Source organism: Giraffa tippelskirchi, chromosome 11 (assembly GCF_054371585.1).
Source record: "Giraffa tippelskirchi isolate mGirTip1 chromosome 11, T2T-mGirTip1v1.2.pri, whole genome shotgun sequence".
Taxonomy (NCBI): domain Eukaryota; kingdom Metazoa; phylum Chordata; class Mammalia; order Artiodactyla; family Giraffidae; genus Giraffa; species Giraffa tippelskirchi.
The window spans coordinates 148505993-148644651 of record NC_137285.1 but is presented as its reverse complement, the minus strand read 5'-3'; the positions used below and the strand labels follow the sequence as shown (position 1 = coordinate 148644651).

Sequence of the window (138659 nt, the reverse complement as noted above, 5' to 3'; positions counted from 1 at the left end):
GAGAAAAGGGAACCCTCTTACACTGTTGGTGGGAATGCAAACTAGTACAGCCACTATGGAGAATAGTGTGGAGATTCCTTAAAAAACTGGGAATAGAACTGCCATATGACCCAGCAATCCCACTGCTGGGCATACACACCGAGGAAACCAGAATTGAAAGAGACGCGTGTACCCCAATGATCATCGCAGCACTGTTTACAATAGCCAGGACATGGAAGCAACCTAGATGTCCATCAGCAGACGAATGGACAAGGAAGCTGTGGTACATATACACAATGGAATATTACTCAGCCATTAAAAAAAATACATTTGAATCAGTTCTATTGAGATGGATGAAACTGGAGCCCATTATACAGAGTGAAGTAAGCCAGAAAGAAAAACACCAATGCAGTATACTAATGCATATATATGGCATTTGAAAGATGGTAACGATAACCCTATATGCGAGACAGAATAAGAGACACAGATGCATAGAACAGTCTTAGGGACTCTGAGGGAGAAGGTGAGGGTGGGACGTTCTGGGAGAATAGCATTGAAACATGTATATTAGCATATGTGAAATAGAACACCATTCCAGGTTCAGTGCATGAGACAAATGCTCCGGGCTGGGGCAATGGGATGACCTAGAGGGTTGGGATGGGGAGGGAGGTGGGAGGGGGGTCCAGGAGAGGGAACACATGTAAACCCATGGCTGATCCATGTCAGTGTATGGCAAGAACTACTACAATATTGTAATTAGCCCCCAGCTAAAATAAATAAATTTATTTAAAAAAAAAAAAGTGTCCTTTGATGCACAAAACTTTTTAACTTTGATGAAGTCTAATTTAGCTGTTGATATGGGCTGATTTTTTTTGTCACCCCCAGCTCCTCTCAGAAAAATTCAGATGTTGAAGCCCTCATCCCTAATATGATAGTATTAGGTGATGGGGCCTTTAGGAGATAATTACATCCAGATGAGGTCGTGAAGGAAGGGCCCTCATGGTGAGATCGATGTGCTCGTAAGAAGGAATGCCAGAGCGCTTGTGCTTTCCCCCTGTTTTCTCCTTCCTTTCTTCCTTCTTCTTTCTTTGGAGGATGTAGTGAGAAGGCAGCTATCTGCAAGCCAGTAAGAAAACTTTCACCAGAACTTGACTGTGCCAGCACTCTGGTCTCAGACCTCCAGCCTCTGGAGCTGTGAGGAATACATTTCTCTTGTTGAAGCTACCAGTCCGTGGCATTTTGTTGTGGCAACCTGAGCTAAGAATTTATTTATATTTTGCTTGCTTGTTTCTCATGCTACTCGTGTCATATCTAAGACTCCATTGCCAAATCCAAGGTCACGAAGTTTTTTTAAATTTTTTGAAATAGAGTTGATTTACAATGTTGTGTTAGCTTCTGCTGTACAAGAAAGTGAATCAGTTATATACATACATATATATATATTCACTCTTTTTTAAGATTCCTTTCCCATATATACCACTGCAGAGTGTTCAGTGGACCTCTCTGTGCTGTAATGCAGGGTCTTATTAGTTTTTATTTTATATGTAATAGTGTGTATATGTCAATCCCAGTCTCCCAATTATAGCCCTACCTCATTTATCCCCTGGTAACTATAAGTTTTTCTACATCCATGACTCTACCTCTGTTTTGTAAATAAGTTCATTTGTACCCCCTTTTTTTTTTTAAGATTCCACACATAAGTGATATCATGGTATTTGTCTTTCTGTGTCTGACTTACTCTACTCGGTAAGACAATCTCTAGGTCCATCCATCTCCCTGCAAATGGCATGATTTTACTCTTTTTTATGGCTGTGTAGTATTTCACTGTATATATATATATATATATATATATATATATATATATATATATACCACATCTCCTTTATCCCTTCCTCTGTTGATGGACATTTGGGTTGCTTTCATGTCCTGATTATTGTAAATAGTGCTGCAATGAAAAATTGGGGGTACATGTATCTTTTCAAAGTATGGTTTTCTCTGGATATATGCCCAGGAGTGGGATTGCTAGGTCATATGGTAGTTCTATTTTTAGTTTTTTAAGAAACCCCCATACTGTTCTCTGTAGTGGCTGGACCAATATTCACTCCCACCAACAGTGTAGGAGGGTTCCCTTTTCTCCACACCCTCGCCAGCATTTTTTAAATCATTTGCTTAGCTCATTTTTGGCAGCACTGGTCTTCATTGCTGCATGCAGGCTCTCGCTGGTTGTGGCAAGCAGGGGCTACTCTTCAGTGCGGTGGGCGGGCTTCTCATCGCAGTGGCTTCTCTTGTTGAGGACCATGGATTCTAGGCACATTGGCTTCCATGGCTGCAGCCCATGGGCTCAGTAGCTATGGACCTTGGGCTTAGGTGCCCCATTGCATGTGGAACTTTCCCAGACCAGGGATCAAACCCATGTGTCCTGCATTGGCAGGCAGATTCTTACCCACTGTACCACCAAGGACGTTCTCTCCAGCATTTATTGATTGTGGATTTTTTGATGATGGCCATTCTGACCAGTATGAGGTGATATCTCATTGCACTTTTAATTTGCATTTCTCTAATAATTAGTGATGTTGAGCATCTTTTCATGGCTTTTGGCCATCTGTACGTCTTCTTTGAAGCAATGTCTATTTAGATCTTCTGCCCATTTTCTGACTGAGTTGTTAGTTGTTTTTTGTTTTTTTTATTGAGCTGCATGAGATGTTTGTATCTTTTGGAAATTAATCTCTTGTCAGTTGCTTCATTGGCAAATATTTTCTCCCGTTCTGAGGCTTGTCGGTTGTGAAGATTTACTTCTATGTTTTCTTCTAACAGTTTTTAGGTTTTAGCTCTTATATTTGGGTCTTTGATTCATTTTTGGTTTATTTGGTATATAGTGTGAGGTAGAGATCAGACTTCAATCTTTTGTATGTGGATATCCAATCGTCTCAGCACCATGCATTGAAGAGATTGTTCTCTATTAAATACTCTTGGCACTCATCAAAAATCAATTGGCCATAAACATATAGGTTTATTTTTGAACTCTCCATTCTATTTCATTGATCTATATGCCTATTCTCATGCCAGTTTCTACACTGTTTTGATGCTGTAGCTTTATACTAAGTTTTGAAATTAATATATGTGAGTCTTTCAACTTTTTTTTTTCCTACATTGTTTTGGGTATTCTTGGTCCCTTGAATCTCCATATGATTTTTAGGATCAGCTTCTCCATTTCTGCCAATAAGCCAGTTTGAATTATGATAGGGATTAAGTTAAATCTGTAGATTCTAGTTGGAGAGTATTGTCGTTTTAAAAATAGTAAAACTTCTTACCCATGAACAGAGTACATCTTACAATTAATGTAGATCTTTTATTTTCTTCAACAGTATGTTGTTGTTTTCAGAGATTAAATTCTGCACTTCTTTGTTAAATTTATTCCTAAACATTTTATTCTTTTTGATGCAAACTTAAGTTGTTTTTTCAACTGCATTTTCGGATGGGTCATTGCAAATGTACATAAATATAACTGATTTCTAACAACTTTATTGAGATATTCATAAACCATACATCTCACTCATTTAAAGTGTGTGATTCAATGGTAGAAGTAAATTGATTTCTGTATATTCTATATCTTGTTAACTTCCTGAATTCTTTCATTCTAACAGTTTTGGGTGGCTTTCTTCAGAATATAGGATCATATTACCTGTGAATAGAGCCGGTTCTATTTCCTTTTTTTAAACTCGGGATTCGGCCTCCCCACCCCACCTGTCACCTCCATTTGCACTCCTCACCTTCACTGCTAGTATCGCTGGAGAGAAACTCCAGGGCCATAACAGATGTGAGAGCAGACATCCTTTCCTCTCTCCTTATTCTAGGGGAAAATCAGTTAATCTTTCATCAGTAAGTATTATGTTAGCCATGAGTTTTTCATTAAGGTCCTTTATTAGATTGGGGAAATTTCCTTCTATTCCTAATTTGTTGAATGTTTTTATAAAAAGTGTGTTGTATTTTTCTCAAATGTTTCTTTCTGCATCTATTGGTGTACATTATGTCAGTAATAATGTCCCCTCTCTTAGTCTCGATTTTAGTCATTTGAGTCTTCTCTCCTTTTTTCGTCAGTTTCAGTAGGTTTGTCAATTTTGTTGATCTTTCCAAGGAACCAACTTTTGGTTTGTGTATTTTTCTCTATCATTTTTCTATTCTCTATTTAATTTTCAGTCTATGTTTCTTTCTATTGCTTGCTTGAGCTTTTGCTCATCTTTTCCCTTTAAATGTCTTTAGGTGGAAGTTTAAGTTATTGATTTCAGATTATTCTTCTTTTATAAAATTGCTGTTGATAGCTATAAATTTCCCTCAAAGTACTGTTTTAGCTGTATCCCATAAATTTTATACTGTGCCTTAAATTTTATTCATCTCATATTTTCTCGGAGAAGGCAATGGCACCCCACTCCAGTAGTCTTGCCTGGAAAATCCCATGGACGGAGGAGCCTGGTGGGCTGCAGTCCATGGGGTCGCTGAGAGTCGGACATGACTGAGCGACTTCATTTTCACTTTTCATTCTCATACATTGGAGAAGGAAATGGCAACCCACTCCAGTGTTCTTGCCTGGAGAATCCCAGGGACGGCAGAGCCTGGTGGGCTGCCGTCTATGGAGTCGCACAGAGTCGGACACGACTGAAGCGACTTAGCAGCAGCAGCAGCAGCAGCATATTTTCTAATTTCTCTTGAGATTTCTTCTCTGATTGGTTGATTATTAAGGAGTATATTAATTCCACCTATCTGTTAATTTCTAAAATTTCTTTCAGTTATTGATTTATAATCTCATTTCATTGTGGTTAGAGAACACTAACTAATTTTAATCTTTTCAAATCTATTGAGGTTCATCATCTAGCATATTGTCTATTCTGGAGAATGTTCCATGCGCACATGAGAAAAACTTACATTCTGCTACTGCTGAGCACAGTGTTCTATAGATGTCTGTTAGGATTCATTGGTTTCTATTGCTCAGCTCTATCTCCTGTTAGTCTTCTACCTAGTTGTTCTATTATTGAAAGTGAGGCATTAACGTTTCCAATGATTATCGTCAAATCGTCTAGCTCTCGCTTTACTTGTGTCAGTCTTTGCTTCCTGTGTTCTGGGGCTCTGTTGTTACGTATATATATACACGTAGTAGTTGTTATGTCTTCTTGATGGATGGGCTGTCCCTTTTTATCTCTAGTTGTATTTTTTTGTTTTAAATCTCTTGTCTGATATTATTATAACCCCCCCAGATTTCTCTTGAGGTGCTGTTCTTCATTTTTTTTTTTCCTATTCTTTGGATTTCACAATCTCTTTTGACTTATTTTCAAGTTCATTAATTCTTTCTTTATCCAGTTCAAATCCACTCTTGATCCTCTCCACTGAGTTTTCTAGTTATTTTACTTAAAATTTCACAATTCTATTAGATTCTTTCTATAATTTCTATTGAAATTCTGTAGATCTGTAGATAGTAAGACATTGTTATCATATCCTTTCACTTCTTTAAGCATGGTTTCCTATGGTTCTTTGAATATATTTATAATGACTGCTTTGAAGTCTTTGTTAAGTCTGACATCTCTCCCTCTCACAGGCAGTTTCTGTTGCCTATTTTTTACCTTGTGATGAGTCACACTTTCCCGTTTCTTTAAATGTTACATAATTGTTGAAATTAGCCACTCTACTCCATATAATATATTGCAGCAACTCTGGATACTACTCTCTTCCCTCTGTCTCTAGGGCTTGTTATTGTTGTTTGTCTGTTTTTATTATTATTATTAACTTTTATGGGCATATGTTGATCTACATGTTCTGTTAGTTTCTGCTGTACAGCAAAGTTAATCAGTTATACACATGCATATATTCACTTTTTTAGATTCTTTTCCCACACAGGTGATTACAGAGTATTGAGTAGTCCCGTGTTATACAGTATGTTCTTATCAGTTATTATTTTATACGCAGTAGTACGTATAGGTCAGTCTCAGCCTCCCAGTTCACCCCCCACACTCCCACAGGTCTCCTACCTTTGTTCTCGGCATGCTGTCTGTCAGCTACAGGAGCCATAGACAAGCAGCTCAATTCTTGTTAGTGGCTGGGTCAGCAGCACAGTGTGTCAAGTAAATGAAAATGAAGCAAGTGTCTAAGAGTTACTAATGCATATGGAATAATCCTGCTTTGAGACTCCAGGATACACTCCTAAGCTAGCTTTGCATCCTCCAATGGATGCTAATAATCCAAGTCGATCACAGAGGATAAAAGCTGAACCATGACCCCGTGAAACTCATCACAACTCCTTGCCATTTCCTTGACAAGATGTAAGTAGGAAGCTTAAAGGACAACTCTGAATGGCTTTCATTCTAAGAGGTTAATGGAGATGATCAAGTAGTAACACCTTCCTGTTGCTGCCTAATTCATGGAAGAACTCCTCCTTTTTCTCTGCCTTTGGAATAGGCCCAGGTTTGCCAGAATATAGCAAAATGAGGATGAAAGCTGGAGAGAATACCCCTAGGGCTGTCATTAGATTTTTTCTGGTAAGAAACACAAATGTTAACCATGTTCCCTTTACATCACTGCCAAGTGATCCAAGCAGAATCAAAATCCAACATAATATAATGTAAAGAGATTTGCCTGATCGATCAATTCCAATTTTGGAAATCTATATTACTGAGCATGTAATACATGTATACAAAGATAGGCAAAAAGATATTCAATGAAACATTATTTGAAAGGGAAATATTTGTCCATCAGTAGGAGAAAAATGTACATCAATAGGAAAAAGATTAAATAAATTTGAAGTGAAAGTGAAGTCGCTCAGTCATGTCTGACTCTTTGCGACTCCATGGACTCTAGCCTACCAGGCTCCTCCGTCCATGGGATTTTCCAGGTGCGAATACTGGAGTGGGTTGCCATTTCCTTCTCCAGGAGATCTTCCCCACCCAGGGATTGAACCTAGGCCTCCCGCATGGTAGGCAGACGCTTTGCCATCTGAGCCACCAGGGTACCATATGATAAAATACTGTGCATAGGGATTGATATGGGCAGATATATTGTAAATTACATTGTTAAGTTTCAGAACAATACACACAGAAGAAAGAAGTGAAGGAAGGACAAAGGGAGAAAGGAAGAAGAAAACAAAAGAAAGCAGAAAAGAGGCAGGGAAGGGGGGAATAAGGAAGAAATCTGCATACAGAGGTGCCTTTCTTTAGGCTACATAAACACATAAGGAAGTTTCTGGATGAAATACTTAACAGTGGATTTTTTTATCCTGTGAAAAATTAAATGGGTTTGAGCATACAGAGGGAAAAGGGAAGATTTTGATATTCTATTAACTTCTACGTTTGACTTTTCTGCTTGTTGAAAAGTCACTGAGCGCCCATCTTTGGCTCCGCTTTTATCCTCTGTGACCGACCTCAATCATGAGCACGCATTGGAGGCACCAAGTAAATCTAAGAGCCATCTTCCCTTTACTGAGCCCATCTTTGCATGAAATGTTCCCTTGATGTCTCTAGTTCTCTTGAAGAGATCTCTAGTCTTTCTCATTCTATCGTTTTCCTCTATTTCTTTGCACTGTTCACTTAAGAAGGCTCTCTTATCTCTCCTTGCTCTTCTCTGGAACTCAGCATTCAGTTGAGTCTCTCTCTCCCTTTCTCCTTTACCTTTCACTTCTCTCCTTTTCTCAGCTACTTGTAAGGTCTCCTCAGACAACCACTTTTCCTTCTTGCATTTCTTTTTCTTTTTGATGGTTTTAGTCAGTCATTGGAAGGACTGATGTTGAAGCTGAAACTCCAATACTTTGGCCATCTGATGCAAAGAACTGACTCACTAGAAAAGACCCTGATGCTGGGAAAGATTGAAGGCAAGAGGAGAAGGGGACAACAGAGGAAGAGATGGTTGGATGGCGTCACCGACTCAAAGGACATGAGTTTGAGTAAGCTCCGGGAGTTGGTGATAGACAGGGAGGCCTGGCATGCTGCAGTCCATGGGGCCGCAAAGAGTTGGACACAACTGAGCGACTAAACTGAACTTACCAATTTAGACATCTCTCAGCAATACATGAACATCTTTCAGCACACTATTAGTTATCAGCATTGGAAATTTTTGGCTACTTTGATAAGCTCCTAAAGTGAGAGTACTTTATTATCATTTTCATTTGCATTTATTTTATTACTGGCAAGAGTAAACAGTTTTCCATAAATTTATTAGTTGTGTAACTTTTTATCATTAATTTATGGTAATAAAGTCTTCTGAGCATATATTACATGAACTTTTTGTATAATAAACACAGTAACCATTTGGCATCTTTGCTGTAATTTTGCCACTTTGTGTATGTCTCATTTTATCTTGGTTACTTGCACAAAGAAATTTTAAATGTCAGTGTAATCGAGTGTGTCTTTTCTTTTTTTAATTTATTTTTATGACTTAAAAGTTCGTAAGTAAAAAAAAAGACTAAAGACAAGCCACAGACTGAAAGAAAATATTTGCAAGACAGTTACCTGAAGAAGGATTATTATCCAAAATATATGAAGAAATCTTAAACCTCAACAATAAGAAAACAAACAACGCAATTTAAAAATGGGCAAAAGACCTGATCAGACACCTCACAGAAGAAGATATACAAGTGACAGATAAAGATATGAGGTAAGCACTTAAGGAATTACAACTTAACACAACAATGAAACACCCCTACACAGCTTCTAGAATGAGTGAAATCCAAAACACCAACACCACCAATGTTGATGAGGATGTAGGGTAACAGGAACTCTCTTGCTCCTTACTAATGGGAATGCAAATGGCACAGACACTTTGAAAGGCAGTTTGGCAGCTTTTTACAAAACTAACCATACTCTTACCATATGATTCAATAAACACTCTCTTTGGTATTTCCCCAAATGATTTTGAAAACTTATGTCCACACAATATTTGCATGAATGAATGTTTACAGCACCTTTATTCAAAACTTTTAAAATTCGGAAGTAACCAGAACAAATAATTCTAAAATTTGCATGGAAACACAAAAGACCCCAAATAGCCAGGTCAACCTTGATAAAGAAGAACAAACCTGGAAGTATCCCATTTACTGGTTTCAACTATACTACAAAGCTACAGTAATCAAAACAGCTAGGTACTGACACAAAAGCAAACACATAAATCAGTGGATCAGAAGAGAGAGTCCAGAAATAAACTATATACAAAAATAAACTCAAAATGGACTAAGGGCTTATATGTAAGTCCTGAAACCATAAAACTACTAGAAGAAAATATAGGCAGTACACTCTTTGACAACAGTCTTAGCAGTTGGTAGGGGTGGGGGATGGGGTAGGATCTGTCTTCTCAGGAAAGGAAACAAAAGTGAAAATAAATGGAACTACATCAAACTAAAAAGCTTTTTCACAGGAAAGCAAAGCATCAGAACAAAAAGGCAGACTACTGAATGGGAGAAGATATTTGCAAATGATATTTCCGATAAGAGGTTAATATTCAAAATATACAAAGAATTCATAAAACTCAACATCAGGAACCTTTATGCTGGTCCAGTGGTTAAGCCTGTGCTTTCACTGCCAAGGGCCTTGGTTTGATCCCTGGTCAAGGAACTAAGGTCCATAAGCTGCAAGGCATGGACAGAAAAAAAAAAACAAACTTGTTTTAAAAATGGGCAGAGGACCTGAATAGACCTTTTTTCAAAGAAGACATACAGATGGCTAAAGACACATGAAAAGATACTCAACATCACTAATCATCAGGGAAACTAAAATCAAAACTACAATGCGATCTCACCTCACACCTATCAGAATGGCTATTATCAAAAGGACAACTGGTGTTGGTGAGGATGTAGAGAGAAGGAAGCCCTCACGCACCGTTATTGGGAATGCAAATTGGTACAGCCGCCATGGAAAACAGTTTGGAGCTTCCTCAAAAAATTAAAAATAGAGCTGCCATCTGATCAAGCAACTTCACTCATGAATACTTTCCCAAGAAAAGCAAAAAACTAATTTGAAAAGATATTTATTTGCACACCAATATTCATTGCAGCATTATTTACAATAGCCAAGATATGGATGAACCTTAAGTTGAAAAAAAAAATCTTGCCATTTGCAACAACATGGATGGATCTAGAGGGCATTATGCTAAGTGAAATAAGACAGAGAAAGAAAAATAATGCATGATATCACTTATATGTGGAATCTAAAAAACAAACAAAAGAAAATAAAAACAAACTCACAGATAGTAAGAATAAATGGGTAGTTAGTTGCCAGAGGGGAAGGGACAGGGTGGGATAAAGAAGTGAAGGAACTGAGAGATGTGAACCTCCAGTTATAGAATAAATAAGCCACGAGGATGACTTCCAGCATAGGCATATGGTCAATAATATTTTAGTAACTTGTTATGGGGACAGATGGCTACTAGACTTAACCACACTGACCATTTCGTAATGCATGCAAATGTCAAATCACTATGTAGGACACCTAAAACATCGTATGTCAACCATATTTCAATTTTATTAAAAAGTTCATAGTCTATTGGCACTTTTTAATCATGTAAAATAATTAGAGACTAATGTGAAAGTACAGTTGACCCTCAAACAACATGGGTTTTAATCGTACATGGGTCCACTTCTGAGGATTTTCTCCAATAAATATGTACCACAGTACAACACAATCCACGGTTGGTTGAATCTGCAGATGTGGAAACTCAGATACAGAAAGACAACTGCAAAGTTATATGGTTATTTTTTTACTGTGTGTAGCATCGGAGCACCTAACCCCACCTTGTTCAAGGGTCAGCTCTGTATAGTTAAAGCCTAAATTGCTTGGTTGAAATAAGTGAGTGAGTGAGTGAAGTCGCTCAGTCATGTCCGACTCTTTGCGACCCCAGGGACTGTAGCCCACCAGGCTCCTCCGTCCATGGGATTCTCCAGGCAAGAATACTGGAGTGGGTTGCCATTTCCTTCTCCAGGGGATCTTCCCGACCCAGGGATCGAACCCGGGTCTCCTGCATTGGAGGCAGACGCTTTAACCTCTGAGCCACCAGGGAAGTCCTGGTTGAAATAAATATTATAGGAATTGAGGTCTGAGCAGACACTGACTAGATTTGACATTTCAGAGACGCTTCCTGAGAGGTTAGGATTGATTAAAAAATCAAAGATGTCCTTTAATAGGTGAATGGATAAACAAACCATGGTATATTCGTACAATGGAATCTTTTCCAATTTTGTGTGCGTGTTTGTGTGTGTGTTTAAGGTAAGAGGTGGATTTATTCAGATTCAGAGAGAAGCAAACTCCACATACATAGTGTGGGCCATCACAGAGGGTGAGTGGGTCCAGGTGGCCTTATTCAGCAATTTAAAAAAAGAAAAAGAGCTATCAAGTCATTAAAAGACATGAAGGAAACAAATGCATATTGCTAAATGAAATAAAACAATCTGAAAAATGTACATGAGTGTATAGACACTTTGAAAGAGGCAAAATATGGAGACCATAAAAGACAACAAAAATCACAAAATCACAACAGAAAACAGTCATTGCCAAGGATTAGGGAGGAAGGGATTAGAGGAACTCAGGATTTTTAAAGTAGTGAAATCTTTTCATGGGATACTGTAACGGTGGAAACACCAAACATTTGTCAAACTCACAGAAAGAGAAACTCACCCAAAGAGGGATCCCTCATGTAAACGATGGACTTTAGTTAATAACAGTGTATCAACCAATGTTGGCTCATGAATACACGATATTAATAATAGAGGAGACTGATTTGGGGGTGGAGGGCTGGGGTAAGTAGGGAGACAGTGAGGGGGTATCTGGAAGCTCTCTGTACTTTCCAGATTTTTTGTAACTGCACTGAAAAACATATCATTACTTTTTTCCAAAGAGTTTGCAAGCTCTTCTCCCCAAAATCCAATATTCACCTGTTTTTAAATATAACTTTGAAATCTCACAAAATGGGGACTTCCCTGGGGGTCCAGTGGTTAAGAACCCACATTCCAATGCAGGGAACGAAGGTTGGATCCCTGGTTGGGGAACCAAGATCCCACATGCCACAGGGCAACTAAGCTTACACATAGCAACAAAGACTCAGCACAGTCAAAACAGTAAATTAAAAAATCTAAGTAAATGAAGTATGCGGTGTGAGAGGGAAAGATTTTTTTTCCCCCTAATTGTTAACTTCATCATCCCAACACCATCTACTGACTTTTCTTCCCTCTGCTTTGTGATGCTTTATAATACATGTAAACCCATGGCTGATTCATGTCAATGTATGGCAAAAACTATTACAATATTGTAAAGTAATTAGCCCCCAACTAAAATAAATAAATTTATATTAAAAAAAAATAGTCTTATGTACAGAAGGACCTATTTGTGTGCTAACTCATTTAACATTTTGAATTACAAATTCAAAATGATCTACTCATCCCCCGGTAAGTTTGTTTATTCTTAGCTTTCTGTGTCCCTAGTTGCTGCAGTGAACTTTAAAACAACTCTATTTCCTTTCAGGTCACAGGCTATCAGAGCTGATAGGAACCTGAATGACAGTGCCCGAATGAGGAGGCTGAGGGTCTTGAGTACACAGTCGGAACGGCGGCCACGCAACAGCTTAGGGAAAGTGGTAGTACCCAAGCGTTTGTCACCTGTGTCAAAAGATAATCTAAATCTTCCAACTTTTCAAAGGGCTTAACATTAGAAAATTCCAGAGATGTGTTCATTGACTAATTGGGCTGCAGCAGGCAAAAAAGGGGGACCCAATATGCAAGTGAGCCTCAGGAAATCTCGGAGAAGACAGAACACTGGAGATCTGTGTGCACCCATCCCCTAGCCCAGTCTCTGAGTTCTAGAATGGAGGGAACTATAGACACGGAAAACGCGGATGGGTAAAGCCACTCTTGAGCAGGGGTGCGTGGGTCGTCACTAGAGCCGAGGATCCAGAGTTGGCCAACAAGGGCATCTACTTACAAAGAAGGAAACTTTTATTGCCATGTCAAGGCAGGAACAGCACAGGAAAAAGACAGCAGTGGTCTGAGCAGAGGTGCCAAAGGGGAAATCACTGTAGCCATGGCAGAAAGAACAAGTACAAAGGAGGCGAGTCTCCTGAGAGTTCAGCATACCAACGGCAACCTGGGTTGGGGTTCACGGTCCAAAACGCTGATGTAATATTTACTCAAGCCTGGAGTCTCTGAGAGGATGTGGTGCAGGATTTTGTTCTAATATTAACAAAACAGACCTCCTCCTCCTCCTCCGGCCAGAAGAAGGGCTGCTTCCATTGATCCTGTTTCCCCACACTTCATTGTAGTACCCTGCTTGTATGCAAACCCTCTGAAAGATTTTCGTTCTGTAGTGCAACTTCTATACGTGGTAAGACATTCCTGTTGAGCTAGCCTTTCTCAAAAATAGTTCGGTACGGTATATCAAGAGCCTTGAATATGCTCTTAGCTTTTGACCCAGAAATTGGTCTTCTGAGGAAATAATCCAGATGACAAAGATTTACGCACACAGGTGTTTATTACAGCATATTTATAATACTATACATAAGTAGCATACCTAAGTATCCAACAACTGGGCAAAAGTTAAATAACGGTATATCCATTTGATTAAATACCATGCAGCCATGGAAAACAAAAACAAAACATGGTCTTGAAGAATTAACTGGGAAATATTATAAAACAATGTTAGACAAGAGAAGCAGGTAACTGTGTTGTTGGTATTGTATAAGTTCTATTATGTTTTTTTTAATAGGAAAATACTAGATGGAAGCATGCCTCTAGATGACAGGACCCAAGATTATAATTGATTTATATAGCTTCTGCTTAAAAAAAAAAAACTTTCTGTACTTTCTAAATTGTTTTCGATTATGACATTTTTTCAAATGCTTAAAGCCAGTAAAAACAATCAATTAAAAGCAAGTTACTCAATGACCTTCTCTACTCTGTCACCAGTTTTAAACCTCAACAATGTACCTGGACTTGGCAGCATTTTAGGAGTAATCTCGCAAACCTGTTTACTGTACCCTCCTACTCCATTTACAAGCCATCTAACTCGGAACCCACAGGAATGACGCGTCTGACATGAGGCAAACGTGCAGGAGCACAGGACACCTTGCTTTGGGCGGGGATCCGCGTCTCCAGAACCAGCGCTTTTCCACTCGGGGTTGGGGAAAGCGCATACACAGAGAGTGGGTTTAAGACCAAAGAAAAGGGAGCAGAGTGGCTTCCTCGGACATGACCTGGCTGTCGAAGCTTAAAACTTTCCTGGAGATGAGACCTAACTTCACTATCAGACTCTAGAGCTTTTCCAACAATGGTGGGGGCGGGGGGCACCTTCACTACAGCCCTAGAGGACCAGGATCCAGAGTTTGAACCCCTGTAGCCACAGGTAAGTGACTGGGAGGGAAGATGAGATAGACTGTGAAGATAAACTGAGTCTCTAGAGCACATTCTTCAGATTTTACTGCACTTAAGAATTAACCTGGGAGACTGCTTAAATTCTTGATTCCTAGGCTCTACTGCCAAAAAATCTGATTTAATAGGTTTGGGGTAGAACCAAAGAACACTGCATTTTTATCAAGCAATCCCATCACCACCACCCCCAAAAGGCTTCCCGATGCATTGAGCACAGCTTTAAAAATCTAGAAACTCTGATTATAGGCAAAACACTGTGTGTGTGTGTACTTTTCTGCAGAAAGTTCGTCACTATCATCAGACTCACATGGAGTCATGTAATTCAAGATGGCTAAGATCTGTCTTGATGAGCACAGAGAGTTAGGGAAGCTTCATTCAAGCATTAAGTGAGAGGGGCAAGGGCAACATCCAGAAAAGAAAAAAAGAACAAAAACCGACAAACTCTTAGAAACCCAGGAAAACCAAGGAAGAGCAAAGGGAAAGTCAGTGAGGTGGAGGAGACTGAGGATGAACCGAAATCATTTTCACCTGTCAGTCTGGAAGGTTAGCAGCTTGCGTTTATTAGCCCCAGGGATGTGGTGGGTGGATGCGTGGCTTTGGGGGTCAGGGAGACATCAGCTACAGGGGACAGTAACGGAAGGGAAGGTCAGTGCGTTTGCCTTGGCGCAGACCCCAAGGTTGTGGAGACGGAGAAGAAAAGGTGCTTACCCGCTGGGTTTTACAGTCTGCAATTCAGCTGCTGCAAGAAGCTAGAGTCCCCGCAGCAACAGATGTGGGGGTACACCTGAGACCGCTCAGCCGCGAAGGGGCAGGAGTGACAGCAGAGGCCACCGCCCCCGACCCCCCCACCCCCGACACCGTCAGTCCTGGCGCACAGCAGGGCCAGACTAGGGGCTGTGAGGGGAGATGCAGGGCTTCAGCAAGGAGGCCTCCTGCAGCCCTGCTGAGAACGGGGTCGCAGCGGGGGCTGGGGTTCCAGCCTGCACTCTAGAAGATGCTCAGAGACACCCTATTGGTTAGAAGAAGGAGCATGGCTTCCACACCTTCTTCGTGGTCCTTGGCGGCCCGGGAAACGACTATCACAAACCATTATCATAAAAGGTTTACCTCCTGGGAATCCGGGGCACAGGGGAAACACATATATGTGTGGCTGAGTGCTTTTGCTGTCCGCCAAAACTACTGCAGCATGGTTAATCGGTTATACTCCAATATAGAATAAAAAGTTAAAAAAAAAAAGTTTACCTCCTGGATCAAATTCTCATTAACTAAATTCCCCTGAAAACAAACTTCTCATTCCGTTTGTGATACCACAGCAGTTGCATAGCTCATTCCCCTACTTCCAGTCTTTTCCACTAGAGCTCAAGGGATAGTCTTTGATTGTTCCCCTAATAGAGAAGATTTTTAAAGCTTCAGAATCCTGTTTTTAAATGAAATTTATTAAATTGGAAGCCCCATTTAATAAAAGTTAGAAGCAAAATGTTCTTATTAAAATGCATCGGTGAGCTGATCTCCCCTCTGTTGGACACCACTCTGCCATCCCTATGGCTCCTCTGGAGGCGACACCACAGAACCCTAGTGTCCCGGGTGGTTTGAAACCCACTGGCCTGCTTCCAGCAGCAAAAGTCCTTATAACCCAAGCATTACAGCTGTGCCTCCATCCCTCTTCCTAGTACCATTTCCTGATACGCTCTCTGCGCCCGTGTTGCAAATGCGTAGAACAATTAGCTCCCAAATGGTTTTTCACTATTTGTCAAAACTTCTGATTACAAGGAATTCCAAACATACATAAAAATCCAATCAAATATTATAATAAATCTCCATCTACCCATAACCCAGTTTTAATGGTTATCAGCTCAACAGCCAATCTTGTTGTTTCTACCTCCCTATCATAGCAATTAAACAACACTCTTACCCCACACGACTTGGAAGTAAATTTCCTCCTAACATTTCCTCCACTAGAATTTCATGACATCGTTCGGTTTGACAAGGAATTAATTATAACCAACAATACCAGTGTCACATCTAAAAAATAATCCCTTAGTAAAATCAAGTATCTAGTGTTCAAATAACACTAGATTTGAACTAGTGTTCCAGTCTTCTCATAAAATGGTTTTATATCATGATCCAAATAAGTTTCATGCATTGTGATTGATGTCTTTTAATCTAGAGATTGTTATCTTTCAGTCTACAGGTATGCATGCTTCCATCTTTTTTCTTCTTGCAATTAACTGATTTTAAAAATTAGGTCATTTGTTTTGTAATTCTTACCCCATTTTGCTAATTGCATCCCCATAGTGTAGTTTTAACATTTCCCACATCTTCTGTATTTCCTATAAAATAGTAATCAGATAAAGAAGTTTGATTTGACTTTGGTTTTGAAAAACCACTTTGTAATGCTATCTGATTCTCCTTTTGTGATGTTAGCAACGGCTGATCCTCAATGCCCAAGATCTATTTATTCAGGATGGCAAAATGGCGATATCTCAATCACTCCGTTTGTTAGATGAAATGTTCTTATAAAATAAACTTCCCCTCACCTATGAGGATGCCCACACCTCAATTCTTCTGCACATCATTCTGTCAGTCCTGCATGACACATCTCCTCCAGCTGACGGAATCCTAGCTATCCTTTCAAACCAACCTAAACATCATCTCAGTGAAGCCTTGCCCTCCCTCCCAGCAGAGTTCACCCTTCTTCTAATGCTAGAAACAGATCATTATAATAACACTTATCTCACTGATTCACAAATTTAATGTCTCTATCTTTGGGGCGCAAAAGAGAAATGGCCTTGGCCCTAGCATCTGCATAAAGTATTTATTGAACAAATATGTGCAGGGTTTCACTTTAGAAAAGTGAACTTTTCTAAAGCAACTCGCAATGAGATAACCATCACTAGAATAAGAGCAGAATTCAAGACACATTACAAGTGAAGGTGGAGTGGAGCTGAGTTACCAAGTGTCCACCATTGAACTCCAACCCGACCGCGAGGAGGCCTTGGGGCCAACCTTTTAAAAAATACAAAGATATGACGAGAATCAAGTTGAACCAGGTTCCTTCCTGGGAATTCCATCCACAACAATTCAGAAACCCTGGTGGTACGTCAATATTTAAAAAAGGAAAGTAGGTCCTGAAAGAGGACAAAAAGAACTAGAGGATTCATTTCCTAGAATGCTGGTGATGAAACTAGAGAACTCTCTGGCTTGGGAGCAATTTTTTTTTTTTTTAAAAAGAAGCTGCATTGTTTCCTAAGGCAAAGAGGAGTAACTAGCAGCAGAGAGTAGAGTTTGCCTTGATGTTTCATTTTTGGATTTATTTTTTCCTTCTGATCTTCTATGCTATCTATTTGGATCTTGCTCTGAGGTCTGGAAACAGGGTATGGACTCAATTTTCTTGTTTTTTTGATTCCATTTTCTTTTAACTCTTCTTCCTCTGATGTAAAACTAAGGTTCCATATCCTGAAGGACTCCAGGAGTCAGCAATTCAGTCAGCAAGGTATAAAATTCTTTTGTCCTGAACTTCTGTCTTTAAATCAGGCTGACCAATCCACACACAAGCCAGCAAATAATTTTTATTTAAATTTTAACTATTTTTATTTTAAACTTTTATTTAAACTTAATTTTGATGGAGATTATCTTGGACCTGTTCTCTGTGCCTTCTTACACTTCGCTGGTTCTTGTTCTGCACACGCTGTGTCCCAGAACTGTGCTAGAGGAAGGCTCCTCACCACTCCCTGTAACTGCTGCCCTGGAAGCTGAGATTGTTCCATCAGAGGAAGAGCCGGATCTGGCCCCTCACCCTCCTCTCGCCTTCCTCACCCTCCTCTCGCCTTCCTCACCCTCCTCTCGCCTTCCTCACCCTCCTCTCGCCTTCCTCACCCTCCTCTCGCCTTCCTCACCCTCCTCTCGCCTTCCTCACCCTCCTCTCGCCTTCCTCACCCTCCTCTCGCCTTCCTCACCCTCCTCTCGCCTTCCTCACCCTCCTCTCGCCTTCCTCACCCTCCTCTCGCCTTCCTCACCCTCCTCTCGCCTTCCTCACCCTCCTCTCGCCTTCCTCACCCTCCTCTCGCCTTCCTCACCCTCCTCTCGCCTTCCTCACCCTCCTCTCGCCTTCCTCACCCTCCTCTCGCCTTCCTCACCCTCCTCTCGCCTTCCTCACCCTCCTCTCGCCTTCCTCACCCTCCTCTCGCCTTCCTCACCCTCCTCTCGCCTTCCTCACCCTCCTCTCGCCTTCCTCACCCTCCTCTCGCCTTCCTCACCCTCCTCTCGCCTTCCTCACCCTCCTCTCGCCTTCCTCACCCTCCTCTCGCCTTCCTCACCCTCCTCTCGCCTTCCTCACCCTCCTCTCGCCTTCCTCACCCTCCTCTCGCCTTCCTCACCCTCCTCTCGCCTTCCTCACCCTCCTCTCGCCTTCCTCACCCTCCTCTCGCCTTCCTCACCCTCCTCTCGCCTTCCTCACCCTCCTCTCGCCTTCCTCACCCTCCTCTCGCCTTCCTCACCCTCCTCTCGCCTTCCTCACCCTCCTCTCGCCTTCCTCACCCTCCTCTCGCCTTCCTCACCCTCCTCTCGCCTTCCTCACCCTCCTCTCGCCTTCCTCACCCTCCTCTCGCCTTCCTCACCCTCCTCTCGCCTTCCTCACCCTCCTCTCGCCTTCCTCACCCTCCTCTTGCCGTCTTCCTTCTCTACTTGTTTGAAGGTGATAAGCTCTATTTGTTTAGTGGTTATTCTAGCTAATATGTTTCACAAAAGTCATAGTTACTCAACACCCTCCCTTTCCTCCTGAATATGAGAACACGTAAATTAGCGTTCTGGTCATCCCCAGTTACGTGCTATTGTCCAGTACTTCAATTCCAGTCCGTCTTTCCCTTCCACAAACTGCACACTGGTTTTAACACTGATGCTGACTTCCCAACATTATTCACCACTCTGTTCAGTGTTCCTTCTTGCCTCTTCTTTTCCATATAAGATCATTTTCCTTCTGCCTCAAGAATCCTGTATTATTAACACCTGTGCAAACTCTGCTTTTGTCTGAAAACGTTTCTAATTACCCCTTTCTTAAAAAAAAAAAGTTTTAATAAGTGTCAGCTTCCATGATAACCATTTTTTTGTTGATACGATGCAAGGTAAGAACTCCAGTGTTTTCTGGCTTTCATTGTTGATGCTAACAAGTCATCCATCTGGGCTGATTTCTATCTGAATTTTACCTCTAGCTGCTCAAGAGAGAATTTCACCTCAGTCTCTAGATATGAGTTGCTTTTTATCTTGCTTGGAATTCACTGGGATTCGTAAAACTGACGTTTAGTGCCTTTCATCAAATCTGAAAGTGCACCAGTGATTACCTCCTTGCATATTGCCTCTTGCCTCCTCCTGGAGCTCCAGATGCCACACTAGGTCTTATTCTCGTCTGCTTCTCAACTTCGTCACTGTTTTCCGTTCTTCCCTTCCATCTCTTTGGACACCATTGTGTATAATTTCTTTAGATCTTCCAATTCAGTAGAATCCCCTCAGTTGCTGCAATCAACTTAGTCTTCACTTTTATTTTCAAATTTGTGTTTTTCACTTCTAATGCAGAACAGCTTCTTTCCGCACCCGCCCCCCAAATCTGCTGGGTTGTCTTTTGTCATTTCCTACCGTCAGACTTTAGTTCATGAATCAAAAAGTTCTCTTTGGCCCCTTCTCCACTCATGGTTCTTATTTCTTATGCATCTTATAATTTTTAAGCAGGGCCATTTGTGTGTTTTGGGAGTTTATATACAGGATTTGAGGCCTTCAAGGGATTGCATCTGCTTCTGGAAATCACCTGAAGGCACAAGCAACTGTAAGATAGAGGGGTGGGTGGGGGGAGTCAGGTCCAGAAAAGAACCAGAGCCATTTCAGGCCTAAGCCATTTTGTGACCTACGCCTGGCCACTATGCTTACCCTTGAACAGGCCACAGTAATAATGATCTGAAGGGAACAAAAGAACAAATTGTTATCCTGAAAGAGAAGTAACAATAGCAAAAGTAATACATCAGTTGTAGAGACTTCCCAGTTCTAACAGTCTGAAGCTCTTTCTTGAGCTGTCTTTCAGAATTTAGCCCCTCTCCCCTTTCTGGCCACTCAACTACCAGAGCAACTGGAACACAAGGGATGAAGAAGTGGACTTTAACTGGCTTCAATCAACTAAAGCTGTCAATCCTAGCCCCAATTCTAGGAGGAATTCTCATGCTGAAACCCCTTTGTGAAGATGTGTGTACCCTTAGCTTAAAACTGCCCCAATTTTGCTGTCCAGAGGGACACTGCTTTGGGGAAGATCCCTGGTGTTCTCCTTCCTCATTGCAAGGCTCTTTCCTTCTGATCTTTGACTTGGCTGTGTCTTTTGGCTGGACTCCCACCAAGAGGTGAGTCCAGTTTTAGGGTAATAGCATCAGAGTTGAGACAAATTAGGTTCCTTGCTGCCTTCTATTTCTTGTTCACCTTTACCCTGAGGGTGTCCCAGTCTCACTTGGAGTCACCTTCTAGTCTTCGTTTCCCGTCTCCCATACCCTCCGTCATTATTGCTCCCAGGTGGTGCTAGTGGTAAAGAATCTGTCTGCCAATGCAGGAGTCGCAGGAGATGCAAGAGACACGGGGCTGATCCCTGGGTCGGGAAGATCCCCTGGAGTAGGAAATGGCAACCCACTCCAGTATTCTCGCCTGGAAAATTCCACGGACAGAGTCTGGTGGTCTACAGTCCACAGGTCACAGAGTCGGACGTGACTGACTGAGCACAATACAAATTCTCTCCATAGTAACTAAAACGGATGCTGAAAGCCTGAGCTTGGCAAAAGCTGAGCAAAAGCTAGCTCTAGTTGTCGCTTACTTCCTGCAGTTTTCCCTGCATTTTGAAGATCTATGAATTTCTTACTTTTGTGCTTATTCAGCAATGTTTATAATTTTTTTAACAAATACATTTTACCCAGCATCTTGTTTTCGCTGAAAGTACTTTCCCGAGTATCCAATCCACAATGCCAAAAAACAGAAGCCTGAATGAGTTCCAGCTATACACACTACATTCCCCCGACCCTTGAGTCTGACACAGAGTGGGCTGTAAAAAGGCCCAGAGTGCCAAGTTTGCAAAAGGCCAGTGCTAACTCTGCTTTAAAGATGGTGCAAAGGTCTGAAATGAGGACCAGAGCAGTGGGGCGCCCAGCACTTCACCCGATTATCTCGTATTCCTTTTCCTCAGGCACAAATGCCTTATGGCATTCAAACTACTGTCCATTAACACTAGAATTACCTGGGGAGAGACAGCAAGATAATCCCTTCTGTGTCCTAAATAAAACTGGAAGAATCTGTCTTTTCAAATAGACAGAAACATACATGGTGAGAGAAGCATGGCATCTCCCCCTCAGCTAAAGATACATAGCTAGTTGCCACATGTTTACAATATTAATGGCTCCAGCAATTATACTGACAGGTGTAAAGCTCTTGACTCAACCCATTTGTGGGTAGTAGGCCCTGATCATTTCTAGCAGTTAGGAGTCCAGTTCTTCACTGCCATTGCCTGGGTTTAATTCTCTGTGAAACTAAGAGAATTAGTGGTGCAGCAAAAAAAAAAAACAACAAACTTTGCTCCTACAGCGTTTCTGTTTTCTTTAGATAGGTTGTCCCTTGGGAGTGATTTAAATTTTCAGACACATCTCCCTGGTTTTTGTCAATGGGGCCACTTGCTCCCCAGGTGGGATACTCTATTTGCAGCCAGAAGTGACACTTTTGTTAAAAATTTGTTAGGGAATTCTCTACTGCTCTGGAGGGCCCCATATCAAGGGAGAACTTCATCTCCCATCAGCAGAGATGACATGATTTTGCAAAAGAAGTTTCTCCTACCTACATACAACAGATCAGCCTGTCACTAGTATCTCAAATTCTACAGTAATCAATTCATACCTTTGAGATAAACATTATTTCCTCAATGAACTCTTTTTTGTGGCTGTCACCACACCCACCATGAAACTAGTATTACTGCCAGTGGAGCTGAAGCCAGTCACCCTGGATTCTATTATAGTCTGAGGCTGAAATCTTAAGCAAGTCTTCAGATAAGTGTCTCAAGTTGCAATTAACTCACCACAGGCATTTGAATAGCCTAGGTTACTTAGGATTTCAGGATTCCTCATTCTCACCTATTGAAGCAGTTTTTGGAAACGCAGCATGGAAATCTGCCATTTCTAACAAGCTTCCCAGTTAATCCCTGTGTGCTTGCTCCGATCTGTAAGACTAGGTGTAGGTGGTCTACAACTATCTATGAAAACACCAAGATAAACCTTTACTATCCAGCACTTCAGAAATACACAGTGAAAAATAATGGTCTAGAATAACTGGTTCTTAGCTCTTCCTGGGTGAGCTATTTCTACTTGGTAACAAAGCGCATTAGTTCAGGAAGAAACAAGTGGCCAAGCGAGGTCACAGCTCTGAGCTCTGTCAGAAAGTATGTCACAGCAAGACTCACTGCAGCCACTTCACAAACATGTTCGCAGAAAGAGCATCACGGAGGCCTAAGAGTGGCTGGGCGTCGCCTGTCACCGCCTCTGGTGGGGGTGGGGAATCAACTCAGCTGCAAGGATCAGGGGGTAAGCTGGCAAATCTTGACAAGATACACAGGATTCCTAAAGCTGGTGTTATGAGACACCAAGAGGCTTCAAAAGCGTTACTAAGCCAGTGTGAAGAAACAAGATATACAGACTTTACCAGTTATTCTTTTTAACACCATGTTTTAGTTAAGATCAGATTCTCATGGATTGCTATCGATATGAGAAAGGGCCCATCCGTTTCATTCTCTCATCTGAACCCGGTGTACACAATGCTTGATATATAGAAGATGCTGAGGAAACATTTACTGAATGAGATAAAACACATGGACCAATCCAGGGAGACGAGAGTAACGTTTATGTGTAGCTCAATGCCAGAAGATAATAAATGTAACAGAAATGAAGGCTATTCACCAATGGCCAGCTTTTTCTACATTTAAAACAACACTCAGGCAGGGCTACCAAATCTCTCTATAAAGCAAACTCTGAGCCTTCTGGCGCTGCGCGTCACCTTTCTAAAGCTCCAACTGCTAGACACAAATCAAGCTTTAAAAAGTGTAAGCTACAGTGCTATGATGTCCTGGTCTTACTAGTCCAAGAAAGTTTTCATACCCAAGACCTAGTTCAACAAAATTGAGATGTGAGCATCACCAGAAATAGCTATACCTTTTTTATCTAAAGACTGGGCATACAAGAAGCATTTTACATCAACCCTCGTCTTAACAAGGTAACAAGGCCCCTTTCTGGAGGTCTTAATCCTTGGCCTCTACAGTATAGACAACCCCTGGTAATCTGAGTATTTGCTACCCGCCCACGTTACTTGGCAGGACACAGAGGAAGCGGCAGGCCTGCCCCTTACCACCTTACTAAAGGATGTCAGTCAGCCTGAGATGCAACCTCATGGCCCAGTGTGCCTTTTAATTCTACATTTCCATACTTATTAGGATGACAGCTGGAGTCAGTAGCTTCTAATCTTCTGCTCATAAACATGGTCAAGAGGGTCACGTATTGCAGAGAGCTTTATTCAACGTTAGTTTTGTCAGATGTCGCAAAAGAATCCCAGTGACTAAGAAATTTATTAATTCTTTATCCGTCAGTTTTGCTATCTCTAAGTTAAGCAATAAGCTTCCCATGCTCTACATTTAATTAAGAATCTTCAGAGGAAAAGTATTTCATATATAAGTAAAAGAATGTTCCTTGTTAAGAGCTGGGATTGAGCTCAAAATAAATCCATCCTGGTACAATCCCCTTCTGGGTGCTCTGAGTGAACAAGGACACTGCTTCAAAAGGAAGTAACCAAGATGAAAAGGAGAGAAGAGATACAGCTTCAGGTGAAGAAATGACACAGACCCCCCACATACACACTTTAAAAACTTTATTTATATAAAAAACTCATTTGTTTTTAAAAGCATTAACAAGAGAGAAAGAAAAACAGAACAGGTATGGAGCGGAAGACACGCCCCTTAGTAGTGTTCGGTGGGAAGGTGGGATTTTTGGTTCTCTGAACTTGAATGTTTAGTGTTTTTATAAATGAAAAGGAAAAAAGTTAAAGGTCCCCAAAAGCCTATGGCTGTTCTATTACCCACACCCCACCGACAAAAAGAGCACCAGGAAAAGAAAAGAGGACCAGAGAGACCAAGAGTGGAGCCAGGTCCGGACGGGGCGGGCGGTCTCCCCTATGCAGCGCGCTTCGTCACAGAGAAGAGGCTCCTTTTTGCCAGAAAAGGAGTGGGAAGTAATGTGAGGAGGCAAAGGGGTATGTAAGGAACTTCAATGCCTAGGGAAACGAGGAGGGGAGTGGGTTGTGCACTTTTCTCCTACCCCAAAGCCTCAATGTATTAGGGAAGGGGGAGAGCGGAGAATAAAGATTTCCAGTTGCATTTGAACAGCGCTCTTAGATTGAGGGGAGTAAAAAGGAAATAAGGGACAGGGTTTAAAAAAAAAAAATCAACCGCATAGCAGCTGATTCCTCTATCCCAACCTGCAAATACACACTAACAGGAGGAGGGGCGGGGCGGGGCGGGAGGCGGCATGGACACACCTTCCCTGTAACCCCTTCAGAGATGACAGTGATCCTGGGCAACCAACCTCATCTGGAGACTCATCAGAACAGGACTTTTGCAAAACCCCAACATATACAGGTGAGCAAAAACCTTCTATGGCTAAAATCAGAGGCTGTTCCAATTCCCAGTGGAGAGATGAAGGGTGTCTAGGTCCCCTCTCCTCTCCTTTCTGCTATTTGGGACAAACAGTAGGTCAGAAAGCAACGAAGTATAATTTGCAAAATCATGAGAAATGAGACTGCAGAGGCAAAGAAAGGCACATGGAAGGGAAGGAGGAGATGCACCCCAGGCCAAAGGCACAAAGAAGAGGCAGAGCCAGGGGCAAACCCCACCTTTTCAGGGTAGAGGGGGCAGGAGTATGTACATCAAGTCCTTTAGTCAGCCAGCCAGTTCAGGGAGAGGCGGAGGGCAGGACGGGGCTGCAGGGGTGAGGACAGGAGAAAGCGGGGCGGGGCAGCCAGCTGGGAAGCTTCCTGCCAGTTTCAGACTAAATGAATCGTGTACATTCCTGCTACTCCTTCCGGAAGCTCTTCTCCTCCCCAGAAGACATCTTTTTGCTCCTTCTCACCCAAAAAAGTCCTCCTTGACACGTCCTCCTCTTTCTACAGCCTCTTGCAAACAGCCAGGCAGACATTACCACGGAACGGGGGAGGAGGGTCCGGCACAGCCTCAGCGGGGCAGCCGCGGCAGCTGGGGTTGGCAGGAGGCTTGGGGAAGAGATGGGGGGTGCAGGTTCTTGGGCGGTCCCGCCCCGGAGAGGAGGAGGGCAAGGTGTCTTACTCTCCGCTCTAGGAAACCTTCACTTACTCGAGGGCCCTTGCCAAGTGGGATGTGCCAATGCTGCCGGCCTTCTTTGCTTCAAAAATAGTCATTATGAATAAAAGAAGAGCTCACACTTTCCATTCTCAAAAAAAAAAAAAAAAAACGTCCCTTCCCCACCAGGAAAAGAAAAATCTTGATTAAGAATCATCAGTTTATCAGATTGCTGGACACGGCATGTATAGCATGTAACTTCTGGTTCTTCCCAAGGCTTCCAGTGAGGGCTCCCACTCTCTCCCTCCCTCCACGCAAGGCCAAGAGTTCCAGGGAGAGCTGGCAAAAAGAGCTAATCTGCAGCAGTTTCTCAAGATATGTCTATAACTGAGTCAGGCTTCTTGGGACTGACTGGAGGGATCTGGAGGGGGGAAGAGGGACTATTAAGCTTCACTGGAAGCAGTTAGGGAGCTGATGGAAAGAAGGCAGCCACTTAAGGGCCATCAGGGCAGGAGGCAGCCTGGCAGTTGGCACAACAGTCCAGCGAAGAAAGGGAAAATTATCAGTCCATTTCACCACCAAAAAATAAAAGTACATATATTATAAGCCCAGATGTAGCGGGGAGAGTGGTGTTAAATCTTCTGCTGTAGGAAAAAAGGGAGAGACATGTCAGTACGGCTGGGAATAAGGGGAACCAAAAGACAGCGGAACAAATCTGGAGGGAAGGAAGTGGCATAAATGGAAAATCAGACCACCAGCAGCCTCTCAAGAGGTGACAATCACAGAAGCAGCGCCCCTAAACCCCACGTGGCCAAGACCGATCAGATCAGCATGATTGGCAAACTGCTGGCACACAGGGACCTCGTTCCTCAAGGATGATCTTGGGGGTGGCTGGAGGACATACCATGGGGGGGTAAGACATGGGGTCCCCCTCATCATCCAAAACCAACACATCCAACTCTTCCTCCAGAGATTCCTGCCCCTCGTCCTGCTGTGAACACATGTGATTTGTTAGTAGGACAGTAAGAAAATAGGAACCTCACGAATGTGTGCCAGACCCAAGGAAAACCCCCACATCTGTAAACTCAAACAAAACGAGGCAATAGTAGTAAGTGAACGGCAAGATACTCGAGAAAAGGCAGGAATAGAAAGCGAGTAATGTGAGGATAAATCAGTTGGCGTTAGTCATACATGCAAGACATTCACAACCTTGCTTCTCCCTTCTTGACCACCACAGAATTATGGCCCAAGAAAATGCAACATGAATCAAAAGTCCTACTTTTTCCCTAAAAAAAAAAAAGCCTCAAGAAAAGGATGCCATCTTTCACTATACCCTTTTTTCCTAATTCACAAAATGTGCAGGCTTCAAAACAGAGCTAGCCTTAGAAGGACAATAGGACATAAAGAGAATTTACCGTCGGGGCTGTTCCCTTCAATGGCTCCGTCTCGCCTAGATCTGTGGACCGATCCAGTGTCCTGCTGTGGTCCCCTCGCTCATTCAGTGTGGAGTAGTTGTTATCTAGTTTGAAAAAAAGAGAAGAAAAAACTGTGCACAGAGACATGGTATTCCCCTCTAGTGTAAAAGATGTATTAAGCAGACAAATGTGAATTAGGCACCTTTGTTGGACACTGAACTTTACACCAAATGCTCCAGAAAGGCATTAAGGTCTAGCAGTCCTTGACATAAAAAAACTTACATCTAACCGAGAGGGCAACATATACCACATGTAATAATAAAGCTAAACTGAAGAGATCTGTCTATGCAGGGTACTGGAATTAGGAGAAGACGGTGAGGTGAGGTGAGCTGCAACAGTCAGGCAAGACCTAATGAAGTAGACAGGACTTCAGCCAAGCCTTTGGGGACGAAGACAATTTAGAAAGCATTCCAACAGGAAGGGCATTCCAATAGGAGGTATCACAAGAGCAAAATAAAAAAAGTAAGGAGTGAAGAGATAGGCTAGCAAGCAGCCTAGGTGGGCTGAAGCAGGGTGGATGGAGAGTAGGACAGCAGAGACCCGGCGGCAGACTGTGAAAGGCAGTGAGCACAGTTCAGGGACACAAAGAAGATTCTGTGTTCATGGCAGAGGCATAAAGCGGGTTTTTTTTTTAACTTTGAACATTTGGAAATGTGGCAAAAGGTAGATAGATCAGGTTTTACTAAATCTCTTCGAACTCTTCCAGTGACATGTACAACCAGTGCTCCTGAGGACGGCAAACGGTGAGGCCGCTGGAAAGAAATGCAGTGCCGGACAGTCTTCCTTGTCCCAGTGACCTTCTCCTCCATATGCTTAGGCACGAAGTAATCACCTACCTAATGATTTCGTATTTGATCCCATACTGCTCATCTGAATTTCTTCCCGATCAGGTCTCTTATCTATAGGGAGTCAGAAAGTTATCCAGGTCAAAAACCAACCCTTCACAATTCACAATCACCATAAAAATTGCTCAGTCTGTCTGTCCTTCCTCTCCCTCTCATCAGATTTTTACTGAGCACCACCCACCAGTGCTGAGCTCTAGATAAAAGAGATCCCTCTCCTACAGACTCTAATATAAGAAACCATTCACTCTGAGCCAGCGGGCTTCAAAGTATCTGGCCTCAAAGCCCCTTTACAGTCTCAGAAATTACGAGGATCCAAAGAGCTTCCGTTGGTGCAGGTTACTTGTTATTAACAGTCGTGGTGTGAAGAAATTTTAAATATTCATTTCATTTAAACCTAACAATAAACCTATTCCATGTTAACATAAATCATACTTATAAAAAAGCATTGTTTTACATTTTTGCACATCTTTAAAGTTGGCTTAAGGTAGCTAGATTACCATATTTGCCTCTGTAATTCAATCTGTTGGGATATTATTTTGGATGAACTGTACGAAGAAAATCCAGCCTCACACAGATAAGAAGTCAGGAAAGGGAGGAGAGTTTTAACAGTCTTTTCAGATGATGGTGACTGTTCTTTGATAGTACACTAATACTCAATAAGCAGAGCTTCCTTTAAGGTCAGCACAGTGTGGAAACTGAATCCAAACCAACGCTCCCTTCATCTTCTGTTAAATTAACACCCACTGGTCTGTTTTGCACTTTGAATGGATCAATTAACCCTGTATGATTTTGAAAATCATGCATTGGTCACCTTGGAAAATATACTGGTTGACAAGAGTTATGCAGATCTTCTAAAGTTAACACATTTCATGATTTAATATATCAAAAAAATCACACTCACTAAAATCATCAATGATTTCATCAAAAAGTATATTAAGTATTGGGATTTTATCAGGCTCATAGTGGCAGATACAAATCTTCCCCAATTAAAATTTTCACTTGAAAGTTCAGGCAGCAAGCACTTGTCAGTTACTTTTTCCCAAACTGACAAGCTTTCTGCATTCATTTTCAAGAAAATGTCTGTCATTTTTAAGTAAAAATGGTGTTTCCAAAAAAAAAAAAAAAACAGGTGGGTTAGTGCACCTGGTGGAGAAGGCCATGGCACCCACTCCAGTGCTCTTGCTTGGAGAATCCCAGAGACGGGAGAGCCTGGTGGGCTGCCGTCTATGAGGTCGCACAGAGTCGGACACAACTGAAGCGACTTAGTAGCAGCAGCAGCAGCAGCAGCGCACCTAGTAACTCAAACGGCACAAGCGCTTCCCCTCAAGACAACCATCAGGCTCTGGTGTGCTGCAGGGCGCCGCATGAGTACTCCCTACATCATCAATGCAGAATTGTGAAGAGTACTCACGAGTAGAAACAATAAAATTAATAACTGTTACAGCTCCATCAAGTACATTCTTAAGTGAGACTGGTTTTTCCCCCCACCCTCCCCAAACTGGCTCTTCTTGTAACTGCAAGAATATGACAACAGAGACTACAACAGCCGGTTTGGTTGGGGGTCATCGCCCTGGTTTATGCTCAGCCCCCAGCAATAAAGCAAGCATCATCCGTGCTTCTGTACCATCAGCACAAACGTCAACGATGATCCTCAGACCACATTTCAGGCAAAACCCCAGTGTCATTGAGATAATAAGGATTATAAAAGACACAAGAGACAATCACTTTACAAAACAAAATATATGATTTGTCTTTTGAAGAACATGTGTTTGCTCACATGGCAGTTAAAAGATAATCCAGAATAGCAGAGTTATCTCTGGATAACAGAAATAAGTGGTTTTTGCTATTGTCCCTTTCCTGGTTTGCCTGTGTTTTGTAATTTTTCAACAGTGAACATATACTACTTGGTATTATATGAAAATTTAAAAAGGAAGAATAATCCTTTTGCAATATTCAGCTCTCCCTTGGACTGATGACAGGGTTACATCCTGATAAACCTATTGTTAAGCTGAAAATGCATTTAACACACCTAACCCATCGAACAGAACGTCATAACTTAGCCCAGCCTACACATGTTCACAATCCTTCCATCAGTCTGCAGGTGGGCAAGATCATCTAACACAGAGCCTACCTGACAAGAAAGTGCTGAATATCTCACACCATAATACACTGAAAACTGTACTGAAAGCGAGAAGCAGGAGAGCTGTCTGGCTACAGAGTGGCTTTTAAGTGTACCGGTGGTTCGCCCTCGTGACCGCATGGTTGACTGGGCTCTGTGGCCGATGCGACCACTGCCCATTATGAAGAGTGGCCCGCGGAGTCTCACCAGCAAGGGGAAAGATCAGAACTCAGTCTGAAGTGTAGCTTCTACTGAATGCACATCACTTTTGCACCACCACAAAGTCGAAAAATCATAGGTCAAACCATCGTTAAATCAGGGACTCTCTATATACCTATGTCAAATCATTATATTGCACATCTTAAATTTATAACTTAAGTAGAGAAAACAGAGGAGGGCTCACTCGCCGGTCATCTGAAGCCCACAAGCAAAGTCGGGGGATCACACCAGGCTAACCGCCTGTCTCATCTTCTAATGCTCTCTTACTTTCTAAAGTTTCGTGCTCTAATCCTGAGGTGAAGTGTACCTCTCCACCAAAAGACAAGCTTGTTCAGAAATAAATACGTATCTTATTTAGTTAGATAGTAGGCCCACTAGAGAACAGCAGAGTTGGAACAAAAACAGAGGTGCATCCCCTTGATCCTGTACCTGACTTCTGGTTCCGGTCAATGAGAGGGAGAGTGCTATCATCATAGGAGTGACTGCTCTGGCTTCGAGAAGCATTGTTCAGATTCACCTGGAGGCAAACGTAAAATGCAGTAACATCACAGAGTACAGAATTCACCCATATCCTACTCCTCAATGGGCTCAGACTTTTAAGGCCTTATTCCCAAATAAAATTCTTACCAAAAGGTAACTCACAAGGGTTAAATAAACACCTATATAGTGAAACAAAGTAGGATATTATGGCTTTGATTTGTGTTTCTGAACCGATTACAAAGGTACCAAACACTCACTCACACTATCAAAAGGAAATACAGTCTCAGAAAATGGCAAACTCCTTCAAAGAGCTGAGGCAGATTTGGAGGAGTCAAAAGGGCCATCCTTCTATACTGCCACCAGCATTTACACCGCGCTACGACACAGAGCAAGACCAGGACTATTTCAGGCACCATTTGGGGGAAAAGTAAATAAATGATTTCTTTACACACAGAGACGTGAGTCAAAAGTAGACTCAGTGTGACAGTGAGACAGAAGAGCCAAAGACAGGAGCATTACCTGAAACCAAGGGGAAGTAAGGTAAAGTCTCAGCCACGAGAGTCACTCTACCTGAAAGTCTGATTTCTTCCATCCTTCTTTTTCCAGTGGTTTCCGCAGTTCCTTATATCCCCAGATTGTCTGCAATACAAGCGCGGCTGCTCGTACTTCTTTTTCTGAGCGGTTCCTTTTAGGGAAATAACACCAGATGGAATTTGGATGTAAGACCAGGAAAGAAGCTGAGAACCTGTACTCTAATACAATGTAACATAAGAATATAAGTACCCAAATGGGCAAGATGATGTATTCACCAAGTCCCCTATTTTAACTCAAACAGTAACAAAAAAATGTCTGATGGAAGATTCTTATCAACTTATGGATCAACATTAAGACAGAAAAAAGAACAATACCTCCTTCATTGTTTACATGTAAATAAGGGAAAATAACCTGCAAAATCAACAGAGGAGAGTCCCTCCACAACCCCCTCTCCCGTATTCACATGCCCCAGCTGTGACGTTACGTATAACTCTCACCCTGATTTGTTGATCAAAACCAGCTTCTCAATACCCTGGGTCTCCCGGAGCTTTTTGGCAGCCTCCAAGTTCTCAGCGATAACTTCGTTGATGGTGTTCAGAATCGAGACCACAGTGTCCTCAGAGAAATTCTGGGAAGAGCTCTGCTGCCCTCCTGGCAGATTCTTGACCAAGTTAGGAACGGCATGTTTACCTATAGCGGTAAGACGGGAGGGGTGCATTCAGGGGGAGCCAGCAGAGCCAGGCTCCGAGGAGCCCAAGGCACACTGCACGGGGGTGTAAAGTGCGGGGACTGTCCCCTCAGAAGGGCAAAGGGCCGGGGACAGCCACGAGCGCAGTCCTTCCTATTCGTCTGCTTATCCTCTCCCTCAGTCACATTAAAACAATCTGGACACTTCATGTCAGATATGCTACACAGTCCAGTCAGATATCTTAGTGAAAATGCTATACTGAATACTACAGTAGTTTAATGGGACAGTCATTGTGAATCAAAAAAAAAAAAAATACTGGGCTCTGTCACTTATAAGCTTTATTAACTGGAGAAATTACTTAATGTCCCTGACCCTCAGTTTTCTCCTTCTGTTTAAAAAAAAAAAAAAAGAAACAGTACCTTTGCAAAACGGCGACATTTAAATGAGAACATACAGATATGCTTACCAATCCCTAGTAACAAAGTACATGCTCAACAAATAAGGTATTATTTTTCAACTTTTGAAGAGTCATCACCTCTTCTCTTTCCAAGAACCATTAAAATATAATCCTCTCTAATGCCTCAGATTCACAAACTATGGAGGACTAGGATTCTTCCTCAGCTAGTTCAACAAATAAATTTAGTACCTGCTGAATTAAAGGTGCTGTACCAGATGCTGAGGTAACGGTTTTAACAGCCAGCTTCTTACCAATTAATTCTTTGTTGCGAGCATCCACAGCCAGGTTTCTCAGGGCTCCAGACGCAGCTTTCACGACCCTCTCATGTTCATTGGTCAGGAGGTCAGCAATGGCGGAAAGAGCTTTCTCTTGACGCAGAGCTGAGCGGATGTATCGACCATACTACAAGTAGCACGTGGAAAGAAGCAGAACAGATTACAAATGACAGCAGACGAGTATGCTAAGTCCTCCCACCTCCAAATCCACCTTGTAGAAAGTCCTCACCGTCCAGCGCCCAGCACACAAGTTCTGGATGGCCCCCGCTGACGCTTCTAGGATGGCGGGATTCTTGCTCTCTTTGAGAAGTGAGATGTATATCCGAACCACCTCTGGCTGAAATAGTAGCTCATAGCCTGCACAAGAAAGGGCAAGGAAGCAGAGGGTGCTTAGCAGTGCCTACAGAGCAGGCTCTGGCTGGCTCAAGTCCAGCATTAGGACTGACTCTGGGTTGACGGGTTTCTGCTCCTATACCAGCAGGCTCTCCAAACACCCCACCCACCCACAAGCAAACTCAGATTTGACTACACGCCTTCTCAAGAATAATTCATCCATGGCAAAAGCAGGACAGCTATCAACTCATATGCAATTCCTCTCTCTCCTTCCTAGTCTCTTTTCTAGCCACAGTTTACTTTGGCCTTGCCTAGCACTCAGGGGATTCATTTATTCATCAATAGCACTTGAAGATTCCTCATCTCAAATGAATTATTTCTAACTTAACTGAGTCATTCTGCTCACCTTAACTATGATTAAGTCAAAGGGTCTCTCACAGATATAACAACATCTAAATTTTAATATCCATGGAGAGCTGTGAATTTTGAACCCCCCATATACGATGAACATAAAAAGCTCCTGGTCTAGACTACCATCAGGTCCTTACCCTCAAGTAATCTGAATAACTGCCATAACAAGAAGTCCTTTGAAAGTCACTGTTATAATATTAAAAATTTCCAAATACTTTAATCATCACTTCAAATTCCTTAAGTCAGGGGGACAGAACAGTGAACGCACTGTATAACCTACTGGGAGGCTGCCAAACACTTATCTGTGGACTATGTTATGAGAACCGTGGAGCCTGAGAAGACAAAGATAACTTACCTCGAGCAGGACTAGTTCTTTTAGGGAAATCCACTGTATCATTTGTTGGATCCTCTGTGGGTTTTTTCCCTTTGGAAATTTAAAAAAGAAAGTGAGGGGAGAAGGGATATAAAGTTTAAGAAAGGGAAGAGTCCACTCAGTATATTCTTTATTTTTCAGTCAGAATCTTTCCATCAGAGATGCATCAAGAAGGGCATAAAACAAACCAACAAACAAAGAAAAAAAAAAAACCCAGGATCCCCAGCTTGTCCCAGAAACAAGAACAGAAAACGGGCAGCAGCTGGGTGAGATGAGGATGACCGCCATTGTCGCTACTGTCCTCAGCTCTGATAACGGGGGCTGCTGCCCAGAAGCAGCGTGCCGCGAGCCCTTCGCTCAGCAGGGCTAGGCTGGTCTCAGTGGCCTTCCTCTAATGAATTTTCCTACATGCATCCACAGGGAAGGGTTAGGCAAGGAAATGTCAGGGACGCTAAAACCAAACCATGCAGATTAGAGGCAGGTAAGCACCTCAGAAGAGTCCACTCACCTCTGGAGAACCACTCATCTTCCAGCGCGTCACCCAAGGTGGGAAGGAGAGGAGAGGGATGAAGAAGAGAAACGCAGGAGAGGTGTCAACAGGATCACGGGAAAATAAGCAGGGAAGCACAGAGGAAAAGACACACAGGAAACACAGCGGCGGAGGGGGAGAAGGCCCCAGGTTAGCTGGGTTCTCAGCCTTCACGGCCCAACTGCTGACACGGACACCCCCACCGCCGCTGCCAGCACCGCGACGCCCACGACCCGAGACGCGGCCGCAGACACAGCCCTGCTCAGCGAGCGTGCCACACGTAAAGCCAGAAATGCCTTCCTCTCCCCGTCCTGCACTAACGAGCAGGGAACAAGGAACCAAGACTCACCTTTGCCTTTTTTGGCCCCAAAGCAGCTGGCAGCGTGCGGCCCGGTATTGTTGGCAATGTTGGGAGGGGCCTCCTGGTAACGCTCCGCTTGTGGGATCTCTCGGTGAACTTGATACGACAAGTTCCGAAGGAGGCAAACACAGTTCTCCACAAGCTTGGGATCACAAAGGAAAAGGTCCAGTGAGAGAAGAGAATGACAAATGATTTTCTAGCACATACAGGTTTCCATGATTCAGGTATGAAAACGGTGATCCTCAAAAGCAGAGCCCAATTCATTATCTCTCATGATACCTCTTAAGGGCCCCCAAGCTTCTCAGAATTCTTTCAGCCTCAGGCTAATAAAGGTTTCTGCTACACTTTGGTGTGCAACATAAAACTCAACGTCACACTGACTTTTTCCTAATTAGAAAAAAAACAGAAGTATGGCTAAACAGCTTTAAAATATACAGGCAGAGGGAATTCTAAAGAAAACAGTCTTCTTCTGAGGTAAACGCCCACTTTAAGGAGGGGGCCAGTACCGGGCTCTAACGCTATTTGCAAGCCTGAGGTGACAGGTCTGTCTTACGGGTACCTGACCCGCGAACCTACCTTGCTATCCGAATCTTTCTGTCCAATCTCAGCCTGGACAATGAAAATGAGAGCGTCCACCAACCCGTCGCACTCCCGAAGTTTCCGGCGTGCTTCACTCCTCTCCGAGCTGACATTCCTGAGGGGAAAAGGGGAAGCTTCAAGATGACTTAACTCCAGAAACCCTCTCTTACTACCCCTAGTCTCTACAAGCCTCCTTAATACCTTTCCACTGTCACAAATAAAGAGCATCTGTTACAGGGGAGGCGCTAGAGATGAGAGCAAGCTGAAGTTCCTGCTTTCAGGACACTTATAGCCAGGTCAGGGAAGGGGGTGCAAAGATAAGGTACACCAAAAGCAAAAATTTAAGACAGAACAGATAGTGTTCATGTGAAAGTGCAAAGGGAGAATGGGGACAGAGCACAGAGGAGTATATTCCAAAGGGAGAAAGAATACACTGCACATTTACAGGGTACAAGAGAAAGAACTCAGGAGAACTTTCATGAAATAAAAACACCTGAGTCTGGCCTCAAACGATAGATAGGCAGATGTGCCCTGCAGACAGGGGAGGAGCTCCTCCCCACTCTGTCCTTCCAGCATGCTGTACCCATTCGCTGCATTTATCACACTCTGACTTGAAACACAAGTAAAGACACACACACAGGCCCAGGACTAGACATCAGCCTTACACCGTTGGTTTTGAACAAATTGTATTAACAAAGTCAAAGAGGCACAGAAGTGAGGAAGATGTGTGGGAACCGCAAGTAAACCATACAAGGCATATATGGTATGCAAGGGGGTAGCGACAGGCAGAAACACAGGATGGGGTCATGGTACACAACACAAACAGGACCGGAGCCTGAGTGACAGACCACGGGATTGAAACGTGCTTTAACAGCAGTTTACGTTAGTCTTTAAAAACTCAGTCTTCACGCGCTCCCAGCCCTTCTGTTACCTGAGGCAGCCAGCTGTGTTGGTGAGCACGGACTCCCACTCGATATGGCGTGGCTTACAGTCTTCACTAGGTTCCCGCTCCCAGCCCGAATGGGGAATGATCACTTCATCCGTCAAGGCATGCAGTGCGTGGTCCACAATCTCCATTTTTATGGAGTCATGGGATGAGAGATTCCACAGGGTTCCTGGCAGAGACCACTCATCAGATAGTTCTCCAGCACCAAGACAGTACGTCTGAAGAATGCCAAATAGAAACCCCTATCCCAGCATTTCTCAGTCTCCCCAACAACCAAATACCTCGCAACGATATTCAAGCTTTAGTTTGCTACTCACGACAATGTATTTTACATTATGGCTCAACACAAACATACACATCATGAAGCAAGGTTTCTAAAACAATAATTACTATAAACAATACTTTCCGCTACACCCATTTCTTAATCTCACCCCACTGACATTTTGGGCCAGATAATTTTTGTTGTGGAGAAAGCTATCCCGCCCATCATTAAATGCGTATATCTCGGGCCTTTACTCATTAGATACCAACAGCACTCCCTCCCAACTCCCAACCTCCCCAAGTTATGACAACTGAATACCTGCAGACATTGCAAATGTCCTCTGGGGGGCACGACCACCCCTAACTGAGAACTAGTGATCTGTGCTATTTCTTTTTCTTTCTTTCTCTTGGGGTGCTGTGACCCACAAAGTTGTGTTCAACACACACTAATGGAACAGGCCCCAATCACCTCAGACCAACTACTGGGTAGCAAAACAGATCTGTTATTACCAGTTCCTGCACATTTAAAATAGAAGCCAAGAATCTGGAATTTTAAGTGGAATCTTCTGCATTTAACACATTAGCAAACCACGCTTTAAAATTAGACTTCCCTGATGGTTTAGATGGTAAAGAATCTGCCTGCAGTACAGGAGACCCAACTTCGATCCCTGGGTCAGGAAGATCACCTGCAGAAAGGAATGGCAACCCACTCCAGTGTTTAAAATCTGGAAAAGCTTGCACAATCTCTGAGCCTAAGACTAGAGGCTCCCCTGGGCCCGGAACTCACCAGTAATCACTTCAGTGAGGTCCATGTCGCGAGCCTTCCGGAGCAGTCGCACGAGGGCAGGAACACCGTCACAGTTCTTTATCGCGACCTTGTTATCCTGGTCGCGCCCGAAAGAGATGTTCTTGAGCGCGCCACAGGCCCCCAGGTGGACTTCCTTTTTGGGGTGGTCCAACAGCCCCACCAGGACCGGGATGCCCTTGAGCTTCCGAACGTCAGTCTTCACCTTGTCGTTGCGGTAGCAGAGGTGCTGCAGGTAGGCGGCCGCGTTGGACTTGACGGCGTCCAGGCGGAAGCCCAGCATGGCGATCACCTCCGGCAGCTCCGGCTGTCTCCAGTTGGGGGGTGGGGGCCCGCCCTTGCGCAGGCTATCCAAGCTCGCCAGACTGCCCCGTTCGTGCTGGGCCAGAGGAGCCCAGTAGTACTGGTCTGACGGCACCTCCTCACCAATCATGTCTTCATAGCTCCTGCAGTGTTGGAAGGACCAAGAGAGAGAAAAGAATACACCAAGTTGTCATGTCTGGTTCTTTGGAGAGTTCCCATTACCCCTCATCTTCAAGGAAGGAGGAACCCCAGCTCTAGCATACTAGATCTTACCTCTCCTTTGCATAAAGAACATACTGATCAATTTTTCTTAATGAGATAAGACAATACTTTTAAAGGCATCTGCAATTAGATTAAAGCTATCATTTTTTTCTGTGACGTTTACTAGCTTGGAGGAGCAACAAACATTTGGACAGTTGACCACAAAAGAGAACCAAATCCTGACTGCTTAGTGCTTGAGTGATACCCGATACCTAGTAAGGTCTCCAAAGAGAGACTGAAATAAACCTTCAACAGCAGAGTTAATGAAACCAACAAACTTGGCAGCATTGAAATCAGCGAACAACGTTGGATAGCAGCTCTCATGAGGCATTTACACACAGGAAACAGCTGATGGGATAAGACTCTTAAACACATTTCACCTTTAAGCCTCTCCTTACTCTATTTTGGAAATTCTTTTTAAAAAGAGAGAGAGATTCTTACAGTCTCTCTTTTTTTCGAGTAGCAGCAGTACAGGACACTGTGCTACCTCACGTAGGACTGAGCTTTGGAACCGACGAGCTGTACGCTTGGACACGAGTTTGCACAGTTCACCCCAAGGTCATCAATGCTCCTCAACAAATGGGTTTGAGACAGCGTTTCTAGTCTCCCATTTCTAAAGACAACACTTCCAGTTCTGTCAAGATCGACACTACTGGCCACCATCACATTTGGGACAGCCAACCACTGAGAAAAGAAGTGAGACAGAGCAACTGAAGGCGAAAAAACACCCGACAGGGCTTCCTGCTCGGCACTGCCAGCAACCGCTAGAGGGTGAGTCTGTCACACCGTTATTTATTCATGACAGCCAGGAAGGAAGAGACCCATTATCTGCGAGCTCATCTCCCTCAGTGGCTCCCACAGGAGAGAGGAGACTCTGCTGTGTGGGACACTCCAAACAAGCCTCTGGTTCACTCCACAACCGCTCCCCCTGTCACCAAACCCTCAAGGTTAGCCTGAGCAGGGGGCTTGCCTCAGAGCTGTCAACATTGACCACTCAAAAACAATTCAAACGGACAAAGCAGTCAGTTAAAAAAAAAATCACTATTTTTTAATGTCACTGAAACAAAATACACAGGTTGTATAGCTAAGTGTTAAGAGTAGACTATTAAACAGCATATCAAGTAAGACTCCATTTCAGGAGGGAAGAATGAGGTCAGAGTGTGTTTACATCAGTAAGGAAAAGAACACAAAAGAAAAGGCTAAGAATGTTAAGGGAAGTTCTTATCAGTGGATGAATGGATGGTTGTGCTCCCATACTTTTGTAGTGAAGAGGTTTTTACTTTTATTATTATTTTAATATAAAGCAATTGCAGAACAATCACCATAAAGATTTTTGGTCACTTTTACAAGTGGGTCATGACATTCTTTCCTTTGTCTTACAAATAAGGAAGCTGTGCCCAGAAGGATAAATGACATGCCTAAGGCTACAGAGCTAGTGGCAAACGCACAGCCGCACCGAGGCCTCAGGTCCAGTGCTCTCCCCACCCATCTTTCTGCCTGACTGTTTTCACTTGACCTTGCCTTACTCTCCGAGGCCGAGAACAGGAAGCAGCAAATGTTCTCAGCTAGTCAAGCAGGTTTCCAAGTCCAGTACACCTTGGAATAAACCCAAGAACCAAGCCCAAACCTTCTTTATGTCAACGGCCACAAGCAGGGACAACAGAGAATGACCTGGCCACCAGCACCCACTCAGACCGACTCACTCACCAATGAGGAAGTCAGAAAAAGCACACTTGTCACCAAGAGAAGGCGCCAGCATCCGAGGCCGCCGCCTCTGGTGACGGCTGTTACCAGCTGCTGCTCCATGCTGCGCACAGCTCAGACCTGATGTGCCCCCCACCCCCACCCAGGAATAAAACATGAGTCACATGGGAGGTGGATTTGCTGTCCAAAAGATACCTGAAAGCTGAGTGACTCAGGCTTAGATAATGGGGCCTCCAGCCTGGGCCCAGCCCAGTCTGCTGTTAACCAAGGCTACCTAATATGAGTACAAGGAGCACCAAGGCATCTGCTTTAGAAAGTCATGACCTCACACAGAAATCCAGCAACAGCTGGTAGGATATTCTCACCATTAAGACATCCATAAATCTTCTCCTTTAATTCTTATTTCTCTTTGCTCAGAAAACACTGTCTCTGATTTATTCTAAAACAAGGTTGGCAGCCCATGGGCCACATCAGCCCTGAAACTAAGAACAGTTTTATATTTTTCTGTGGTTTTTGCTCAGTCACTAAGTCATGACCGACTCTTGTCGACTGCGTGGACTGCCGCAAGCCAGGCTCCCCTGTCCTCCGCTATTTCCCGAAGTTTGCTCAGATTCATGCCCCATTGAGTTGGTCATGCTATCTAACCATATCATTTCATATTTTTAAAAGCTTGTAAAACGAACAATGACATACAACAAAAACAATATATTATTTGCAAAGCCTAAATTAGTTCTATGGTCCTTTATAGAAAAGGTTTAGGGCTTCCCCGATGGCTCAAATGGTAAAGATTCTGCCTACAATGCAGGAGACCTGGGTTCAATCCCTGGGTCAGGAAGATCCCCTGGAGAAGCAAATGGCAACCCACTCCAGTATTCTTGCCTGGAGAATTCCATGGATAGAGGAGCCTGGCGGGCTACAGTCCATGGGGTCACAAGAGTCAGACATGACTGAGCGACTAACTTTCCCTTTTTCAGAAAAGCTTTGGCAGCTCCCACTCTAAAGCATTTTCTCGGTGTGAACCATCTACCCGTCCGTACGTCAGTTACGGCCTTTGGCACATCGCCGAAGAATCCCCAGGTATAACCAGTACTGTCAGAACTAGTGAGCCTTTCAGGGTGTCAGTAAAGTACCACCCTGTAAGGAAGCCACCCCAGCTCACGTCACAATCAAATATAAGAAGTAAGAAACCAAGCACAAGGTGTTAGGGTTTTGTGAGATCAAAGTTTTTAACTTGAGATTTAAACCACCACAGGGAGGGTTCTTACATACCTTTAGGTGGTTCAGACCGCAAAGAATCTGCCTACAGTGCAGGAGACCTGTTTCGAGCCCTGGGTCAGGAAGATTCCCTGGGGAAGCAAATGGCAACCCACTCCAGCATTCTTGCCTGGAGAATTCTATGGACAGAGGAGCCTGGCGGGCTACAGTCCATGGAGTCGTCAGACATGACTGAGCAACTAACACTTTCACTTTCAAGTCTGTTCGGCTCCTCAAAGCCGAAAACTCTTAACCTTGTTCTTAACACCAAACAAGAAGTTGAAGAAATTCACAAGAACAAATATTCTATAGCTTCAGATATCAAGTTCCAAATGGGGGCGTCAAATCTTAGGCAGAAAATAAAGAAACTCTTGACAAAGAACCAAAGGCCACTCCTCAGGACACAGATCAGTAACTATTAAGGGTTGTTTTCTATAACTAGAATACATATTTATAATGAAAAGGAGACCAAAAAAAGCAAGTCAGTGTTTAGTAAAATCAGAAGAGGGCTGATCAGGACGGTCTCCTACAAAAACAGGCAGGGGGGAGGGGCCCCAGCTGCCTCTGCTCCCTAAGAAGAAGAGCTGCCCCTTCCTGCTGTCTGAAAGGCCCTCTCCTTCCCTTCTCCTTGCCCACCTGAGGCGTCGCCGCGGGTCAGAGGGCGTCCCTGCCCGCCGGGCAGTGCCGTAATCAGACATCATGCCGTAATCCACATCATCATAGCCCATGCTTCGCTGGTCATCCTCCAGCCCGTAGGGCTCCGGATGAAAGCGGTGCAGATCCACACTGCTCCCGCCCACCCGGACCTGGGGCTGTGGCCCATAGACGTCCTGCCTGCTGGGTGCCCGGTAGCCTTCCATGCTGGGCCTGTACCGCTCCTCGATGCGGGTCACCCGCGACAGGCTGCCGTAGTTGTCACTGCTCCCGGGATACCCGTCCTCATAGTGGCGGCTGTATCCGTCGGGCGGGTAGTGGAAGTTCCTGGGGAGGGTGGCCGTGCCTGCTTGCCCCACATAGGGACCAGGCCCCCCATTGCCGTTCTTGCGGAAGTCACGGCCCAGAGTCTGGATGTAGCTGTTCGACATGGACGAGGCGTCTGCAGGCAGCCCGTCGGGCCCCATAGGGACTGGCTGGACCGTCCGCGTGGTCACAGTCTTCACCACTTTCTTGACCTTCGAGGAAGGAAAACATTAATGAAGTGAACAAATTAAGCTTTAAACTCTAGACCCTCTAAGAAATAACCCTCCGTCCCCAGCTGGCTTTCCCTAGAAATGGCGAGCAATCTCACCATCTACCTTTGATCTTCCGGGAAGTCCCCAGGCAGGGAAACTGCACTGGCAGCCGCTGTGCCTCAAGGAGGGGCTGCGGAGGCTTCCTCATTCCACTAGGTTTCCTCATCTCTCTTCACCTTCCCCACAGATAACCGGCCCTTCCTCCACCCTCAGGAACTGCCCAGCCCTCTCCTTAATAAAGACCAGAGACCTCCGCCCTCACCCGACCTTCCCCTCAATAAAGGCCACAGGAGGACCCCCGCCTTCACCCCAGACCTTCCCCTCAATAAAGGCCACAGGAGGACCCCCCACCTTCACCCCAGACCTCCGCCCTCACCCCAGACCTTCCGCCCTCACCCCAGACCCTCCGCCCTCAGCCCAGACCTTCCCCTCAATAAAGACCTCAGGAGACCCCCGCCCTCACCCCAGACCCTCCACCCTCATCCCAGACCTTCCGCCCTCAGCCTAGACCCTCCGCCCTCAGCCCAGACCTTCCCCTCAATAAAGACCTCAGGAGACCCCCGCCCTCAGCCCAGACCCCCGCCCTCAGCCCAGACCTTCCCCTCAATAAAGACCTCAGGAGACCCCCACCCTCACCCCAGACATCCCGCAAGGCCCGGCTTACTGTGGTCTCCGTGCGCCGAGTGGTCCCATCATCCGAGGTCTCCACGGAGACAACAGACATGGCACCCTCAGGGTCCTCTTCTGTGTAGGTCTCCACAATCTGCCCCGGCTCCTGCATCCTGGGGACAGTGCTATACAGAAGGTGACTGTGATCCTGCACGGAAGAGAGAAAAAGGAAAGAGCTACTCCTAAGCCACATACACTAACCATCCATCCCAACTAGCAGCGCAGTCTCCCTGAAGACAATACACCTTCCATGGGCCCCAGAATTGTTAGGAGTGACTGTTCCCACTTTCCCAGCTTGCACAAAAGGGCAGAAGATACAAGTTCCCAGTCCCATTCATTTAACAAACAGGAACTGAGTTAACTATAGCTACATCAACAACACTCCAGTGGCAGAGACAGCAGACAGAATTTCCCAGTTCCAGTCATCTAAGTGAACATGAACTGTGTGAAAAGCAGCTATATCTGTATCTGAGTGATCCTTCAAAAAAAAAAAAAATTCACCCAATAAGAACCTTTAAGATGAACCAGAAAACCTCAGTAAGAGCTATCTTCTGAATGGCTCAATGCTATTTTTCAGATATGCCTAAGGCTAGATTTCAGGTAGGGATTTCTGCAAAGTAGAACCATGCCCACTCTAGAAAAGGGATGCAGTAATTGAGGGATCAACTACTAAATCAATATTCAATATAATTAAGTCCAAAATAAAACCATATATACACTTTGAAGCTCCACTTTTTTTCGTTTTTTTCCACTAAATGAAAAGAAACTAATTAACCAGAGTTTACAACGTGCCAGGTGCTTTAGAAGACACCAATATGCTCTCAAGCTGGGAAAATAAAAAGATATGAACAAGCAACCCAGACCTTGAACCAAAAGAAGTACCTGGGGCCCGTTGAGTTTTAGATCTGAAAACTTCTGTCGCTCGAGGTCAGCATCGCCCACGAAGCGGCCGTTCTGAAACAGAGCCACAAGGAGACAGTTCATTTCATGGCCTTCTTTTGCTCTATCAAACACAAATGATCTTTTTTCCAAACAGGAAAAGGGCTTTCAAGAAGGCATTTGTGGCCTGGAGTCCGTCTGTCAGTACAGATAAAACCACCACATCACTCCTTAGACTTAGCACCTCAGGCCTGGGACTGGGCCTGGGACATGGGCGGCCTGGGTCTCCGGAGCAGAAGAATGTCAGTGCTCTGAGGGCAGAGGGCTCCAAGCACTTCGGTCAGTCTTGTTCAGTGCCTCCCTAGTGCCCTCAACAGCGCCTGTACATAGTAGGTACTCAGAACTCTTCTCTGAGTAAGGTAAGTTCCCCGTGCGGTCTTTTTGGAAAGCCATAAGGACATAGGAAAGTTGGAAAAGCCAGGGTGGGGGGTTTCCTAAAGCCTTTACTGTTCATGCATCCTCATGCTCCACAACCATGGGAAACTCCCACACCAGGCAGCTTCATTAAGAAAGAAGCAAGAGATAGGAGTTTCTCTTTCCAAGCAGGAAGAAAACAAGCATCTCAAGTCCCTTCAAGCAAACAAATGTCTGAATATCTTCATCACCAAATTATAAGATCCACATTCAGAAATGTCATTCTTAAGTTGCTCCGTCTGAAGCAGCAAGAAATAATCTAATGACCTATAGTATGTAAAAATACATTTGACTACTCCCCTTCAAAAAGAATACAGTGAGATTCAGCCACCTCGAGAGACTCTTCCCCTGCCCTACTCCGATTACATAGGACATGTAATGCTGTAGGGAAAGGAAGTTAAACATTATTTTCAGGAAGAAGGAAGGGTGTGGTTTCATTGCTGAGCAGAAGTTAAAAATAAAAGAGAGAGAGACTCCATGTACTAAATCCTGGAATTCCCCACCACCTCCACAGCTGAGCAGTGCTGCTCTCCTTTGCAGTATATCCCCCTCCAACCCTAAGCCTCTATTCTTGTTCCTGTAAAGATTCTAGGAGCGCTGCAAACACATGGCCTCCAAATTCCCGAACATCCCCAACAGAAATTACATCCTCACTCAACAAGCTCCTCAGCCTGAGGGGCCTTCTCCATTTCAAAAATAAATAAGTAATCACGAGCATAAGCATGAGCCGTGCTCTTGGTTCCCATCAGAGATCTCTTAAGATGAAGTCTATCAGGCAGTGCCTACACACACACACACACGCACAGACAAAACCTCAGACAGATTACATCACAGCAGAGTCAGACGACAGAAACCATAGGAAACACAAGATCCTTCTCGTTTCGAACACCAGCTCACTTCCGAGTCCCAGCCGAGCCAGCCAACCCAGAGACCACTGGCTCCTGCGGTCATCTGGCTTAAACAACAGCATGATGCTCCCTCTCCAAGTCTAACCAAAAGAATTAACAATGACCCCTTCTCCAAAAAATGACTTGCATAGCCAATAAAAAGATTGTGGAGCAGAACACACAATTTATGGACACTGCCACGCCTCTGAGCAAACTGTTCTGAGGGAGAATGAGAATGCAAGATGTCCAACTTCCCCAACCACTAGGCAGGCATTTAATTTCCCGAATTTTTGATATGCAGGAAGGGAGAAACCAGGAGGAAAAAAAAAGTTCACTTGAGTACAGCTTCAAATTGTATGCTCTGCCACTACCAGCACGGCATCCCGACCCAGAAACCCCACTGCAGCCAACAGGAAGTCAGATGGATGCTTCGAGAGGGAAGTCCACCCAACTCGGGAGAGCAGCAATGTCCCCTCTGTCTTAACCAGCACCGAGCACCCTGCAGAGGCGATCACGAGGCACGGGCACGGGCCGCCCGCCGCCGCCATGCGGAGAGCAGCCTCTCTGGGGGTCCGTCCCCGCGGCTGGCAGGCCTGGCGGACGGAGGGTTACCTGGTGCCGGCGGGTGAGCGTGCCGTTGGCCAGGAGCGGGCTGGCGTCCTGCGGGGAGACGCGGACGCGCTCCAGCTGCGCCGAGACGTGGCGCCGCTCCTCCTCCAGCGCCCGGGTCAGCTTCTCAAACTGCGCCTCCTGCTCCTTCACGGAGGCCAGGATGCTGGCGGGCGACTCCACCTCCGAGTCGTCCATGGAGGTGAGGGCAGGGCAAGAGGAAGGTGGCCCACTGAGGGAGGGGGGAGGGAGAAGGCCCCTCACTGCACACTACCGGGGGGCGAGAGAGGAGAGAAGGCCACAGGTCAGAAAGGATAGGTGCACGGTTCACCCCGGAGCCGGAGAAGGCCCCTCGCGGTCTGCCCACAGTGCAGAAAGAGAGCCGCCACCAGGCCTGCGCCCACCACCAGCGCCTGCACAAGCAGGGTCCTCGGCCCACTACCCTCTGTAACAGCTCACCCGGAACAGCCATGGAGAGCAAAGGTGCAACTAGACCCATGCCCTGCACTGTCAGAAAGAGAGGATGGGGCTAAGGACTGCCGTCATACACGAGATTAAAATCAGGCTTTTTCTCAGTGGAGCTGCAGCTCCGCACTACAGACAAGCACTCAGGGTCCCGCTGGGGCGAGCCGCCTCTTGAGACAGAGGGGCCGGCTCCCAAATCTGAACCCTGAAACTGCGGCAATGGCGACAAAACATACTAAATGAACGTGCTAAGTTAAAATACCCGTAAGAAATGGAAGAAGTAAAAAGAAACGCCCACCATCAAAGGCAGGAAATATAACTAAGGCCCTCAAATTGAATACATATATAAAGGGGCTTTTCTACTTTTCAAAACTATACTACAATATTGAGGGCAGAATGTGTGACTTGGCTAACGGACAAGAAAGCAGCGGAATAAAAAAGATTGTGTGCAAAACGGCACTGTTTTCAGTGACCTTCACATCTCTTTGTGGAGTAGGAAAAGGAGCCATCATATGAAACTATAATAAAGGGAGCCTTCAAGCAGTTCACATACTAACCTTTAGTCAAGAGCTGGGACTTCTACATCCCTGTCACCCTGAAGAAAGCTCTAAATAGGCTCCATTTTTACCTCTTTACTTACTCCAACTAAAGGTAAACATCCAAGCACCTATAGAGGATTTGTGTGTAACTACCACCATAAATGATAGTTATTCAGAACTGAAGAGTGCCCCATACCCTATGACACAGGCTACCAAGTTGCCTAGTAAGTGGAGGGGCGCCGCAGTTACACTGACGGACTGAGGAGGGTTTCTTTCTTACAAGCTGGCAACGGGAGACGTTCTGGGGAGTCCAAAATGTAACATGTTGAAAGGTGGGTTTCAGAATAAACCCTCTTTCCTCTATTTCCCACCCTCTCATCAACCCCTCCAGAAAAAAAGCACTTAAAATTTGTTTTATTGTTCATAAACATATTTATATACACACCTGTTAAGAGAAGGTCGCAACTGATTGGTTTAACAGAGAACAGCCCAGTCTAGATCCAAAGTATCATGGGAGAAGCATCCCAGCCACCACAGCAAGGAGGAAGCAGGAAGAACAGAGCTGTAGAAATACGTGGAGGAAAAAACAGGAGTGAGAGGAAAATAAAATATATCTACTATATTAAAAAAAGGGGGGGCAAGGGCAGATATGGGGGGGAAAAACAATCTAGGAATGGTGGTAATTTAAAACATGACCTGGGATTGCTTAATGTGACAGATGCCCTTTGGACTTTGCTGTTTTCAAATACGCAGACCCTGAATGCAGTTTTCATTAAAACCTGGATTCTGCGGTCATGTCCGAGTTTCTGTACCTGTACTTCTGTAGAGCACTGAGAGCAGGTTATATATAATATGGATAGAAATTCATTTACCCCCTGTTCCCAGCAACCAAATTGGGAAGAAAGAAAAAACTGCTGTTGGAATGCCCTTCCCCCTCCTCCCCACCCCTGAGGCAGAAACGTCAGAGCCCAGTCCCAGCATGCCCACAGACATTGGGAAACCAGTGCAATAGTCGTGCTGGAGAAGGCGTGTGGGGACTAGCCAGGCTAAGCCTTCTGCTTCATTCCCTTTCCCACGCTCCCCAGAGCCCTACCAAGCACAGACGCTCGGGCCTGTTTGCTTCAGCATATATGCAGCATTCAGCAAGCAAGAGTATCCAGAGGAACTGACAAACAGGAGTCCAACAAACTCCTTGGGCTTCCCCGGTGGCTCAGCTGGTAAAGAATCTGCCTGCCACGCGGGAGACCTGGGTTCCATCCCTGGGAGGGGAGGATCCCCTGGAGAAGGAAACGGCTACCCACTCGTCTTCTGGCCTGGAGAATTCCATGGACTGTGTAGTCCATGGGGTCACAAAGAGTCGGACAGGCTGAGCAACTTTCACTTTTCAAACTCCTTAATTAATTCTCCATCACCAAGACTCCTCCCAGGGGATCCAGGCCCTAAGTCCAGAGAATGCGGTCCTCCAGCCTGCGCTCTGGGCTCCCACAGCCACTTATCAACTCCTGTTCTTCCTCTAAGTTCAAAGACTGTTGTCACTTTCTCAATCCCCTACATTCCAACAGGCCACTCTAAAGTCTTATTTTTAAAAAATGTTCCTCCCTTTCATTTTTATTACTGAATTTTAAGCACTTGCACTTACCCACTATATCAATGACCTACGGACCTTCCATACTAAGAGGACTCTGAGCTCAAGAGCTTCTCCCAGGTCTGTCTGAACTGTAGTTACTACTCGGGCAGGCTCCACCCTGTAATCTTCTTTGCTAATAAAAGACCAAACTACCACTACTATCAAGCATACAGTGACAACATTCCCTGTTGCAAAGAGAAACTGTCAGTCTGCCATAAAATCGCCACCTTTTGCCCCCACGACTTTAGGGAGGGTAGTGGGGGCTCTACCCAGGGCTCCAATCTGGGAAGCAGGATCTGGAGACATTAGTTTCTCCCATCTCCATGGTTTGCAAAGCCGACCACCTGGCCCTAATTTGGAGAAGGTAGAAACATTAAGAAAGAGAAGATTAGATTCCTAGGACTAAGCATGGGGGAGGCTTTCTGCCTGAAACAGGGCAGAAGCAGAGCTCTGCAGGACAGAACTGGACTCAGAAGACACACCTGTCCCGGCTCTGCCACTAGCCAATGACGGCAGCAAGGCCCTGCCACGTTCTCATCTCTAAGGTGCCAACACCGCCAGCCCAGCCTAACTCAGAGCTGCAGCGAGGAGCAGCTGAGACAACGTACATTATATAAATGTGAGGTATTAAGTTGTTTCAAGAGTTAGTTTCTATCTTCCAATTACATTACTTAATGATAATGCCTCAGCCGAAAACTATTTTGTGAACTAGTAGATGAAATTAACTGGATCAAGGGCATACCTGGGTTCTAAAGAGTGGATGAGCTGGTTTCCCTACTCCAGCACTATTTACTAGGAGGTCCCACCTAGACCAGTGTTTCTGGGACGTAGGGTGCTTCTCTTCAGAGCGTGGCAGCCATCACAGAATTACATATCAGCTATAATCAACTCTCAATTCATACTTGAGGCTTTAGCAGTTTATTAACAAGGAGAAAGGGAAGGTGAAAAGAACTAACAATCACTGAGTGTTTTACATTTATTATCCTGGCAATTCTTCCAAGGACTCTAAGGAAGTTTTACTGCAAATGAGGAAACAGGCTACAGGTGAAGAAATTACCCAAGGTCTCAGTTAACAGCAAATTCTGAACTTAAGTCCAATATAAAATGATAGTCCAGCACCTCTCTCCTGCAACTCCTAAGAGCTTTATTCCCAAATATCAAAGGAGAAAGGGAAAAGAAAAAGTTTCCACTTATCTTTAGGTTAAATGGTTATCCATAATGTCTCCATATAAGAAATAAGGGGGATTAAAAAAATAAATAAATGGGAGGAAAAGGAAAGCCTACGTGGGGGAAGAGAATGAAGCAGTTAGGTAAGCTATATAGTGCATCACCACACAGCTCTCAGACTTGAGTCTCATGCCAAACACACACAGCATAAAAAACAAATTATACTACAGACCAGAATCTGCAAACCATTAACTAATTTTGGCAGTTCAGAGTCAGGAAAGCCTCAAGACTACAGGCCAACACCTTTACCAGTTTGCTACTTAATATTTTCAATGGATCACACTTGTTCTCACTAAACAAGGTCACTGGAGTCCCCTGGTGGCCCAGCGATCAGGATTCCGGGCTGTCACTTGCCACAGTCTCAGGTTCAACCCTTGGTCAGGGAACTAAAATCCTGCATGGTGTGCAGTAAGAGCACCCCCCTCAAAAAAAAGATCACTAAGGGATCCCCAAGGTGGGGGAGGGAAGCAAAGTGAACAGGTGAAACTTGCAATTCACCTATCACTAGATTTTCTAAGAATAACTTTTTTTATTCTTAACAAGCCAAGACCTATAGACCCTGAATCTACAAGGTTCCCATATTCAAGCATGGACAACAGTAAATATCCAATCTCTTCTATAAGAATTCTAAACCAAAAAAAAAAAAAAGTTGAATTAAATCAGATACCCAGAAAGACCAAACAGTTCAACAATGTCAACCAGGTAACGGTAAAAAAGTCACTTGCCTACAGCACAATCCCCACAATGATGTTCTACTATAAACTGGCTGAAGAAATGGTTTGGAATTAGAATTCTTAGAGGTTAAGAATATCAACTTTGGAATCACACTGACTGTGTTCAAATCTCAGCTCTGTTGCAAATCTCTCTAACCCTCAGGTTTCTTTTCTGTAAAATGGAGAAACAAAATACATAGGATGGTTGCAAGGATGAAATGAGACAATCCATGGCAAGTACTTAGAAAATGTCTTGACGTACAGAAAGCTATTGCTACTAATACTACTGCAAGGAGATCCAACCAGTCCATCCTAAAGGAGCTCAGTCCTGAATATTCACTGGAAGGACTGATGTTGAAGCTGAAACTCCAGTACTTTGGCCACCTGATGCAAAGAGCTGACTCATTGGGAAAGACCCTGATGCTGGGAAGGATTGAGGGCAGGAGGAGAAGGGGATGACAGAGGATGAGATGGTTGGATGGCATCACCGACTCAATGGACATGAGTCTCGGTAAACTCCGGGAGTTGGTGATGGACAGGGAGGCCTGGAGTGCTGCGGTTCATGGGGTCGCAAAGAGTCGGATACGACTGAGTGACTGAACTAATACTACTACAAACAGCTAACATAAGGGACTAAGGTTTTTGGAGGTGCTGGTAGGGCATTTGAAGAAACCACATATCTCCACACGCTGCCCTTCACCAAGAGCTGTAGTTCTGTAAACTACAGGCTATAGGAATTCTTCACACTCTTAAGGGTCGGGGGGTGGGTGGGAGGAGGGGGATTAATCTCCAGACCAGAGGTCAAAAGACCTGGAGTTCAAGACCTGGCTTTGCCAAAAACAGACTGTGAGACCTTGGAGAAGTTATAAATAACCCCAGGTAAGCTTTACTTTTCAGAGTTTAGCTTTATAAGATATGTAAAACTATAGACAGGGTGACTCTGAACCTCTCTCCCACCTTCACACAATTCAGCTAAGTATATCCAAAGAGATGACCAAAATCAGGCATATAAACCTCTGTGGAAAGAGGAAGATTATTTGTCTTCAGATGGAAAACTCTAAACCCCACAAAACAGTCTTTGGGCTCTGGAAGAAACCAAGAAAAAAGAAACTTTATCTTCTGTAGCCAGGTTCAAAGGCAGCTCTCTTCCCTTCTATTTCTTCATTACAGAATCAAAGATAAAGTTATGTCCTCCCTCTAAACGCAATGATAAGGAAAAACCACATCATCCTAGGGGTTCCAAACTGCTTTTTTAAAAGATACAGACTGAGCCACCTACTGAAGAATACACATCAATAAAACACAGCACCTGTAACACTACAGAACATAATCAAACCAAAAGCATAGGTATTCTAGACAGGTACAGGTATTTATTTGCCTTGACTGGCATTTGCCAAGTTCAAACCAAACAGTCCGGTTCAACCACACAAAGAGAAAATCCGCACTTTATTTTTAAATCAAAAGGAATATATTTTGTCGATAGTTTTCTTCGGCTTCTTATCACAGAGTGCTTATACCCAAGTCCAAAGTCTAAGCACCCCACCCACCCTTGAAGTTCCACCATCTGAACTGAGAACACTTCAAAGCTCAGTCAGAACAATTCTCCTACTCCTCCCTGCTGGGAAGACCCGCTCCGACACTAGCTCAAACCCGGCACAGGATCCGCACCAAGAAGCAAAGAGGCCTCTGCCCTCTTCACAACCTCCTGCCAACTGGGCACTTCTCAGAACTACAGAGCTGACGCTCCAGAAGCCGCCCTGCCTGAAGTGTTTAGCGGTTGCCTTGCTTCCCTGTGGCCTGCTTTATGACAGGCCCAGCTTCTCCACTCAAGAGCACCCAAAAGTCTGACCGAAGGAGTCTCTACAAGAAGGACTGGGTCTCACCGTGCCCACCACTGTGGGCACGCGAAGTCCCTTCAGTCATATCCGACTCTTTGTGACCCCACGGACTGTAGCCCTCAAAGCTCCTCTGTCCATGGGATTCTCCAGCCAAGAATACTGGAGTGGGCTGCCATTTTCTTCTCCAGAGGATCTTCCTGACCCAGGGATCTAACAGAGTCTCCTGCCTTGGCAAGCAAGGGTTCGTTACCACTAGCGCCACCTAAATCTAATGAATTAAGGGAGTATGTGGTAAATCACCCTCCCCTTAGGAAAGAGTGATCAAGCTATCTCATTGGAGTTTCTGAGGAAAAAAAAGGAAAATAAATATATGAAAAGTTTTTGGGTTTTGGTTTTTTTTTTAAATACTCCTTGTTAAAAGGCAGCTGAGCTATCAATCTCTATAGGTCACTGCTGCTGCTGCTAAGTTGCTTCAGTCGTGTCCGACTCTGTGCGACCCCATAGACGGCAGCCCACCAGGCTCCGCCGTCCCTGGGATTCTCCAGGCAAGAATACTGGAGTGGGTTGCCATTTCCTTCTCCAGTGCATAAAAGGGTAAAGTGAAAGTGAAGTCGCTCAGTCGTGTCCGACTCTTAGCGACCCCATGGACTGTAGCCTACTAGGCTCCTCCGTCCATGGGATTTTCCAGGCAAGAGTACTGGAGTGGGGTGCCATTGCCTTCTCCATAGGTCACTAGGACACCTTAAATATTCTAGTTACCTGTTCCAGGATGTAAATTTTTTTTACTGTGACTTTAAAAGAAAAAAAAATCACCTCCACCATCTTGACCCTCAATTCGGAAACCAGATGGAACATTCTTATTGCTCTTTTCCCCTCCCAAGTGTCCTGGGAACCCCCCAAACCATAACATACTACAACGGCTAAATGCTAGACTGGCTGTGAAGCAAAGTAAGGGTGTGGCTCTCATCTACCGAGGGGGCCCAGGACTGAAAGGGTCTGGAAAGAAACAAAACCTGCTTCTCTCTGGAGGGTGTATGACACACAGGACTGGTCTAGCAAGTCCTTCTGATCTCTCAGGCCAGCCTGCTTCCTTCTCCTCCCCCACTACCCACGTGCTTCTCCAAGGCCTTCCAATGGGACAGGTAACACTGAATTTTCCCTCAATCCTGAGAGTCTGAGACACATCAAGTTACTTACCTGTATCCCTGTTGCAACCCTGCCAAAGGCACCTCACCCAGCCTTATAAGGAGAAAGCAGAGCTTTAGGGAGAGGCTGATAAGGAAACAAAGATTAGAAGGAGGGGCCAAAAAAAAAAAGAGGGAGGTGTCAGACTGGAGAAAGGGGAGAGGCCAAATGCCTTTCTCCAGTCTACAAAAAGAGGGAAAAAGAGAGGGAGGTCGGCATACAAAGGGAAATTAGGAAAAGTCTAGTCAAACTGGACTTTTAACTTCTATCTCATAAAAGAGAAATCCTTAAATTAACTAAGGTACCTTACACTCTTCACTACCATAGGCTGGGGAAAAAAAAAATCCACGGGAAAAAGGCTTAACCTTAAGGTTTACTAGAGGTCACCCAACTGTTTGAGCTCACATTCCTTTTTTAAAGTGGCAGCTTCTCACTGAACCGCCTAACTTTCTATCTCTGGTATTCCCACCGACTCTTTTGCCCATTATTTGAAAATGACCTGGGAAAGCTGAAAGCATGTAACTGGATCATATCTACAGTCCAGCTTCCTCAGAAAGCCCTGAGCCCTAAAATGAGCAATAAGACACCCGTCTCACTAGGCTTAGGGTGCACCGCTCTTTTGACACAAGCAACAGAGAGACAAGCGTGAGTCTATGAAGAAATCGTAGGGGTGTGAAGGTCCTATTTCAGCCACAGGGCAGATGGCTGAAGGAAATGTTTCTCTCTAAAAGAAGAAAATCTGACCTTATAGGGGGAGAAAAGTTGTGAGTTATCACTGACCTCTGCCTATAAATAAACACACACACTCTTCCCAACACCCTGTGATGTAACGTTGGCCCCTTTCGTAGAAGAATAGACTTGTACATCAGAAGGATTCAGTTTCCTGCCGAAGGTCAACACAACTAGTAAGGGGCAGAAACGCATCTCTTCTGCTCAAGTCCATGTCCCTTCCCCTTGAAAGCCTGAAGTGAATATGAACTTTCTACGTTTCTTGTGGTTAAAAGTCATTCTAATTCAAATACAGAAGGTGACCAAAAGTAAATTTTGGGGGAGGGAGGGATGGAGGGGTGGTGACAAAGGATGAGGTGGAAGCATCTAGACTTTTGGGTATTGCCTTCATTTTAAAGAGCAAGACCTTACTCAATTCTGGAGAAGAATACCCAGAATTGAGAAATACCTTAGATTTCTCATTTTAAAAGGAACAAGAACTCAGGAGAAAAGCTCAGAGAAACAAAAGAAGTATTACTTTGTACAAAATCACCTACTTTTCTCCTGAAAGGCCTGCTATTGAAATCTGGCTACTTGCCACATTCTCTAAGCACAGCTCAAGAAAGAAAATCTAATCACAGATATCCCTACTATCATTTTTAATGTGATATCTCACTAAACCAATAGCAGAGATCGGAGGTGGGACAGAAAACAGAAGGAACTAGAAGCGGGGAAGACTGTGCTAGCCAGCATCAGAACAGAGGGGAGGGATTGTTCTGGCGGTATGTCAGCAATCTGCCTCGAGGGCAGCTGTCCTCCTGGGGAATCAAAGGCCGTCTGTGTGTGTTGTCAGTGACGGGCCAGATCCGCAAGAAGTTGAAGCCTCAGCCACCCAATCCACAAATTGAGAAGAGATGCCTGTTTCACAGCTGGAATGGAGGGCAGGGAAAACAGGAAAGGAGGGGAGCCGGGGGTGGGGTGGGGGACGGAGCGCTACAGGGGCTGTTTCAGTCTAGACGGAGCGGGGGAAACCCCTGAAAACGGCCAGAGCGCAGGGAACTGCCAGTATCTCTCAATACCAAAAGATGGGGGCGGGGGCGGGGGGCGCTTCCCTCGGTGGTCCAGTGATAAGGGCACCACGCTCCCGAGGCAGGCAGCCCAGGTTCGATCCCTGGTCAGGGGAAAAGGATCCCCCATTCACTGGCGCAGTGAAATGAATAAATACAAAGATAAGTTTTTTTTAAATAAGTAGGTTTCTCCAGCTCTGTATGGACTGAGGCATCAATCGGAACTGCCTGTTTCTATCCTTTTCAGACTCAACAACATATCTGCAATATATACAGTGAATAACAAAATAAACATCTACCTCCTTCTAATATTCCTTCCTTAATTAAATCCTAGAGATCTATAAATAGTAGTGGCACACATTAAAAAAAGTCAGTGAGATTCCCCGATATTAAGAGATGGTAGCCATTTATCTAACTCGAGCGCTAAATGCAGAAGGGCACAGTCAGCATTCACACCCCCTGGCCCCTCGGAGAAGCTCGACGCTGAGACCCATTGGACACACAAAGGCTGCTCTCTTCTCAGGAGAGCCCTGCAGCAGAGCGGCTCTCCAGGGACAAAGAGATTTCACAGGAGAACCACAAAGACATCGCCCCTCACGGTTCCCCCACTCCCAGCTTTCTCACTTCCTGTCACAGTAGCACCAGACCACAGTCTCCCAGAAACAAACAAATACAAAGTGCTGGATTCTGGGCTGCAAGCCAACCGCATTCCAGGGCATCCTGTCTACCAATCACCAGCCAGAGCTCCCACTTTGCCCCGCAGTTCCTTATCATGTTCAGGGAAAACAACCCTCCTCCCTGCCCCAAGCTACAGGGGACAAAGCTCAGGCCTTTAGGAATCGGCGGAAAGATACTGTGTGAGGAACCAAGGGCTCAGAGGGGCTGGGGGGATTTTCAAGATTCCTTCTTGGCTAGTTTCTTCACTTTGGGGACTGGGGATTTTAAAGCCGCTTCCGGTGTTATACTCAGTCCAGCCGTGTACGATACATCTCATAGAAAGCTTCATCATGGCAACCTGACCACCAACCCGAATTCAGTCAAGGGAATATTCCCACGAGGAAAAACTACGTTAGGACACATCCTGTCACGTCCTCTATCACCCATTTCTACAGTTTTCAAAGTCTTTCAAACTCTTTGCCACAAGCACAAAGCTGCTTTCTAAAAGGCCTCACAGAGAACAAACAAAAGACAGCAGACTCCACCCTACAGAAAGGCAGAACAGGCACCAGCAGATGCCAAAAGCAAAGTTCTCTATTTCCCCAGGGAATGAAGGGAGGTCTCCCAGGGATTGCATAGTAGTTCTTGCAGCAAAAAAGGTCAACACTACAAACTCAGCTTTTCCTGCTCACTGCTCCCCCTGGAGTGGATCAGGGGCTGTAGCTTTGGCACCTCATCAGAAAAGAAAGCCTCCCTCCCTAATAAGAGCCCTCAGCTCATACCAAGAATGGGATAAATGATACATTTTTCTATTGTCTTAAACAAGCCCATTGGGTGTTAGCCCTAAACTCCAGAAGCAAAGATGCAGATAGAAGTCAAGCCCTATTAACCAGATTCTTGAAATCCAAAGTAACACCCTTTGCCCCCAGGGATCAATTCCCCTTGCATAAAGCACAGCACAAGGTTTACAGCACAGAGCCCTCAAACCAGAGGGACATTCCAGGCAACTAACAAGTAAGTAATACACTATTATTTCTCATCTTTCCCCCTTCCTTTCTCCTTCTTCTTGGCTCTGCTAGAAGCTCCCTGTGCGGAAACCTGATGGTACATGTTGATGCAAAAAGAGATAAGTCTAAAACAGCACAATTAGAATGAATTAGTCCATATCTGGCTATGATATAACCAGATACAAGGAGGTGGGGCAGGTATACACACAATAGTCAAGTCATTCTAGGACTGGATAGAAAAAAGAATATTTAGCTGTATTTACCCTGTATTTCAGACCAGAGCCTTGCCACTGCAAGCTCTATCACTGAGATAGACACACACAAAGTTTAAAATCTCTTACATAGCACTAAAGCAAACTAACTCAGGAACAACTTTAAAAATTAGTATTAATTTAAAAGTTAGTATTCTTATCCAATTCTCCTTCATTCATTCATACTCCAGGCCAAATAAATTCGTAGGAGATGGTTATACCAAAAGCAGATAAAACAGTACAGTAGGAGAGGTTTTTAAGATACCTTTGTTTGTTTGAAGACACTTAAAAAAACACACACCCCAGACAGAGAACCGGACACACCAGTATCAATGTTCCTGTTACTCCAAAGGGATACTCAGCAAGTTCTCTGCCTCAAATTGGGCAGGTGAGACAGAAAATGCATGCTGACTCAGAAATATAGTCACCCCACAATGTGAGGGAGGGAAGCAGACCAGTATAGCCAACTGAACGCAATTCAGCACAACTTCACCAAAGGCCCTGGTTCTACTCCTATCTCTGGCTGTTTACAGACATAGTCAGAAAACCCAACCAAAGAAATAACAAATAAGCAAGGAGAAAGTCAATGGAAGGGATCAAGACTTAAACTGAATACTAAATGGTTGGAAAAGTATGAATCTGTTTTGCTATATAACTTCGCACATACCCCTTTCTCTCCGAGTCAGGCCCAAAGTTGAAAGAATTGGAAGAAGGGGAGGCAGAGAAAAGAACGTGATTGGGAAAAGGTTTTGCTACATTCCAACTAGCCAACATCCCACATAGCATTAAAAGTGCCCAAGAATCCAATCCCACTACTGAGAGTTGCTAGGACTCTGCTAACACACATCTAATTCCTCTACCACCCTCCCCCTAAACACTCTGAAAAGAAGCATAATTGAGATAGCCTGATGAAGACACCAGCTGTTTCCACCACCCTCCCCGCCTCCCAGCGCCAGAGACCACAGTTCAAACTCACATCAAACACTTAATACAATTGACTGGCCAGTAGGAAGGAGAAGCCAGAACTAAAATAGCAGGAAGAGTGCCAACTGGCCCCACTTGGAAGGAATGCTTTCTTGGCTCAATTTAAAAATACGAACCTTCTGTCATCCACTCCCCTCTGCCCATCTATGCTCTCCTTTCTACAACCTACCCCTCAGTATCAAATGGATTTCAGTGTCTTCCCTCCAATTCCTCGATCTATCTTCAAATGTCAGGGAATACAGGGTAGGTATAAGGTTTAATATAAAAGAACGTCTTGGAGACTGGAAGGCTTCCTGGACTGCAACAGCAAACGCAGCACAAAGCTATTACATAGGTCAAGTAGAAAGCAGTCCACACAGCATCCATCTCCGTGTTTTAAGTAAGGAAAGAAGGCAACAAATGCTTCTGCTCTTCCACACTGATGATAACCTGACTTCCCCAGGCTCGACAGCCAGCTGAAGCACTAATGTGATCAGCCCCTCCCCAGCCATATTCTGAGTGGGCCAGCATTAGCCAAGGAGGAAGGGAAGGAAGCCGGCACTTCCTTTTCAGACAGGAAGTAACATTGGCCCTTCCTGTTGAGTTTTAAACAAATTGTCCAGCTGAGTTTCAATGTTAACATCCTCTCCTGAATTCGTTCCACAATTTCAAAATGGAGAAGGGAAATGGAGATGTGGTCTAAGCTTCCCTTCCCCCTAAGAGGCAAGTCCTCCATCCCATACTAAGCGCTGGCAGAATCCCCAAATCAGACAGTGACATCTATCATTTCAAAACAACACGGCATACAGAGGTAGAAAGCTTCCAATTATCCACCGACTACCAGGAACCTGTCTCCTCTACTTCTCATACTAAGTAACCACCCACCTGAGAAATCATATAGATATGTAGCTTAACTCAAATGTTCAGATTTTGTGGTCCTCAAACCTGAGTGATCAGAATCACCTGTGAAGCTGTTTTTAGAAATATCTCCCAAGTCTACCTCCCCAGTCCTCACACCTTAATATCTAGATGCCTCAGAATCCATGTTCGTAAAAAGCTCTCAAGGCGGTTCTGACAGCTGCGGGGAAGCGCCGTCCTGGCCTACCCTTGACAACCCTCTGCCCATCGCATGCCTCTCCCAAAATGGACACTGCTTTACTGTTCACCAGACAGCTCGTTATTCAGTTTGGATTAAAGTTTCTTTGAAAGTATGGAATTAAATATATAGATGGCCAGAATGATTTCATACTAAATGCTATATTCCAGGCTCAGAACCTAAAAGGAAGAACTATCTCACTTCTTTGGAATCCTGAGTTGCTACAGTGGAGGATATCCCTATTTACACTGCAGATTGGAAAACCCAATTATTTTCAAATGACTCAGTTTAACTTTCCTCCAAGGAACAAAGAGCTATGCCACATTTCCTAAGATTGGTTCCACATTCCATCCCAAAAGAAGTCCAAAGTCCTAAACCTAACATTCAAGACCCTAGATAATTTTAGCCCAGTTGACAATATAATAAACACCAGAAACTCTGGAGTCACGTGTTACCTCTGACACGTATCCAAGTAAGTCACTTTAACTGCTGCTTTGAATAGCAGGTGAGTAGTAAGATGTTTTTAGAAGGAGCATAAAGAGAAATATTTCCACAAGGAAGCATGTCACCAGAGGCTTAGGAAAGAAGAATGGCATCAGAAGACTTACTTCCAAGACAACTATGAACATCTGTAAAGCAGCGATTTAAAGCGACTCCAAAATCTGGGGAATCTGATTGCCGAGAGTATTTCCTGCAAGATGATACACAGTTATCTGACCAAAGGAGAAGGGGATAGGAGGGGAAAAAAAGTTTCCTGATTGAGGGCATCTCCCAAGGATGACATTAGGTAACAGAATGACAACTAGATAGGTATAATTAAAGGGAAGAATAGCGGGTAACCAGGTCAAGCTCTAGGGTTAAACTCCAAACTGAGAGACCCAGAGAGAGACAGAGCCACTCTTTCACTGAAGGACAGAGTAGCAAAACAAGAACTCTTGCAAGAGAAAGAAAGAATGGGTGATTCGAGACAGAACTCCTCTGGTAATCAAATATCCTTTTACTTTCCATTATGGAGGTGCCACAGAACATCGATCACTAAACAGTTGGTGCTTCTTCAATCCCACCAAAGCCAGCCAGGCCAAGGTGTTCAGCCTATGTTTTAACACCATTACTGCTTAAACATATCAATACATAAAAAGGGAAAACAGACATACAGTTAGTTATCAGGATTGATCATATCCCCTGATGTGCAAGACAGTAATATGGATATGGTGATCTATAAAATGGACCCTGGAGCTATTTAATCTCAATGATCAGGGCTGTGAGGAAGCAGGAACTTTTGGTCTAATGAGCAAAACAAAAAGCAGCAAATACATGGGGCGTGAGGTTCGGTCAGGAGCCAAGTCAACGAATGTTCTCAAAAAGAAGGCCGGCACTTCTACTGCTCACAGAAATTCGACTCTGTAGATCACTCAGTGGGGAAACAGATTTCTCTAGGGAAGAAAATTTTGATCTCAGTTTCCAAACACACATAAGCTTATTCTAAATAGCTGCATTACTTTTATCATTCTCCAAGACAAAGGTTATCCACCTATGCAAATTCTGCTACTTTACAATTTCTGTGCTGACTATACTGCCATGGGACAGAGATGGAGGCTGGGCCAGGTGTTGCCTCAACTCCTTAGAAAGCATACACAAAAAACTGTCATCAGCTGTTGTCCTTGGGGTCTGAAGTGAGGAAGACTTCTTTATACAGTGCAGTGCAGGAGGAGGTCCTATACTGTCTCCCTTATATCCAACACACACTCACTGGATCTCTCTGAACGGGTTGACTGCCCCCATCTCCCCTGGCTTGCTAGTAACAACCAGTCTCTCGGGGCCTTTGCACTTTGTACCCTTATCTGTGTGACTTCATTCTAATTTCTTGTAAGTCTCTTTCAAACATAACTTGTAAGTGAGGCCCTCCCTGACTACTCTATATCAAAACAACCTCACTCCTACCCTTCCACTTCTTATTCACCACTCTAAATATTTTGCTTTATTTTTTTCAATAGTGTTATCATACTCTGACTTATTGTATATTTACTTGCTTACTTAATATCTACCTCTCCAACTAGAATGTAAGCTCGTGAGTTCTAGTCGGTGTACAGCAGGCTCTTGAATTTCTTTCAGATGAAGATGTTTCACTTTTTCAGTGAAAGCAAAAAATTAAATTTTAGAAAAGTAAATCAACATTATTTCATTTTTCCTTCTACAAGTTTTTTTCTAATTGTGACATTAGGCCTATCAATGGGGGTCTCAAGTAGTCTTACCTGCAGATTTGGCTGACCTTCAGTAGGGTAGACATTCAAATGGCCAATTCTGCCCTAGTTTACAAAGCAGTCAACAGAGAACTAAACAGAAAAGAGGTCACAGAACTCACCCCATTCCAGCAAAGAAACAGTGAAAGGAAATCAGATTGGCACCAATTTCTCCTTTAAAATAGATCACTCTATTTTAAAAGTGGACTGAATATACACGAGCTACTTTATTTCAATGAGATTTACTTCACTTGCAATGAAATGGAAACTGTAGGTGCTTTGATAAAAGTACTGAAAAGTTGACCTAGTTTCTATAACAATGCCTTATATCCTCAACCACCAGAATATATTTTGGTTTTTCAAATATAAGCTCCCTAAAACAAATATCTTTTTACCCCACAAAGAGACCTCTCAATACACGACTGCATTCAATATTGAACAACATGGGAAACACACACAAAACTGATCAATGTCCCGTAAGTGACTTACTTTTACTCTGGAAAAGTAAGTATCTTCTGCTCTACGGTCGATGGAATCAAAAATGAGTAATTAATTAGCAAATGTGGGCGATGTTTGAAAATGGGAAAAAAAAAAAAACCTAATCTGAATTAGAACTCAATCTTCTTGAATCATAACAATTAATCCTAATCTAGACCTAACTGAAATAACCAAACTCAGTATCCTAATACTTGAACCTTCACCACATGAGTACAATTTATTCTATTTTAAGAATTAGAAATTTCTTCCATATTAAGTGTTAGTGAGGCAAAGTGATGTCCATGAAGACCACCAACCTAAGGGGAAAAAAGACAGGGGAAGCAAAAAGATAAAGGAGACACCAAATAAAAAGAGGAAATCGAACAAAAAGGAGAAAATGAAGGAGAATCAATAGAGGGAAATGTGGGTTTAAAACACCATGGAGGACTTCTCTGGTGTGCAGTGAGTAAGAATCCACCTGCCAACGCAGGGGACACAGGTTTGATTCCTGGTCCGGGAAGATCCCACAGGCCGGGGGGCGGGGGGGGGAGGCAGCTAAGCCACAACTACTGAGCCACGGGCTCCATGGTCCCCAACAAGTGAAGCCACAGCACTGACAAGTCTACACACTGCAACCAGAGGGTAGCCCCCCAACTCGCTTTGTCGCAACCAGAGAAAGCCCACACATGGCAACAAAGACCCAGTACAGTCAAAAATAAATAACTGAAGAGCTGGGTGGAGAAGTCATGATAGGAAGCTACAGAGTACCAACAGAAATTAAGTGTAAAGACTTTCCAGAACACTAGGTTCATGGGTTATTTAGTACGAGGGAAGGAAAAACTTGGTCTGGAAGAAACCAAAAGTTTTTCCAGACAAGGCTGCATTTAACACACATGTATTTCCCACAGGCCACAGTTTAGCTTTTCCACATACAAGAGCGGACCACGTTCACAGAAGCACAATTCTCACAGGAAGCACTGATGGACCCAAAATCTCTACGTGTCTCAGTTTTGCAAAGGTCCCATAAATAAAGGTTGAAAATAGAAAATGATGTTTCCTGAACATAAAAAAGTGAGGTTTATTTCAAGAGAAGACAGTAAAAAACTGCCTTCATCGCTGTGCAATTGCTTCCTGTACATTCGAAACTAACGTTATCCTACAAAATCCTGGTTGGACAAGTGAGACATCAAGGAAAAGAATCTGGTCCGAAGTTAGGAATAATAAACCCAAACAAAGCTTTTCAATCCACTCTCTACCAGAATTAAAGGACGTTTACCCTTGTATGCTAGAGTTCTGTCTCCCGTAGATACAAAAAGATGGGAGAAACATGTATTGCTATTTTTCCCCCTCAAGTATCCAAATCTCCTAAGAAATTACTGCAACATATTCAAGCTTTGGCTGCCACCAGCTTCTCTTCCCTCACTCACACCTCACTTTATTGAGACCTATCCATTCCCCCAGCACCCGTATTTTGGACAACTCTGCCTCCACAACTTAACTTGCCTATCGCTAAAAGCACTTTTTGTCTATTTAAAAAAAAGAAAGAAAGAAAAGTCTATTCATCCAGGATACCCATTTATTCTGTAATAAAAGCATCTATATCCACCACAGAGTCTCAGGTCTTAAGACACCTTAAAGGAAACTTAGTCAGACAAATGATGCTTGAATTCATTCAAAGCATCCATTCTAACAGCAAAAACGAGGTGTTCCCATGAGCCAGGCAACATCCTGTGAATTTTGCATGTATTAAGTCACTTCATCATCACACCAATCCTATGAGACAGCTAATATCATTGTTCTCATTTTACATGCAAGGAGATCAAGGCATAGAGCAATTAAATAACTTTAATTTAATCCCAAGGTTACTTCGCTAGTTAAGCAATAGAAGAAGATTTGAACACAAGCAGTCCAGCTCCAGCATCCACGCTCTTAACCATGCAAAGCTGCCTTGCGTCTATATTTGCGGCACATTTAGATTGGAAATTCCCTGTTTGGTCAGCATATTGATCAAAAAATACAGAATAATAAAGCACTTGTGGCAAAATTTTAACAACTGGTGTCAAGGTGTATGAAGGATATACAGGAGTTACTGTGCTCCTCTTCCAATTTTTCTGAAAGTCTGAAATGTTTTCAAAATAAGAAGTTTTATCATCCGCAATGGGACATGTTTTGTGGCCAAATTACCTGTAGGCCATCAGAGAAGACTGAGAAAAGAAAACTCTAGATCTTTATAATGTCTAATCTAAAGGCCCACATCACTCCAATCAGGTCTAAGGACTCACTGGAGAGGAGAGCAGCCTTAAAATGGGAAACGCTGTCCCTGAACCGAAATAATAAATATTCAGTATTGAGAACAGGGTCCACATTTAATAATCAATAACATGCAATTCCAAGTAGAATTGGGGGGGGTTTACTTCCAAAAATACATTATACAATAAAACTAGATACAAATCAATCCATACCCTCTTATCCCACTGGATAGTTCTAACTGAACAGTTGTTCTTCCCCGCCTTTACAATCTCCCTGCCAGGAGATATCAATGCCCTCTGTTACAAACCTTGGAGGCAGCTGCATTTAGGCAGAGCAATCCCTATTTCAGCATCTCACAGCATTTAACCCCTTTTGCAAGGAAAGAGAACATGAAATCACATAGTAATAACCTATGGCTCATTCCTTTAGGCAAATCTCTCGTTACTATTATTCCTAATTTCCCATGAAAATTAATTTGGGTTCTTAAACTCACAAACTTTCCAATACACTTTGTTAACAAATCTCCTAGTTTCATAGCAAAAGCAGTGACAAAAAAAAATATATATATATATATATATACACACAATGATGTCCAAACATACTTTCTTTGAAGCACTAATGTTCAAACTATCATTTCAAGCTTTTTATGTTTTTATTAACAAGTATAAAAACCATTTACTTCCAACACAGCTGAAAGCAATACTTCCCTGCTGCTGCCCTAATATGTTCTGGGTAACCAGTTCCTCCCCTCTAGAAAATGGTTACATATAAGGTTTCAGTGGCTGAAGTTAACAGCTGCCTATAATATGAAATGAACTGACTAGGATCCTTACTATTTACACTATTATTTGTACTGCTTGACCAGAAAAGAAACAGGATTAAAGAAAAATTCAAATTTTAGACCTTCAATTCTTTCTAAAAACTGTATTTAAAAATGGAAGGTAGGCAATGTATAAAAGGTTAAAACTACAGACTAAATTTCAAAATTACATTGCAATTTTATTAATCTTTGTTGAATTTCTGCCCATCTCAACTTCCTTCCCCACAAAAGTCCCTCACTGATTCCCATAGTGCCTTATTTAACCAAGATTTACTGAGCACCTCAATATATCCCAGACACTAAGACAGATGCTAAGGGGATACAGAGATAAGACAGTACCTACGCTCAAGCAGGTCAGTATAGGGGAAAAGACAAAAAAAAAAAAAAGACAGACAATTGTAATACAGTGTGATAAACATTATTTGAACTACCTGCTACAAATCTCTCCCTGCAAACTGGCAATTCATTTAAACCCAAGTCAGAAAATTCTCTGGAAGAAATTTCACTGACAATCAAATGAAGTTTGAGGCGTTTCCAGTAGGTTTAAGAATTACAGGACAGTAATGGTGTGCATATGGAAAGATCCTTGTAATAAAGGTTGAGATAATACCCAATCTAACATATCTAGCTCCTTACAGCTTTATGGAAAATGGATTTTTTTACATACATTACTCTAACTCGGAGCATGTAGGAAATCTAAGTGAGCACTGACCATCATCGAGATGAAACACTCCTGCCTCTAGCAAGGGCTCATTTTAGTTCTGGCTCTTGTTTCTACTCTCTCTGGAGAATGGCAGTGTTTTAGTGGTTAGATCCACAGACTTTATATAGTCAGAACAGGGTTTAATCCTGGCCTTGGTCACTTACAAGCACTGAAATTTTCAGCAAACCTCAGCTTCTCTGAGGCTCAAATTCCTTAAAAAACAAAAAATAAACCAAAAGACAACAAACAAAAAGTTACTGCAGGAAATTAAGTAAATAGTTCATGCAAAATGCTTAGCACTCACTGAGAAAACAAGGTGGGGGGTGGGAGAGGGAGGGCTGGCACTTAGTAACAGGGGACCACCGAGTACCAAAATAGAAAGCAATAAATTATACCGAGCTAATCATTTTGTTATTCCAACTGAATAATGATCTTAATTTATTTGCATCCATCCTCTCTCACTCATCTCTAGAGATCATCTACCTCATAAACCCAAGGCTGAAACTGCAATTACTCAGAGCTTCTTTCTTTTTAAGATTTCCAACAGTCCCCATTTTTATCCTAGCTGAAAGAACGTGTTCTAACCCCTTTGGCTCTCCATAATTGAACCCTAAGAAAGGCATTAAGACTCTAAGCACCCAAAGGAGGCCCCCACCTGGAACACAAACCATACCTTAGTCGTCTAACAAAGAAACCAACACCACACAGGAGTCAAACAAGGAAAGGAAAATTTGCAGAACTCATACTTACTTGCCATTTTCTACCCCCAAACCAAAATGAGGAGCAAAACAAAAAATAGAAGATTTACTTATTCACACTCTTCCTCTATTTCCTGGAAGAACTAGCAGAGGTGAAGTAAAAGACGAATCTTCCATCTTATCATTCAAAAGGCTCTAATAGTACACACCAGTCAAAACAATGCCTCAGTCCGTGGAAATGGTCCTGGACGCTACGTAACTGGGATGCTCACTGCAGCTATACGAAGCCGTGTTTAAAGCTGGACCCACACCACCACCACTCAGTCACCCAGAACCTATTTTCAAACTGCCTTTGTACTCGCTCGGATTCCCTCATCCCTCCCCCTAAAGGTTGACTGGGAAACTGACACTCTGGCAGCAACATGACCAATCCTCCAAAGATCCACCAAGAACCCTAGGCTGCAGTCATGGCTGAAGAGAGCATTCGTAAATTTGGAAATGATATAACTACAGCCCAGCAAAATATACACATTGTCCTTTTTCTTTCTTTTTAACTGCGCTTGCTATAATTAGATGATCCAGACATTAAAATCTTACTGTAGCCCTTGCATAAATTAGATTAAAAGAAGGAACAAAGTTCAGTTTCCTCTGAAGCTACAACCTCACGAGAATGAAATCATCTTTCACGAAATATCTTGTCCTGGAAAAGAAATTCAAGGAAGTGTTCTAGTCTAAAAACAATTAAGGGGCGGGGTGGGGTGGGGGGTTCAAAATCAGAGAGAGGATTATTATAGATACATACCAGTTTAAATGTAATAGCAGCTTACATATTAAGGACTATCCTGTTACCATTAGAGGAGTATCTATTGCAGTTATAATTTTGGAATGATTCACATTTTCAAAGGGAGAAGGAAGAGAACATCCAGTTTTCAGCTACTGAGGAGCCGGCTATATGCTTATCTAGTATTTTTGCAAGAATGTATGTGCAAAAGAAAAACAAATATTAAGATTGAATATAAGATATGAAAGCACAGTCATGGGCTTTCAGATCTTAAGAGATTGCTGATTTCACAGCAAGTTAACCAAATCAAAAATGCACCTCCAAAAAACAACTTTCAGTTTGGTTTAAAAATAAGAATTCCCCGTTCTTTCGCAAATGCATCCTAAACACTAGAGTTTATATTAAGTGTTTTAGCCTAACCTTTTTTTAATCCAAGCACAAAGCTGAAAATATTTCTTGTGTGCTACTTTACTCAGGTGAACTAAAACGCATGATTAGTTTCCTTATCCCTTTAAGCACGTAAACCAAACATTATTGTATATGCAGACTGAACATACAATACCTCCACAAATCTTTGCCATCAAAGATAGTTTTAGAAGGAAGGGTATGCCAATCCAGTTACCAAGGATCCATTTGTCTTCTTTTACAAGGCAAAGCAGGGAGGCTAAGTCTAGAAGGCGAAAGAGGCTGCCACCCACCACACCTGAAAAAGTGAAAGAGGGATCCACCCAGGAACAGCAGGGCTGAAACCGATCTGGGCCGTTCAAACTCTCTAGGGAGAAAAATATAACTATTTAAGCAGCAAAGCTCCCTGCAACTTTCCATTTTCACAAATTTAATGATAAAACGGAGAAAAAAAAAGTTTTGAAACATATGAAGAACCATCTGTATAACTAGCTTCCGACCCGGACAAATTCCTTTCCCAACCCACACACCACATGCCAAAAAAACCCAACTTTTGGTTTGGGCTCTGAAAACAGAAGTTTGTTAGCCTAACCTAGAAAAAAACACATACAATCAAAGACCACATCAAAATGTAAATTTGTGGAACAGCTCTCACCCCTCTGAATCTATTCATCTCCCTATATTAGACCTAGAAGTTTGTTTCTGGGTCTTGACTATCTTTCTTTGCTTTAAATATGATAAAATACCAAAATTCCCCCAAATAAGTAGAAAGAAAAATTAATAATTGTTTAAAAGCTACCCGTCAGCATAACAGACCCTCTCGTTTTCAAATTCCCTCGGTTACCGTGAGACAAAAATTCAACTTGGCTTATCCTGCTTTACCCGTCTATGCACATATTTTTTTAAAACGGCACACACCTCAAATGTGGACTTCTAAAAACCACTCCTTTAAGAAAGAAAACCAAGGCTCCGTCAATGTGCTGAGAAAGACAAATCCAGCAAGGTAGTTGCTTTTTCGCCACCTCTTCCTCCTTTCAGGATCTTTCCTGCTCTTCTTTCTCTCTCTTTTTTTTTTCCTCTCAGATCCAACACCTAAAATGGAAGTTGCACCCAGCCAAAGGCTAGGGAGCCTGGGTGGTGACAAACTGATCTGGCAGCCCTACCCCCTCGCTTTCCTAAGTGATGTCAGCCCCTGAGAACTTCCAATAGGAGCTAGGCATAAATCAGGGAGCTGCTTTTATCCAATAGGAAACTTTATTATAGGAAACGGGGAAAAAAAGCAAGAGGAGGAGAAAAAGAGACAGGGGGAAGTTTTATATATATATTTATATTTAAAGTGGAGACTGTATAATCTCTAAGGAATTACTGCAGAGCTGGGAGGAGTCGGGGAAAGGGGCTGAAGGAACAAGGGCTTTCTAGAATGGCATGCCTAAGAACCACGGTTCTCTTTGATGGTGGAGTTCTTGCTCCCTCCTTCCTTTCTGGGTGGGGAAGCAAAAAAGAGCTGATTTTATTTGCCTGCTGTTATTTGGTTTGTTGCTTTCTACCCCCACAGCATTTTCCCACAGGAAGATAGGAAGGGAAGGAGCAAGAAATACTAGAAACAGGGCTACAATGTGTTAACTGGGATGGTAGGGGATATCTGAGGTAAATTCTCAATTTTATTTTGGTTTAAATGCATTAGAGTTAACTAGAAAAACAAATACTTCGACTTAACATTTTTAGTGTCTATACTTTCAACTGGGCTTCCCTTGTGGGTCAGCTGGTGAAGAATCCGCCTACAATGTGGGAGACCTGGGTTTGATCCCTGGGTTGGGAAGATCCTCTGGAGAAGGGAAAGGCTACCCACTCCAGTACTCTGGCCTGGAGAATTTCATGGACTGTATATCCATGGGGTTGCAAAGAGTTGGACACGACTGAGTGACTTTCACATACATACATATATACATACAGACTTTCAACTAGAAGGAAGCTGAATTCGCTAGGCTGTTGAAGAAAATCAGTCTTCTTATTTTGTCCCCAAATCAAAATAATGTGGGCTTGAGGGGCATAGTAAGCCATATATTTGGAGACAACAGCATGTGTAAGGAAAAGAAACTCTCACATCAAGAAAATTCAATTCAGTTGTGAAGTTCAGGCTTAAGAAGGTCTAGTTCATACATTCTCTTTATGCTTGACCTAAACAAAGGATTACAACAGGTATTCTTTTTCTCATTAAGAGTTATCTTTAATATGTTCTTAGATTATTAGGCCATGAAGGGCAGAGATTGAAAATTTTTTTATGCTTACAAAGACTATTATATTATGGTCATTAACTATATGAAAATGATAATGATAAACTGAAAATTTCCTTTTTCTTTCTTCCTGAAAAATCTAAAAATCTGAAGACTGCTACCAAATGAATCTTCATAAAGTTTTCATAATTTAAAATAGTGGTTAAGAGCATAGGTTCTGCAGTAAGGCTGACTGGCTTCAGCCATCTCTCCTAAGTAAACCTATTCAAATAAATGTGCTACAGACTTTGTGGCTCTCCAGGTGGCGCAGTGGTAAAGCATCTGCCTGCAAGAGACTCAGGAGAATGGGTTCGATCCCTCGGTTGAGGAAAATCCCCTGGAGAAGGAAATGGCAACCCACTCCAGTATTCTTGCCTGGAGAATCCCATGGACAGAGGAGCCTGGGGCGGGCTACAGTCCATGGGGTCACAAAGAGTCGGACACGACTGAGCAAGCAGCACACACATGCTACACACTGTGCAACCCTGGAAAAGTTATATAATTTCTCTGTGACTCAGTTTCTTAACTATAAATGGAGATAATAACTATATCTCTCTCATAGGACTGTTGGAAGAATTAAAATACACATAAAGTTCTTAAAATAATACATGGCATACAGTATAAACTCAATAAGTTATGATTATCAATATCTACCCTGACAAAAAATTTTCAATAGCCCACCATTACCCCATAATAGCAACCAGTAATGAGGCATCCATCATGTGAGGGCACTTTACACTCATTATCCCTAACTTCTAAAATACCACCATGGAGACAGTATTACCACCATTTTACAGATGAGAAAATCAAGGCTCAGCAAGGTTAAGAAACTTGCCTGAGCTCATCCAGCTAAGGAGTAAACCCCTTATCAGTCTAACTCCAAACCCATGCTATTTCCATTACCTTACACTGTGGTCAGGATAAAGGTCAAGCTCCTCATCTGTTTTCAAGATCCATATTTATTCATCCAATACATTAAAGTAACATTGATTAACCATAATCTGACCCTTCTTATCTATCTAAACTGGAATTCCACTCCTCCTCAGCATGGAAGTACCCTTCCAGTTAGGTTTATCTGATCATTATCCACCCCCTCATATTTGGTCTACAGTCTCATAGACCCTGTTATTTGGTCTAATGTGGCCATAAAGAACTTCTCTCAGGAGTGCTGGAAGACCAAACAGACATCACAGCACCTGTCTGATAGGCTTTAAACAAACTAGAATGGGAAATGGATACATTTGACAAGGAAACAAACAGCCTTTAACTCTCATTGCCTAAGAATCTTTTCCAATTACCTTATCACATCTTTTACCCCTACTTTCCGTCTATTCCTAGTCCTGCACAGCAAGTTTAAAAGCCAAAGATGATTGTCAAAGGGAAACAACACCAGAAATCAACCAGTTTGTTGATTCACTGGTTCCTAGATGAGAGCCATTATCTACAATAAGCCATGCTTTTCTAGAGACAGATGAGTCTCGTTTCCTTCACACCATCACTAACAGATGGCAAATATTTTCCTGCCTGCCTTCACGCATGTGTCTGTGTGTTTTTCTATCTTCCCCACCAGAAGATAAGCTCCATGAAGGCATAAAAGTTGTCTTTCTAGTGTATCCCCAGAGTTCAGCCTTGTATATCATATTTAGCAACACACGAACAATGAAATGAAGTCTGTTGTCTTACTAGTTAAATAGTCCTGGACAAGTCATTTAACATTAATGAACTTGTAGATAACATTCAAAATAAAATTATATACAAATGTTCGAGATTTGACAGAAAACAGCGAAATTCTGCAAAGCAATTATCCTTCAATAAAAAATAAATTTTTAAAAGATTATATACAAACTTAAAAAGTTAACTCAGTGATGAAAAGTTGTTAAATTTATCTGAAACAGCCATCTCCAAATAAAGAATCATAAGGATTAACACTCACTGAGGGAAAAACTGTTTATACTCAGTGAAAAGAAAATAAACTAAAAAGACTTCCTCCTTTTGGGTTATTCTGAACACCTACTGTACGACATACACTCTTCTAGAGGTCAAGGGTAATGAGACAGACAAGTGTCCTGCTCTCAGGAAGTTTACATTCCAGCTGGGGCAGGGGAAATTGCAGAAGATTAATAAATAAGATGTCAGATGGAACACTATGCAGAGATCAAACAGACTGATGAGAATGTCTTCTGGCTTGTTCTAGATTGGATGTCAGGGACAAACTCTCTGGACAAGTGACATTCAAGGTGAAATCTGAATGGTAAGATGCAGCCAACCTTGAGAAATATATGAACAATGGTAACCACTAATGCCAAAGCCCTAAAGTGCGGGGTTGAAATATACTGGATCCAGCAGAACATGTTGGAAATGAGGGAGGTACAGGTGGGAATCAGAATATAAAAGCATCCATAGGTTAGAGAAGCGAGTTTTGATTTTATTCTAGGTGAAAGAAAGCCTGTGGAAATTTTAAACAGCAGAATGACATAATCCAATCAACATTTTGAAAAGGTCTGGCTGCTTATGTGACAAATGGATTAAAGTAGGGGGAAGAGTAAAAGCAAGGAAATGAGTTTGAAAGTCAAGTTGCAGTGATATGGAGCTGACTACAGTGGTAGCAGTAAAAATGGAGAGAAATCAATGGATGTGTTCAGAGAAAAAGTGCTGTTTTTATTGGAGGCTTTTTTTTCCTTTCCTTTTTTCTGTTTTTCATTTTGTTTTTAACCCATGGAAGACTACATTCAGTACTCATTTTTACAACTCTCAAAGTTTAACTTCTCCACCCACAACCATCATCACATACACACAAAGAAAAGATATCATAAACTGAACTATGAAATAAAACTGTACTTAAAAAAGAAATGTTAAAATTATTATATAGGGCAGAGCATTGTGCTGTGATGACTCTACTTCTAAAACAGCCTAAAACTATAAACGCCAAGGAGAAGACATTTCTAAAAATCCGACTCCCAAAAAACACTGGCTACCCATACAAAGGAAAACAAAACATTTTTATTTCTTTCTCCGCTTTGATGGCAACACATTACCATCCAAGGTTTGCCATTTTTGAAGCCGTGGGTAGGATGGCCATTTTTCATCCCTTTATAAAGTCGACTAACAAGATTTAACTAAGCTGTTGTTGCATTTAAAACAAACAAACAAACAAAAGTAAGAAGTGAGGCCTCTCTACCTCTTGAAAATTAATCTAATCCTGATAACAATATATTTCTGAGAGGATGCAATATTTACATTTTGTTGACAAACGCCATAGAATCACCTACGGTAGCACTTGCCGAGTCAAGTCTCCATTTCCACAGTAACAGATGCTGCAAACGAGTATTGTTCCGTCTTTTTTCCCTTGCTTGCTTCGGTGTGTATGTGTGTGTGTGCGCGTGCGTGTGTGTGACACGCTGGCAGCATCTAAAAACCTGTCCTCCTTCTGCTAAGTTGTATGTCCTTTCACGAACTGCTACCTCTTCAAAATATGACGGCAACCCCAAATGTCTTTCTGTTTCTTGTTTCTTTCTCCATCTCAAGGGCAGGGAGCTCAAAGTAGGAAAAATATTACCTGACTTGGCAATCCATGCCCCGCCCCATATTTCAATCAACTACCTCAGATCCTTTTCGAAAAGATGTAAGATGGCAGTCAAGATACACTTGAGCGCCCAGTGCTACTCACCCCTCTCCGCTTTGTCCCGGGACAGGTTCCCCGTCTCTCAGGTACCGTCCTTCCTGCCTCCGTCCAGGGGCCGCAGCGCCGGCTGCTCCGCGTGACCGCACCGCACTGGGTCCCCGGTGCCGTTGGATTCGGCCGGCTCCGTCCAGCGCAGGACGACACCGGGCAGCCACCTGAAGCCAGGACCCAGGTCCCAACACGCACGGGGCAGAGAACTGCTGTCTGGATTTCCGACGCGGCTCGGCGTGCTCTCAGAATGTGTGATCTCAAGATCATTTAATTTTTGATCTCATCCCTGAAAACAGCTTGTTTCCGGCCAGGAACAAGACCTCACCACTCGAGATGCCTCCGGATGGCGAGTTCTGCCCCCCCCGCCTCGGGTCCCCAGGTCTCCCAGATGTGGGTCTGGGGTGGAGTCTATGACAAACTTGAAATCAGGAGTTAGCCCAGGGACCTTGTTCCAGAACATTCCTGGCCTCAGGAGCCACCTAGTGTGAGAGACATGTGGGACCAGGTGCTACCGGCGCCATCCGGAAGCCTTCGCCTCCATTACGCCTCGGGCGCTCTTAGCTGCACCGAGGCCATTAGGAGCCTCCTCCACGGGAAGCCGGAGGTGGCCTCCCACCTCCTTTGAGCCTCTTTTCCGTTTGTTTTCATCGGGTGCCAAGGATGAGGCCTGCCCCCCAGAAGAATCCCTCCCCGGCGGGCCCTTCCCCCTGTCTCTCGCCGTGGGAGCGCTCTTGCCCCCAGCCCCCAAGTCCCTCGAGACTTAGCTTCCCGCCCAAAGCGCCCCTCGCCCTGTGATTGGCTGTCTGAGGGGCCTTGGCCAATGGGGGATGACGTATTCCCCCGGCGTCAACCCGCAAGGCTGTGGGAGGAGGAAGCACGTCGGGTCCGCGACGTGCGTGCGTGTGGTGCGCGAGGACGGTGGCGCGAGGTGTGTGGCGCTGGCTGCGTGGCCGCAGGCTTTCGCTGTCACCCCCCGCCCCCCGGTGCACGCTTGTGCCGGGGCCCGCGGCAGGACGAGGGCACCCGGAGGGCGGCTGCAAAGCCCGTGCGGCCGGAGGCGACAGTGAGGGCGAGCCTTGGATTCGGGCCTCCGGGACCCCCACGCTCCATTCCCAGAAACCTTCGCGCCTAGAGGTCTCTCTTCAAAGGAGTTGGGCCCCGGGCGCCCGGACCTTGCGGGACGCCCAGCTTTGCAGGACCTTCCCTGAAGCCCTGCGTTCCCCGCTCCGCCAACCCCGATTCCTTTGGTTCTGGACAGGGAAGGAGACCTTGGGACGTTGTGCAGCTTTGCTAAGCCTCCCCGCGCCAGGCTGGAGTGTGGGAGGAAGCAAGGCAGGCTGGATCGAGGACCCAAGCACCGAGACGAACGCAGGAGCATCTCCTCCCACGGAGCTATTCCAGGTTGGGTCTGGGGACGAGGCCCAGTGCTGGTGAGTCGGGAAGTCTCCCCCAGGGCCTACGTTTGGGCCCGTGCAACCGCTGCCATCCTCCACTCCCGTGTCTCTAGCTGGGATGGAATTGAGCCTACGGTTTCTTAATTTACCTTTTCCACTCTTTTCTTTTCCGATAGTTTGACGTGAACCGTTGGGAGCCCCAGTGCCACCTGACAGAAACCTGCATGCCAGGAAAGGAACGTCACCTGTGCAGCGTGTGGGGATCTCAGTGCAGAAAACAGGAAACGTAGTAAGCCTGAAGTCCTAATACCCAGCTTGTGTTGGGAAGGGGTAGAATCTAGCATAATCATCCTTGCTTCACTGTTAGCCAGATAGTTAGCCAGATTGACAAACCTGAAGGCTAAATTCTGTGCCAATTTCCAGGCGGAAACAGGCTTCCTTTGGACAAGAACATCTGAACCAAGGGTGGCAGTCTTATTTCAGTTGGAGACCTTCTCACCAAGTCCAGCAACTTCTTTTCTTTGCTGTGCACCCTCTGCTGGTTAGTGTGATAGAGTGAGTTTGGAGAAAATAAGGCGTGTATGACTTCTTAGAGATCATTTAATACTCAATAAGTGTTGTGTTAAAATGTGTTAAATGTGGGAAGTATACCCATGAAACTCAGAAATGTGATGCTCAGGAAGAATATGAGTAGTCAGCCCATAGGAGTTGAGTCCCTGGTAATATGAATGAGGAAGGTTCAAGGATAACAAGAATTCCATTTTTGTAGTGCTAGTTCTGTGCCAGGCACTCACACTGCTAAGCAGTTTGGTAGAAATTGACCCATTAAATCTCTCAAACAGCCTTATGAGGTTAGTGCAGGAGTGTTATAATTCCCATTTCCTAGCTAGACCAGAAAAGTAAGACTCAGAGAAGTTAGATCATTTTCCTGAAATTGTACAGCTAAGCTAATAACAGAGCTGAGACTCAAATCTAAGGCTATCAGTGAGCTCCCACCTGTAACCACTAGGATATTCTTAAGATACCCTTGGGGGCACAATTCCTGGGTTTATGGTTCCTCAATTCATGCTTTTGTCTCTTACTTTCAAAATTTCCCTGTCATTTTAAAGATGAAAAGAAGTAGGCATAACCATGCCTCTGAAAGGTATTATCTCACCCACAGGAATCTGATCCATGAAAACCCAGAAAGTTTGTTACGAGGCCAACATGTGCTCTCCTGCCAGTCCCAAAATCCTGTACCGGAATCCCCGGTTCCTCCGGCTAGCTTTTCTGCAGCTTTATCACCAGCAACAGAGTGGTGTGTTCTGTGATGTCCTTCTGCAGGCAGAAGGTAAGAGACTAGTAGGCACTCAATTGAAAACTCACCGTAGACTTAAGAGGAAATGATTTTAGGGCCAGGCAGTAAAGGACAAAACCAGGAAAGTGTGTAATGATTGCCTTTGAGTCCTGTTTGGTAAAGAGATTTTTCTGGGACGGGTACATTTTTCAAGAGTGAAAGTGAGATTATGCTCCTTCTCTTAAAAAAAAATGAACTAATTATAAAGTGTCATAAGTGTAGAAATTCTGTAAAATGTGGATAATGTGGCAGTGGGATGATTGTGAAGATTGAGTTTAACATACGTGAAACACTTAGAAAGGTACTTTTAATGTTGTACTAAGCAGAATGTAAGTATTAGATGGTCCTGTTATGTATTTTTCTATTTTCTTTTTTCTTTATTATTTTGGGCCGCGCTGGGTCTTTATTGCTGCGCCGGCTTTTCTCTAGTTGCGGTGAGTGGGGACTGTTCATCACAGTGCGCAGGCTTCTCATTGCAGTGGCTTCTCTTGTTGCGGTACATGGGCTCTAGAGTGCACGGGCTTCAGTAGATGGGTCCCTGGGCTCTAGAGCACAGGCTTAATAGTATGGCTTACTTGCTTCTCAGCATGTGGGATCTTCCCAGACCAGGGACTGAACCTGTGTCTCCTGCATTGGCTGGCAAATTCTTTACCACTGAGCCACCAGGGAAGCCCTGTTTTCCTATTGTCTTGCCAAGCAAGTATCTTCATCTCTTGCTGGTTCACTTTCTTCGTTAGCAACATTATGTAACACTTTCCAGTTTACCAAGTACATATAGCATATTTAGTGTCTCATCTTGATTCTGATAACAGCCTTGTGAGATAAAGAATGTTGTTATATGGTTCCAGTTCTACAGATGTGCGAATTGAGACAGCGATTTAAGTGACTTGTCTGTTGGTTCTCTTAGAGTTGCGATTCATTCCTTTTTTCAAAGTAAACCAAAAAAGTATACTGTACTAGCATGGGCACATACTATGTATGAAGATAAAGTCCATCCTTGTAAGGAAACCATATAAGGGCGAGATATTCAAATAACCAGTGCGTTCAGATAACTGGGCGGTATACTAAAAAACACTGGGGTAGGTATAGGCTGATAAAGGAGCTCAAAAGAGTCACATACTTCACAGACTTGAGGAGGTTGGGAGATAGGGGTTAGGGAGATTTTCTTAGAGGAAATAACCTCTTAGGTGTGTTGTGAAGGACAAACGGAAGTAGGAAGAAATGGGGAAGGATTTTCCCAGGCAGGGAAAACAGCATGTAGAGATTTAGAGGTATGGATCAGAGGTTTGCAAGTGGTTCATTATGGCTAGAACACAGACTATAAGAAGTGTGTTGATCAGAGCTGTGGCTAGAGAAATTAGCAGGTCTGAAGTGTTATACCAAGGAAGTTGGTTTTGTCCTAAAAACACTGGAAATGTAGATTTTAAGAAGAAGGTCATAACTGCTTTAGAAACAGCACTCAGACTGCAATGAGGGGAATTATTAGATTGTTATTGAGTCCAGATAAGAGGCTGTTTTGGGATCCAGGAGGAAGGGAATTGTGGCCTGAACTAAGGCATTGAGAATAGAAAGAAATGTATGGTCTATGAGTTGTTAAAGAGAAGTATTAAAGAGGTGTACGGATGTGAAAGTTGGACCATAAAGAAGGCTGAGTACCAAAGAATTGATGCTTTCAAATTGTGGTGCTGGAGAAGACTCTTGCGAGTCCCTTGCACTGCAGGGAGATCAAACCAGTGAGTGCTAAAGGAAATCAACCCTGAATTCATTGGAAGGACTGATGCTGAAACTGAAGCTCCAGTACTTTGGCCACCTGATGCAAAGAGCCAACTCATTGGAAAAGACCCTGATGCTGGGAAAGATTGAGGGCATGAGAAGAAGGGGCTGACAGAGGATGAGATGGTTGGATAGCATCACTGACTCAATGGACATGAGTTTGAGCAAGCTCCGGGAGATAGTGAAGGACAGAGAAGCCTGGTGTGCTGCCGTCCATGGGGTCAAAGAGAGTTGGACACGAATCAACAACTGAACAACAGCAACAAAGAATTTACAAAACTTGCTGCAGTTAAGAACACAGGTTGAGGTAGCCTTGGGTTCAAATCTTGTCCCTGCTCCTTAACTAACGGTAATGTTGCGCATTACTACACTGTGCCACAGTTTACTCATCTGTAATAACAACTACGTCACAGGGTTGCAGTGAAGATTAAAATTATTTCTGGTAAGGCGCCTGGCACATAATAAGGACTCAAGTTACTGGCTGTTTAAAGAAAACTTAATATTTGATTAGATGCAGTGGGTAAGAGAAAAGGAAGAATCAAATATGACTTCTAGTTTTCAGGCCTGGGCCACTGGGTATCTTATTTTGAAGTAAAAATCAGGAAGTTTTGAAGTGTGGGGAATGGTGAGTTTACTTTCTAGAAATGTTGCATTGGAGGTACTTATGGGACATCCATGTAGTCTTGCAGGCAATGGCGTGCTTAGTATTTCAGAAGATGTCTGGGCAGAAGTTGGATCTGGGAATCATCAGCAAAGCCTTTGCTAATGGAAGCCATGGGAGAGGGGAAAATTGCCTAGGAAGTGCACATAAAATGAAAACGTGGCTCAGGACAGTGGATACCAGGCAGTGGAGAGAGTTCAGGAGAGAACTGAGCCCTTATTGAAAAGTGAAAAGTGTTAGTCACTAAGTCGTGTCCAACTCTCTGTGAACCCATGGACTGTAGCCCCCCAGGCTCCTCTGTCCATGGAATTCTCCAGGCCAGAATACTGGAGTGGGTACCCATGCCGTCCTCCAGGGGATGTTCCCGACCCAGGGATGGAACCTGGGTCTCCTGCATTGCAGGCAGATTCTTTATTGTCTGAGCCACCAGGGAAGCAAGCCCCTGATTATCCTGATTATCCATATCCAAAGCTCATGATCTTTTTATTAGATCACAAGCAGCTTCTGTACAAATTTTTAAACTCTTGGGTGAGTCAAAAACATTTATTTAGCAAGTGTTTGATCCCCTACTCTGTGTCAAGTGCTGGGTATTATTCAGTGAGTCAAAGAGACATGGTCCGTGTCCTCAGAGCTTACAAGTGTAGTGAAGGAGATGGACAGTTCCAATGCAAATAGCTGAATGCTCTGATAGCTACAGCGCACCTAACCAGACGGGATGGCGGAGGAGGGGTGGGAAAGCCTAAAATAAACCTTTAAGGATAAAAAATGAGTTAGCTGGGTAATGGCAGGATGTTCCAGGTAGGCAGAAGAAACAAAATTTCTCCTACTTGAACTTCCATGAGGGAGACGGAGAAGGGACAGCACCTTCAGGTAGTAGTGTCTGTGTTGAACCCACGAGCTCGCCAGTGGGCCTGAGATAAACACTTGGGTTTCCCTCCAGGTGAGGCAGTCCCAGCCCATTGCTGCATCCTGTCAGCCTGCAGCCCCTTCTTCACAGAGCGCCTGGAGCGGGAGAGGCCAGCTCAGGGTCGGAAGGTGGTGCTGGAGCTGGGGGGCCTGAAGATCAGGACCCTGAGGAAGCTGGTGGACTTCCTGTACACCTCTGAGATGGAATTATCTGGGGAAGAAGCCCAGGATGTGCTTTCTGCAGCCCGCCAGCTCCGTGTGTCTGAGCTCGAATCCCTTCAGCTAGAGGGTGGGAAGCTGGTGAAGGTCCCTCAGGGGCGAAGGTTGAACAGGGAGTGCCTGCAGTCTCCCAGCTCCGCGCCAATCTCTGCCAGGGTGGTGGCTTCCAGCCGTAGGCCTCGGGCTCCCTTGCCTGTCACCCAGGCGCCCTGTCCTCTTGGGGCAGCGAGACTGAAGTCCTCGGGGAAGGAGGAGGGGCCGCCGGAGAAGAACCTACGACAGAACCCAGAGAACTCGTCTGGCACTCTACTGCTCAAGAGGAAGGCCAAGGCCTGCCCAGCTCCACAGGAAGCAAGCGCCTCACCATGGAGCCACGGTCAGGGACCCAGAGAGAACAGGAGCGGCCCCGCCCTCGTTCCTGCAGCACTCTCCCCACCCAGCTCGTACCCTTCCTCCGATGAGCGGCTCCTGCCCAGGAAGATCAAGCTGAGCCGCTCAAAGCCGCCTCCCGATGTCTGTACCTCGAAGCCTGCCAGCCTCCTCAGTGCGCCCAGCTCAGTGCCCACAGCCCCTGGCCGGCGTCTCTGGCGGCAGAAGAGCACAAATAAAGCAGCGCCCGAGGACAGGCAGCAAACAGGGCGAAGCAGCCCTCTCAGGAGCGGCCCAGGCGCCTCGGGTCTGGGGAAGAACAAGACGAGGAGCCCTGAAGTCAGGGCCCCTCACCCGGACCCTGCAGAGGAGGGGCAGGTTGGGAGAGTGAAGCTTCGCAAGCTTGTCAATGGGACCTGCTGGGAGGTAGTTCAGGAGCCTCCCCTCAAAATCTCTCGGGACAGCCCTCAAATCCCAGAACTCAAAGACTCAGAAGAGCCTCTGGGGACACAGCCATCCTCAGGTAACCAGCAGGACATGTCATCCGCGAGAACAGACCTGTGTGAGGACTCCCCCGTGTGCTCCAGGCTACAAGACATTCTGCTCTCTGCTGACCACTCCCCAGACCAGCCAGTGGAGAAGTCTGAGTTTGGGTCCAGTCCAGAGCTGGTAGGGAAGGAACCTGGACTGGACACGGACTGCAGAGAGTCCTACATGCTCAGCACAGCGCTGCTTGGGCCGCCCTGCGAAGCTGAGGAGTACCGCATCACCAGCGCCGCCGCCACCAGCGAGCTGGAGGAGATCCTGGACTTCATGCTCTGTGGCTCCGACATGGAGCCACCCCTGGGGTCTCTGGAGAGTCCCCCGGCCGAGGGCTGCAGGACCCCGAGTTACCACCTGGCGGAAACAGGCAAGACCTGGATCGAAGGGGAAGAATGGTGTTTGCCCGACGTGGAGCTCTGGCCCAGGGAGCCTACAGGACTGGAAAAGGAATCTCTTGGTGAGAACAAAGGGCCAGCTGAGCCCTTTAGCCCCCTAGTTCTGCCCTCTGAGAACAAAGAGCCAGCTGAACCCTTCAGCCCCCTTGTCATGCCCTCCGAGGTAAGTGAGGGGGAGGTGTTTGCAGTGGGAGGCTCTTGGACTCCAGACCTGGAAATCACCAGCTCCCAGCCTCTGGAAGGTCAGAGAGACAGACTTCTCCACATGGACTCCCTTGACCATCCCCAAAGGTCCTATGGAGAGCTCTCACCTCCCTGTTCAAACTGGGTGGAGGCTGGCCTGGAAGTGTCCCTATCAATGGATGAGGTATTATACCCAGCTCCAGAGGCAGGCAAGGAGGGATCTGGCAACTGTGAGTTGGTGGGTCCACTTCCTGCCAGCCCTGAAGAGGAGATTGATGTAGACTCCCTGTCAGAGGGGATTGTACCCACGAGTATTCTCTCTGTGTGGCCTGAGCCTTCCCCCGAGTCAGAAACAGAGGTAGATATACTAACGTAGTGGCATAGCGGGGAGGTCAGGTCACATGCTGGCTAACAGAAGGTCCACCGACAGGCCAGCATATGTCCTCTGTCCCTGTCCTCTTAGCACCAGAGGCAGGCATGCCCGTAGCTCTCCTTCCCTCCCAAGGCTTTTAGAGCCAGGCAAAAGTCATTCCATAGGTAGAAAATTATGAACTTGAACCACCTTACTTCTTTTATAATCTTGTCTTCCAGTTAGTGACAAGTGAAACAATAAACTGTGTGGTCACGAACTCTAGTGGGTCATAGGTAACAGCCAAAGCCAGGCCTCCCCGATCAGCTGGCATCTAATAACTAGTACTTGGTGTGTATGGCTTAGTCACTGCCAGCATGGGAAGTGTAGCCAAAACCTCCACAGGGCTGGGAAGATGTCCTGCACCATCACTTCTGAGAAGTGAGGTGAGAAAGATCGTTACTTTTATTTCCTTTTCCCCCATAGTTTTTACAAGTAAAGTATTTCCCATGCTGTAATAAGGACCATAGGAGACCCAGGTTAATTGGTGACCTTAGGCTCTGAAGAACACAAGGACCAATCCCATAAGACTGGCACCCCTTACCATACTAATAAATTTACTTCATGACTCAGGCTTTATATCAACTCAGATCCTTTAATTTTTATTAAACCAAATCCAAGAACTTTTCAATGTCTTACTAGAGGGTTGCCTCACAACTGAACCATCGTTTCTGGAGGGGAGGAAACCACAGCTTCGGGGACATGACTGCAGTTTGGCCATGTCCCGTCATAAACGCTCCAACATCACCAGGGACAGGCTGTGAAAATGAGAAAGGAAAAGAGTTAGTGACGGGATCCAGATAATCCTGGCCAGCCCTCCTCCACTGAAGGAACACACGGACCCAGGAGAGCTCAAGAATTGCGTACACACACCGCCCCCATCTCACTCAACATCAAGTGCCTGACGACGCGCCAAAGCCCTGTGTGCAGCACTCAGGATAAAGACAGGGTCGAATCCACCAGGAGTGGCGCGCCACCTTGCAGGGCTGGCAGCACATACGGTAACACAAGAGGGCAGCAGCCATACCTGAAACTGCAGACGTTTGGCCAGGAAGAGGAGAATCAAAACACACACAAATGAGGGCATCGGTGGGGTTTACAGGACAGTGAGGTGTGTTTTTAAAACAGAGAAAATCGGCCCAGACTCCAAGGGACACAGTTCTCTGCATCCTCTAAGGACACAATTTGCATTCTCATAGTCATTTACATTACCAACGGCATTCCACGCCTCAGCTCAGAGACGCTGAATGAGACACGAAGGCTGTACCAAAGGCCACAATGAATAGGAAACCGTTTTGGGGGGGACGGGGGGGGCGACTGAAGTTTTTCCCACCAGGAAAAAGGGGAAGAGGTATTCCCACTAGAGGAAATCCTGAGAGCAGAAGCGAGTTATGGAGATGTAGGTTCTGTGTGAAATCGGGTTTAACAGGAAGGGCTGCTTCGCCAGCAGCCGCACAAAGATCAGCCCACTCCCCACCCCCCCCATTCACCATCTCGAACCTCAGCGAGACACCTTCTGCCCCACCTCCCTACGAAAGGTACTTCTTCAGCTCCTCCAGCACCACGTGAGGCTCCGGAAACTTGAGTTTGCGTGGGGGCCCCTTCTTAAGACCCGTCCACAGCTCCGCGCCTGGGAAGAAAGGCCACATGAAGCGCAACGGCTCCGGAACCCTGCAGCCGTCCCCCGAAGCCACCGGGAGGCGGCGGTCTGCAGGCCCGCACTGCCCCGGCCCGCACTCACTGCTGCCGTCGGCGCGCAGCAGCGTCACCTCGAAGCTGCCCCTCCGCGGCCTGGCGGGGTTCACCTTCACCGCCAGCTCGGGGGCCTGCAGGCGCAGCGCCTGGCTCAGGGCCGCGGCGTTGCGCGCGTACACGCGTCAGCTCGTGCTGCGGGGAAAGAGGCGAGGTCAGAGCCGGGACCCGGCCTGCGGCGCCCTCGCCCTCGCGCGCCCCGCCGCGCCCCGGGCCGCTCACCAGTGTTCGATGACGACGCTCGGCCCCTCCACTCCCCGCTCCTGGCCGCCGGCCGGCTTCTCCCGCTTCTCGGTCGCTGCGACCAGCGCCGCCTCGGCCTTCCGCTTCCTCCCGCGGGACGCCATGGCGCCTGGAGCCCAGCCGGGGACAGGGCGCGGCCGCGGCCACCGGGCACAGGCCAGCCCGGCTCCGAGCGCCGAACCGCAGCCCAGGAACTCGGCTCCCGGCGCGAAACCTCTCAAGCGGCGGAAAGCGACGCGGCGCTGGGCGCACACGTGGTCTGGAGGCGGGGCCTCGGGCGAAGCCGCGCCGCGCGCACGGGCGGGGAGGGGCGGGGCGCCGCGCCCAACCACCGTGCTTGGGGGCCGGGTCTCTGAAAACAGTCAAGTCTTCACGCAGGCTTTTCTGTAACGGCGGCGCCAGCTTGAACGGTGTCCATCAGGACTGCTACCCAAAACTTCGCTCCTGGGATCCACGGATCAGTCCCAGACCAAGTGTACAGCTTAACTGAGATTAAGTAAACTTTGTTACGGGTGCAAGGTTTTGATTTGAAGCTTGGATTGTTTCCTAGTCTTTAAAGCCAAGCCAGTATATCTCCAGTTCATTTTGAGCTTCTTCCAAGTTAATTGCTTAGATCTAACATCGGTATTCATTCAGGATCGTTCATAAACTAGTATGAATAAATAATAAGTAAATTAACTATATTGTCTACATCATTGATTTTCAAGTGGGATAGTAGGGTGTTTGTAATATCAAGACCACTTGAGGAACATTTTATTTTTTTTTTGAGGAACATTTTAAAATGCATGCAAAGGTCCTGAGATTTTGATGAGCCTACCTATGTCTATTTTGAAAAAGATGCCCAGGGATTTCGTAAGTCCTACTCATCCCTCATTTCCTACCCCTTCTCTCTCATTAAGGTCTGTATTGTCATATCATCATAATCTAGTAGATTCTTCAGTTCTGTTGGATAGCTACTCTTCAAAAGGGCTTCCCAGGTGGCTAAGTGGTAAAGAATTCACTTGCCAATGCAGGAAATGGGTGAGTTTCTGGGTTGGGAAGATCCCCTGGAGAAAGGAAATGGCAACCCACTCCAGTATTCTTGCCTGGGAAACCCCATAGACGGAGGAGCCTGGCAGACTCATCCATAGGGAAGCAAGAGTCGGACATGACTGAGCGACTCAACACCAACCTAGGGACGACCCAAACCTCCTCCAGCTGTCCACAATCCCGGGGGCCTGTGTGCAGCACCTGAGGAACCAACCAGGATGGCCTTTGAAATGAAGAACGCGCAAGAGTCCTCTGCAATTGCCTGGCTTTTCTAATGCAGGAGCGACCAACACTTCCACTTCTAATGCATGAGTAACACAGAAAGGCGCAATCAGAAGTAATCCTCAGTCTCTTTATTGTGCAAGACCATCAACTGGGTGTGGGGGGATGCAGGAGGGCTGAGTGAGCCACCATCCAGGGGCTTTTCCTCCAGGGCCCACTACACAAAGGAGTCTCAACCTTCTATTCCCCTTCCTCCCAATCTCCATAAGATAGGCAGGTTATTCAGTCATCTTCCAAGAGAAAAGTCTGTGGTTAAAGGTTTTTCCTTGGGACCGATCACAGACTTACACTTTTTTTTTTAAATACAGGCCACAGACTAAGCCAGAAAGGCCTAAACAAGTAAGATTCCATGAGGGAAAAATCGCAGCACTAACTCGGCACCCTGGCCTGTTCTGTAAGGGTTTATCTAGTCTAAGTAGGCTGCGTAGCGCCACCGTGAGGAATGACGACACCAGAGCCTGACGGAGCTGTCCGGCAGCACCCAGCAGTCGACACGCTGGCCCAGCCTGGAGGGGGAGCCTTCTCCCTCCACCAGACAAGACCTTTCCCTCCCTGCAGAGAAACAGCGGGCCGCAACAGTGGGGCCTTCCTGGAGGGTGCCTGTCATCACCCTGGATGCCACTTAAAAATCAGAAGTGATACCCTGCCCCAACTAGGCATAGCCAAACAGGGGAAACATAAATAAAAGGCCCGGGCCTCAGGCAAGGCTTGTCGTTACAGAAAGGGCAGAGCCTCCGAGGTGCCTGGGACTGACAGGAGAGGAAGCACTGAAGCAGGGATCCTATTTGTCCTTCTTGCTCTCCTCATCTGGCACGGCAGTGGGCACCGTGGCCACAGGCTGCTCCTCGGGGATCTTATCTCCAGCCTTTGACAGCTTCTTGGCCCGCTGATAGAGCTCATTCAAGTTGAATTCTCGGATCACATTCTCCTGTGCAAAACGGACACATGCATCAGGGATCAAGCTGGAAGGGAGAGTGGCGTCTAGCAAGAAGTACAGTTGACCCTTGAACAGCGGTGTGGTTGGGGCACCAACCCTTTTGCAGGCAAAAATCCACCTATAGCTTCTAGTCAGCTTTCCGTAACCACAGTCCCTCCCAATCTGTGCTTCCATGTGTGCGGCTTCAACCAGCTGCATGGACTGTGCAGTTGTGTAGTTTTTACTGTTGACAAATATCCACACAAGCAGACGCACACAGTTCTGACTCATCTGTGCAAAGGTCAACTGTCTTTACACAGTCTAGGAAGGGAGAGGCCAAAGGACAGGAATCTAGCCCAGATCTCCTTTTTTTGGGTACCTGAAAAAGTCAATTAATATTTACCTATTATGTGCCAGTCACTGTGCCAAGAATTATAGCTACATTGTTTAATGTAATCTGCAAAACAAAACCTGTAAGCTAAATGTTACCCTCTCCAATTTACTGCCAAGGAAACAGACTATAAGAACAAGAGCCACCGAACTGAATCTTAAATAATAATCGTTGCCTACTACTAGCATGTCTGGCACGTGGTAGAATAATTTGCTGAGTGAATTTACGAATGAGACCTAATAAATAGTCCACATTCTCAAATTATGTGGGCAAGTAGCAGAACTAGGACTCAAAGCCAGGGTGGGCTCCAAGCTGACCTTCTGTTCTACACCCACCTGCAAACCACCCGCCCGCTCACATACCTCTGAGAATGTCCAAGAGACAGCCCGGCCCTTCTTGTCGATCTGCGGCCGCCGCATGACCTCCTTCCCACCTTGGAACAGGATCAGGGTAGGGAGCTGCTTGGTGAGGGGTGACGTGCTCACTTTGTACCTGCAGGATCCAGAAGGTTCTCTGTAAGTGCATCTGTGTGTATCCCCCCAAGGGACCCCCTGCCCAGGCCCTCACATACCGGGTACTAACGTCAGTGTAGCGTCCAACGTCCACCTTCCCAAAGTTTAGCCCCATACAGTTGTACCTGAGAGGAATGTATCATTTCACATGGCGAGAGAGAATGAATCAATGAAGCAGAGGTACAGATGTCTGAGGGTGGCGGTGGGAGTGCCTTTGGTTGCAGTGTGCGAAAACCAAGGCCAAACCAATGAGAGGGAAGGGACAACTACCGCCCCTCCCTTTGTCCCACTCACTTGAGGGAGAGGTCAGCGTAGATAGGGGCAAATGACTGGCAGTCACTAGACCAGTTAGCAAAGAACTCCACGATCCAAGTGGCCCTCCTGTCCCGCTCCAGCTCCTCCTGCCACGCACAGAGAAGAAACAGTGAACTGGATCACACAGGCTCCTGGAAGATTCAGACTTCAGCACCTAATTCTTCATCTCGGCTTCCCCATACCTCTGTAGACCCCACCATGAACCACAGACCCCTTGATTCTCCTCTGGAGCCCACAGTGAGTCAGTGCCCTTGACTTCCCTTCTGAAGCACTGCTGTTCCTCTGAGTGGTGAACGCCACGACAAAATCACCCCCAAGGGACCCAAGGCACAGGGAAGAAGACTACTCACATCAATGGTTTTGTCACTGAAGTACTTGATGTACTCAGGGCCCATATACAGGGGGGGCTTGCATGTCATCAGGAACACTAAACACAGAAAAAGGACGTCACCGGTGTTAACTACAAAGTGGCACTTGCCATCTACCTCTATAAGGATTAAGTCATGTGCTCCCACAGCTGGCGACCTTCAACATCCCCTGAAGGAGCTCAGGGTGGAGAGCAGAAATGCACCCTGTGCTCAGGGAAAAACTGGCAGGACAGATCTTCGGATGGTTAAATATTCTCAGGAGCTGATTTTGAGCCCAATTCGTGTATCTCCTCATATCTAGAAAAGCACTAAAACCCTTCATGGTGACAACGGTTTCTCGTGACTGGCAGAAAGCTTCATGAGACTGGCACATACTTTCTATAAAAAATATATGCTGACTGCATGTACTCCCCCTTCACCAAAATCACACATATACTGTCCTTTCCTCCTGCCTCTTTGGAACAGTTTCTCAGAGCTAACGGAGGTGCCGTCTCCCAGCTTGCAGTCCTCGTTTGGCCCCAGTTAAAACTTAACTTGCAGCTCTTATGTTGTACATTTTAAGTCAACACAGGAAACATCTAAGGCCTTGAGCAGGGGATTTACTTTCAAACCAACCTAAAGATTTCAAGTACCAGAGAGTACACTTTGTAGACATACATAGACACATTCCCTCCCTCTTAAAATACAATCTCTGTAGGTTCTTATCATCTGAGCTTCACACAATTAGGTATAAGCTATGGAAGAAGGGTATGGAGAACCTGGTTTGGTGTTGGAATTTGGTTCCCACAACCAAGTCTTACAGTCTCCTTACCTATGCAGAGTGTGATGTAAAGCAGGCCCATACGAATATCCAGGCGGAAGAAAAGAATTGCATTGGCCACCTTACTGAACATGAAGATGTTGCCTATATGCTGTTCCACGGTGACTGAAACACAAAGATGTCAGAGGTCAGGCTGGGCTGCGTGCTCCCACGTTCTATTATTTGTCCTTCTTCTTGGAATACTTTGAAACGGGAGAGGCGGAAGGGGATAAAAGTCTAAGGTCAAATTCAGCCTTGGCACAGAATGAGGGACAAGTTCACCAAATAATGCCCCTCTCATAACATGAATGAAAGACTCCAGAGGTCATCAGTGCTGACCTTGAGAGACCGAGAAGCAGGCTACACTTACTGGATCTGCGGTTCTTCATCATCACGATGGCACTGAGGAACATCAGGATCTCTACTTCTCTCTGCAACAGAATCAGAGGGTCAGGAATGCCATGAACGGAAATGATTTGAGTGACCAAGGAAGCCAAATATACGATAAAAACCAACAGAGAAAAAACTAACAAAGATCCAAACTGGGAATGGTAACAGTAGAGAAATAACTGGAGTCAGCTAAGGAGCAGTGCTGGCTTCCCAGGTGGCGCTAGGGATAAAGAACCTGCCTGCCACTGCAGGAGACACAAAAGAGGTGGGTTTAATCCCTGGGTCGGGACGATCCCCTGGAGGACATGGAAACCCACTCTGGTATTCTTGCCTGGAGAATCTCATGGACAGAGGAACCTAGAGGGCTACAGCCCATAGGGTTGCAAAGAGTCAGACACAACTGAAGTGACTTAGCAAGCACAAGGGGTAGTGGGGAAAACACCAGTCAGAAGATCCAGGTTACAATTCTACCCCTATCACAAACTGCCTGGTGCCTTTCAGCAAAGCACTTAACCTGGGTGCACTGGCTTCCCTGACTGAATGATATTTCAAAACGCTATCTGAGGATTAAATAAGATTAAGGACTATGAAAGTGAAAGTGAAGTGAAAGTGAAGTCGCTCAGTCATGTCCGACTCTTCTCGACCCCTTGGACTACAGCCTACCAGGCTTCTCCGTCCATGGGAGTTTCCAGGCAAGAGTACTGGAGTGGGGTGCCATCGCCTTCTCCGAGGACTATGAAAGAGTTCCATAAAGTGTGGTGTAAAACTGTAAGATCCTACAATCAACTCAGCGTGACCCTGGTAAAATAAAACCTTTCCAGGTAAACTTTCTCAATCATATCCTTCAATACAACAGATGGTTATTCCATTTGTTTGGTTTTAAGTTAAAACATTCCTCTCCACCTAACATTCACAGTGATAATCCATGCACCTTGAATATAATTTGAGTGCTGAAGGAGGCCTTTTAAACCTCTCAAAGGTCCTTTTCACGACCCCTAGTTTACTGTTCTTTCTCACCTTCTAGAAGGTAAGTTCCATGTGAGTTAAGTGAGACAGACGATAAAAATGACACAGACACAAACAAGGTAACTTCCAAGAGTAAAGACCGCGATGGAGAGTGACAAGGACTTTGTGCGAGATCGCACAGGGGGAGGGCCTTCTGTAGACTGGAGGATTTGAGGCTTTCCATACCTTTCTGTAATACAGGATCCAAATCATTATTTCAGACAGAACCAATTAACTGCGATTTACGGCCAGCAATCAGGGACCTAGGTTTTTAGCCTCAATCTCCAACAAAAAGCAACTGACTGGATTTAGAAATGGACATCTAAAGTGGGGAGTAGGGAATATGACCTCACTAAATATTCTATCTGAGCAGAGATGAGGAACAGTTTTCAGGAATGAAATTGGCTTTAGAAGTGGCTTTTATAATTATGGAAAGATGATTTAAAAAGAGAATTATTCCCAATCAGGAGACCAAAGACAGGACGAAAAGGAATATACTCTAAAGACAGAGAATGGGTCTGCGGTAAAGACCAGCCATGTATACCAGACCTTACTTCCATTTTCTCCTGGACATACTACATCTAGGGAGAACTGTGCGACCAGCAGTCTAAACGCACTGTGAGCAGAAGTGATGCGCCACTTCTGTACCCAGGCAGTTAAGAAAGAGGATGCATGTCCTTGCAGGACAGCTTTCTCTCTCCACCTGCTGGCTTGCTGCTGGGACGATCTTAAGGCCATCAGTAGAAGACAGGAGGCTGGGTTCCAGAATAACTGTTTAAACAACAGTTTAAACAGCTCCCTTGGTTGTTCACTTGTTTATTCACTGTTTCAAACTTTCTTTTTTTTTAAATAATTTTATCTTTATTTGTTTTCAGCTGTGCTGAGTCTTGCTTGATAGGTGGGCTTTTCCCTCGTTGCGGAGCATGGGCTCTAGGGCACGTGGGCTCAGTGCCTGCAGCTCCTGGGCTCCAGAGCACAGGCTCAGCAGCTGTGGCGCACCAGCTGAGCTGCTCCACAGCAAGTGGAATCCTTCCTGACCGGGGATCAAACCTGTGTCTCTTGCATTGACAGGTGGATTCTTTACCACTGAGTAGCCAGCGTAGCCCTGTTTCAAACTTTTTATTAAGGAAATTTTCAAACATACACCAAATCAGAGAGGATACTGAACGGTGGCAGTATATGTCACTCCCAAATATGCCACTTTGGCATAAGGATTATTTTGAGTCCAAAAGCAACTGATGAGAAGTAGAATAAAGAAAAGCTCCATGCCCTTCCCTTAAGAGCACGACAAAAATTTACCTTCTCTACCAAGGACAAAACTGATCAGGGGAGATAACTTTAGATGCTGTCAGCCTGGAGATAGCCCCAGAGGGATCTAGGTAACAAACCAGCCTTTATCTACCATCAGTTTACCTTTTCTCTTCCTGGCTCCTGCAAACCTAAAACCCTTTCCTTCTTCATCCTGTCATTTCTCCACAAATCTCAGAAGGGTGAAGGGAAAATTATTTTCCGCCTCCTAAAATACCTTAGTAAACCCCTAGTACTCAGTTTCAATAGTAATGTTTTGCCAATATGGCAAAATATTTCATCTACACTACCCATTTCTTTTGCTGGAGAAACTTAAAAGCAAATTGCAACTGTATTATTTCAACTGTAAAGATTTCAGTATATACTGCTTATAGATAAGAACTTCTTTCTTAGAACAAACTAAAATACCATTATCATATCTGACAAAATTACTACTGCTTCCTTGTTGTTATCTAATACTTTTCAAATTCAAAGGTTGTGGGTGTATGTGCTGACTCTTTGCGAGCCAGGCTCAGTCCAAGGGATTTCCCAGGCAAGAACAATGGAATGGGTAGCCATTTCCTTCTCCAGGGGATCTTCCCAACCCAGGGATCGAACCCAAGTCTGCACTGGCAAGTAGATTCTTTACTGCTGAGCCACCAGGGAAGTCACAGCTTTGCTAACACTATTTACCTTAATATTGTAACTTCCAAATCACCAGGGTAAATGAGTAAAACACAGATTTTCCAGGAAAACAAACAGTTACGAGTACTACCTAGTTTATAAAATCTTTATGTCTATCCACTTATATGTTTGAGTCTTATTTTGGTTAAAGTGGGATAGATAAATAGGATCTTTTGAAGAAGATGGCTACATCTGAGCTAATTAATAACAGTGGGAAAGGATAGAGTATGAAAAAGTGTGGGGTGAAGAATAAAAGTAAGGAAGCAGGTTCTGTTCAAGATCAAGACTCATTTGGGACTTTGGAAAAAAAGCCAAAAACTCAGGTGACTGTCTTTCCTCAGAACACGTATGTGGCTATCCAGCAGAGGGCAGAGAGCTTCAATTTATTTGACACTTTTTTTTTTGGCCTCAAAGCATGCAGAATCTTAGTTCCCTGACCAGGGTTGGAACCCAGGCCCCCTGCAAGGGAAGTGCAGAGTCTTAACCACTGGACCACCAGGGAAGCCCCTCAAGTGATTTTTCTGATTGGTCCCTCCATTCCAGTTCAGGGAGGACTGCAAGAGCCCTTGAGATAGATTTCTTTACAACTTTTTCTTTTCTTTTTACAATTTCATTTCAATAGGCCTAACAATTTTATTTATTTTTACATCCCGAGTATGCGGCACAATGCCCAGCACACAGTCCTCCCTCTGAGACTGTTAACTTAATTTTAAGAAATGGCTGTATGCTGTTACCATGGCCGCAGAGTGGTTGCAAATCCTCGTCGCTCACTAGTTGTGTGACCTTGGACGAGTCTCCTAACCACGCCGAGATCCGTTTCTTCATCAGTAAAACGAGAATACTACAAATACTACTTGCCTCGTACAACTCACTGGTTCCTCAACAGGCTTTACATAACGAGCAATACTAGAAGACAGTGTGGGTGCCCAGTTTGGGTAGGGCTCGTGTCGAGCATGAACTGGGAGGTAGGAAGGAGCTTGGACTCAAAAGGCAGAAGGCTTAGACTGTCGGGCGAGCTAACCCGCTGCCCTCTGGCCCTAAGCAAGAGCGGGTTTAGGCTCGACGACAATCCACGCCCTACACTCTTAGTAGTGTGTTAAGCCCGCTAAGAGGCCCGGAACCTGAGGCGTTCTCAAAACGGTCAGCCTCGGGGCTGCCGGCTGCGAACACCAGGGCGGGGATAGTCAAGGTCGTGGGGTCCTGAGGCAGGGGTCGCTCACCCAGTCAAAGTCACACGGGTTGCCGTCTTCGCGTTGCGTGGGGAGACTTTCGCAGACAGGGGGCAGCTTCCTCACGAGTAGGAAGGCAGCAGAGAGCAGGGCTGACAAAAAGTAGTAAGGTCGGGCCAGCCATCGTGAAAGTCGCGGGACCGAATACACGAGAGCAATCAAAGGCGCTAGGACCGCCATCTTTCCGGCCCCCTGAGGCGCCGCCCGCTCTCTTCGGCTTCCGTAGGTCTGGTCCCGCCTCTCTCACCATCGAAGGTTTCCATTGGGCCGTGTCAGATGCCCCGCCTCTGGACCCGGAACTAGATCTCTGATTGACCGTAAGGAAAGTGAGAAAGGGATTTGATATGTTATTGGCTAACCTAGCTGTCGTTTTTTCTACCTTAGTCATTTCATTGGTTAAGCGATTGTGGCGGCCTCGGAGAATTTAATAAAGTTAAGGAGTATTTCCGGAACGTTCTCAGAAGGCGACGGAAGTAGTTGCCGGAAGAAGGTAGGCAGGGCCAGAGGCAGTCCAATGGTAAACGGCTCCTGGAGGAAAAGGGCGGTACCCCGTGAAAAGATTAACCAATGAGAATCATTAACGCCAGACACCGGGACGCCGCCGGGGCGGAGGGGACGATGGAGAATTTCACGGCGTTGTTCGGAGCCCAGGCTGACCCGCCACCTCCCCCAGCGGCACTCGGCTTCGGACCCGGGAAGCCGCCCCCTCCGCCGCCGCCGCCTCCGGGCGGGGGGCCGGGCCCGGCCCCGCCCCCGACCGCCGCCTCGGCCCCTCCCGGGAGCGACAAGTCAGCGGCAGGCTGCGGCCCCTTCTACCTAATGAGGGAGCTGCCAGGTGAGTGCGAGGCCCGGCCGAAGCCGGCCAATCAGATCGCAGCGAGGTGGGGCTGGGCGTGGCTCCTAGCCGCCGGGGAGGTGAGGGGTGCCCCGGGCGGCGCGTGCGGGGATTTCGGAGCTCCGTGTCGGAAAGGACTCGGAGAACTCACAGCCAAAGGCACGACGGGAATTCTCGGGATGGACTGGGAATGAGAAGAATGGGTCTGTGTGGCCTCCTTTCACGCTCAGCCCTGCCTCTGACCCTGACGGTGGTTTTATGACTCCCTAAACATTACTCCCGGGTGGTTCAGACGGTAAAGAATCCGCCTGCATTGCGGGAGACCTGGGTTTGATCCCTCAGTCGGGAAGATCCCCTGGAGAAGGGAAAGGCTACCCACTGCAGTATCCTTGCTCGGAAAATTCCATGGACGGAAGAGCCTGGCGGGCTACAGTCGCAGAGTCGGACACGACTGAGCGGCTAACTCTGAAAAAGCACCTCGGGTTCGAGTTTGGAGTCCTGATTTAACATTCTTGCAGACCTAGTTCCAAATGTGCTTCCGACTTCCTGTTGGTTTGGTGCGTGTTGCTTTCCTTTTTTCTCTGGGCCTGGGCCTTTCCTCATTTGTTGGAACAGGTGAATAGAATTGAACCAGATTCTTTCATTCAAAAAATTATTTCGTTGAGCACCTACTCTATGTACCAAGGGGTATTGTACATACTGAAGATACAGCTGTGAACAAGGCTGACAAGATCCTTGCCTGTTTGGAAGTTTACCTGCCCATGGAGGAGGCGAAAGGTAACAGAGTGAAATCACATAGCAGTTATGGCTGTAAGGGGAAAAAAAATGTGATAAAGATTTAAGGGAGCAGAGCTGCTTCAGCTAGAGTGATCAGAGAAGCTCTCTCTGAGTAGGTTACTTTAGAATTAAAATGTAAGCGCAGAGAAAGAGCTATCCATTTATGAGTGGGAGGAGGGATAACTGGATACAAAAAAAATTTGAAATCAACAGCCCCAATGTGAGAAAAATCTTGTAATGTTTGAGGGACAGAAGATCAGTTGGACTCCAGTGAAGTGAACAGAGAAGGAGTGATAGGAAATAAAGTGAGAGTGGTAGGCAGAGGCCTGTATTAGACATTTAGATTTTAACATATTATTGACCAGAAACATGTCAATATGTTCTTTAGAGAGTGAAACCATTAACATCACCGTGGGAAGTTGTTAGATCTTAAAATTGATCAAGAGATTCATTATAGAACTTAGGATTGACATCATCATTCACATTTTGCTCTGTTAGGTTTTTATTCCAGCCACGTGTATCTTATAAACACAAGCTTATTTTCATAAAATTTAAAAAAAAATGACACATCACGAAATTTTGAGTGAAGAAAAATTTCTCAGTGAATATATTCAGATACTTTCTCTTATTGTCCGAGCAACATATTTACTAGTGTGTCAGAAGATGATAGTTGTTCCAAATATAGTTCTGATTCAGACGATGTGAATATTAGGCCAACAAAGAGTCAAAAAACCTTAGTGATTGTTTTCTGATATGGAAAGTGAAAATGAAACTCATGGTGCTGGAGAAGGCTTTATAGGTGTGTCAGGTTTAACTATTGAATGTAATAATGCAAAGTGTTAGTGAAATAGCTGAATTAACTGTTGTGTTAGTTTCTGCAAAAATCACCCATTCAATAATGTTGCTTAGTAGTCCAGGAAAGAGGTGGTCTGGACTAGGCGATAGCAATGGAGAAAAGAAGTAAATGGATGCAGGATAAATTTTAGAGGTAGAACTGACAGGAATGAAGGATTGAATATAGAAGAGGAGGAGAGAGGAATTGAGGATGATTCTGAATTTTTGGCTTGAATAACAAGGTTGATGGTAGTGCTGAGGTCAGGGAAGAACAAGTTTGAGGAGTTGGAAATCAAGAGTCGTTTTAGGCATGTTAGGTCTCGGGGACGTCTTTCAGTTCATCCCACGTCCATAGCTTTGACTGTATGGACCTTTATTGGCAAAATGATGTCTCTGCTTTGTTAAAATGCACTCTAGGTTTGTCATAGCTTTCCATCCAAGAAACAAGTGTCTTTTAATTTCATGGCCACAGTCACCATCTGCAGTGATTTTGGAGCCCAAGAAAATAAAGTCTGTCACTGCTTCCACTTTTTTGCCTTCTATTTGCCATGAAGTGATGGGTCCTGATGCCATGATCTTAGTTTTTTGAATGCTGAGTTTTAAGCCAGCTTTTTCACTCTCTTTCACCCTCATCAAGAGGATCTGTAGTTCCCTTCACTATCTGCCATTAAAGTGGTGTCATCTGTCTGAGGTTGTTGCTCTTTATCCCAGCAGTCTTGATTCCAGCTAGTGATGTTTCAGTGAGATATTAGTACGTTCAACTGCGAATGCAAGTCGAAGGAATTTGAGCTTTTTCCTGAGGGAATGGGAAACCATTAAGATTTTTGAACTGAGTACGGCTTCTGAAGATATCTGGAGAATATGGGTGCCATGTACTAAAATAAAGGAACCATGAGTGAGGTGGAGAAGATTTGGAGTTTAAAAAAAAAATCGAGGGAATTCCCTGACAGTCCAGTTGTTAGGGCACCATACTTCTGCAAGGGGCATGGGTTTGATCCCTGGTCAGGGAACTACAATCCCATAAGCCTCCTGGTGCAGCCAAAAAGAAAAGAAAGAAAACTGAATCTTCAATGAATTAATTAAGAGAATGTTGGAAATGGAAGGTTAGTTTTCAGGAGTGGAGTCAGGACTGAGGAGAGAGATTTATAAATCATCTTCATAGAACTGATGGGCAAAACAGAACATTGGATGGACTCTTTAAGGTTAAAGAATTTAGAAAAAGCACAGAGTGGGGAAAAGCTGAGGGTGCCCTGACAGAAGGGGGCAGTGCTGATAGGAGTCCTGGGCCCCCGAGCCTCCTTACATTGCAAGGGCCACTCTTCAGTGACAACTAGCGTGGAAGACAAGGGAATAGAATAGGGTAAGGCCTGTCAATAGGGAGGAAAAATACGTTGTTCGTTTAATGTTTATTGAGCACCAGTGACGCGTGAATGAACAAGGCATTTTTCTCAGCCCTCAGTGGGCTTATAGTTCAGAAGCTGAGTTTTCTCAAGTGAATGATTATGAACAAGTCACTTTTGTCATTCGTACCCTGAGTGTTCATCATAACTAGACTATGAAATTGTAAGCTCGATATTTCTACCCTCACCACTGGACCCTAGTTAAATTACTAAGAGGAGAGTGGAAAAGCTGGCTTGAAACTCAACATTCAAAAAACGAAGATCGTGGCATCCAGTCCTACCACTTCATGCAAATAGAAGGGGGAAAAGTGGAAGCAGTGACAGATTTTATTTTCCTGAGCTCCAAAGTCACTGTGGATGGTAACTGCAGCCATGAAATTAAAAGACGCTTGCTCCTTGGAAGGACAGCTATGGCAGACCTAGGCAGCGTAAAGGTTCGTCTAGTCCAAGCTGTGGTTTTTCCAGTAGTCACGTATGGATGTGAGAGTTGGACATGAAGGCTGAGCGCCAAAGAATTGATGCTTTTCAACTGTGGTGCTGAAGACTCTTGAGAGTCCCTTGGACAGCAAGGAGATCAAACTACTCAATCCTAAAGGAAGTGAACCCTGAATATTCATTGGAAGGACTGATGCTGAAGCTGAAGCTTCAATACTTTGCCCACATGATACGAAGAGCTGACTCACTGGAAAAGACCCTGATGCTGGGAAAGATTGAGGGCAGGAGGAGAAGAGGGCGGCAGAGGATGAGCTAGTTAGATAGCATCACTGACCCAATGGACATGAGTCTGAGCAGACTCCAGGAGATAGTGAAGGACAGGGAAGCCTAGTGTGCTGTGGTCCATGGAGTCTCAAAGAGTTGGACACGACTTAGTGACTGAACAACAACAGCAATTCTTTGAAAAAAGTCAGCCATGAAGTATTTATACTGATGATGCCTTCCGTTCATATACTTTATAATTTTCAATATGTTTTCATTTGAACCTTGAAAAAAAATTAAGTGTAATTACGATAGCTTTTACCGCATTCCATAGATAAGTAGAAACTGAGGCATATAAAGTATTACAATTTTAGTTGCCTAACTTCTAATCAAACATTTCTTTCTTCTAGGCAGAGCTATCATATTTGGTATTACAGGAAGAGTAAAGATGGTGGTAACAAAAGTTACCAGCAGTAACTAGAAAAATACGTTTTTACCTGTAAAGGTGACTGGAGTTTCTTGCTAGTTTAAAAAAAGGAAGCAAGACGCTCACCCTGCTGGGTTGTCGTCGGCCTTGAGCTCGGTTGCAGCTGAGCTGTGAGGTTGTGCTCTGGGCACAGCCAGGAGCATCGTCCCCGTTAGTGTATTGGTGAAACACAGAGCAGCGCTGAGCGCAGGGTTTAAGCACCGTAGACGTTATTACTCTGGGTAGTCTGAGTGTCTCCTTCATTGGGTTAAAGCGGTTTCCACTGCTGCCCTATTTGGATTTTTGCCTAGTTTTTTCTCCTCATTCCAATCTACCATTGTCTAGTATAGTATTTTTAGTGTTTGTTATATGTTATTATTTATTCTTGCTATTTCTTACTGAAAAACAACTTTTCTTTATTGGTAATTCTAACTTAAAAGATTCCTTATTTAGGTTAAAGTATCGTCTTTTACTTTCCCTTCTAGGTCAGTGAATTAAAAAAAAAAATTCTGTGTTCTTGGAAAAGACCCTGATGCTGGGAAAGATTGAGGGCAGGAGAAGAGGGCGGCAGAGGATGAGGTGGTTGGATGGCATGGCGGACTGGGTGGACATCAGTTTGAGCAAACTCCGGGAGACGGTGGAGGACGGGTCGCAGTCAGACACGACTGAGGGGCTACGCGACAGCTCTGGGAGCTGATGCTTCTGCTTTCCCTTCTCCCTGTATGCTCCAGGCACCACGGAGCTGACGGGCAGCACCAACCTGATCACACACTACAGCCTGGAGCACGCCTACAATAAATTCTGCGGGAAGAAGGTGAAGGAGAAGCTCAGCAACTTCCTGCCCGACCTGCCCGGGATGATTGACCTGCCCGGTTCCCATGACAACAGCAGCCTGCGCTCCCTCATCGAGAAGCCCCCGATCCTTGGGGGCTCTTTCAATCCCATCACAGGGACCATGCTGGCTGGCTTCCGCCTGCACACTGGCCCGGTGAGTGCCCTCCTGGGGACGGAGGGGGCAAGGGGGGAGGTCCGAAGGGTGGGGAGGAAGAGGGCAGGGCTGGGGGCGAAGGCTGGGGAGGAAGGGGGCAGGGCTGGGGGCGAAGGCTGGGGAAGAAGGGGGCAGGGCTGGGGGCGAAGGCTGGGGAGGAAGGGGTCAAGGGGGGAGGTCCGAAGGGTGGGGAGGAAGGGGGCAGGGCTGGGGGCGAAGGCTGGGGAGGAAGGGGGCAGGGCTGGGGGCGAAGGCTGGGGAAGAAGGGGGCAGGGCTGGGGGCGAAGGCTGGGGAGGAAGGGGTCAAGGGAGGAGGTCCGAAGGGTGCGGAGGAAGGGGTCAAGGGGGGAACGAAGGCTGGAGAGGAAGGGGGCAGGGCTGGGGGCGAAGGCTGGGGAGGAGGGGGGCAAGGGGGGAGGTCCGAAGGCTGGGGAGGAAGGGGTCAAGGGGGGAGGTCCGAAGGGTGCGGAGGAAGGGGTCAAGGGGGGAACGAAGGCTGGAGAGGAAGGGGGCAGGGCTGGGGGCGAAGGCTGGGGAGGAAGGGGGCAAGGGGGGAGGTCCGAAGGGTGCGGAGGAAGGGGGCAAGGGGGGAGGTCCGAAGGGTGGGAAGGGGGCAAGGTGGGGTGCGAAGGCTGGAGAGGAAGGGGGCAGGGCTGGGGGCGAAGGCTGGGGAGGAAGGGGGCAAGGGGGGAGGTCTGAAGGGTGCGGAGGAAGGGGGCAAGGGGGGGCGCGAGGGCTGGAGAGGAAGGGGTCAAGGGTGGAAGGAAGGCTGGGGAGGAAGGGGGCAAGGGGGGAGGTCCAAAGGGTGCGGAGGAAGGGGGCAAGGGGAGAACGAAGGCTGGAGAGGAAGGGGGCAGGGCGGGGAGGCCCGAAGGCTTTGTGGTGGTGTTTCTCTCCGCGTCTTGTTCCTCCCTAAGATACTGTGCAGAGCAGGTGATGGGAACAGAGCGGATGACGGGAAGCGGGGTTTCTGCCCTCTGCTCACCCAGACCTTCCTTCGGCTTCTTCAGTTGCCAGAGCAGTGCCGTCTGATGCATATCCAGCCGCCCAAGAAGAAGAATAAGCAGAAGCACAAACAGAGCCGCACCCAGGACCCCGTCCCCCCAGGTAAGAAGCCGTTCTCTTCCAAGCCAGACACTCGGGCGTTCTGAAACCGGTTTGCCCTTCCTCGGTTAAAAGCTCAGTTCAGTTCCTTAGGAGCCTGGACTCCCCGCTTCTCCTGAGAGAGGAAACTGACATGATGCAGCCCGCCCCGGGCAGGCAGGCGCTCGGGCCAGGGCCGTCGGCGGCCCTCAACGCTCCTGGCCATGCAGAGAGAAGCGGTGGCCCTCGGCTAGGGGTTTTCTTCCAGTTCCAGAGTTCTGGTGGTGCAGAATTTGGGCCCAACCCGTGACGGGCACCTCCTATCTCCCCCAGAAACGCCGTCTGATTCAGATCACAAGAAGAAGAAAAAGAAAAAAGAAGAGGATCCTGAGCGGAAGAGGAAGAAGAAAGAAAAGAAGAAGAAGAAGGTATGGCGATAGCCGGTGATGGCAGCCCATGAGTTTCCCCGTCTCACCCGGGGCCTCGGTAGAGCTGCCTCTTCCTCTGCCCTCCTTTCCTTCCAGAACCGACACAGCCCGGACCACCCCGGGATGGGCAGCTCTCAGGCCAGCAGCAGCAGCAGCCTCCGCTAAGGGGCCGGCGGACCCTGCAAGGAGGACTTTCCTGCAGGGCCAGAGCCGGCCACAGGCGCCCTCCCGGCTCGGGTCAGCGCCAGGGCGGAAGCCGCCTCGCTCACTCAGCTGCGAGGAGCCGCCACAAGGGAGGCGGCCTCGGCCCGGCTTCCTTTCTCGAGAACACCTCTTCCCCTCCCAGGAAGCTTTCTGTTCATCCCTGTTGTGCAGTTTGTCTGATGTAGGACTTGGTCTGATTTGTTAGGATTTTTATTCTCTTAAAATTGTATTTATCAAACTGGCTGAAGCGTGGCTGCCTGTCGGGAGGTAAGTGCCTTTCCGTGGGAGTCAGGGTTTAAGCCAAGGTGTGCTGAGGTCTGAGGGGGTTCGGACCTCGCGTGACTGTTTCATCAGCAGGCGGGGCAGCCGCCGCGAGACGGGGGAGCAGGGTCCAGAAGTGGAGCGCGCTGACACCTTTCTGCCCCAGACACGTTAACGCCCTGCCCTAAGGTTGCCAGCCAGTGCTGGAACGACCTTCCCGCGTGAAGGAGTTGACCCGCTTAAGTCCCAGCTGCGTCCTAGGTCAGTTTCATGTGGAAACTCGGTAGCCGGCGGAGAGAGCACCACGATCAGAGGTGAACTCCAGCAAGGCTGCTTCTTGGTCAACCATGTGGTTTTTTTTAAAAAAAATAAATTTCTGGCAAGCAAAGGTAAATGGTTCTCTTTATAATAAGAACTACTTTTGATCTTCCTCACTCTTTAAGACAATGAAATTATTTGGCTGATGTGAATGCCTATCTAAGCCTCTAAGACAGCAAAAAAAAAAAAGGGCAGCCTGAACTAGCGAACTCCCAATGCTTTGGCCACCTGATCCAAAGAGCTGACTCAGTGGAAAAGATGCTGATGCTGGGAAAGACTGCGGGCAAGAGAAGGGACCGGCAGAGGATGAGATGGTTGGATGGCACCACTGACTCATGGACATGAGTCTGAGCAAACTCTGGGAGATGGTGAAGGACAGGGAGTGTGGCATGCTGTAGTTGAAGGGGTTGCAGAGTCAGACACAACTGAGCGACTGAACAACAAAACCAGCAAAAGGTCAAGGAAGTCCCTTCACTTTTTGCAGCAGGCCAGGTAACCAGAAACCACGAGAAACCCCAGCTAATGTCATGGTTGACTTGAAGCCCAGTGTGACATGGTTGAAATCTGTTGGTATGAGCTTGGGTTGATCCTCGACCACCAGATGGAAAACCCCTCATTCTGCTCGTGTTACCCTAGGATTTCAGAGCAAGGATTGAGAGGCAAGTCACAGACAGGAGAGGAAAGGGCTCTGGCCAGTTTTCTGAGATGAGTGTCTAAGGGTGCCTGTTTCAATGAGGACACAGCCTTCTGCTTTCGACAGAAGAGACAGTATGAGATGTCACACTGCCCCTGTACGTCCCTGTGGTCTGCCTTTCACGCCGTGATCGTCCACTGGCTCTCCCCTGGCTGTGGCCAAAATGAGCTTTACTTTCCAGAGAAAATTCTGTATTAAGGGATTGTAGGCAAAAGTCAAGAGCTCTCTAAACTCTGAAACAACAAGTTTTTGGTCGTTAACAAGACTTTTTTTCTGAAACATCCAATTAAATCACTGGAACAAAAACAGGACCTCTTAAATGGTTCTCTTCACCATAGTCCTGCTCAAGGATGGGCCAGGACCAGAGACGCTTACGAGGTCGTCTTTGTCACTTCCCATCAGAGCGTCCACCCTGCCTTAAGCACACAAAACCACACAAGCCGGGGGAGCTGGTTAGATCAGGATTTCTTTTTATTCCTTGTTGGTTTAAAATGGCTAATCAGAATAAAAAATAAAAGGGCCTCTCTCTAGAGGCTGGGGTCACCCCTATTTTTGAAGGTGAGAACCCAGGTATCCCCTCTACCCAGCAGCATACTGAGATGGGCAGAGGGGGACCCCCGAGGGGCAGCTGGAGGGGCCTCAGCCTGCCCCTCCTCTCGATCCCGTTTTTGGCATGTGATGAGAAATATTGCTTTTTGGATTCTTCTTTCCCGGCCTTGGGTTTAAAAATAACGCTAACCGTGTGAAGGGGGGAGGAAATCTTTGAGGGGCCCGCTCTGCTCCCTCTCCCCCAAAGTGGGGGTTAGCCCAGTATTGTTGCTGGCACTCCGCCAAGCTCTCTCCTGACCGCCCGACCACCACCAGGCACCAGGCCGAGGCGCCTCCCCGGGGGAAGCTAAGTGCCGCTGAGCCTAGACACCGACTTGACTCTGCTCTCCACGCCCTCCTCCTGACCCCGTCCCTCCTCGCCTCTCCCTAGGCGTCTTTCCTGACCACTAGCGCCGACGACGCGGGGTGCTATGTCCTTCGATGGTAACTGGGACCTAATGAGGGAACCATGGGGAAAAGGAAGACATCTCCCCTCTCTTCCTGCTGGTCTGAGGAACAGCAAGAGTAAGGTCCCCCTCCTACATCTCCCTCCCTCACCTTCCCATCCCAGGATAGATATATAATTTCTTTGATATTTATAATATATATATATATATATATGTACACACACACCTGGTAACGCAGAAGAGGAAAAAAATAGAATCCGTAACAATAATAAAAAAAATTATTTCTGGTTTAAAAATGATCTGGTTCCCTCCAGGGCGAGCAATTGCACAAATGTCCACTGAGTCTGGTCCAGGGGGTGAGGGAGGGAGGGTCTTGAAAGGTGAAGGAGGGTTGCTACCCCAGTCTCAGGGCCCCAACTCTCCGACCCCCCAGCCCCACTGCATTTTATAAAACGCCCCTCGTCCTCTCGGCATCGGGGTTTACACGTGTCCGTGCAGGGGAGGGGCCCCTGGAGGAGGGAGGCGGCCCCGGGGGCCCTTTGGTGCAGGTGTGGAGGCGGGGGCGCCCAGGCTCACACCGAGATCTCGTAGGTGGTGCCCCCCACCCCCGACACCTTCTTGACGCCTCCCCTGGTGGGGCTGCTGAGAGGCGGCTGGCCCGGGCCGGGGGCGGCTGAGCCGATGCTCTTGGGCTGCCCGTTGGATCTGCTGTAGGCGGTCTTGAGCTGTATTTCATCTCTGAGGAGGAAAGGAGCGCGCTGTCAGTGTGGGACCCAACACACAAAAGGAACGCCCTTTAAAACAAGCTGAGAGAAAATGCTGTCCTCTCTACGTATGCCTTTCTCACCCAAACACCGCCTTTTATTTTACTGCCCTGTTGAGGAGCAGCCTGCTCCCCCCTCCCCTATTTCTTCCTTCTCTCCAATAGCAGCTACACTGTTCAGTTACTCTCAGGCAAACAAACTGCTTCTTAGGAAGACAAGACTAAGGGAAATGCCCTCTCCTCAGCCTTTTCACAGGCGAGGCCCGGGAAGGCAGGCAGAGGAAGGGGGAAAGGCAGGGCGAGCCAGGTCCGCGAGTGCTGGAAGGCACCAGGGAAGCCCCGAGGCCTCCTGCAGGCAGCAGGCCGGGGGCCAGGACGGACGGACACTTACTTGGGTGTCAGTAATGGCTGCAGGGCCACTTCCTCCGTCTCGGGGACACCAGGGGGGGCTTTTTGGCTGCTGTAAGACAGAGACCGGCCCAGGTAGGGGGCAGGCGGGCCTGGTTCAGGGGACCCGAGTCCCCGGCCTCTCAGCCCATCCGGCTTGCCGAACCGGGGTGCAGCTGGGCGTGCCAGCGGCGTCTTGCCCAGGGGCGAGCGCTTCGAGTCGTCGGAGGAAGAGCTGGTGCGCGGTGCGTGGCCCGAGCCGGGCGTGCACTGGACGCCTGAGTCCCCCAGGCCTGGCTCCTCCGCGCGGCCGGGCGGCGGCGGTGACTGGCGCAGCAGCTTCTCGCGTTCCTGCAGGGAGGCCACGATGTGGCGCGACAGGTTGTCATAGCGGACGGGCGAGGGCTCGCGGGGCGCCGAGCCGCTGGGCGCCAGGCGGGGGTGCCTCTCGGCCTCCCGCTGCTGGGCCAGCCGGGCCGACAGGAAGGGAGACGTGTAGCCCAGAGGCGGCTCTGGCTCCGGGCCCGCCTGCACGGACTCGAAATCGGGGCTGTCGGAAGGCGTAAGCAGGCTGTCGTAGGACAGGCTCCCGTTTCGCGTCTGGTTGGCCAGGCTCTTGTAGGAGGTGGAGGTCGTGCCCTCCGAGCGGATGGACTGCAGCTGGCCCAGCTCGAAGCCCGTGCCCTGGGCAGACTTGAGGCTGGAGGAGCGTGAGCCGCTGGACAGCGGGTCAAAGGGAAAGCTTTTGCCGAAGGTGGGCGATCGGAAGCTCTCCGGCTCCAAGCTCGGCTCCGAGCGGTAGCTGGGATGGCGGCTGCTCTCTGCGATGGGGGCTGGCTCCTTCAAGCTGTCGCCACGACTCAGCTGCGGGAGGAAGCAGAGCTGGCCCTTAGCGCGCCCCTCCCATGACACGCGAGGCCCCGGGGCCCCAGGAGTCTGGCAAAATCAGTGTCTGTCACACGCCAGCCACGTCCTCGGGCTTTTCACCTGCGTTGCCTCGTTTAACCCGAGGCTCATCTCTGATTAGGAACAAATGACGTCTCGTTTGAAGACGCAGGGAATGAGGCGCAGAGAGGTCAGGAACTGCTCTGTGGCGGCGGCGATGGGTTTGAACTTGGGTCTGAGGCAGCCCTCAGCGCTCTCACCGATGGCCCCGGGACCCCGCGGGGTGAAGGACGCGCCATCAAGGAGACGCAGCCCCACCAGTGCTGACCAGCAGGAAAAGGCCTTTGGGTTTCTTTCCCATCCGGGGCCCCCTCCCCTTCTCCCAGTCCCCGTGTTCCCAGGACAGGCAGCTGCTTCTTCGGGAGAGCTCAGTACCTTGGCGCTGGAAGAGTGAGGCATGGCGGCTGATGTGCTGCTGCTGCTGTAGCCCGGCCGGTACTTGTACATGGTAGGCGTGGGGGGGCTGTCCTTGCCCAGGAGGCTGCTCTCTGCAGGAAAAAGGCCCGGGGGCACCACCTTATAAGTCGCTCCCTTAACATGGCTACAGCTGCTTAAAGCACCGGGGAGACAAGGTAGGCCCAGATATACCGAGCGGAAGGGAAGGTTACAGGTAAAATCCTGAGGAACACACACGATTTTGCTGAAATCAAGACTACAGACTCATACCCGCCCAGAAGTGAGTGCACAGACCCTGGGATGCTCTCCGGTCTGTCCAGAGGCTGGCGGTACACGCACGCACACGGACAGCCCCTTCATGGCCAGGAGCTCAGTGGAGCCCCTCTCTGCCGCTGTCCGCGGAAGTGGTTCAAGGACCGCTTGCTGGGTTTTCTTGGTCACAACGCAACGTCCTCTCCAAGCCCTTGCCTGTGTCATCTCTCCAGCTGGTCTCACTCCTGCTGCCACACTCACCCTCGTTAGTAGCCAGGCTGAGGTGTGTCCGTAGCCCCGTGTAACGGCTCAGGTCCGGCTTAGGAGGTGGTGGAGGCTCCGCATCTGCTGACTGGCTTTCTGTTATCTCCAGGCTGCCTTTAGACTGGATAAACGAGCGAGAAGGGAGTGTCAGGGCGATTCCAAGTATAAAACTGGGGCAGAGGGGCAGGGAGGGCGGCGTCATGTGCTGCTCAACTAGGAAGGAAGACCCCGAGTCACTCTGGGGGCTGTGGGGACGGGGCTGGAGAGAGCTTTCTTCAACGGGGGGTTTCATTCTGTCATTTACTTCCACCAACAGCTCCTTGTTGAGCTCCTATCATTCATAAGCTGTGTGTTAAGTCCTAGGAAGACATGCGAAGGAATGGACTCAATTTCTACTGTTAATGAACTTAAAACGTAATGGGAAAAGAAGTTATGTATTTAAGTAACTTTAAGACAAACCAGAAAGTGATAAATATGGTAAGAGAGACTGAAACAAACAAGCTTCCACCTCTGCCGTGGGGACGGCTCCCCGAGGTACCCGGCGTTACCCCCTGTACCCCTACCTTAGTTCTCCTCAGCTCCCCCTGGATGCCGTTGTCCATGATCTTCACGGTTATCTGGCCATCTGACACTTCCGGCCGAAGGAAGGGCGGTCTGATGACAATTGTCTTCTCTTTCTTTGGTCTCCCCAAATACCTGAGTGTCAAGAGCGAGAGGGCTTTCATTCAGTCGTTCAAAAATAACTACTGGCTGCCTACCCTGTGGAAGCACTTTTACGGTCCTAGCAGGCCAGGGGTAAGGCCAGCATTGAATTGATTTCTTCGATTCTATGAAGTACAAGCCCGACAGCAAGACCAGGCCTCTGGGCAGATACACCTAGCTCGAGGCACTCTGGAGTAAATCTCATTCTCACCTTTCCAAAGAGAGGACCACGTACGTAAAGAATGCACTAAACTCACAGGGTCTGCAGGACGGCACTTCAGCACTTCTCATTCTAGGAGAACCCTCCCTAAAAGGCAGCCCCTCACCCCAGAACCCACCCAGAGAAGACGGAGTGTGCGACCGAGGGTGCGCCCTCAGCACGGGGCAGGAGTACCTGGGTGCCGGGGAGCTGCACAGCACACGGCTGACGTTGTTACAGCAGCCGTTGGTGAAGGGGTTCACTCCGCCCCGGAACTTACCCGTAACCTGAAGGAGGGAAGAAGGACCAGGTCAGTCAGACAAGGGCGCCGTGACCTCCAGAGGCCACATAAAATGAGTAACATACAACCCTGCCATAAAGAAGCTCATGTCTGGTGACTGCGAAGAGGAACTCTCGAGTCAGGGTCATCAGTTCAACTTCTAGGTCTACCTCACGGTAGCTATCTGACCCTAAACACCAGTTTCTTTATGTCAAGTGGGGATCTCTACATAAGAGTGAGCAAGGAAGCTTAGCTGTCATTATGTGCAGGAAAGTAACTACACTCTTCCTGAGCGCTGGCCCAGGTCTTTACTGCTGCTACTGGCTCAGAGCCCAAACCGTCCAGTACAGAGGACACGTCCTATAAATGCCTATTAACTGAGACGAGGCCTGTCCTCACGCTTACATGAGGAAGGTGGACCCCCATCACAGAAAGCACACGCTACCCCAGGGCCGAGACTCAGCCCACTTTCCGGGCCCCCGTTGCGTCCCCTCCTACCTGCTCATTGGTGGTGCGTCCTCTGGCCACCAGCACCACGTGAAAGCCTGTGAGGCCGGCAACCGGAATGAAGAACAGGCCGGCCACACACATCACGGCCATCCTGGAGCCAGACGGTCAAGGAGAGCAGCGCCACGGGGCCTGGCCCGCCCCGGCCCCTGCTGTGGCCGCTTCCCTGAGACCCCACCGCCACGAGCCTCCACCTTCTCCCTGCCTCGCCCCCCACTCCCCCAGCGGTCTGGCGACCCCCAGGCCTTGAAGGATACGTGACAGCCGTGCGGACCCCTGAGAGCTCCTCCATGTGGTAGAGGACGTAGAGGAGGCCGAAGCCAAACACGCCCGTGATGTGAGCCGTCAGGGAGAGGAGGAAGAGGAAGAAGTAACGGTAGTTCCGGCGGCCGATGCAGTTGTTCACCCAGGGGCAGTGGTGGTCGAACTCCTGGGGGTGGACAAGGCAAGCTGGGACCACAGCATGACACCACTTCCGTCAAGAATGGCAGGCAGAACTAAACGCTGCTTTCAGCAATGTGTGATCACGTTCACCATTTAGTTGCAAAATGCAGACACAGGCTCCTGCAGCTTATCTATCAATCTGTAGGGCTTCCCAGGTGGGGAAGAATGGCAAAGAACCCGCCGGCCAATGCAGCAGACATAAAAGACCGGGTTCCATCCCTGGGTCGGAAGATCCCCTGGAGAAGGCAATGGCAACCTGCTCCAGTATTCTTGCCTAGAGCATCCCATGGACAGAGGAGCCTGGGAGGCTACAGTCCATAGGGTTGCACAGAGTTGGACACAACTGAAGTGACTTTAACACATCAGTCTGTAACAAAGACCTTCCAGAGGTTGATCAAAGGCCAAGGCCATCTCTCAAAGTTTATCCTACGTGACCAAGGAACTCTGACAGGGACAAATGTCAGAGGCTTGCAAGTACAATAAGATTTTTCTTTTTTTTAAAAAAAAGAGGCTTGGGAAAAAAATCTAGTAGGCAACTGCTTATAGCTAAGTAAAAATGGACTGGGAAAAGGGTTAAAAATAGACAAGGAATGCAGGACAGAAATATAATTGTACAATTTGTTTTGTGTGTTTTTAATTTGAAAATTGCACACTTATTTTTCAATTTTTTTCTGAGTATAGTTGCTTTACAGTGCTGGGTCAGCTCCTGCTATACAGCAAAGGGCATCAGCCACGTGTGCACATGGCTCCCTGCCCACTGAGGGCGCCGTGGCGCACTGGGCAGAGCCCCCTGTGCTGTGCGGCAGGTGCTCATCAGTGACCTAGCGTGCAACGTGAATCCAACAGCATGCCACCGTGGGAGACGGAGAGAACACGGAGCCAGGACGAACCACCAAAAAGACGGGCCGGGCCGGAAGGCCGGAGCTCTGAGTGGCTGTGGGAGAGCCTACACCTGCCCACCCGGGGCCCCTCCTGCAACAGGACACGTGCACACCGCCTCTCATGCGTACATCGCTGCCAGCTCTCTGACAGAGCGCGAACACAGCCCCGGGAGCCAGCCAAGGCCAAGCGTCCACAGGACCCGGCCCTGATTCCACGGCCTGGGCGGCGCACCCCGCCCGGCGCTCACCTCCACGCAGTTGTCGCAGACGCTGCAGTGGGAACAGCGTGGAGGCCGGTAGAAGCGGCAGGTGGCGCACCATTTCATGCGCACCTGGATGCCCTTGATCTCCACGGTCTTGTAAAGGGGCGCCCGGAAGTCGTCTTCTTTGTCTTCATCCTCTTCAGCTGTGGGGAGGAAAAGTCCCTGAAAACTCGGCTATGCCGCAGCTGCCCTAGGCCCTGGGCACGCAACGACACTGCCATCAAGGGAGGCGATCTAACGGTGAGGGAGCAGGAACCGGTAGCTCTGACGCTGCGAGGTCAGCTCTACACACACCACGACGGAAACAAGGAAGTAATTTACACTGGGAAAGCGGCCCAAGAGGGTGGCTCAGAGGCGGCTCTGACATGGATAGGCTGAGATTCTTGGTTTACATATGATGAATATATTTCAAAAGAAATAGATGATTTACATATCAAAGTACACATATAATGAGTCTGCAGAACAGTTCAATATTTACAAGTACACGACTGAACTACAGCAATCCAAATGGGGGAGAAACGAACTAGTGGGAGCCTTTTCTCCATGCACAAAGCCCCTTGGCCAAAGGCCTTCCCTTGGTTCTCTATTCATGTCAGTACTGTTTCTTGGTTCCAGACATTCTCTTTAGCTGAACGCCCTTTCAGTTTTCAGCTATCAGAAACTCATACAGCAAAAAGCAATACAACACTGTAAATCAACTATTAAGAAAATAAACTCACCACCCCACTTCAAAACTAAAACATTATTTGCCTTCATCTATAGCATGTGATTTTCATTACTTTAAATTATTAATCTAAATAAAATACCCATGGGAAGGAAAAGTTAAATAAGTGATGGTGTAGTAATTATTTAAGTTTTCAAATTTACTAAGGGAAATGCTAACAATGTAACTAAGTAAAAAAGTACAAGGTAAAGAACTGTACAAACTAAAATATCCCATTTTGAAAACAAAAACAGATACGTATATATATGCTACAGGTGTATGGTATGTATAAACATTATATGTATAAGTCTTCAAAATACTGACTGAAATGAAATATATAACAATAACAGTAGTTATCGCTGGGCTGTGAAATTATAGGTGACATTTATCTATTTTATGGGCTTCCCTTGTGACTCAGCTGGTAAAGACTCCGCCTGCAATGTGGGAGACCTGGGTTCGATCCCTGGGCTGGGAAGATAACCTGGAAAAGGAAATGGCAACCCACTCCAGTATTGTGGCCTGGAGAAGTCCATGGAGTCGGACACGACTGAGCGACTTTCAATATCTACTTTATACTTTCTACATTATGCAGACTCTACTGTTTTAAAGGAAAAAAATTCAAACGCTGTTTATTTTGAAATAACTGATTTCTTCCACACTGTCATCTATCAGAAGTGAGAGCTCTTTCTCTTAAAGTACTACAGTTTTTTGATTACTCTTAAAAGTCACCAGTGTATGTATTTATGTAAATGTCTTCCCTATCTTCCCTTCTAGACTGAGCTATTTGAAAGCAAGGACCTTAAAAAAAAAAGATCCCAAATGACCATAATCATCAGTAAATATCTGATAAATGAACATTAAACACTTGGTAAAACAGCCTTCCTTGGCTTTAGGATCTTAAAGCACCTCCTGTTAATCTAATGTTTGAAAGAAAAGACAAAGCTCGGTGACACAGGCTTTGTGAGCACAAGGAATTTCAGATAAACCTGCTCTCGCTGCAGCTGCCACCCCAATCCCAATGTGTCTCACATTTGAGAGAAAAATTCGATGGCATCAGCAACAACTGTCAGCACCCATTTCTCTCTCTACCTTACCCCACCTATGCTGGTCCTCACCCTCACCAACTGCTCCAGAAAACAGCCTAGCTCTGTGAGCGTCACCCCCCACCAGGAGAGGAGAGCGTCCCCGTCCTCTGGGTCACTCTGCAATTACCCGCTTTCCGCAACTTCAGTTTCTCTCTCTTCCCTGGTTCCACCTCTTCATGCTACCAACACACGAACGTCTTCTGTATCACGAAACCCCTCCCTCTCACCTAAGACACTCCACCTTCTGCCTTCTCTGCTTAACGTCTTGAAAGAATAACCTTAATCCTCACGACGCTGCTCCCTCATCTCCCCTTCGCTGCCTTCCGAACCACTGCAGTGCTGCTGATGTGACTGTCTCTCTCCCACACACGTAAACGCACCGTTACAGCTGTTCCTGTGGGGAGTTCCCTGATGGTTCAGTGGTCAGGACTCGGCGCTTTCGCTGCTGGGGCTTGGGTTCAATCCCTGATCGGGGAACTAAGATCCCGCAAGCAGGACCAAAAAGTAAATATTCCTCTGTGTGTGCTGTATTTTTTTTTTTTTGGCCATGCCATGAAGATCTGGGATCTTAGTTTCCCAACCAGAGATTGAACCTGTGCCCCCTGCAGAGGACATGCAGAGTCTTAACTACTGAACAACAGGGACATCTCAAACAATTCTTATTAAGATCACCAATCTCTTAGTTACTAAAACAATGGGCAACTTGGGAGTTTCCATACTACTGAACTTAATTTCTGATGCCACCAGCCACCAGTTACCTCATGAACTTCCCTTAGCTCCCACGTTGTCCAGTTTCTCCTCCTACTATCTTTTCTTGCTCAGTCCCTCCTCAATAGCTCGTTCTCCTCTGCTCATTATTAGTCAATGCTGGTCAGGCTGACAGGCATTCTTTCCTAACCGCATTCCACTTTCTCTACACAATCTCACTCCTGCTGCTGACAAAACTACACGGCTGAGGACTCCGCCATGAGTCTGACTACTCAGTTGCCACTGGGTAACTGCATCTGAGCGATCCACTGAAGTGAAGCGAAGTGAAAGTTGCTCAGTCGCGTCCGACTCTTTGCAACCCCATGGACTATATAATCCATGGACTTCTCCAGGCCAGAATACTGGAGTGCGTAGCCTATCCTTTCTCCAGCGGATCTTCCCGACCCAGGAATCAAACTGGGGTCTCCTGCATTGCAGGCAGATTCTTTATCAACTGAGCTATGCTGCTGCTGCTGCTGCTAAGTCGCTTCAGTCGTGTCTGACTCTGTGTGACCCCATAGACAGCAGCCCACCAGGCTCCCCCGTCCCTCGGATTCTCCAGGCAAGAACACTGGAGTGGGTTTCCGTTTCCTTCTCCAGTGCATGAAAGGGAAAAGTGAAAGTCAAGTTGCTCAGTTTTGTCCAACTCTTAGCAACCCCATGGACTGCAGCCTACCAAGCTCCTCTGTCCATGGGGTTTTCCAGGCAAGAGTACTGGAGCGGGGTGCCATTGCCTTCTCTGAACTGAGCTATGAGGGAAGCCCAAATGACCCATTAAGTATCTCAAATTCAACATGTCTAAGATGCTCATTCTTCCCTCCAAAATGGCTCGACATTCCTGTAACTTGCGTCTTAGTTCATAAAAACCAACATCCAACCTATCTTTCAAGTTAGGAACAGTGGAACCACCCTAGACAATTCCTTCACCCTCTCACTCTCACCTAATAACTGATTAGTCATGAAAAATTCTCCTGGATCTTAACCTGTAAATCCAGCTTTGAATTCAAGTTCATCTGGTGTGCATTACTGCAGTAGCCTCCCAAAAGGTATCTATCTGTTCTTATAAGAATCACTTTTGTGAAAGGAAACCTGATCCTGTGACTCCTCCAGTTCAAGACCCCTTGCTGTCCCGGGAAGAGCTTCAGCCTGTTTAACACACCAAGTCTCTCACACTCGGCTCTGGGTTCTCCTTTGCCCCCGCTGGCCCAACCCTGCGCTGTCTTCCACCCACTGCACTCGGGGTTTCTCGGTTCCAGTTCAGTCATATGCTGCTTCCTCTGCCTACAGGGCCCTCCCCTCCCCACCTCCAGCAGTATTTTCCCAGTTCATCTGGGCAGGGGCAGGGCACCCTCTCCAAGGTCCCACAGAGCCTTCTTCATGCTTCCATTACAGACTGTATCACACTGTTACTCTCTGATTCATCTCAGATATTATCAAAGCTAGCAATAATGCCCAACCCATACACCTGAAATAAATGTCTGCTGAATGAGTAACTGAAACTCAGAGTTGACCCAAAGTGGATCACAGGCCTAGAAGTTATAAAACCCTGACTCGCTTTCCACCATTAGACTACAGAGTATCCCAAAACGCAAGAGCCCTAAGGCTCCAGACCAAACGTGTGTGCCAAAGCTCATTTTCCTCAAAAGGCAGTTCCGAGCGAGGAGAGGGAGATCTTACCTCGAGGGAAGATCCCTGGGTCCATGAAGGTGGCCATGCTGAAGTTGGCCAGCACAAAGAGAAACACCACCGCATTGTAGACGGGCACTGCAGGCGACACGGACAGGCTCAGTCCCGGACAGCTGCACAGACGATACAGACAATGAGGGGCTGCCTTGACACTCGGGACAGCAGCCGTGTAAAACGCCTGTGAAAGACGCGCCCTACACCCATATACACATCTCGTGTGGTGGCTCACCTTCGCTGTCTCAAATCATCTTCCTCCTCCCCAACAAGTGGGTCTAGTTTCCCAGGGAAATGCTCATTTTAGATCAAGGTATAAGACTCATACGCCCTTGCACCGAAGTCTGTGTTCTTCAAATTCGTTCCTACCCTGTGAATCGCCATGTGTCAGGGCCTCTGTCCTGACCTCCTCTTAACCAGGCCCAGGAGCGGGGGACCGAGAATGCAACCGACACCAGCTGCAGTCCTGCTCTGGGACATCCTGAGGCCCCGGGACCCCAGCCACGCCCCCCTGACCCACACGCCAGCCCAGAGCAGGGGACACCACCTGCCTCTCTGGCTCCAAACCACTCGCCACTGCTTAAGAGTTTCTTCAGATCCATTATAGAGACAAATATGTATCAGATACTTCCGAGAATCTTATTCAACTAGAGGCTAGTTCTCAGGGTAGACAAAAGGAAACCACTCACGGACAAGGAAGGATACCAAGACCCTGAGACCAATGAATGAAGCGGGAGAGTGGAGGAGAAAAGAGAGAGAGAGAGGGTGCCAGACCAGAGGGGCCCTAACTCCTGCGGGAACAGAAACTGGCCGCAGGTGTCGAGGACCCCACCGAGTTCAAACCACAACAAGGGTTTAGGGAACTTCTTGACTCCAAGAGTGAGCTAGGCCCTCAGCTTCTGTCAGGACAGAAGTCTCAGGAATTCGGCCAGCTCTCCCTTTCCCCGGGATAGTTCCTGCAAGTGTGAGAAGAACAGCCGATGAGCTGCCTGCAGGGTCCCTGGTATCAAACACCCTCTCTTCCGGCTCAGCTCAGAAGAACTTCCCACTACGAGACAGTGGCTAAACACCCTAATCTGCTCTGTGGCTGAAAACTTAATCTCCAGAATTAGGCCAGCATCTGTCCTTGTCCCCCTTCACCCAGACCAGCCGGAAGGAGACGAAGAATTCGCTGAAGGAAAGGAAGAGGCACCAGCAGAACAAGACAGCAAATGACTTCGGAGAATTAATCCACGGCAGGCCTGGATTCTGCTGAGAGCTCATCTGTCTCCATCCAAACAAGCACAGCCCTGAACAGTGATTCAGGACATTCAAACGACCAGAGCTCCTCAGTGAGAAATGAACTAATGACAGGGTTTCCCTGGTGGCTCAGCAGTAAAGAATTCGCCTGCAAATGCAGGAGATGTGGGTTCGATCCCTGGCTGGCAACATCCCCTAGAGAAGGACATGGCAAACCACTCCAGTCTGCTTGCCTGGGGAAATCCCACGGACAGAGGAGCCTGGCGGGCTACAGCCCACGAGGTTGCAGAAGATTGGATGCGACTGAGCAACTGAACACGACAACAAACTAATGCTAAGAGGCTGAGCTGACTGTCACACAGCATCTCACAAGTCTTTACCACCACCATCTACTTATTCAAGTTCCATTGAGCCGATCATTAAAAAAAACTGAAGTGAATATTCACGATGCGCCAGGCTTTTTTAGATAGTAACTATCAATTAACTCTGCCTCTCTTGATGGGCCAGTACCTACTTGGGAGGCAACACCACAAAGCTAGAGCGAAGGCAGTGATTTCAAGGAAAAACACACCTCCAGTCACGGCCCTAGTTTTATTCTGCCAAAGTCTCCTGTGGAAGCCTCTTCCTCTGGGGGCTGATTCAACAAAGCTGACCCCACACCTTGGCAGGGTTTGGGGTGGAGTACAAGCAAGAAGGCAGAGTCTTCACACAGCCCCACCCAAAGCGTGACCTCCTCGGCTCCTGGGGGGGGAGAAACTGGAAACCAGTCGCCCAGGTCAGAGCCCCTCCCTGGTTCTTAGCTGTCACTCCAATTTCCGCCCGGGGAAGAGTCGAAAGCGTGACTCACTTGACTCCTACAGCCTGGGAAGATAATTAGAAGGGAAAAAGGAATTAAATCCTTAGAACACTGAGGTCTCTGTGATTTAAAAGTCTCATTCTTAGAACTGGCTACTGTGGCCTCTGGAGCTTCGGGAAAAATAAGGGTCCCTCCATCTCTGAGTGAAACTAAGATGAACAAGAAGGACATGTCAGCCCCTCACTGACGTCAATCTCTCTGGCCCCATTCTTTCCTCAGTTTCTGCATTTCTCACCAAAGCAAATCACTCCATTTCTTGGATATCCTGCCAACGACCTGCCCCTGCATAATGAACTTTACCCCTTACAACCTTCTTGATTTCAGCCCCTCCCAGCTGAAGTGTGTGACTCTAGAATCAAGTTCCCATCTCTCTTCCAAAATAAAGCCGATCCCCACCGTGGGCACGTATCTAGAAAGGATGCAGATAACTCCACGGCATGGGCGATCCTTGCTCCTACTGCTTCCAACCTAAGCACTCCAAGTCGCGAACATCCCAACAAGGAGAGGCCTGTGGGAGCGGGGCCTGCTCCTGCCACACCCCATGTCCTGCCTGGCTCCAGGAGGGGCTTGCTGTTGCTACAGTACTCTGCCAGAGTCCTAGGTGACCCCCCCAAGTGGCCTGTCTGAATCTGCTGCCTTTAATGGGAGGAGGTGAGGCCTGAGCTGAGGAGCTGTTGGGGCTCGTCCTCCGCCGATGGCGGTAATCACAGAGCTCCGAGCACAGGGAGCGGCCGTCGCTCAGAAGGCTGGCTGACTCATGGGTGAGACTCCCAGACCTACACCACCCCAGGGAGAACAGGTTCTTCTGCCCGCCCCTCCAGCACTCCTGTTTCCAAGGCCAAATAAAATTGGGAGCTGCTGCTGCTGCTGAGTCGCTTCAGTCGTGTCCGACTCGGTGCGACCCCATAGACAGCAGCGCACCAGGCTCCTCCGTCCCTGGGATTCTCCAGGCAAGAACAGTGGAGTGGGTTGCCATTGCCTTCCCCAAAATTGGGAGAGTGGGTTTCAATACTCACAGTACTGAAAATCTGTTCCCCAGCCCTAACTCTTCCTATTTTATATATATATATAAAATTAAATTCCTGGTGAGAAAACTAAAGTAGGAGTCAAGAAGCTTTAGACTTCAATCCTGTCTTCATCAATGCTTTGCTATCGTAGCCTTAGGTAATCTACAGGAAACTCTGCAAGCTTGTTACGTCAGCTACCTAATACAGATATGAGAATGAAAGAGATAATGCCTGAGAAGAGCTTACAATTCTTTTTAAACTAGCTGGGTTAATATAAGCATTCACAAGATAGAAGTAACAAACAAAATAGCATCATTAACCATCTCCATCATCATCAGTTATCATTCCAGCCCCACCTCCCTAACTGCACTTCCTTGGTCTGAAGTACTCAATTCAAGAACACGACAGAGGTATTTGCTCCCAAAGGCCAGGCCTATGCGTTCCTGCCATGCCTAGCGCCTACTCCGAGTGCATGCGGAGTGTTCCTCGGTGATGAGGCAAGGCTAGAAAGAACATCCCGCTTCTTGCCCCTGGGGATCCACAAGATTCCATGGGAAAACAATCCCTTCCCTTCTAGGTGGGTCAGTTTCTCATGAAACACTGGATTTGTCCTGTCTTCTCCAGACTGTCAAGCAGCAGCGTACAAGACGTAGGACTTAGGCACGTATTCCTCGATGAGAAAACAACGTGGGAAGGAAAAGAACCACCACTGCTCAATTAATGCCCTAAATCACGAGGCTGCTCCCACTCAAATCAGGTGCCAGCACCTCTGTAGTCATGAAAAAAAAAAACCCAGAGGGAGAGTCACCGAGGTTGCCCAACTCAGTGGATGAGACGCTGGAGGGGCAAGAGGCAGAGACGGGAAAGGCGGAAGCTCCTCCACGGCCGGGGCCCTGGCAGGACCAGCACGGGTTTCTGGACAACCCTGACTTCTCTTCCTGCAGAGGATGACTCGCGGCCCAGACTTTACCCCCATGCCCGCCCCTTCGGTTTTAGAAAGACACCTCGGACACTAGCTGACTTAACCCCACAGCTCAAGGAGACTTCAGAAGACATGATTCAGCGACTTATTTCTAATGGTATTGCTAGGAGCCCTAAGGAGGTCTCAGGGTCACCAAGAAGGCAAAGAGGAGATGCCAGTGTCTGGGCCTCTATGCCAGCCTCTCCTGAACCAGAGCAGCCTACCCTCACATTTAATATACTGGGTTCCACAGAAGAGCTCAGTAAAAAAAAAAAAAAAAAAAAAAAGGGCATATTGCTTAAATAAACTCTCTAGGTCAACTTCCTCATTATACAGAGAAGACAGAGGCCCGCAGCAGCTAACTGACTTTACCAGAGCCAGCTTCCCCAAACAGGCCTTATTCCTCTCCCCTGGAACTGCCCACTGCCCATCACAGAAGGAGACTCAGAGAAGCCAGCTGGAGTCCAGGCCGGTGACCTTAAATGCAGTGTCTATTACCCAGCCGGGGCCAGGAGGCTCCTTTAGCAGGCCCCTGACTCCCCAAGAGTGGGAAGAGGAAAGAGCTGCAGGCTCCCCGAGAGCTCCTGCTTAGTTTCAGTACTGGACAGAGGCTGTCAGTGAGAGGCACCCGGGTCACAGGGGGAGACCTCTGCAGTTCTAGGCGAGCTCCTCTGGAGCAGAACATCACAACGTCTTGCCGACCACAGCCAACTGCTAATTTCTGCTCAGCGCTTTCCCTGCTTGACCAAGAAACACGGAGGGTGAACTGCGCTGATTACTGGAAGCTGATGTGCCCCCACGAACTACACCTGCCAGTTGAGAAGGCTCGTCCTCCTCCTCCCAGGCCTGTAGGCCCCAAAGGAGCTCTCACCTGGGGCCTACCCTGACGTGAGAACAGACAGCTGCAGCCTGGTGAGGAGAACAGGGTGACGGCAGGTGCCGACTCAAGGCCCCAGCAGGAGCTGGTTCCGGAAGAGCCCTCCTCTAGTTTCTATCTGAAAGCAGTCTTTTTAGGCTGTATATGGTTTTAAGCGGAGAACCTCACAAGGGACAGGGCGGTTTGGGAGAAGAGTGCTACCTCAAGCCAGGTATCTGCTTGCACAGGCGCTGCTATGGTCAGATGGAGAGGAAGAGACGAGCCCTTCAGAAGCAGCGAGTGCCAGGGGCGCAAGATAAACAGGGTGCTCATCATGTCCCCACGAAGCGGGCAGGGGCGAACCCGGAGAGCGAAGGACAGCCAGACCTGTGTCCCGAGGAGCCTGCCAGGCGGAACCCGTGCTAAGTCCTAAGGTGCTTCTCACTTCGGGTTAGAGGCGGTAATTCCAAGGAAGAGTCAAGCCTGTCCTCCAGGACCCTTTCTCCTAGAGCTGAGAGAGCGGGAATAGGCGGGCCCCTGACTTTTCTGACACCAGGCAAAGGGAAAGTAGGTTAAACAGCTTCAACTATCAGTTGAGAAAATGCCTATGTCAGGACAACTCTTTGTGGCAAAACTGGTAGAACCAGCCAAATACTTCAATGGCTCCAGACGAGCAAGAGCAAAGTAAGAACGAGGATTCTGCTTGCCTCAACTCAAGAATGGATGGGTTGAAAGAGAAACCCTGGAGCCAGTCCCCAATCTCTTCGCTTTCCAAAGGCTTTGCCTCTTAAAGGAAAAGACTCCCTCTCCCATTAGGCAGGTCGAAGGGTGTCAGATTAAGTCTTGAACCTATGCCTCCTGACAGCACCACAACTGCGACAAAGATACTAAGGGCCCGTGTAAACATCCCTCGGTTAAAACACTGACTCTACTAGAGGTCATAATAGCAGAAACCAAAACAAGCCCCACACGGAAGACTCACTCCTCCTTTCTGGAAGGCGGAGCTGAACCCTTGAGGGACTCCACAGGTGTGCTCAGGCTGAAGGGCGCGGCCCAGAGAATCTGTGACCTAGTCTGCTCTTCAGAGGGGGAGGTGGGAAGCGGGATGATGCTCATACCTTGGATAACAGATTCATTCTTCCCTTGTTTAAAAAACAAATAGAAAAACACTGCAGTTACTTTACTTCTGCATTATTACTCTTTTGGCCAAACAACGCACAGTTTAGAGAATTCCTTTTGACATCAGAAGCCCTATTTGGAGGGAGGTGGTTCCTTCCCTCCTATCAAACACTTAATTTCTGTTCTACTTTCTCCCCATAACAGTAACTGCCCGTACCCCGCAATGCCGGCTTCAGTCACCCTTCAGTGAGTGCAAACTGCTTTTATTCCCAATCACTCCAAATCCTCTTCTTCTTGCCAGCCACCTCACACTGGCTCTAACCAGCACTCCGCAATTAGGTTTGAGCCTGAATCACAGCAGAGTCAACCCCCTAGAAACTCTAGCACGCTCCGATTGTTCCAAGAGCTACAACTAGAACACTAACTCAATGACTCAACAGTTCAAGACTCAGAAGCCTGGTATATGTTAAATTATAAACAGGTAACAGCAAAGATGCTTGCCAGGTGGCCGACAGCTGAAGGAACAGGGAAAAGAATGAAGATAAACCACTCAGACCCCCTTCAGTAAGAAGCAGGTGAACAAAAGCTGAATATCCTAAGTGGGAAGTCTTTCAACACCAACTGTTTTTCCTAAAAGGACCACGGAATGGGAGAAATGCCTGCCATCCCCTTCAGCAGGAGCCGATGTCAGGGAAGCCTTCTAGGGCTCTCTTCTTAAATGAAACCTGCTCTTTCCCACTGGCCTTCACTCCTCCAGCTTCGGCCCTTAAGGACACAGAGAAAACCAGGGGCTCCGGGGGCCGAGGGCTGAGGAGCCAGTGCCTTCACTGTGCGGGCCTGGGTTTGATCCCTGGTCAGGGAGCTGTCCTGCAAGTCGCACCGCGCAGTTAAACACACACACACACACACCATCACCACCACCACGGAAACCACCTGAGTAACACTAAAAGCCAAAACCGCCTCATTGGCAGACCTTCTAAATTGAGTCTGAAATTCTCCAGGACTCCGAGTCCCCACCATCTCAAATCTGAGCTTCAGTGAACCTGGGGAAAAGCCACGACTACTTGACGAACCTTCTGTCGAGTCCAGTTCTCTCACAGAACTGACTGCTGAGGCTGCTTCATCCTCTCTGGTGACTCCCTCCCACTTCCTTTCTAGTTCAGAATCGTCTAATGATGAAAATGGGTAGGAAAAGAGGAAGACATCTGTGATTCCAGAGGAGGGGAGGCGGGGAAGGCAGAGGACTCAGCAGAGAGGGTGGGCCTGGCCTTAACTCGTACCACACCTCTGCGGTTTCCCTTTACCTGTATTCCACCTCAAACACTCCCAGTCACTTGGCTTTGCAAGTAGAAGCCAAACTCAAGAGGAAACATATCGCCTCCCCTCCCTTGCCCACCCCCACCCGATACCACTGCTGGGAGGACACTCACGTAAAGGCAAAGAAGAGGGTCGTGGCTCCCACTAAGAAGATGGCGGCTGCTGAGACGGGAACATACTTGCTGGGTTTGAATCTCTTTGCAGACTCTGCGGGCATGTTGGAGCTCTGCTGGGAGATCTGCCCTGCCGCATAGCACAGGCCCACACAGCGGCAGAACAGACAAGAAAACGGGACGAGGGCGACCACGGAGAGAAGAGGACCGAAGGAAACCAGGGACACAGAAAATTTAGAATTATCACCCTTCCCCCTCCCAAATAAAACCAAAGGTCAAGAGATCTCCAAGGAAGGAAAGCACGCGGGAGGGGGAAAGGCGACTCCAGATGATGAATAACCACCTCCCCAGAACAAGGCAGAAGGAGCGATTAAGAAACACAACCAGCACCGTTTAAAACCCGGAGACACACGGGAGGCCGCACACATGCAAATGGCTGCAGGTAGAGAACACGGGCAGCTGCACAGATCAGGGAACAGCGCGTGGAGGGAGGCAGGCCCTCCGAAGGGAAGAGGGGGAGAAGACGGGGGGAGCACGGAACCCCTCTCGCGAGGAAAACGTCCTCGGAGGAGACACTGCAGCACCACGGCCGCCTCACGCCCACCGGAAGCGGAGCGGCGCCCACCGGAAGCGGAGCGGCGCCCACCGGAAGCGGAGCGGCGCCCGAGAGAGGGGCGCCCGCCCGAGAGAGGGGCGCCCGAGAGAGGGGCGCCCTGTGCTCCGGTTTCAGTCCGAGAAGGCGCCTGGGGCCCCTCCTGGCTTGAAAGAGAAACCGTCTTCACTGCAGTCCTCGTCCCTTTCAGGTGGTTTTCTCAACGCCACCACTCCCACACCTTGACTTCAGGGCTTGCAGTCTGGCAGTGGTGGTCTAATTTTATTTACTTTCTCTTGATGGCTAAAGCTGGGCAGCAGCTGTTACAAGGCTGAGTTGCAAATCCTTTTCCTTGAAGGGGGAGGGAAAGTAGAGCCGAGAGCTGCACGAGCGCAAGCCTGTCCGTCTTCAGTCTCTTCCTGTGACTCCCAGACCCTTCAAGGGCTCCGTTTCCTACAGAGCTCATGCAAAACGGAAGAGAAACACAAAATTTCCGAAGCCATGTTCTTCCCAATAAGCAAAATAAGATGGAGAAAATCAGCTCCACTTGATGATACTTTTGAAAGGTCACTGTGGATGAAGCAAAATTCCCAAGAGATCCCTGTTTCCAGGTCAGTCAGTGTCTCTGATCTTCTTTACTCTTGGGCTTTCTGGATACCGAGTTCAACTAGGTTATGGTGCCTCACCTGGAGAAAAACAAATATCTTGATCAGAGAAATGTTTTCAAGGCATTTCTTAGAACATTGAGGCTAAAACCCCACCAGGTATTCTATTAAAATGTGCTCTCTGAAAGATGATTTTCTACTTCACTACGTTTATGTGGGCAGGACTCTGAACTGGGAGGACAGTGGGCTCCGAATTCTTCCCTCTTCCAAGTGCTCTTCATTTTGAAGAAAGAAAAACATGGCTTCACCTGGCCTAAGATCATCAGAGAACTAGCTCTTGACACAGATGGGGCCTGTCCCACCTGACACCAATGGGCAGTACCAAATACCAAGAATATCAAAATCTGAAAACAAACAAAGGCACAGCAGAGCAGGGCAGTCCTAGAAAAGAGAATATTTATTGCTACAATGAAAAAAGTAGGACAAACTTAGGACAGTAAGTCTCACGTCCTTTCTGCGCACGTCTCCCTCGCTCTTATCCTCCTATGCTTTTTAGTTACAACCTTAAGAGGCACGAGCTGAATTCGTGGTCTCCTGAAATAACTCATGAAAGGACCTGGATGAGAAATGTCCCTGCACTGAAAGGTGAGATGCCCTCTAAGAGAAACTGAGTCAACCAGAGGGGCTGGTCTTTCTCTTCCCAAGTCAACAATATTTCACTCCTATATTGGCCTAGTAGGAAGTCAAGGGACCCCACCTTCCCTGATATGATTAAGAATAGCAATTATTTCTGTTGATAGTAGTAGCAAAATAACACTTTGGATGCTTTTCATCTAGTGATGTCAAAGCACTTAACTCACATTATCTGATGACACAGTTCCTTATCCCACTCCATAAAACTGAAGGTTAGAGAACTCCTGAGGCCATCTACTAAGTAGTCAGGTTCAGAACTCACAGTTCACAGGCCCCTCTGCTAAAGCAAACCCTTCCTACCTTTCTCATCCACTACACTACCTGTCCGCTGAAGACAACCTGGAATCTGCAGACCAAACATTTTACTTAAGGTGTTTTTTTTTTCCATTCAAGAGGTGTGGTAGCTCCCTAATACCAAAGATAGAGATGAAAATATCAGAAGTTTTGAATAGTGAAATATGAATGTACCCTGGAATCGATCACTCCCTCCTTTCTGTGGCATGGGAGAGTAAGGGTCTTCCTTCAAGATGCGCTCGTACTCTCTCTCACTCACATACAAAATGTAGTTTTAGAGGGCCACACAGCATTATTAGAATAGATTGATTCCTACAGGAATCAAAGCCCAACTTTCTGAATTTAGGCTAAGTAACTTTGTTAACAGTGAGGAGCAAATTCTTAGTTTGCAGACAGTACTATTAAACTTTCCTCTCAAAGCCTCAAAGATTAGAGAAGATGGAAAATTGCGCTGCTTATATTTTATCTAAAGTAGAATATCACTTAGATACCATATGTTATTTCAGATTTTATTTTTCTGACAGGAAAAAAGTCACATGGGCTAATATTGCCAAAGTAATTCAGAGTCATAAAAGGCCAGGCCATTTGGGGAGGACAGTACTGAAAACAAAAGTGATCAGCGTTAAGATATTTAGAGAATATATATTAGAAGTGACAAGACAAAACCTAAGGAGCCACTGGGTCTACTAAAGACACACCAGGTCAGAGCAGAAGGATGTACTGTGAGTAACTGAGATGAGACTGCAGGGTGAGTGTGGTTCAGCAGAACCAGCAGTCTGGACCCACACGAGTACGACAAAGGTGGACAAGCACGTGTGTGACACCATCAGGCACACAGTCCTCTATGGAAGGTGAACATGTATATAGAAAGGAAACTATAGAGTGTGTTGTTTTAAGGCTTTAAGAAGGTTTAACACAAGTACCTCCTTAAAGGGGTGAATGGATACGGCCGCATGACTGACAGCACAAGTCCTGTTTGTTAAGGTAAAGTGGTATAAATACTGTAAATCCGAACACAAAGTCATCAGTGTATGCGGAATGATCCACATGTCAAGATACCCGCTGAACAGTCAAACAGAAGTTTCATATGGGTGTGATCGTTATAGACAGAGGTAGCAAAGTAGGTGGCAATACAAATCTTCCAAGAATCAGGTGGGTTTTAAAGACTAAGTGATAATGACTACTCTGAAAAGATTTAATATTATACAAAGGGATCCTGGGATTTAAAAAAAAGGGAGGCGAATATAAGGTCAACCTAGACAAGATGGCATTAACCAAGAAGTGTTTCCAAGGCAGAGACGCTGTCTAGAGGATAACATATATCTGATCCCACACCTCCTTCCAGAACTTTGTCACCTTTACTTCTCATTTCGACGTCTCCATTTGGCCAGGTCGGTGAAACACTTTCAACCTTCCTGCCCCACAGGATTCCTATAGGCAAAATAATGGCCAGCGCAGTGGAGCTCCCGCTTGTGAAAAGTACAAAGTACTGGAAGCTGGGAGCTCCGGGCTGGTGGGGGTAGGGATGGAAGCGGGCGGATGCGAGGGGACAGGTAACAGGATGAGGCTTGGGCCAGAACAAGGGTCGGCAGAGCGGGGCAAGGGACTCGAGCCTCAGGGAGAGAGCGGCGCCCAGTCCCCACCCCGCGGCCGGGGCGCCGAGGGTCGCCGTCCGGGGCAGGGCCGGCCCACACGGAGAGGACGGGGTCGGCGGCCGCAGGGGCCCCCGGGGCTGAGGGGGCCCGCGGGGGCCGGGGTCCCCTCATGACCCGGCCCTGAGGGGAGCCCCGGCCTCTGCCGGCCGCCCTTCTCCGGGGCCCGAGGGTCCGGCCGCGGCCGGAGGACCCGACCCGGACACGGAGCGGGGCCTCCCACCGCCTCCCCTCCCCGGTCCCCCTTCCCTAGAGGTCACGCTCCCCTCCCACCCCCGGGCCCCGCACTTCCGCTTCCGCAGGGGCCGGCAGCCCCGGCACTCACCCGCGGCCAGCTCCGCGTCGCCGCCGCCGCCGCCGCCTCCCGGCAGTGCCGTCCGGCCTCTGAGAGGCAGCGCGCGGCCCCCGCACGCTCCGCGCCCGCCCCGAGACGCGCGCGCCCGCCCCGCGACGCTCGCCTTCCAGCCGGCGCGCGGCCGTTGCCCTCAGGGCCGGGTCGCCCGCCCTCCCCGCGCTCCCATTGGCTCCCGGCGCCGGGCGCGCGCGTTGCGTCTCGCGCGGGGCGCGTTTCTCTCATTCATGCGGCTCACGCCGCCGTGCCCGCCCCCGCGCGCGCTCCCATTCACCGTGCGGCCCCCACCCCCACGCCGCCCTAGAGCGTGCGCGCGCACCCCGGCGACCGCGGCGACCTCGCGGCCTGATTGGCTGCGGGAGCACAGCGCCCCGCCACGCGAGAACACACGAGAGCGCGCGCGCGCAGGGCCGTCGGACTCCCCCGGCGACCGCCCGGGGAGGGTAGGCGTACTGTGCGGGAGTCGGAAATGGGGGAATGGCTGGGCGAGTAGTCCCCTTTTCCTGCGTCCCGCTTTCCGCCCCTCCTGTAAAGACGCAGAAATCCTCAGAAGCAAAACATAGTTAAATGTGTCTGCTGAAAGTTCTCAAGAACAAGCCGCCACCCTCCCGAATTCGCCAAACCCCCCCTTCAATAACCGTGGTACCAGCCAGACAGGCTTCTGAGGTAACCAATCACCCTCGGGCCCCGGCGTCTTCCTGTTTCAGCCCCTCCGTGCATTGGCCAACCCCAGGCCACCCCGCCCCTTTTTTATGGCGAAAACTTTATTTAAAACAATCTTGATGGGGCTGTCCCCAGTCGGCGAGTTCCCGGGTACCAGGAGAGGTCTAGGATGATGGCGAGGCCTGGGCTGTCGCTTCCGCCTGGAGGGTCTGCCGCGACTGGAAGAGTCAGTTTAGAGGACGAGTTAGTTAGTGTTAGTCACTCGGTCGTGTCTGACTCTTTGTGACCCCGTGGACCCTCCAGGCTCCCCAGTCCATGGGATGTTCCAGGCCAGAATACTGGAGTGGGCAGCCTATCCCTTCTCCAACGGCTCTTCTGACCCAGGAATCGAACCAGGGTCTCCTGCATGGCCGGCGGATTCTTCACCCGCTGAGCCACCAGGAAGGGCGAAGCTCCAGCCAAAGGCCTGGGAGGAAGAGAGAGGAGGAGAGCGGGCACCAGCCTTGGGGCCCCAGGGCCACCCGTGGGACGGGGAGCCGGGAGTGCGCGCTTAGGCAGCAGCGGCCCCTGGAATAAGAGTTTCAGATCAGTTCATTCACTCAGTCGTGTCCGACTCTTTGCGACCCCATGGACTGTAGCCCACCAGGCTCCTCTGTCCATGGAATTCTCCAGACCAGAATACTGGAGTGAGTAAGCCCTTCCCTTCTCCAGTGGATCTTCCTCACCCAGGGATCAAACCCAGGTCGCATTGCAGGCACATTCTTTATCATCTGAGCCACTAGAGATATGTGTGTATGTATAACCCAATCACTTTGCTGTACACCTGAAACTCAGTTCAGTTCAGCTCAGTCTCAGTCGTGTCCGACACTGCGACCCCATGGATGGCAGCACTTCAGGCTGTCCATCACCAACTACGGGACCTTGCTCAAACGCATGTCCATCAAGTCAGTGATGCCATCCAACCATCTCATCCTCTGTCGTCCCCTTTTCCTCCTGCCTTCAATCTTTCCCAGCATCAGGGTCTTTTCCAGTGAGTCAGTTCTTCGCGTTAGGTGGCCGAAGTATCGGAGTTTCAGCTTCAGCATCAGTCCTTCCAATGAATATTCAGGACTGATTTCCTTTAGGATGGACTGGTTGGGCCCCGCTTAATTCCCTTAGTGTTTCGCTGTAGCACAGGGGCTGGACGCCCCCATGCCTAACCTTGGGCAGTCCGGAAATACAGGCAGGAAGGAAAAGGTTCTCCAGAAGGTCCTGTCCATGGTGAGCTGCTGGCGCGTTCTACCTGGATCTCAGCACCACATTTTGCCCTAATTAGTCCTACACAGCTGTGAACCCAAGAGCAAGGCCCATTGTTCTCTCTTCATTTAGCTCAAGGCCATTTTCTGCTCAGGCTATTACATAATAGTCTTTCAAAAAAGTGTTCCACCAGCCAGTTCTCTGAAGCCAAGGTTTCTCACCTGTGAAGTGTGATTCTAAATCCTGCTGTCTGTCCTCAGCTTTGGTGTCAAATGTTGCTGGTTTAACTGCTCTGATGTTTAGCAGTTAAGCGGCAAGGGAAAGGTCTACCTTCTGTTTTCTGAGGTCTAGTCTAGTTCCTTTGCTGGCATGGCATGTGTTAACAGGCTGTAGTTCATTCTTGCTAAAGGCTTCATCTACCATTTCTTGCAGCACACTGGAGAGTTCTCTTAATGACTGTGTATTTTTTAAAAATGAAAATTTAACTTTTTACCTTATGGTAGGTAAAGTTAAGGTATTATTGGAGATAAAATATTTATTTGTAGAGGCTTTTCTATTTGTAAACTGGTGTAATTTGTTTCCTTAGGGAAAGATAAAATTTCATTTATCTATATTTTTCTTGGGTTTGTTGTTGTTATTTTTTGGCTACATGGCGCACTTTGCAGAATTCTGGTTCCCCAGTCAGGGATCGAACCTGCGCCCCCCCACCCCCTGCACTGGAAGTGTGGAGTCTTGACCACTGAACCACCAGGCAAGTCCCTTTTCTTGGACTTTTAAGACTTCATTTCTCCAAGTTCACAAATTGGGCATTTTCCTTTTCCCACTTTCAACAGTCTAAGGACCTATAAATTGTTTTGTCTCTTGGCTAGACAGTGCTAAATGGGAATGAGCATTGGACATTCCACTGACCGACCACATATACTAAACTCCCCTAGGACACTGGATTACTGAATGCCACGCTCTTAGCTGGATGAGTACTGACAGTGGCATAACCACTAGCCCAGGGTTTAGAGAGCAATTCCATTTTCCTTTCCAATTTTCCTTAGGATTGTGCAAGATATTTCCTGGAAAGTATGTTTAATAGAACAAAAGATTTAAATTGATAGCCACTTCTGAAAAGTACTGCAAAGTAAAATCTAGACTAGAACAATAAGATATCCAGACCACCAAACTTCAAATAAATTACTTTGCTATGTATGTCAAGTAACACCTCATAGTTTTTTCTGGTGTAGTTTATCGGTACTTTTTCAAAGTATCTGTACTTTTTTATCCTCTTTCCCAAAGTTTCCTGAATCTCAAATCCGATCTAGATGCTCAAGTAAAAAATGTGGGTATCACCTTTGATTCCACTTGCTTTTCCTTACCACTCCCATTAGCAAGTCCTATCAATTTTACCTCCAAAATCTCCCGAGGCAATCTACTCAACTCTCTCTGCTGCCCTCTTCTGAATCATTAATTCTCACAGTGACCCTACCTCAAAAGTCCAACTTATGTTCTTGCTTCTTTTCTTGCCTCTCTAATCCATTTTCTGCCTGGCAGTAATCTTTTCAATGTAAATTAAAACATGCCATTCCTGTGTTCAACCACCTGCAATGGTATGAATTTTTGTGCCCCCCCCATTCTTATGCGGAAATCCCCGATACTAGGAAATGAAACCTTTGAAAGATGCTTAGATCATGAATGCAGGCCTTCATGAATGGGACTAGTGCTTTTATAAACAAGGCTCCGGAGAGTTCCCTGCCCCTCTCGCTCTGTGAGGACACAGTTGAAACAGGTAATCTGCAACTTGGAAGAGAGCCCTTGGCAGAACGTGACTATGCTTGGTGCCTTGAATTTGGCCTTTCCGGCCTTCAGAAGTCTGAACATTCTCGGGTGTTTGTTAAGTTACCCAGTCCGTGTTTTTGTTGTTGTTGTTGAGTCCCAAAATTGTGTCTGATTCTCACGATCCCATGGACTGCAGCACGCCAGGCTCCTCTGTCCTTGACTATCTCCCAAGAGTATGCTCAAATTCATGTCCATCAAGTGAATGGGTAGGTGATGCTATCTAACCATCTCATCCTCTGTCACCCCCTTCTTCCTTTTCCTTCAATCTTTCCCAGCATCAGGGTCTTTCCAATGAGTCGGCTCTTTGCGTCAGATGCCCAAAGTATTGGAGCTTCTTACCCCTCTCCCATCATTTCCCACCGCTCTTGGATTACAAAAGCCTGACACTATCTGGTCTTTGCTGCCTCCCACCCCGGCCTGAGTTTTTACCTCTCCCCATTCACTATACTCACTCCTACCATGCTGGCCTTTCCCTTCATCCAACACATTAAGCCTGCTCCTTTGTTAGGGTTTTGCACTGCTTCCTCCACCGGGAAGATTCTGTCCCAATTTCACACAGCCATTCGGGTCTTAACTCGAAATGTGTGCTCAGAAGATGCCTTTCCTGACCACCTGATTTAAAAAACCTCCCAGCCACTCCACCTCCTATGACCCAATCTTAAGCCTCTCTGCAGAGCACCTCACTTTTTATGTTTACTGTAAGCTCTGTGAGACTCTGTCCATCTTGTTCCCCCATCTAGAAAGGTCCCTGTCACATAGTAGGTACATGATAAAAATTTGTGGAAACAATCAATGGATAAGGTCATCATGGTACTTATTCAATAATACAAGTCCAAACTAGGGAAACCAATTATTTGCATGAGATCAAAGAGAATGGGCTGTCCCAGCTTATCAGCTGAAGGCTCAATTTATTTTTTGACTTGGGATCTGATTCCAGTTAAACAGACAACAGGAAAGAGAGCCGAGAGCTGTAGCTGAGAGAAAATGAGCTCTCTCTGGGTAATATTAAATCTGAAATCTCACCCCAAGTTTACCACCACCTGTTTAGTTCCTCATAGTAAACCCATCACTGACAACAGATTTAGGATCTATTTACCCAAGTGCAGAGGAAAAGGAGACCATCATAAAAATTCACCTGCTTCGCTCACAGGTGGGCTCTTGGCTTTCTTCTTCTCTAGGCATTCAGTCATAAATCATTCCAATAATGTTTCGATAATGCTCAGGGGGAAAAAACCCAAGCTTTAAAAAATTATACCAACTCCTGTGGTATGGCAAAAATATTTATTAAAATAGTTTTTTTTCCAAGTATGAACTTTATTGGGAGGAGTCCTTCGAATTCACCCTTTCATCCTGGACAAACGAGATAACGTAGTATATGCAGAATATAAAATGGTAATAAATGAGCCCACATGGTAGCACAGTGAAAGAAAGGGGACTTCTCTGGAACTGAGGTCACTCCAAGAGGCACCTTAGGTGACCTAAGAAACCTCTGGTTCACAACTGGAAGAATTAGGTGACCACCACCTGTTTTTAAGAGGTAGAACATATGCTTTCTGGTAGCCCACCATTTACCGAGCAGCCTGGCGGTAAGAGGGTCTCATACCTCAGCCCATCTGCCCTTGGTGATGGCCAGAAGGCCTCTAGGCCCCAGGCAGCAAGGCTGCCCGCTGATCTCTACTTAAGATCCATGAACCGGATATCCATGATGAGAAGGAAGTTCTTGGGGAGCGGGCGGGGGGCTGGAGAGAGAACAGTGAACACCTGGTGCTCCAGGTCCACGCTGGTCACCACGATGAAGCCAGCCACGCTCGTCTCGGAAAGGTTCTCCTCCGTGCCCTCCGCGGTGCTGACGCTCAGCAGGTGGTGCACCATGTCTCGGCCAGGGGTGACCGGCACGAGCTTGAGCTGATTGTCTTCCTGAGACATGCCCAGAGGCAGGCAGGAGTCTGGGATGGTGGGTGCCCCGACTTTGTAGATTTTCACATCTGAAAATTTGACGTTGAAAGCATGGGGATAGAAACAGCCCCGGAATCCATAGAAATACTCACGGATGCGCTCATCCCTGCATTCCCGCCGGAAGTCCTTGGAGCGCTCCACCACACCCCCCGACTTGGGGAGCAGCACCGTGCGTACAAAGTGAGGCAGGTCCCGTTTTAGTTCGTTGTACAGTCGTTCTTGATCCAGAACCACGACTACATCCACCTCAAACGCTGAGGCTGCATGGACCAGGGCCTGGTAACCAGAGCCCTTGACCCAGCCACAGGTGTTAATGACACAGCCACTCACCGAGGCCCTGCGGTTCACTTCACACCTCTGGTTGAACACATCGGCTAAACGAGATGTAATCTGCAGAAGAAAGGGTCAACGTGAGGGAGAAAAGATACAAACTGAACCTAGGGCCACGTGATCCTTTGTTAGCCTAAGTGGCATTAGGCACAAGAAAAAGGACACTCCTGATGGCTGTGGTTCTGACCACATAACATGGATTTGGTTTTCATTTTATGTTGTTTATTCTGTCTCTGATGTTTCATGTCCCAAGTAGAAATGTAATAAATTACTTAAGAATGAAGTGAAGTCGCTCAGTTGTGTCCAACTTTTTGGGATCCCATGGACTATAGCCTACCAGGTTCCTCTCTCCATGGGATTTTCCAGGCAAGAATACTGGAGTGGATTGGCATTTCCTTCTTCAGGAGATCTTCCCAACCCAGGGATTGAACCCGGGTCTCGCGCATTATAGGCAGACGCTTTACCGTCTGAGCCACCAGGGAAGAATAGGACCTACTTAAGAAAGAATAGGTCCGTAGAAAGGTTTAACCATCTGAGGGTGAACTATTTTTGAAACTGTCTTTTCCAGAACCAGTCACCGTGGAAATGATAGCCGCTGGGAGTGGGCACAGAGTTTTAACTAGCAAACGCCGGCACAGCTTCCAGCCCCAGCGCAGCCCCTTCCCTCCCCTGTGCCCTGCCCCGGGCTCTGACCTTATTATAAAGCTTGATGTTGGTGCCAGGAGTGGTGGAGCCGAAGTGGTAGACCAGCGGGGCCTGGATGGAGAAGCCCTCCTCGACATCCGCCGGCCGCTCAATGTAGAGGGCCCCCATGGTTCCGGGGATGGACACAGAGCCCTGGCCCACATCCAGCTCCACGTACGTGGGACGGCGGCCCAAACGCACCGCGTAGTTGAGCAGCAGACGGCACACGGTGGACTTGCCCACATCAGTGGGGCCCACGACCATCACCCGGGGGCCTCGCTCCTCCTCCTTCTCTGCCTGCCTCCGCATCTGCTCCAAGGCCGTATGCGTGTTGAGATAAAGCAACATCGGGGTGTCCTTGGAGACATAGGCCACCTCGGTGCGGCCACTGAGCTGCAGCGAACAGCCGTGCCAAGTGAAGACAGCCACCTTGGCGCCGGCATCAAAGGTGAACTTCTTGTTTCGGGTCAGCTCTGTGCCGAAGATTTCTGCCATGCCAGCCAGCAGCTCCAACTGAACTGACTGTGACGCCTCCACCTCAAAGCGAAGCTCTGTCTCCCGCTCCAGTTCAAATTTAGTTGTTGGCTTCTTGTCATCATTGGCCTCCTCTCCCATCTTTCCTGTGTGGCTGCTTTGTCTGGAACACCAATATCAGATCCAAACAGAAGTTAGGACTCGGTTCAAAATCCTCCAGAGGATGTTTCTCCTTATTTTGCTTTATTCTTCCCCCTTATCTCTCATCACCACCTGTCCCACTATATATCTGATGATTGTCTATCTACCCTCACTAAAAGGTAAGGGCTGGGCATTCTGGTTTGCTGCTGTAACTCCAGTACCTAAAACAGAGCTTGACAACCAAAAGGCACCTCTATAAAAACACCGAGTGAATAACTGACTCAGACATCAGGGGGAAAAAAGATACCTATATACTGACAGACTTGATTACAGCACCTTTGTTGCTCCCTTCATCACTATCACTCTTTCGGGTACTCCAGATTTGAAAAAGCTACAGATGCCAACTCCCTACCCCTGGGGTCAACAAAAAAGGGAGTCAGCAATCTGGAGGCAGAGCAGAGAATACCGAGCTGGGACTCAGAAGCAAACAGCATCAAGGAAACAGCTCAGCAACCACTAGCAGCGTCTTTAAACAAATCACTTAGCTCCTCTAAACCTTTTCCTCCGCTGTCAACTGGAGGCGCTTACAGTTCCCCACACAAAGTGCTGTTCTGGGGATTAACTGGGATGGTCGGAGGGAAAGAAATAAATTAGTAAACTTTCTAGTTTACAGCGCCGAGGAACAGCAAAGAATTATCTCCGATCCAGATCGCAGCTCCAGGTCTAGCATTCGTCCCAGTCTCCCCAGGCACCGAAATCTGCGCAGGATCTAAGGAGGCGGCGGCTGCGACCCTGAACTTACCACCTCACCTGTACTGCCACGAGATCAAACCTGTAAACCAAGAAGACAGGACCTAAGCCCAACAGCGAGACGCGCTCACCGAGACCCACGCCGGAAACAAGCGTTTCCGCACTTGCGCAGTGGGGAAGGCGCGGCCGCGCGGGGCCCTCTGGGAGATGTAGTTGTACCAGAGCTGTCCCGAGCGGTCGCGCTCGCGCCGCCGCTCGGCCCTCTGGGACTTGTAGTCAAGGAGGGTTTTTTTGACCGTGACGTCAAAGGCGGGCGGGGCGGCTGCCGTCATTGTTCCTCAAGCAGCAGCGGGAGGGAAGCAGGAGGCGTGGTGGTTACGCCCCCGAGCGTGGCGCGGACGGCGGCCGCTGAGGCGCCGTGGCTGCGGCGCTTTCCCAGTCGTTCCCGCTCGCCTGCGGCGCGGGAAGGGGAAGGGCGGCGGGCAGGGAAGCGGGCTCACCATGGAGGCCCCACAGTCGCCTGGAAGCGGGGCGCGGAGCCCTGTGTGGATACGAGGAGACCTACGGGTAGGGAGAGGGGAGCCAAGCAGCTCATTGGAGACTAACCTGGACTGCCATCCCCGTCCCGACACCGCGTTTGACCCCTGGAGAGCATTACAGAGCATTTTACTTAAATGAAAGAATAAAAAATAAATTTCTTCCAGTTACTCTGCAAACAACCTCTCTCGTGTTAAGCGGGGAGCTTTGCTGGGGACTCTTTCCCTCCCCAAATCTCTGACGGTTATACAAGGGCAATCATTCACCCCACAAGCAACAGGTTGGGCCACATCTATACGTTCAGACGGTAAAGCATCTCTGCAAGGCGGGAGACCCGGGTTCTATCCCTACATCGGGAAGATTCCCTGGAGAAGGGAAAGGCTACCCACTCCAGTATTCTGGCCTGGAGAATTCCATGGACGAAGGAGCCTGGTGGGCTACAGACCATGAGGTCACAAGAGTTGGACACGACTGAGCGACTTCACTTTCACTTTATACACTTCTGATGCGTTTGGGCTTGGGAATATTCTTTGCTACTTGCTTGCTGTGTGACTTTGGGCAAATCACAGGCTTAGACCCAGTTGTTTGTTCTTTTTTTTTTTTTTAACTGTAAAATAGGGATAACAATTTATCTTCAAGTTGTTTTGAAGCATGAATAGGATAATGCATATAAAGCACTAAACCCATTGCCTGTAACATAGAAAGCATCTGATGTGAGCTCTTACAGTTTTATTCTAGATTGAGGACAGGAGCTATAATGAGGCCATCTATTTGTAGTTTACATTTTTCAAAGCCCTTTCAAATGCCCTCTTTCACGGCCCCCTGTAAAGTCAGTTTTATTAAATTTCAGGTGAGAGAGGAGACTAAGACAGGTGGAGGGATTTGCCCAAGCTAGTATTCAAACCCAAGATTTTGGAGTTTGAGTTCAGCTATTATAACAGCGGACACATAGTACTAGATGGCACATAGTGTTCTACAGGCTTTAAGGGTATAAATCCATTTAATCCTCCCAAGAATCCTGTGAAGGACACACTGTAACTGTCATCCCTACTTTAGAGATGAATACTTTCTTCAGTCCAGCTCACATGGTTAATCCCGGTGGAAAAGCCTAGGAAGATTTTTCTGGGTTGCCTTTTTCCAGCTGGCCCCACCTTACATTCACTTTCTAAGACTGACGTCCTCACTTCTCACGGTTCTTTCTTGGATGCGTGTGCGTGGTGTGTTGAGCCGCTTCAGTCCTGTCCGACGCTTTGCAACTCTATGGACTGTAGCCCACCAGGCCCTCTGTCCATGGAATTCTCCAGGCAAGAATACTGCAGTGGGTTGCCATGCCCTCCTTCAGGGGATCTTCCGAACCCAGGGATCGAACCCACATCTCTTATGCCTCCTACATTGGCAGGTGGGTTCTTTACCACGAGCACCACCTGGGAAGCCCATGTGTCTTGGATGGTTCGCTTTGATTGATTCATTCATTCACGGTGCGTGTATTAGTTCTCCAGTGAACCAACAGGTATCCTCCAATCGCTCACCATTCTTCAAAGATCCAGTTCTAGGGCTTCCCTTGTGGCTCAGCTGGTAAAGAATCTGCCTGCAATGCGGGAGAGCTGGGTTCAATCCCTGAGTTGGGAAGATCCCCTGGAGAAGGGAACGGCTACCCACTCCAGTATTCTGGCCTAGAATATTCCATGGACTGTATAGTCCATGGGGTTGCAATGAGTTGGACACGACTGAGCGACTTTCACACACACACACACACAAAAGAATCCAGTTCTAGTCTTCCATTTGCAAAATTCTCTATGAGCTCATCCTCTCCTGTTTACATGCAGTCCACCTCCCAGATCTGTTTCTTTGCCTCCACATTCTCTCCCTTGAGGCAGTTTCTCCCAATTATCTAAAGTTATCTTTTTCTTTTTTCTATTTCTTTCTTCGTTTTCCTTGGCCATGCCACGCACCATGCGGTTGGCAGGATCTTAGTTCCCCAACCAGGGATAGAACCCATGCCCCCTGCCTTGGGAGTGTGGCGTTTTAACCACTGGACCGCCAGGTAAGTCCCAAGGTCATCTTAATTTGGATATTATATAGCCATCTCAAGCTGAATTTAGGGAGAAGAAACCCCTCCCCCTCCTTAGAGAGTGCTCTCCATTTTGCTTCTTAAACACAGAAAGGGTCAGGGTACAACATTGAAAGCATCTGTGGTTGCCCACACTCTTTCCTTTCAATCTTTCACCAACCACTCCTCTCATCTCCACCCCACCCTCAAATAATACTGCCCTCACATGTCCTTTTCATTCTCCTCTCCAGCTAAATCCATGATCACCTTCTTCCTGAGTTCATTTAATTTTTTCCTTCTACACTTTCAAACCTTGCCCTAAAAAACTACTCACTTTCCTTTTTCACACTTCCTTCTATTTTCCTCAACAAATTCCTCCTACACTTACATTTCCTTCCTCATCTGCTGGCCAGATGAGGACATTTCCTTCTTTCTTTACTCGGTTCTACCTGTCAATTCCAAACCTCCAGTTACATCACTCAAGATACCCACTTTGGGTTTTCAGAATCCACCTTAAACCGAAGAATCTTCCCTGATGAAATATTCAGAATTCCTTTTACTTTTTCGTACCCAGCTAGCACTGCCTTCCGTTAACCTCTTTTCCCTACCTTAACTTTTCACTCCCCTTGTAAGAAGTACTTCATTTTCTGAACATTCACCTCAGTTAGAAATCTAGGTTTTCACCTTAGAGGGTATGTTCTATGTCTATACACTTTAGCAACTTGCAGAGGGCAAAACTTTATGAGACATATTTTGGCTCAAATGAAGTATAACTGGAAACTGACAGAAAAATAGCATGAAAGATGTTAAGTTCTTAATAAGACACAGATTTGGCATGTGCCTCTTGAGCTATCAGAATTTAAGAGTAAATCCACTCTGGGTTTAGGGGTATTCAAGTTGAGAACACAGTTTTGAAATGCCAGTAACTACTGTTTACCAGCTGCCTATCACGTGCCAGGCATTTTTTTTTTTAAGATGTTTACATATTATCTCACTTTACTTCACATGTCCATGCGGTAAACATTAGCTTCATTTAGCAGAAGAGGAAAACAGGGCCACATAGGTTATCAGTAACTGGCCCAGCGGTTCCTGGTAAGTGTATTGGCAGAGCTGGGGTTCCAACTCAGATCTCTTTGAGACCAAAGCCAGACACTTGGACAACGTCTGAAGATGCAACTCAACTGCTGTTTTTTGAGCATCTTCTGTAAGCAAAGCTCTGCGCTCGGCATTGCAGTCCTGGGATGCAGGGAGGAGTTTCCCAGAGGACCTGCCTCAAAGTTTAGAGCCCGGCAGAGAATCTTATGTAACATGAGTGTCTCCGTATGTGAAGCACAGGTCATTTGGAGGTAGTTGATAAGAGTTTCCTGCCTGTCAGAGGTCATTTTTGGTCTGTGACTCCTTCGGGGGGTATTGAACTGGAGGCTTTGAAGCTTGGAAGTGCCTGGTACAAGCTTGGGGGCGTTCCATGCCATCTGTGACCATTAATATGGCTTTCTTTCCCCTGCGTCAGTATCAGGGCTGAAATGGGAAATACAGCATCTTGAATGTGCGCACACGGTGGGTCCTGACTCTGCACCCGGCTCTCAGCCTCTCGGTCTTTGGTCCAGCCCTGCCACCCGTACCGCGGACTCCATCCTTGCCCAGCCCTGTCCTCCCCCCAGCTTCTGGCGGTCTCCTTGGCCACGGGGCCCTCCTCCCCAGCACCCCGGCTCCCACCCCTGCCCGCCCCTGGCTCGGGGCCCCCCCGGGCATCGCTGCCCCGGCCCCAGCCCTCGACGCCTGTCCGCTGCCTGCCTCCTAGCCCGCCTCCTGTGTCTCCCAGCCCCGCTCTGACGTGGGAGGTGAGGGGGGTGGGGGCCCGGATGACTCACAGTGTTATGATGCAGTCCCACAACACACAGCTACATTCACCCACAGACCGGGGTACCGGCGGGAGGCCGCCTCTGGCCGCCCCCCCGCCAGCAGCTGGGCCAGCTTGGCAGCCCCGGTCTGAAGCCCCTCACCACCACCCTCCCCGCCCCCCGGCCCCAGCCCCTTCCCCACTGAAGGAGCGGAAGGAGCCGAGAAGAGAGCGCAGAGAGATTGAGAGAGAGAGGGGGAGATAGACGGAGATCTCTGGAGCCGGCCTCAAGGTGAGGGGGCAGCCCTTCTCCAAGCGCACCTTTCCCCCTCTGTGCGTCTCCCCCCGGGCTGCGCGTGGCTTTCCCCCTCGCCAAACCATTCTTCACCCACCCTTTGTCCTCCCTTCCCCCTCCCCGCGCCTCATCCCTCTGCGAGCTCTTCCCGGCAACTTTGGTCGCAGCCTCAGGCACCCCTGTTTGATCAAGCAGCCCTGTTTATATTGTTTGGCCGCTGGGGTGCGGACCCCCCCGCCCCGGCCAAGCCAGCCCCGGGAGCCTGCTGCGCGGCTCATCATTTGGACCACACCGTACCCAGAGTGCCAGCCTTTCGGGGGGCCCGCGGCCTCCGAGAGGATGCGAGCATCCGTTGTGAGCAGGTGTTCCCCTCCCTTTTCCTTTGCCTTTTTTTCCCCCTAAGAGGCACGGGATTCGCACCTGGCTCCGCCAGCCTCCGCCTCTGCCGTCAGCGCCGCTTGCTCAGCAACCCCTCCCTCCCCCCCGCCTCCCACGGTCCAGCCGCGGCTCACTCGGGGGGCCGTCCGCACCCCGGCGCGCTTCTGCCCCCGTCATTGGCTGCCTTGCTTCGCCCGGTCATCTGAGACGGGGGGAGAAGTGACCCCGACGACCCCGCCCGCCCCCCGAGAGGGGCGCTCTGTGCAGCCTCCCCTGGGAGGGATGGGGAAGCAGGGGAGACAGACGGGGTGGGGGGGGAGGCTGGGGGGGAGGCTGGGGGGGGGTCCTGGCCCCCTCCCCGGGCCCCGGGCAGGGTGGGGGCGCCAGGTGGAGCTCGCCGCCGGGAACTCAATGGCGGGCAAAGCTGAAGGCAGACGTGTCCAGCGGAGGTTGGACGGTGTTCTGCTGGTGAGGACCCCAATGTCACCCTGAACTCAGCCCAGGGTGCTCTTCCTGAGTCCCACCAGGGGCCGAGGGTCTGAAACGGCAGATGCCCTCTGCCGGGAGGCTTTGCAGAGAACCCACCTGGCGGCCCCAGGCAATTCTGGCACAGCTTGGGGTGCTGGTGGCCCCCG

General features: G+C 47.1%; 8 protein-coding genes, 1 long non-coding RNA gene and 1 other non-coding gene across 48 annotated transcripts in view; 4 read left to right on the top strand and 6 right to left on the bottom strand.

The window, feature by feature from the left end:
- Positions 1 to 10932: 10932 nt before the first annotated feature.
- Positions 10933 to 11004, bottom strand: TRNAW-CCA (transfer RNA tryptophan (anticodon CCA)). Its single transcript has one exon. It is a non-coding gene; the product is annotated as a tRNA-Trp (tRNA).
- Positions 11005 to 24262: 13258 nt separating this feature from the next.
- Positions 24263 to 74082, bottom strand: CTNND1 (catenin delta 1). Of its 13 annotated transcripts, XM_081539016.1 has the most exons (21): positions 68316 to 68476; positions 67555 to 67764; positions 47130 to 47246; positions 45684 to 45950; positions 43714 to 43785; positions 42827 to 42979; positions 41567 to 42102; positions 37391 to 37854; positions 36328 to 36511; positions 35394 to 35511; positions 34806 to 34959; positions 34436 to 34453; positions 33910 to 33978; positions 33040 to 33167; positions 32787 to 32937; positions 31888 to 32080; positions 31427 to 31541; positions 30806 to 30893; positions 28030 to 28092; positions 27134 to 27237; positions 24263 to 26359 (listed from the first exon to the last, which is right to left on the bottom strand). In XM_081539016.1, exons 4-21 carry the CDS (start codon positions 45876 to 45878, stop codon positions 26351 to 26353), a joined length of 2814 nt encoding a protein of 937 aa, XP_081395142.1. In that variant the 5' UTR covers positions 45879 to 45950; positions 47130 to 47246; positions 67555 to 67764; positions 68316 to 68476; the 3' UTR covers positions 24263 to 26350. The 13 variants fall into 13 exon arrangements, with proteins under 13 accessions (XP_081395142.1, XP_081395140.1, XP_081395136.1 ...); XM_081539014.1 differs by lacking the exons at positions 67555 to 67764; positions 68316 to 68476 and adding an exon at positions 73338 to 74082 and having other exon boundaries at positions 24263 to 26362; XM_081539010.1 differs by lacking the exons at positions 34436 to 34453; positions 67555 to 67764; positions 68316 to 68476 and adding exons at positions 26623 to 26709; positions 73338 to 74082 and having other exon boundaries at positions 24263 to 26362.
- On the top strand, positions 73440 to 82110 carry BTBD18 (BTB domain containing 18). 7 transcript variants are annotated; one of them, XM_081539036.1, is made up of 7 exons: positions 73440 to 73689; positions 74602 to 74744; positions 74914 to 75026; positions 75161 to 75278; positions 75900 to 76067; positions 79448 to 81001; positions 81958 to 82110. In XM_081539036.1, exons 5-7 carry the CDS (start codon positions 75911 to 75913, stop codon positions 81987 to 81989), a joined length of 1743 nt encoding a protein of 580 aa, XP_081395162.1. In that variant the 5' UTR covers positions 73440 to 73689; positions 74602 to 74744; positions 74914 to 75026; positions 75161 to 75278; positions 75900 to 75910; the 3' UTR covers positions 81990 to 82110. The 7 variants fall into 7 exon arrangements, with proteins under 7 accessions (XP_081395162.1, XP_081395161.1, XP_081395160.1 ...); XM_081539035.1 differs by having other exon boundaries at positions 74602 to 74773; XM_081539034.1 differs by lacking the exon at positions 81958 to 82110 and having other exon boundaries at positions 79448 to 81748.
- Positions 82107 to 83752, bottom strand: SELENOH (selenoprotein H). 3 transcript variants are annotated; one of them, XM_081539044.1, is made up of 4 exons: positions 83506 to 83752; positions 83273 to 83418; positions 83032 to 83161; positions 82107 to 82289 (listed from the first exon to the last, which is right to left on the bottom strand). In XM_081539044.1, exons 1-3 carry the CDS (start codon positions 83628 to 83630, stop codon positions 83061 to 83063), a joined length of 372 nt encoding a protein of 123 aa, XP_081395170.1. In that variant the 5' UTR covers positions 83631 to 83752; the 3' UTR covers positions 82107 to 82289; positions 83032 to 83060. The 3 variants fall into 3 exon arrangements, with proteins under 3 accessions (XP_081395170.1, XP_081395172.1, XP_081395171.1); XM_081539046.1 differs by having other exon boundaries at positions 83045 to 83161; XM_081539045.1 differs by having other exon boundaries at positions 83057 to 83161.
- A 1141-nt stretch (positions 83753 to 84893) lies between these two features.
- On the bottom strand, positions 84894 to 92932 carry TMX2 (thioredoxin related transmembrane protein 2). 5 transcript variants are annotated; one of them, XM_081539042.1, is made up of 9 exons: positions 92725 to 92932; positions 92288 to 92301; positions 89342 to 89354; positions 88509 to 88569; positions 87322 to 87398; positions 86951 to 87057; positions 86716 to 86781; positions 86507 to 86636; positions 84894 to 85765 (listed from the first exon to the last, which is right to left on the bottom strand). In XM_081539042.1, exons 1-9 carry the CDS (start codon positions 92911 to 92913, stop codon positions 85619 to 85621), a joined length of 804 nt encoding a protein of 267 aa, XP_081395168.1. In that variant the 5' UTR covers positions 92914 to 92932; the 3' UTR covers positions 84894 to 85618. The 5 variants fall into 5 exon arrangements, with proteins under 5 accessions (XP_081395168.1, XP_081395163.1, XP_081395164.1 ...); XM_081539037.1 differs by lacking the exons at positions 89342 to 89354; positions 92288 to 92301 and adding an exon at positions 88151 to 88264 and having other exon boundaries at positions 86507 to 86657; XM_081539038.1 differs by lacking the exons at positions 89342 to 89354; positions 92288 to 92301 and adding an exon at positions 88151 to 88264.
- A 394-nt stretch (positions 92933 to 93326) lies between these two features.
- MED19 (mediator complex subunit 19) lies at positions 93327 to 101099 on the top strand. Its single transcript, XM_081539043.1, has 5 exons — positions 93327 to 93568; positions 98473 to 98729; positions 99740 to 99836; positions 100146 to 100240; positions 100337 to 101099. Exons 1-5 carry the CDS (start codon positions 93352 to 93354, stop codon positions 100403 to 100405), a joined length of 735 nt encoding a protein of 244 aa, XP_081395169.1. The 5' UTR covers positions 93327 to 93351; the 3' UTR covers positions 100406 to 101099.
- Positions 101100 to 102972: 1873 nt separating this feature from the next.
- On the bottom strand, positions 102973 to 124900 carry ZDHHC5 (zDHHC palmitoyltransferase 5). Of its 5 annotated transcripts, XM_081539027.1 has the most exons (13): positions 124840 to 124900; positions 120679 to 121956; positions 120322 to 120417; positions 113208 to 113329; positions 108981 to 109138; positions 107665 to 107837; positions 107399 to 107501; positions 106816 to 106907; positions 106283 to 106415; positions 105717 to 105840; positions 105183 to 105295; positions 103867 to 104726; positions 102973 to 103450 (listed from the first exon to the last, which is right to left on the bottom strand). In XM_081539027.1, the coding sequence occupies exons 4-13, from the start codon at positions 113242 to 113244 to the stop codon at positions 103285 to 103287; spliced, it is 1959 nt and encodes a 652-aa protein (XP_081395153.1). In that variant the 5' UTR covers positions 113245 to 113329; positions 120322 to 120417; positions 120679 to 121956; positions 124840 to 124900; the 3' UTR covers positions 102973 to 103284. The 5 variants fall into 5 exon arrangements, with proteins under 5 accessions (XP_081395153.1, XP_081395152.1, XP_081395154.1 ...); XM_081539026.1 differs by lacking the exon at positions 120322 to 120417; XM_081539028.1 differs by lacking the exon at positions 120322 to 120417 and having other exon boundaries at positions 121512 to 121956.
- Positions 124901 to 125246: 346 nt separating this feature from the next.
- LOC145525578 (uncharacterized) lies at positions 125247 to 133625 on the top strand. Its single transcript, XR_014068307.1, has 2 exons — positions 125247 to 125532; positions 131444 to 133625. It is a non-coding gene; the product is annotated as an uncharacterized LOC145525578 (long non-coding RNA).
- CLP1 (cleavage factor polyribonucleotide kinase subunit 1) lies at positions 129854 to 133097 on the bottom strand. 5 transcript variants are annotated; one of them, XM_081539003.1, is made up of 3 exons: positions 133056 to 133097; positions 131569 to 132196; positions 129854 to 130935 (listed from the first exon to the last, which is right to left on the bottom strand). In XM_081539003.1, exons 2-3 carry the CDS (start codon positions 132172 to 132174, stop codon positions 130264 to 130266), a joined length of 1278 nt encoding a protein of 425 aa, XP_081395129.1. In that variant the 5' UTR covers positions 132175 to 132196; positions 133056 to 133097; the 3' UTR covers positions 129854 to 130263. The 5 variants fall into 5 exon arrangements, with proteins under 5 accessions (XP_081395129.1, XP_081395125.1, XP_081395126.1 ...); XM_081538999.1 differs by having other exon boundaries at positions 132846 to 133074; XM_081539000.1 differs by having other exon boundaries at positions 132977 to 133074.
- A 3791-nt stretch (positions 133626 to 137416) lies between the features above and the next one.
- YPEL4 (yippee like 4) overlaps positions 137417 to 138659 on the top strand; it is a 5449-nt gene continuing 4206 nt past the window's right edge. For all 7 annotated transcript variants that reach the window (XR_014068306.1, XR_014068304.1, XR_014068300.1 and 4 more), the window contains exon 1: positions 137417 to 137643. The gene's annotated coding sequence lies outside the window, so the exon portion shown is untranslated. The remainder of the gene's footprint in view (positions 137644 to 138659) is intronic.

Excerpts from the sequence above, each read along its gene's own strand:
- CTNND1 (XM_081539010.1), bottom strand. The coding sequence starts at position 45,878 with ATGGACGACTCGGAGGTGGAGTCGCCCGCCAGCATCCTGGCCTCCGTG. Across the intron at positions 36,512-37,390 it reads CCTCACTGAAGTGATTACTG|GAACCCTGTGGAATCTCTCA; the intron begins GTGAGTTCCGGG and ends GGTCTCTGCCAG. Across the intron at positions 28,093-30,805 it reads TGACCGGAACCAGAAGTCAG|ATAAGAGACCTGATCGGGAA; the intron begins GTACAGGATCAA and ends GACTCCCTATAG.
- BTBD18 (XM_081539034.1), top strand. The coding sequence starts at position 75,911 with ATGAAAACCCAGAAAGTTTGTTACGAGGCCAACATGTGCTCTCCTGCC. Across the intron at positions 76,068-79,447 it reads TGTCCTTCTGCAGGCAGAAG|GTGAGGCAGTCCCAGCCCAT; the intron begins GTAAGAGACTAG and ends GTTTCCCTCCAG.
- TMX2 (XM_081539037.1), bottom strand. The coding sequence starts at position 92,913 with ATGGCGGTCCTAGCGCCTTTGATTGCTCTCGTGTATTCGGTCCCGCGA. Across the intron at positions 88,570-92,724 it reads ACCCGTGTGACTTTGACTGG|AGAGAAGTAGAGATCCTGAT; the intron begins GTGAGCGACCCC and ends ATTCTGTTGCAG. Across the intron at positions 88,265-88,508 it reads GATGAAGAACCGCAGATCCA|TCACCGTGGAACAGCATATA; the intron begins GTAAGTGTAGCC and ends TTTGTGTTTCAG.
- MED19 (XM_081539043.1), top strand. The coding sequence starts at position 93,352 with ATGGAGAATTTCACGGCGTTGTTCGGAGCCCAGGCTGACCCGCCACCT. Across the intron at positions 93,569-98,472 it reads CCTAATGAGGGAGCTGCCAG|GCACCACGGAGCTGACGGGC; the intron begins GTGAGTGCGAGG and ends TGTATGCTCCAG. Across the intron at positions 99,837-100,145 it reads CCAGGACCCCGTCCCCCCAG|AAACGCCGTCTGATTCAGAT; the intron begins GTAAGAAGCCGT and ends TATCTCCCCCAG.
- ZDHHC5 (XM_081539024.1), bottom strand. The coding sequence starts at position 121,736 with ATGAGCTCTGTAGGAAACGGAGCCCTTGAAGGGTCTGGGAGTCACAGG. Across the intron at positions 107,502-107,664 it reads GGGGTCCGCACGGCTGTCAC|GATGGCCGTGATGTGTGTGG; the intron begins GTATCCTTCAAG and ends GTCTGGCTCCAG. Across the intron at positions 106,416-106,815 it reads TGCAGCTCCCCGGCACCCAG|GTATTTGGGGAGACCAAAGA; the intron begins GTACTCCTGCCC and ends CTTGACACTCAG.
- CLP1 (XM_081538999.1), bottom strand. The coding sequence starts at position 132,904 with ATGCTAGACCTGGAGCTGCGATCTGGATCGGAGATAATTCTTTGCTGT. Across the intron at positions 132,197-132,845 it reads CTTTGCTGTTCCTCGGCGCT|ACAAAGCAGCCACACAGGAA; the intron begins GTAAACTAGAAA and ends TTGGTGTTCCAG. Across the intron at positions 130,936-131,568 it reads ACATCAAGCTTTATAATAAG|ATTACATCTCGTTTAGCCGA; the intron begins GTCAGAGCCCGG and ends TTTCTTCTGCAG.